Below are 124,600 nucleotides of genomic sequence, written 5' to 3'. Positions count from 1 at the left end.
GAGCGCTTGGGAGCGGGTTCATCCCCGGAAGAAAGAGGGTAAAATGGGCGAGAGAATGTGGAGGTGATGGGGAAGCGGAAGGGGATGGTGCCACCTTGAAAAACGCAGGGGCAGGCAGGAAAGGACTTAAAAAGGAAGGGGTTCATTGACGAAAGAGCGGATGGTGACTGTCGCGGCTTTTGCAGCTAGCTTGCTGCCGGTCAAGCTGCGATGCGATGTTAGTGCCATGGGCCCTGGGATGTGTGTGTTTGTGAGTTGGACTTGGCTAGTCCAGATTACCAGTGTACGAAGTAAATGGGGCGAAATCAACATTACGAAGTATTATGTACTCCGTACTCGTCCTCTGAAATGGAAACGAAAAAGAGCGCTTCCGTCATTTTTCTGTGGTTCGAGGTTCTAATGGGTCGTGGTTGAAGGTCAATTATAACCAACCACTTTGTCTCAAAAGTCCTCGGAGCTCGGTCAGTATTCACCCAATGCCCCAATGCTTCAATTGACGACATTCTTTAGGCAAACCCCATGCCAGGCTCCTTTGTAAACTACATACACTGCGAAGCGTTCGTAGATCTTAAGCGCATGTCGTTCACATGCGCTAGTTTGAATTTCTCTGGCTCTTCTGCACAAGTAAGTTTTGGAGGTGGTACTAGTCCCAAGAGGGTAAAGTAGGATCCACAAGTGTTTGCCGCGGTCGTCGGTCTACGAAGCAGTGGACACTATACAAAGAACATCGTACTTCGTACCTGTGTACTTCGTAATGCTATTCAGCAAATGGGAATGAATATTGAAGGTTTCTTATTTCCTTCTTCGTAGATGTACCGGTACAAAACGGTTATCATAATTGTCTGAAATCAGTGGTGGTTGTGCGTCTCGGATTGGGTCTCTAGACATCAAATGATGGTAACAGTCAGTCCTTCCCTCGACTTGAGCTTGGGATGGAATTTCAAATTGCATCCAGGGCTCTGCTCTTGCTAGGCAGTAATACACCTCGGCAATACCATCCATACCTTGAGGGCTTTTCCCCCTTTTCGTTTTGCTTTTTTTTTTCCCCATTGTTTTCTTTCCCTTTTTTCACGTTTCGTTTTCTTTTTTTCGTTTTTCTCGTTACTTCGTAGACAGCTCATCGGGGCTTAAAATTGTCCCGGCCTTCTCATATACTGGATGCCGCCTTCGCTAGCCTCGTCTTTCTCCTTTCCTCCCAAAGCTCGACCCCAGCCAAGCTTCTCGGAAATGTCATTTGGTGAGGAATTAGTCCACCCGCTGCCAAGGATGGATCTGCACCAATTGGCTGGGGTGGTATCCTCAAAACCCCAACCCCATCGCCCCCACCGGAACCTACCTCGTCCGAAGTGACCATCGTCAGTGGACACCAGGGAAGCTTGATACCTGCACCCTCCTTGCTGTCACGGGCACCCAATACCATCCCCCATTCCGCTAGACGATGTGCTGCTGGAGTGCTGTGCTTCGTAACTCCGCCCTCAAGATCGAGAAATCGAGACCGAGATACCATGGAGCGTGAGGCGTTAAATGTGGTGTAGTCTGGTCACCATCAATGTTACGGCACTATGTGTTCCCCGATCGTAGTACGGAGTATGCTTTTAGTTGGTTACAACCAGGTCAATATTATTAGTCCTAGCATATGCAGTGTCCTGCAACCATCACTGCTATTTGGTTGACTCCTCCAATCATGGTCTGAACTGGTCGCCTTTTTCTACTTTTTAGTCTTGCTCGAAGAAACCTCGACTTTTGCTGGCACTAACTTACTTCATATGCGCTTCGGTGTACTTCGTATGAGATCGAATATCCTTGAAAGGTTCCGGACGTGTTAGTTTATTTCCTAATGGGGGCTTTTAACCCAGCTTTGCGAAATGGAGTCTAGACCGTCCCAGATCCCTGGATTGGCCCTGTAATCCCGGATGGCTACAAGGGAATGCTTCAAGGGAATGCTTCAAGGGAATGCTTCAAGGTATTAAGGGACTGTCCGCAAAGGGACTAGGATCCGAGAAATGAAGATTTTCCTCCTTACAAGACCTCGGACAGCTCGTTAACTTTTCACGGTCGTACCTGGCCTCGGGTATCGGTATCTTGACTCCGACCGACAAGTTTGTTGACCGAACTCGAGGAGGATTTGAAATCAATCGTATCAATTGTCCATGCCGTTCCATTCCGTCCCTTTTCGACTTCAGCCCGACTTGTTGGACAGTCTACTTATGCCAAGCAATACAAGTTCACAGGGGCGATCTTTTCCCGGCTCCAGAGCCGCTTCGGGGACACCGCTGGTCTCGTCCCCTTTCCGTTCCTTGGTCTTTTCACCTCTGTTAGCTCAGATATCTATGAAGTAAGAGCTGTTTCTTCATTAGTAGGGGCGCAGTCGTCTCTCCGTGTACGAAATAATAGCGCATTTTGTTTTTAGGTCACTCCTTGACTTCTTATCCATCGCCAAAACCTGCGCAAGTCGAGAAATGTCCACTATTATATGTGCCCGTTATGTATCAGAGGCGCCGCCAGCCTGAGATTGCCTTCTATGACCCACTGGAGTACGGAGCATGATCAACTTCGCAAACTCTGAGATATCTTTGTGTGAGAGACGCTTGAGCAAGAGTCTTGGAATGAGTACTCAGCGCTCCTCCCCCAAAATACTCGGGTTGACGGTTAAGATTATCTGGATTGGGTCGGGTCTGTAAAATGTAGCTGTACACACCGGTGCACTAAATTCTGGTTGACGGTGATTGATCGCCCCTTGAAGCCGTTCGAGGACGGAGTAATATCAACATTGAATCCACCCCCTTCGTCTTCGGGCTCACCCGTCAACGGGAGTTAGGCGGTAATTGTGGGGATCTCTTTGAATGGATCCGTCCTCAAATCTCCTATTATTGCTCTTGGAACCACTATTAATCCTTCGTGTGGCATCCTGAGCGCCAAGCCAAGCCTCTGGCCTAGAAAGACTCACCAGGCCGGAACCCACGGCAGTGAAGAAGGAAAAAAAAGTTTCCGATGTGATGCGAATAATGTTTATGCAGACAACAAGGAAGGAGAAAAAATGAAAAACTTTTTTTCTTCTTTCCGCTGGGCCGCCGACGACTCGCTCGGTCTCGGCTGCGTCGATTTATCGCATTTGCCCAGCCTCCAAGACCGCATCGCCGATCTCCCACGCCACCGGAGGTGAATCAAACTCACCAACTTGCGCTTTCTTGCTGTGCGGCTGGCCTGATTTTTCTATGAGAGAGCTGTCGTGTTGGCGACGGTCTGGACCACCTCAGAGCCGTCAGTGTATGGATAGATGCTCTGGAGATGCGTGGTCCCTACTAGGAAGAGTGCCGGAATCCTTCGAGTCTCGGAGAGACTTTTCGCCGATATTAAGGACGCATCGAGAAGTGCAGGGTTTTCAGAAAGCTCTCACAATGTGATTGTCCATTGAGTTTCGAGAGTATTATCCTCTCATCTGTCCCTTTCTCTTTGCACAATGTATTGCCTGAAAGCTGCCCTACCCCCTTGTCCTGTGGCGTCAATAGCTGCGGAATCGACGCCCAAGGTGACGGACCTGGCAGGGAGTTTTCTGCACGTCGTTAATTACTTCTCCCAACGGACTCTACTCGTCCCAGCTGGGACATATCGGCTCATGGGGCTGAGAGTCTACTTGGCCAGCTTGTATTGGAAGACCATGAATAGTCCTGCATGCGGGCAGCTTACAGCTTACAGGGGATAGCGACGGGCGCCTTACGTCCCACTCAAAACGGCCAATCATTTGCCCACTAGCCGCCCGGATCCGACGCTTTCACCAGCTCTCTTTCGCTCAATGACTCGTCATTTCACACACGACGTAGCCCGCAGGACCACAATGAACGACTAATAGAAAGATTAGGAAGCCCGCAATCAACTGGTACGTTAAACGAGATCACGAAACCGGATAGAGCTAGGAAGTAGGGATCGCGTAACCCACCAGCAAGAGAGGCTTGTTGTTGGGTGTGGGGGGAGCACGGCCATCCCGTGCCGGCCGTGGCGGCGGAGACCCGCTCGCTTCCTGAGCACTCTGTGAAGAAGGGATCGATACCTCGGGGGACCAGTTGTGTTGGTGGTGGTGTATTGTTCACACCCTGCACCGTGGTTGGGGGCCACCTTCCAATATTGTAAGTTGCCTTGCCTATTACACCAACATGAATGGGTTGGGGGTAAATATCTGCATTGGTGGCGAATGTGAAAAGTCCGCCTCGAGGTGCAGAATCCATGGGTTGATTTGACAGATGCGACTTGGTGTCGTTTCATTGATGGCGACAGAGGGATCTTTTGATCAGCTGTGCAAGTAAATGCCTCGCGGAGCAGGAGAAGACAGAAATGGCAGGGAGAGAGAGATTCCTCTTTTCTCTTTTCTCTGAAGGCGTTGTTCCCCCCACGCATCTCCTCCATTGTCGTACAAGTACAAATGCCCGAGTCAGAGACGCCATTCATTGAGTGTAAGCCTCACTGATGCATGACTAGATGCCACCCTGTTTGTACAACCCCCATGCTTAAGTTCTGGACCTCTAGGTGTGTGCATGAGCTCTTCCTTGATAGAGGCTGATCATCGCATATATTTGCCTTCACGGTCTGTTGCATCTTGGCAGTTCGCCTGACGAAAGGATGACGATTGAGTTTCCGCACTGCTCTTGAAATGCCACAGAACAGGTTTGCTTCTCATCCACGAAGCGAGGACGCTAGCTGCACACGGAGGAGCTGAAGCGGTTGGTGAACCCCCCATCTCTTTCGTGTGTCCAACCCTGAGAGTTAAGCCACGATGTGCTGTCTGTAAGTTCTGCGACTGGCTCGTCTACGAGTAAGAAAAAAAGAACAAGAAAAGAATAAGAAGGAAAAAGAATTGAAAACGAAAGGCGTCAATAGGATATGTGAGGAACGGGGAGGGGAAAAAAGAAAAAGGAAAAAAGCTCGCTCGCGGGTTGCTCCCAGGATCGAATCCTGGTTGCTTCCCACGAGCTACGAAAATTGCAATTTTCTAACCTTCTGAGTGCTCCAATGACCACTTGGCCACTGGTCGCAGTCTTGCTGCTTGAGCTGCTCGGTTGATGGTTCTTGCCCTGATCCAGTATGTAAAGTTATCACGAGAGGCTTTGGGGGATGTCCGGAGGAAGGAGCGCGTACACTCCACGATGTAGCACCTTCCTTGAGTCGATTCTGGATGCTGAGCGCTGGGTACATAAGAATTCACTATCTGTATGATCACTCGCTCTGGAAGATAAACACGAGCTACTACGATGAAAGGAAACGCAGGCAGGATGGAATGGGCATATCGCCGCGCATCTAGGTGTCGGGGGCAGTTCTCACCAGGCGACGGGCGTTGCTGGGCCAAGGTATGTCTCTATTCTGGGGCATTGGACACCACCACTATCAAGATGCGACGAGATATCCATAAGATATACCCCTGAAAACTTCTCTTGTCCTGACTACCCTCTCCTGTTTCCCCCGACTATGAGTTCGGGCTTGCTACCAGAGGCTAGTGCTCACTGGCACGGGGATAACCCCAAGCTCGATAGCTCTTCGTCCAGTGTAGTGACGACTGGCCTGGAGAGCTTTGGATCACCCATAAACTTGTTGTTTTCCCACCGCCAAGGAGGATGATAGCTTGCGTTTTGGTTATTAGATGCAGGTAGTATCATTGTTGGGAAACAGGAAGCATTTGCATCTCCGAGTGTTTGACGGGGAGAGGCTCCTCTGGCTCTAAGCGAAGCCATCGACGATCCACATTAACGCCGCCCGCCACTGTTCACACTCGAGCAGATAGATCTGGACATTCCATCCTCGGAATGAGAATCCGAAAGAGACAAGAACGCAATGGACACACACGGGAGCACGCAGCGGCACACAGGAACGGTACGGTCTTGCCTCAAAAACGGCTCATTTCATTTCATATCTATTGAATAAACAACACATCAGACGATGAAAGGTAACGTTATATGTCCACGTTGCGCTTTGCTGTACATTCATCCCAGTGTTTCCCGTGGAATGTAGGTATCCGCTTAAATCAACTCCGTTTCCAACTTTCCAAGATATCCCGGCCGCCAAAAAGGGGTAAAAAGATTAGACAAAGAAAAAAAAAAAAGTGTACGTCACATAAAAGATCCGATGTAGAAGAAGAAAGATAATGTTCGCAGCAGAGATGAAGGTAGTGAGTGTAGCCGCTGATGGGTAAGGTTCATAAGCATCAGCCCGTGCGGCAATCGTCGGCTTGACGGAGCACGGTACATGTAAACACGAGAAGCGAAGAGACAATAGCCCAATCCCGATCAGGCCGTATAAAGGGGGTAGGATAGATGAAGATGCGTACGCATACTATCCTTAATCCCTCGTTGCATGTTCGTCGCCGAATGGGCTTGTCTCTCGCGTCAAAGACTTGGGTTTCTCGACATGAGCCGCCCTTCTTGTGGCCTCCTCAATAACTGCGCTAAGACTAGGTGTGCTCGAGTGGCTCAACCTGCTGGCCGCAGGCTCGGGTGGATCCAAGAACGGGCCATCCTCGGGTAGAGTGTCCTCAACGATTGTTGGGGAGCTGGAGTCGGGACCAAGAGGGCTGCGGATACTTGGTGTGTTATCGTCACTGGCCTTGCTCTTGATGTTGACTCTCTTTCCGCTCGCGACACGGACGAGTTGGGCCCGGACTGGAGTGGCTGTTGAGGCACTGGCATTCTTCATGAATGCAGAGCCAATACTGAAGGTGCTGTCGCGGCTCTTGGGCCTGGAATATTTGTCGTAGTCGACGCTGGGCACTGGTGGCGTGGTGGAGCCACTGCTGGTGGTGGCAGCGCCGGAGCGAACGCTAATCATAGCAGGCCTAGCCCGCATACCGGTCTGAGGCGTTGATACAACAACATTCTTGCCGTAAATGGTAGACGCGACACTTGACCTGGGTGCGTACGAGGTTCGAGCAAAAGATGTCCTGTCGGTGTATCCGGTCATGGCCGAGTAAGTCGAGTCACGCAAATCACCAGGCATGAAGAAATGCTGATCTTCGTAGTGAGACGGGCTGTTGGAGTCGGTGACCGTGATCGGGATCGGAGGTACGGGAGGAACCAGAACACCGGGTGAGGCGGGAGTGGCTCGGTTGGTAACACCGGGAATGTAAGCGATTTGAATAATGTTCGAGGCTCGCGTGAGGACCGTCGAGGCGATTGAGTGGACGGTGTGCATCGACGACCGTTGGTCTCGGCGGGCCTGGAAGGCACGCTCGGCTTCTAACTTCTGCTCCGTAATGTCGTCGTAGGCGACTGGCTCGAGTGTATGCCGTTTGTTCTTGATGCAGAACCTCCAAATGAGATAGGTGATTGCTGCAATTCCAACAACACCGCCAATTACGGCACCCACGATAACGCCGGCACTCGGCCCGTTTGAGTGTGATTGAACAGGTTCTGCGATGGGAGTGTCGACTTGGGATTCCTGAACACATTTCGTGGTCGGGCACTCCTTGCAGTTGTCCACCTTGACCACCTGCTTGCATACCCATCCTTGGGTCTCGTCACACGAGGCATCGCACACGAGGCGTCCGTTCGTCGCGCACTTCACACAGGTCTCGTTGTCGTCGTCTCGAGGATATAACTCACGGGCTCGTAGGGCTGGATAAAAGGCGTTAGTCAATACGAGACAAGTGCTTTCAAGTAGGGGCCGCGTTACGATAAGACTTGAGTGAGGCTTACCTTCATAAAATACCTGTTCATCGGACGTCACGATGACGAGCGGATTCAACTCGTCGCCCATTTTTTGGTTGTCGGGGAGGGAGGTTGGTAGGTTGACGCTGTAAACGGTGATGATCGACGGGTGAAAAGGTATGAGACTGGGTGTGTCGATCGTTTCGAAGATCGGAGCTCCACTGGACGGCGCTGAGGGTATCGAAGGGAAAGTCGTATTTCGGAGAGACAGGAAAGTGCAGGTCGTGGAATCTAGTATAGCAAGGCTGATCGGATGTAAAGCAAAAGACGGAAACGAAGGAAAGGCAAGAAGGTTTATCTAGGACGAGACCAGTCAAGCCCCCGAGGCGATGCTCGTAGATGAGAGAGAGTTAAAGGTTGGTAAACGAATGACGAGGGACAAGCCCGAGAATTGAAGCGAAGAAAAGGGACAGTGGAAAATCGAGCAGTTAGAAATGCCTCATGAGTGGCATTGATCGAACGTCCGGCAAGAGGTTTTCGCGAGGAGTTTACATGGAAACAGGAGACTCGATAAGAAGTTCGTGAGGGAGATACCGTCGCCTGTGCTGCGATTTGAATTTTGACGGGAGATGACAGGAGGCAAGAGGCGGAAGAGCGGAGGACAAAAAGGATGGGCAATGGAGAGGATCGAGAAGGGCGGAGTCGACCAGATCAAAAAGAGTTTGGTCCGAAGGGGGGGGTTCACTTTGCTGCCACTCTACAACCGCTGTACCACAGACTACCTCTACAAAACCACATTCTATGGGCTGCTGAGTGCGGAGAAGGGGAAAACGAGGTATTGTACCGTATCTCCCGTACCATCCTTCGTACTTAATTCCACTTACTTTGGTCGTGCAATGTCCTGAGTAATAGCGCAGGTACAACTGTACAGGAACAGGAACTGCCGCAGTTGACAGGAGTATGGGTACCAAGACCGACTGGTATTTTGAAGTGCAGTTAGATGTATTTGTACAGCCTTAGGGTACATTCGAGATGACAGAAGATCCATGGCTTGCGAAATCCAAGGGCGACACACTGTGGGTGGATGGGATTTCCGCCATCTCATTCGCCAGGCACATTCCCTTGCGCCCCACTTCGGAGCCAGGTACACCCAGATATAGCATAAACCAGCCCAGACTATTGTTGAATAGTGTAGTGTGTACCTTAATCGCTTCCCAAACCTGGGAGTCTACTTCAAACCCTAACAATAGCAACGGTCGCCAAGTCCGTCTTGCTTGGACGAGTCGATATTTGTATCCTCTCTCAATCAAATCAGCCGATGACGAGAATGGGTAGCGACAGGTAGCATTTTATTAATAGGTTCAATGTTCTCTCCAACCGAGAGTGCCACATGCATATTAAGGTCTGATTAGTACCAATTTACTCTCCGAGATACAAGCAGGATACAACATGAGAGCATCGATCAATGGTCAAATACGAAGTAAATCAACAGGATCAATATTGATCAGAGCCGAATCTCAGAAGCTGGGCGTGTTGGTGTCCGTCATTGGTGCTGCCCATTCACATTCCTTTAACATCTTAGCCCTACCGTATCCTATTTGATCCTAGCTCATATCTGACAGGAAAGAACGTTCGATGGAGCAGACAGTCTCTCCTGTTCTACTTCATACGGGGATATGGATTCCTTGACCACAAAATCCTCCGAATCGGCGATATTGATGGTGACCGAGATCACTTTTATTGCGATCAATGCCATATTCCCCAATTCGACATCTGGATCTTTTCCTTTTTCTCTGTTGTAGTATTGCTATTTTGGGTTACACAGCAGGCCAAAAACATTGATCACTTTTTCCTGTCTTCTCTTTTGCTCTTCTCTCTTCTCTCGAGTATGGTGTCATTTAATGTTCCGGGGCCGGACGCGTGTTCATATGAGTAAAAAGCGTGTATTTGCACTTGGAGTGACCCCTCCCTCTTGGAGACTCACCTCCGGGAACAGTGTGTCCACGACAGATTCGCTTCTGCAAGAGGTGCCGTCTCGACGAGTGGCACACCATTCCTTACCGTCTACCTCGGGAGGAGGACACAACATATTTTCTCCCGCTGCTCAGATGACTGTCTCACACGCGACCTCCCCATGACCGAACTGGAAGGTCGCTAGAGTATGAAACATGAGCTGGCTGTGTGGCTCTTGTTTCCTGCCTCTTTCCACATCTTGTCAAAAGGTAGAGCCTTGGAATCTCCACTGAGAAACTCGAACCATATTCATAGGATACGACGAGATAATATCTACGATGTAACTGGGTTCCGCGATCAATTACGAATGCTCTTATATAGCTGGTCCTAGCCCTGGAGGTCGAGTTCGTTCGGCCCGGCAATTGAGCTTCTTTTCCCCGTCGACAGTGTGAGAGATCCGAACCAGCTCATCATTGCGATGATCCACAAGGAACTTACAAGTACGGGTATTAACACTCTCAGGAAGAGCCAATAAAGACGGGCTGAGGGGTATTATATTGCTCTTCCGTAACCCATTTTGCTTCCAGGTGCAGTAATTTAATCTTGAGCCAGTGTTGAACGTGTACGTGAGCAAGCAGGGTTTATTGCTTAAATGTTCTAATCGTTCTTAATTACCCGCCCGACCAATCGAGGAGAACAGCTTCCGCAAGTGATCTGGAAGAATCTTCCGAAGGGCGCTCTCGCCTTGCAAGGGCTTTTTGGTGATGTGCCAAGGTTCGGTCCCTACCTATATGCAGGAGGATCTCGCCATATTCGTATGTGTATGTGGTCATAACGAAGCTGTGTATTACTGCACTCTGTTTACTGGATCGCTCTTGATTCCTGGGCGCAGACAGGAACAGGCGAACCGGGTCCAAATTACCGCCGATCGTGAATAGCGTCACCGGCTACGGGCGAGGTTCTCGAGCCTCGATGTTCCTATCCCATGGAAGGGCGATGTTGGCCCATTGGTGTGGCACTCTCTTCTCACCTACCCAACCCCACGATAGTGTCAAGACGAACCACCCGCCATCGTTCGCCATTCAACGAATCTACTGGATAGTATGGTAATGTAGCACGCTGGTTTTGAAGGATTGTAGTTTCTATCTCAGAAATACGGGCCCTGCCCCTTCCCCTTAGCCGCTGTAGTGTACTGTAAACCGACGTCGTCGTGCCTTGCAGATCATCATGCTGCACTGCATCGAGGTGTATTTCAATATGGGATCGCTTCAACATGGAACAGAGCAATGGTAACGATTGTACCTTAGTAAAAATGCGTGCGTTATCATCCCTGGAATACCAACCATCGTGGGAACGCAATATAAATATCTGGATTTCTTCAAGCTTTGCCTTGGAAACGATAGAAGAATACCCACGGATATTGATGAACGACCCATCCCATCCCGAGCTGTTGGATGACGAAGACCCTTCTGCGAGTGAAAAAGAAGGCGCGGGATGCTGCAGCCAAGTTTTTGCCCCTGAGGGATCTTCAGGCTAAAGATTCAAAGAAATCAATCGAAAGGTTCTGTGAGAGTTTGCGCTAACACCACTGGCGCTAGTTCGACGGCACTGGGCGCTGCCACAAGTCACGGCAATGGAAGGGGACGCTGGTGGACCCGTCGATGTGGATTTAATGGAGACACGACTGACAGACAGCCGATGAGCTCACAACAGAGGGCTGGACATTTGAGGGTTGAACACTTGAAACAAGGGAGGCGGGTCTATCGTCTTTCCTTTAATCCCACACTTCTCCAATGACCTCAGAACTCCAGTGATACTTGACCAAGACAAAGATCAAAGATAAAGGGAACGAGGATGTACTTCGCACGTAAACTACTCCTAGGGTCTCGGTCTGGTGGGAATCAAGAAACCAACATTAGATCATTTGATGACTTTCTTTTCCCAAGTGACAAAAGATTGGGTTCCCTCCGGTGCGCTGCGGGGATAGCACGCATTGAAGTTGATAGCTTCTGCGACGTGATAATTACGACTTCGGGTCGGGTTCAAATGGCCGGGTGGCTTTGCCCGTGAGACCTTGTTTCCTTCACACGAATGGTCGGCGGGTGAGACACGGTAGGCCAGATCGGAAGGTCGCGAACGCACATGGCAAGCCGAACCAAACAAACAAACGACGACGATGAGCCTCGGGTTCAAGCATCTGCTGCGATCCCTCTGCTCTTAAGGTTAGACCAGACGGTCTCCCTTCATTGCTGCTGTGTCCTGACCCTGGGCGTGTGGAAGGGGGAACGGGGTTTTCCGCCTGTGTTGACAATGCCCGACTCCTGAGCCTTCCTACTTCTAAATTTGGCTCAAATCACGCTACGAGATACGCTAAAAACACGTCGCACTGGAGCGTACGAAATACGCTTACCCACCTGGAGTAAAGGTGGTGGTCTCACGACGATGACCCCCGGTGCACCGCCTCATCAGCCTCAGAACTGGTTGCCAAATGCGGCTCCCTCTCAAAGACATATTATTGTCGTCTTCTCCGAGCTCCTTTCGCAGGGGTTGGTTGGTCCTTGTCATTTCGCGCTTTGGGATCAGATATTCCGCAAAAGTCGATTTCCGAAGTCACCAAGGCCGAAGTGGCTTTCGTTCCTTTTGTTCTCATGTTGTTCGAGTGTGCAAGAAATGGGTCGAGTCTTGAACAAAGCTGTTGTGATCCTGATTGAAATGAGTGTTCTTGACTTTCGCGAGAGTTTGATTGACGGCCCCTTTGATAAGGGGAGATGCGCGCATGACGAGGGACGTCAAAGAGGCAAAGACAGAGCAAGCCTGATGGGCGGCTGAAGTTTCTGATAACAGGCAGAACGGAAACGAAATGCTTTGTCTGTAAGAATTATTGCCAACCTGCAGCAGCATGTGCCCAGCCCAAGCCAAGCCACATCCAATTAGAGAAACGTCTGCGGAGGAATATGCAAAGCCCATTGGGAGTCGGGTCTCTAGTCGCCTTCTAGGCTGCTCTGCATGTGAGATGGATTGAGAGTGCGTTGCGACGAGACCTCGCCGATGAGAGGTGAGGGGCAATATACAGCTTATCCTCCATTTGAGTCGCTTTGTGGTGAGGCTGATCTTGTCTAGTCAACTAAGAGGCTGTATAGCATACCGGATTCGCGTTGGGTGTTGATGCTCGTCTTGGGGAGGTGAGTGAGTGACGGGAAGAGGAACAAAGGTCGGCCGAAAGGGCGCCCGTCCTAAAATCTATCCTTCCCGTATGAAGTAGATGGGCGTGGCTCGAGTTGACTCTAGCCACGTCGTAGCCATTCCTGACTACATTTGATTCCAGTTGGAGATTTGAATGGCTTTGTTTTGGTCTTCGAAACCTCAGTTAGGATTGGGATCGCAGACCTTTGAATACTCTTCCCCTCTCTTTCGCTGCTTCGTCTGCACGAAGCACTTCATACAAATGCCTTGATTATGGCTGACGCCATGGAAAGTCTCGAAACGGCGGCGTCAGGGGTAGCGTCCGCCTCAGCATGGAATCCTGGAAGATGGGGAAGTGACTTGGGATTTAGCGCGAACGAGGCAGAGGAATTAATTTTGCACTGTACGTCGCATGTTTGTTTCTTTATGAAGACAGTATCTGTTCTAGGCAATACGGGGTACATGTCAAGTGTGGTTTGTACCTCGAATCGTGGATTGGAAAATCTTCCTTGGGCATTTGTACCTTTGTACTCTCTGCCGCTTCTTCCAGTGTTCCAGCATTGCCTGTCAAAGGATCGAAGAAAAAGATGGGGGACAAAAGGACAGCCTCCAGATGAATCGCAGTGCTTTACACTCAGGGAAGCTTAGTTTTGTCTCCGCTTTGCGATGTGTTGGAATGCGGAAGAGCCACACCTTTTTGCAACACTCACTGGCGGAGGTCTTGGAGGTAAGTCATCTGGTAGATTTGATGGCGGATTTGATGGTGGTTGATGGTAGTGTGCTTGGTAGGACTTAGGGACCCCTGGTCTGTCCCTTTTTGGTTTGTACGAAGTACCTCGTGCTTAACTGTGCTCGAAATGCACGTTTTTACCAGTTCCCTGCTCAGCCACGAATCCAGCGTCAATCGTAATACGGATCACTGCAATTCCTATGTGGGTTTGGGCTGGAGAGCCAGGAAAAAAAAAATTCCCAGCATCCGTCCAGCCATCAGCCATCAGCCCTCAGTCCGGTCTGGGATTCCCCTTTGGCCCTCAAGCTCTGCCCAGCCCATCCAAGATCCGTCCCCCTACTCTGTGTTTGGAGTAGTTTTCAAAGAATTTCTTCAGCTCCCTCCCCTTGGCCTTGACCCTCCTTTAAAGCCACAGCATCTCTTTCTTGCTTCCAAGAAAGCCAGGAACAAAGATCGGAGAAGCCCATCTAGTTTGTTCCCTCTTTTTTGTTCTTTTGTTTCTTTCCTTTTTTTTCTTCTTCTTAACACAGCGCTTGTCTACAGCTCCCCCTGCTTACGAGTTCCCAGCCAAACAGTGGAGCAGGAACAATTTAATGTACTGTAGCCGTTGCGTCCGTTCGGAAAGCCTTGCCTCAGCTTGACCCAGCGTCTTGACGAAACCCCTTCCCCTATTTTTTTTTTCTTTCCCAATCTTTATCCTATCCATCCCGACAACCCACTACATCAAACCGTTGGTGTTGAATACCATCGACCTCGAAGCTCGACAAATCCCTCGCTTGTCGTGCCATCCCGAAATTCTCTGAAGCGTCGCTCCGATACACTCTCGAACCGAGTCTGTTTCTCGAGGCTCAAGGTTCCCCTTCACCTGAAATATGGCGTACCAGGGTGGTGGTCGCGGCCAGGAGTATGGCCAACCTCTACAGGACCTTCCTCCGGGTCAAAGTGTGAGTTGTCAATCACTAGTAAACTCTACTCTGTAACCGTCAAACCTTGGGGGTGGCAATTCAGGGTCAGAATCAACAAGAGAGTTTCAACTAACGCGCAGGGCCACGCCAATTGACAGTACCACATCCCACCTCAGGGAGACGGCCATGACGAAGAAGTCGAGCGTTCCCTACTCAGAGATCCGCACCCACAACAGGGCTACGATAACGCGTACCTCGGTGCCAACAACCCCCCTCTGCGACCGGTTTCTGCTTACAGCTTAACCGAAACCTATGCACCGGGTGCGCATAGCCAGACCCCTACGCCGGGGTTTGGCGAAACATACGGAGGAGGCCAGGGCTATTCCACCGGCTACGATGCCACTGGTGGATATGGCTATGGCGACAGGCCGGTCTCCCATGTGGATGCCAACGACAGTTGGGTTCGAAGACAGCAGCCGAACATGGCCCCTGGCGGTGGTTTGAAGCGATATGCCACCCGTAAGGTCAAGCTCGTGCAGGGCTCCGTCCTGAGCATCGACTACCCAGTGCCTAGTGCCATCCGAAATGCCGTTCAACCCAAGTATCGAGATAGCGAGGGTGGCTCGGATGAATTCATTAAGATGAGGTATACCGCTGCTACGTGCGATCCAGACGACTTCACCCTCAAGAACGGTTACGATCTCCGGCCGAGGATGTATAACCGTCACACTGAGCTTCTCATCGCCATTACCTACTACAACGAAGACAAGTTGCTCCTGTCCCGAACTCTTCACGGTGTCATGCAAAACATAAGAGATATCGTGAACCTGAAGAAGTCGGTGTTCTGGAACAAGGGTGGTCCTGCTTGGCAGAAAATTGTTGTCTGCTTGGTCTTCGATGGTATCGAAAAGACGGACAAGAACGTCCTGGACGTCTTGGCCACCATTGGTATTTACCAGGACGGTGTCGTCAAGAAGGACGTCGACAGCAAGGAGACGGTGGCGCATATTTTTGAGTACACGACGCAACTGTCCGTGACGCCTAGCCAGCAGCTTATCCGGCCTATGGACGACAGCCCCCAAACTCTTCCTCCTGTCCAGTTCATCTTCTGTCTGAAGCAGAAGAACAGCAAGAAGATTAACTCCCATCGATGGCTCTTCAACGCGTTCGGCCGCATCCTCAACCCCGAGGTGTGCATTCTGCTGGACGCCGGTACTAAACCCAGTCCCAAGTCACTCCTTGCACTTTGGGAGGGTTTCTACAACGACAAGGACTTGGGAGGTGCTTGCGGTGAAATTCACGCCATGTTGGGTAAGGGCGGAAAGAAGCTGATCAACCCCCTCGTCTCTGTCCAAAACTTCGAGTACAAGATCTCCAACATTCTTGATAAGCCCCTCGAGAGCGCTTTCGGTTATGTTAGTGTGTTGCCCGGTGCTTTCTCTGCATACCGATACAGAGCTATCATGGGACGTCCCTTGGACCAATACTTTCATGGTGACCACACATTGTCAAAGCGCCTCGGGAAGAAGGGTATTGATGGTATGAACATCTTCAAGAAGAACATGTTCTTGGCCGAGGACCGTATTCTCTGCTTCGAGTTGGTCGCGAAGGCTGGACAGAAGTGGCATCTAAGCTACATCAAGGCTGCCAAGGGTGAGACTGATGTGCCTGAAGGCGCTGCCGAATTCATCTCGCAGCGTCGTCGTTGGCTCAACGGCTCGTTCGCCGCCTCCCTTTACTCGCTGATGCACTTCGGACGAATGTACAAGTCGAGCCACAACATCATCCGCATGTTCTTCCTCCACGTTCAACTCATCTACAACGTTCTCAACGTCATCTTCACCTGGTTCAGTTTGGCATCGTACTACCTCACGACAACGGTTATCATGGATCTCGTCGGTACCCCCGTCCCTGGTGGCAGCGAGAGCGCCGAGCACCACGCCTGGCCCTTCGGAGATTCAGCTACGCCACTCATCAACGCTATCCTGAAATACCTTTACCTCGCCTTTGTCATTCTACAGTTCATCCTGGCTCTTGGTAACCGACCCAAGGGTTCCAAGTACCAATACATCTTGTCCTTTATCGTCTTCGCCATCATTCAAGGTTACATTCTTGTGTTGTCTGGTTACCTCGTCGCCCGCGCGTTTAGCGGCGGCATCGGAGACCAGATCAGCCTGGCGAGCGGAGAGGATTTTGTCAAGAGTTTCTTCGGCGAGTCCGCTGCCGGTGTCATCATCGTCGCTCTCGTTACCATCTACGGTCTTTACTTCCTGGCTTCGTTCCTCTACCTCGACCCGTGGCACATGTTCCACTCGTTCCCCTCTTATCTTCTGCTCATGTCGACGTACGTGAACGTTCTCATGGTGTACGCCTTCAACAACTGGCATGACGTCTCGTGGGGTACCAAGGGCTCGGACAAGGCCGAGGCGCTCCCGTCTGCCCACGTGAGCAAGGGCGAGAAGAACGAGGCAGTTGTCGAGGAGATTGACAAACCCCAGGAGGATATCGATATTCAGTTCGAGCAGACTGTCAAGAGAGCTCTCGAGCCGTTCTCGGCAGCCGAGGAGATCGAGGCCAAGGATGTCGAGGATTCGTACAAGTCTTTCAGAACCGGTCTGGTTGTGTGCTGGCTCTTCTCCAACGCTCTCCTGATCGTCATCATCACGAGCGACAACTTCAACTCGTTTGGCATCGGCGTAAGTGATTACATCGTTCGTATAAAACAAGATCTGCCTCGCATCCGCGCTAACAAATTTACTCTTGACAGGATACTGCCTCCTCCCGTACCGCTGGTTTCTTCAAGTTCCTTCTTTATGCCACTGCGGTCCTCTCGCTCGTCCGCTTCTTCGGTTTCCTCTGGTTCCTTGGCAAGACTGGTCTCATGTGCTGCTTCGCGAGACGATAAAGTCGGCCAACCATTCCGCGCCAAGCCAAGTTTTGTTTCGAACCCCGGGGAAGGACGGCACTTTACCGTTCGGCTCTGGGCATGTCCTTTATTCTATGTTCTATTTAGAAAGTGTATGCGGAGGTCGAGTTGGACTATGAGAACGGTTTTATACCTAAAAGATTTTGGAAAGTGATGATTTATCTGGAGGAACAAGGATACCTAAACACCTATTTCATTTCATCTTTTGTCGTCTCATCTGGTGTCTTTTTTTATTTTATTTTATTTTCTGGGAATAATTCGATGACTGTTTCTCCGAGCTGGATGTTGCAGGCTGATGATACACCACCTGCATGGATGTATTCGGGGCAAGGGTGCCAGCTGCAACCAGACCTGAGAGGTATGTAGAGAGATGTAAAGAGGGCTTGATACTGCATGATCACAGCGGCGTAGCCGAATGAATTTCTTGTACTTTAGTTGCGTGCATTTCACATGTTGAATCTGTTTGCGTTGGACCTCAAGTCTGTCAAACTCGCGGTGTTGTAGTGAGTCGAGTCTTTGGGCTCTGGAGAGGCAAAGCAGCCCCGCATTGGCAGATGTCAATGTCAAAGGCACCAAGACCGCCAAATTTATTACCCCACCATAAACTTTGTCAACACAATCTTGAACCAGAAAGAGAAAAAAAAAAGTTCTCAACGCAAGCGAGTCAACGAAACGAGATCAACAAAATCACACGCGTCAAGCAGCAAGAGGGAATATCCGTATTGTCCATCCACCTCAGAAACCCTCTATCTCCGAGAGGTCACTACGAACTCGAGCTATTTTTTGAACCCGCGACTCTTCCCCCCCTCCCTCTTCCCCCGCCGCCCTCTGCCAACCATGGAGACCCTCGAAGAGATGCAAGCGCGGCACCGCAAGGAGAAGAAAGATCTCCAAGGCCGAATAACGAACAAGAAGAAGAACGCGACGAAGAAGACAAGAAAGGGCGTCAATGACGAATGCGCCGAGCTCGAGCGACAACTTGCCTCGAAGCACACTGCCGAGCTAGCTTCCCTCGTGGGCGATGGTGACAATGAGTCCGAGCCGAACGAGGATGATAATGTTAATAGGACAGAGGAGGGACACGGAGAAGAAGTTCTGGTAGAAAAGATTAAACAAGTAAGGTTTGAGAATGTGCCGCCGGCCAGGGAGCCGCAACCCGCGCAGGAAACGCAGGGTCCCAAGAAGCGGAACCGGCAGAGGGAGAGGTTAGCCAGGCGGGCGGCCGAACAACTTGCGGCAGCCGAGGCAGCGGAGTCTGAGGCGGCGAACATGGTTGATCACAGGGGTATCGAGCGGGCAGCCATGGAGGGAACGTTCAAGGCGAATTCACTTTCGGAGAAGGAGATTCGCCCGGACGGCCACTGCCTGTTCAGTGCCATAGCGGATCAGCTAGAGCAGCGCGGCGTGCCTCTACTTGCTGAGAAACAGGCGGAAGAGGGAAAGGCGCCCGGGTACAAGGTCGTTAGGGCGGTGGCGGCCGGGTGGATCGAGGACCACGCCGATGACTTTGCGCCGTTCTTGGAGGAGGATCTGGAGGGATATGTGCGGAAGATGAGGGATACGGCGGAGTGGGGTGGGCAGGTGGAGTTGTTGGCGTTGGCGAATGCGTATAATGTGCAGATCAACGTGGTGCAGAATGGGCCGACGGAGAAGATTAGGCCGTCCGAGGGTCGGGATGGCGAGAAGGAGCCGGTGGAGATTTGGCTTGCGTATTACAGGCACGGGTATGGGCTTGGAGAGCACTACAACTCGTTGAGGAAGGCTCCCTGAGCTGGCAGGGTTTTTCTTTCTTTTCTTTGTTCAATGCACCTACATACAACTCAGCGCTAATTGGGGCGCATACGAGCATTGGTCTTCCCCTATATACAGACATAAAGGCGACCCACGGTCAATGAGCCCAAACCGACACCCGATCAGTAATAGTCCCATCCTCCGCAACCCCGATAACGTGCGTCCTCTTCGGAGTATACAGATCCAACCTCTTCAGCCCGTCCTCGCGCCTCTCGATCTTCTCGGGCTCTTTTACGTTTCCGTCCTCGTCGATGGAGATTTCCTCGCCGGGGCGCGACAGCAGGGCGAGGTACATGTCGGAGTTGACGCCCCAGGGGGGACCCTGGAGGGAAAGGGGTTTGCCGTTGGGGAACTGGAGGATGACGAGGCGGCCTTCGGGGCCGAGGAGCTGGGCTTGGCGGGCAGCCCATTTGGGTCTGAGAGACATGGGGAGGGCACAGGAGAACTAGAATGGGGGGTTGTAGGTTAGCCTGGGTGAACATACATGGGATGTAGCAATTTATCACGGAGGGGGCGCGGGATATGGCATTTTCAGGTATATAGGCAACATTGTTTATAGCAAGGAAAACAAACCCAAACACATTTCTAGAGAACAGAGCATAAAAAGGGAACTGGAAAAACAAGAAGGAGAAGCTTACGGTAAAATCAAAGATGAGATCAAAGTTCTCAACGCCCGCCTCCTTCAGGAAGTCATCCGCAAAAAAGTCACCCAGCGCCCAAGTGATCTTACCCCTCTCCTGCACACCCTCCTGCAGCTTATACGCGCCCGAGTCCTTAACAGCCTCAGCATTCTCCCTCGCCTCCTTCAAGGCCGTCTCCGCCAGATCCAAACCGACGACGTCGTACCCCCAAGAGGCGAGTAGAAGTACATCGTGGCCTTTACCGCAGCCCGGGACCAGAGCCGTCTTCCGCTTGTTACCGGAGGCGGCAGTAGGGGCGGCGGGGCCGAGAAGGGAGGTGCGCTCGGCAAGGAGGTCGTGCAGCGGCATGCTGGGGCCGGCGCGGTCCCAGGGGGTGACGCTTTGGGTCCAGAGACGCTCCCACATTGGGCCGTGGGATTCGGCGGGGACGTCCCGGAATGTGGAGGCGATGACTTCGGCTGGGTTCATGGTGGGTGTGACTGTGGGCGATGTTGGTGGCTTTTGGGGCGATTGTGGTGGTTCAGCAGTTGCAGGGGCGATGGTGCAATAGCTTGACTTTCTCGCTGCGGTGGTGAGGAATTTGGTGGTGGTGGTGGTGGTGGTGGTGGTGGTGGCAGCAGTGGTTGAGCCGGGTCGTAGTGGGGGGAGGCTCATGGCGGTTCTTGATGAGGGGTACAAGTGCGGGAGGTGCGGACGGGGTGTGGAGGCGGGGGACGGGCGGGACTGGCGGAGGGACTGGGCGGCTGTTCTGGTGCGAGACCGGGAGGAGTTTACGAGGGTTTGGTAAGTGATGATGGTCTTCATGGTGAGTATTGAGTTTACGAGAAAGTATGAATTTGGTTTTGATTTAATCTGGCTTTGTCCCCTTCTCTCCCGGCATGGGCGGAAGCGAGAGAAGTTTGGTCTTGCTACGATGATCGCCGACCATCTTGATGATGGAGCTGAAGCTCCGCTCCTTTGGAAGCTTGGAGCTTGGGGCAGGTTAACCTCGGTAGGCGATGGGCGCGATGGGCGCGATGGGCGCGACGGGGCGAAAGCTTGTTGCTCACGTAATGCAACTGGAGGCTTCAATTGTGTTCAACCGAGTGAGGAGAAGGCGGCTGAAAGAAAGTATGTCTGGATGATAGCCGGATCGCCCCGAGGCGAGGACGAGTCAGAGAGATAGAGTTTGCTCGTCACTTTTTTTTTGCGGAGTTTGGCTTCCCAATTTGCTTTGAGGGGTCCAACTCATCAGGGTCTTTTTTGATCGGTGCTCATCATCAAATGTTGTCCAAGACACAGAAGAGCGACTGCCGATATCACCGCTACCCTCTCCAGCCGAGTCGGCGATTAGAAGACGTCACTTTACTAGAAGCGGATCGCCCAAGCATCCAAACGAGGGAAAGGGAGAAAAGCTATCCGTGATCCTGCTAGCCCGAACCCGGTCCTGGTCGGCTTCTGGCGCTTTCACATGTTCGGGCTTCACTGGCCTTGGTTTGTGTTTGAACGAGAGAGAGACGGCATCTTGAACTTGAGGTGGTTCCCGACTTGTTCACTAAGTCGAATCCATGGCCCACCATGGCCCACCATGGCCCATTGCGCATTGCCCACTGCTTGCCTGCTTTGGCTTGAGGAACTAACGATCACGTCAGGGAATCAGGGAACCAAGATGACCGACTGCCGGCCTGAAGTCTTGACTCGAAAAAGTCCATTGCCGAGTAGAGGAAAGAAAGCGAGGCAACTCTCACCAAAAGTGATAGTTACGTGGCATAGACCTTCAAGGCTGCTTCCAACTCATGGTAGCAGTCGTGGTGGGGAGAGCAAGATGGTAGTGTTGTGTAGAGATGGTGCGGGCAGATTTCTCCATTAAAGATGTCAAGGGTTCTTAAGCGAGCGGAGACATCCTCTTTCGATGCTACTCTAATCTAATCCAAGGGACCTATATACGAAGTACATAGGTCTAAATTCCGGACAAGAATTGGGTTTTCTATCATAGTCATAAAGTGCAGATGTAAAAAATCTTCAAAGGAAAGCCGCATCGTGGATGTCTTTTCAGTTCCCTTGGCCCGCACGACTCTTTTTTTGATCATCTGACAGGCCGCAAGAGGCTCTGGATATTTATATGGATTTCTCTACGACTAGTGTCATGTTGGCCGTCATGGTGGATAATGGAGGCCGGAAGAATTAGATCGGTCCATCCTGGAAGAGGAATGGAAATGTGGCAGAGGAGGTATTGAGACATCTCTGATCCAGTCCATCTATACCAGATGACCTTGCTGGCAGTTACGGACCGAGGTCCGGCACTGGTGTTGGACTGGTCTAAGCGGGCTAGCGCTTTACGAGCAAGGCTGATTGCTGGCCTAGCGGAGGAGAGTCTCCAATTTCCTTCTAATATTTGCCCCGTGGTTTTAGAGTTGCCCCTGCGTGAGATGATCGTACGGACGGGCAAGTTGATGGCGAGCAATACTTGTGCCGCTTCGTTGACAGCTTTTTCGAGTATCAACCTCATATCCTTCCCCCCCACCATCATCCCCCCATCAAACAAACCCGCATTTACATGTACACATACGGTGACCACTCGGAAGGGAGTACGATGCATTATCGCATCACCACGTCCGATGATGGAGGCTCGGAGTCCCAGCCTTGAAAGATGACTGCTCGTCTCCATCTCCACTCCGACCCTCACGCCATAGAGGCCCCCTTACTTCTTCCTTCGTAGTGGTTGACCTTCAATTTTTTTTTTTTTTTTTTCTTTTCGGTTCCGGTCCTCTCCGGCCGGCGACCCTTGCCACATACGAGGTACGACTCGGACGAGCGACGTGGTAGCACGGAGGATTTCGGTCGTACAGGGCGCCCTGGTGAGTTTTTCTTGGCCCTATGGAACCCAATCTGGCGACCCCCATCTAGCACTGCATAATCTTGCGCTTCCCTATCTCGGCCTTACTGTCACTTCACCACTTCACCCCTTATCTCGATCCTCATTGGGGGCAAAATCGATCGATCTTGTTTGGCGAGTGTTTCGCGGAATATACGCTATAGGCTATGGGATCGATGAACCGGTTGCCCGGGATGGAATCTTGCCAGATGAAAATGGGAGGAGTGCATACGAAAGTACGTGGAAAGCCATAGTTCGTTGTACATGTGGTTGGCATGCCATACTTTGTTGCACATGTAGTTGGCGTAAAGATGGCGACGATCTTTGGATACCGCCCAGCTGGCTTGGAGAATGATCTCCTCCCCGTATTATTGTCCTCGGCAATGATGTCTTCGGAGGCTCTTCCGGCTCTCTGACCTCTCAAGTCTCGGCACGCGCTGGCTCACTTCGGTCAAGCACTGGGCCAGCCTGTAATCGCAATCTCAATCGCGCAATATCGCGATCCTGTTAGTGCGGCCGGGTATGTCTGCCGCCTTCCATATCCGTGGTTGGGTTTTCTGTCGCCGCCCTTGTAAATATAAATATATGTACGTGTATGCAGTGGTGGAAATTCCCCGAGGCAAAGGCAATTCTACAGACGGGTATAGTATTTTTCCCCCCTTTTGTCCGTCCTTGATCACTTCGGGCTGGCGAATCCGGACCGGTGATCCCATGAGCACACATTTCTGGAAGCATGATCGAACCCTCGTCTGGCCATGTTTTTCTGGAACCTCGACGGCAGGGCTCTTGCGGGGAGAAAAAAGCCGTAGAAGGGAGAAGACCGGGCACTTTTTAGACGAACTTATCGCCAGATTTACCTTTGCTGGTCAAGGGAGTGAAGAAAATCCGAGGGCGGGCGAATGGCGACATCCTCCTGGAACCAGGCAGGCGAGACAATCTCTGCAATTTCTAGCCCAAAGTCTGCCCCCGGGTTATCCGTTTAGCCTCTTTGCCAGGCTGAGATGCAACAGATGCAACATGAAGTGGACATGACCCTAAAATACATCCAAGGATTCGTAAAGATTCGCAAAGACTCGGGAGTTCTTCCGCGTCCTCACTCTCACTCTTACTCATGCTCGTGTTCCAAAATGTGTCCTCTTTTTATCTCGCCAGGCCAACGCTTCAATTCCGTGTCCTTCCGTCCCCTTCCGGCCCAGGCAGCCTCGTTTGGCATGGGATGGATGAGATGGATGGGTGCCAAATGTATTAATTATCCAAGTACACGGATATGGACCAATTGATGCTCCAGTCTTCAAGTCGCCTCAAGATTTTGATCCTGGATCTTCCGTTTTCCATTTTGCATTTTCCATGGACCATTTCCAACCACGTTGATGCGGGTTCCGATGCGACATTGATATATTGGCGAATGCAGATCGATGCAATGTAGTGTAGCGTAGATGTCTCCTTGCGCGAAGAAATTGAATCCGTGTCTACGAAGTACAGAGTAATGATGTTCTATTCGTGGATATCGAGGTCTCCTACTTCTCAGACTCGGGTATATATCATTGCATCTGGGATGTGTTGTGTCTGCCCTCTCGTCTGCCTTACTTGATGCTTTTTTCTTCCTGCCCTCTCTGTCCACAGATCCTGTCCACAGGATCCTCGTCAGGTCCTCGTCTTTCTTGCTCTTCGTCGCCTCACATCTCCGCATCTATTGGTTCTCTCACTTTTCGCCATCCGGTTATCTTCTCGAAGTAGTGTACTTCGTACAGCCGCAAATAAATCTCCAACACGTGGGTCCAAGGACAGACAAGACAGACAGGGAAGTGAAGCCGAGCCTCAAAGATCCCCAACCCCGAGTCTCCGATAGCCGACGCCAGCTCCGCAAAAAGAGAGAAAACTAGCGTGGCTGCTCCAATTTCTTAGACTCTCCCTTTTTCAGAAGAGAAGCGGAGAGTGAGTGGGGACAGCGTCATCGCTACGAGCTACCGAAACTCACCCACACTCGGGAGTCGACACCAGCACCAGACCAAGACGGAGATAACTTTGGAACTTTGAGTGAGCCAAGGTCCAAAGTCCCAGGGTCTAAAAGTCCAAAAGCGGAGGAAAGGCCCAGAACCAGAACCGCGCTATCTCGTGCTACACCAGAGTTCCTCGTATCCTGTGCCTGTTATAAACTTATAAATACTTTTGGTTCCCCGAAAACCCTCTGCCGCCCCGGATTCCGATCGGTACTTTCCTTTCACATCTATACCTTCTTTCCCTTCCCCCTCTCCACCTACAAAGTAAGATCTAAGATCCGGCATTCCTTCTCGCCGGCGACCATACAACCCATCCTGGCGACACACACACACTCTTGAGACAAAGAAAGCCCTTGAAGCTCACGATCAGATCGGCAGTGTGACCGTCACACCTGACCAGGCCCCCGATACTCCTCGGCTCTCTGCATCCGCACTGGCGCCCTCTTTCATTACTTGGACACCCTCAATTGAACCTCGAACGCCTCGAACGCCTCGAACGCCTCGAACGCGACCCCCACCTTCCGCTTCGAGCGTCATTTGTCTTCGCCCTGCCTTGCACTCGTTTTTGGCTTCTTTCCTGGCAGTAGCATTCCTCCGAGTCGCCCTGCTTTAAGTGACATGGTGTCTTGCCCTTGATCTACTACAGTAGTCGCAAGTAGTGTAGAAACCGTCATTCTTCCCTCTCCCCGAAATTACGAAGAAGAGAGGGAATTTGAAATTAATACGGACTTGGATCTTTTCCGCTAATATCGACCGCTTCCTCTCCAACCAACATCCCTCGCAACACTCAGCATCGACAAATAAAACAACATGCCCACGATGAACGCCCCGATATCTTCTCCCGTCCAGCGCTCCGCCGCCTGCTCCTCCGCCGCTGCCATCTCCCCTCTCAGCCTCGCCTCCTCTTCGAGCCAGTCCTTCGCCTCCGCTCCCGCATCAGCTCTCCCGGCCCGCCCCCAAGGCCAAAACTCGGCCGATCCCTTCCTGAGGGACTTCACGCTCCTTGCTGAGGCGGCGAAGAGGGCCCAGGTTGCCGTTATGGTGAGGGACTTTGAGAACTGCGGCCTTTCGTAGGCGACGCGTTCAGGCGGAGTTCGGCTCGAGGTCGTTGCTGGGATATTTGACGACTTTTGAGTCTCTTTCTTCTTCTTTTTTTTTTTTTTTTTTTTTTTTTTTTTTTTTTTTTTTTTTTTTTTTTTTATTATTCTCCCTCCCGCTCGAGACAAAAATCCGCCCGAGCGAAATGTCTGGCTTCTGGGCTTTATAAAGGAATCTCGGCCGATAAATGCAAACGATGCATGCCTACGCACCTCCGACCGGTCCGTACCCTCGCCAACTCACCGGTTCGACTGAGATGGACAGACCTTACCAGTTGGTCCTTTTATTTATTTGCCTCTCAACGATGCCGGCTTTGGTACCGCCGCCTAAACTCGGGCACTTCAGTCTTCACGGCGAGCAAAGCCATAGACCGGCACCGCTAGACAATATTGTACGATGCCACGATGGGCCTCACCTTCACATCATTCCTCCCCCCTCCTTCCTTTTATTATCGTTTCGGCTCCTATTTCGGCGAGTGGCCATCATTGCGGAGGAAACCCCGCTGGTGTTTGTTTTTGGTGATGATGCTTTTCTGGTATTTTTTTTCTCCTTTTTTTTTTTTTTTTAACCATATATGACATGGGTTAAACGGCACGACGGTACATGGCGTATATGGGACACGCAAACACACCAATACTTGTTCTTTATTCACATTCATGGATTTGAATGCTTGTATTATACATATATCCCCTCGATAGGGTTCACGGCTTTGGTGGGACGCGGCTTGGGAAGATTAGGATATGAACGCTGACAAGTCTATTAATATATATATGCCCCGATACCAAACGAGTGTCACAAAAGAATGCGAGCCACGAGTGATTTGGGCGCTCCCTGGAGGTGCACGGGTGTTTGTGATTCACGAGACCGAGCTGTGATTGGGACTTGGGATATATTGATCTTCATTCTGGCCGTAATCTCACTGGCTAACGTCGCTGGCACAAGGCCCATTCTCTTGCCGCAGCAGATAACCTTTGCAAAGAAGTTGCATTATTCCCTCGACACACCCCTCTCGGCGCAATACTTCTCCACCTCCTTCCGCAGCGTCTCCCTCTGCCGGCCCACAAGGTCCATGATGTCGCGGCATTCTTCGCCGAGGTCTCCCTTATCGCTAACCTCATCGTAGACCTTTGCCATCTCATCGAGCACAGCCTGGAGCTGGTTCGGCAACCACGTCACAATGGGGCTGCCGCCGGTAGCAGTGGGATGCGAAGTCCGCTTAATGATGTACTCCCTCGCGAAGCACCAATGCCTCCACCTAAAGTCCCTCACCTCGGAAAGAATCTGCAACCAAAGCCGCCTCGACTCGAGGACGTCCTCGTCGGCATCATTGGAGTCCTTGGCGAGGGCGAAAGCCTTAGTATCGACCTCCAAAGCGCGGTCCTTGACGAACTGCAAGAAAGCGCGGTGGTTGCTGGGCCTGTACTCCCTAAAATCCTTGAGGATCTCGGTGAGGGGGGTGTCGGGCATGGTGACGCAGAGCAGGTTGTCCATGAGGGGGATCATGGAGTCGTTGGCGCCGCTCTCGCCGCGGAACGACATGGGCTTGTTGTCGTTGACGCCCTCGTAGACCACGCCGTTGGGGAACATGGACTGCGACGTGATGCCGAAGATGAAGGTGCGGAAGCTGGTGTACGACGTAGGCTTGGACTTGCCCCACATGGTCTCCATGGTCTTGTTGACCTTGCGCATGGTCTCCAAGACGGTGCGGAGGCCCGCGTTGAAGTCCTGTCGGCGGGTGGCCGGGGAAGAAGTGGATGCTGTGTCCAGGGCGTCGAGGGCGGCTAGGGTGCCGGAGACGAGGGGCCCTGAGTTCTTGACCATGTCGATGTGCACGAGGACGAAGCCCGCTTCGGAGGAGTTGTGGTCCAGACCTTCCTCGAAGGCGCGGATGAGGCGGAGATTGGAGTACTCGAGGCCAGCGGAGGGGTCTACGAGGCGGTAGTTGAAGAGGGCATAGGAGCCGGCGTACTCCATCCAGGGCTTGAAGCCGGCGCTGGATTTAGGGGGGAATATAATTAGCATTTGGGAATCTAAAGCGATGTATCTCTAGTGGGTTGTTTGGTTCACTTACATCTCGGCGCACTTGGCAATCGGCCGCGCGACTTGGGCAGGGAGTGTCTGCCGCGCGAGCCCGTACGGCTCACCCTTGACGAACCTCTCGTGGCAAGGCTCGAGGAGATAGGCCGAAGCGAGGAAGGAGTAATCACGGTACAAAGCATTGACGACGGGCAAGTTATTCTTGTACTTGTCAACGTGGTCCGTTAGGTCCTGCAACTCCTTCTCCACGACGTCCCCGAGCTTGGACTCGGCCAGCAGACCGGGAGTGCCGTCGAGCTTCTTGACTGGCATGCGGTCGAGGATCGACTCGACCTGGGCAAACTCGTCCGGAAGATGGACGATGGGATCCATGCGGGGGAGGAAGCCCCGGGTCTTGGAGACCATGAAGGCTGGGAGCGTCATGTCATCCGGACGGGTGTCGTCCAGGACGAGGATGGGTTGGTGCTGGGTAGCCACAGAAGCCATGTTGAAGCGTTGTGTTGGTGTACCTTGAAAGGGGTTGTGATGAAGGGGGGAAAATGGGCAGTTTGGTCAGGGTATGTGCAGAATTGCTCGATCGCCAGGGTATTCAGAAAGAAGATTCAGAAGGTGCTCTGGAGTCTGGGTTTTTTGGGGAATGAGGACTTGAAGCTCCCATGGTGCTGCGCGCGCCGCCTAATGTACCCAGTGGCCGGAATGATTTCCGGCCACGATGAGGGGCAAAGAGCCATTCATCTCGGTGGCTTTTGCTTCACAGCGCCCACATTGTTCGATGGCCCGAGGGCATCCGGCCCAATTTCTCTTTGTCATGAAACGGATTTCCTTTTCGCTCTGCGAGGGATGTCACGCGCATGGATAAGCTCGAAAACCCTAAAATGCGAGGCGGGTGAGAGGAGCGACCCCCTCCGCAACCGCGGCTGGAGATGATGTTCGGTACGATAAAGTCGAAGATGATGGTGACGAGAGCGAAAAATGAGAAGTTTCGGTCAAAAGAGGCCTTGTAAATGTAACTGGGGATATGGCAAAATATAAAGGCTTCTCTCTCTTCCTGTCCCACGGAGCAGTGGTGCCATAACTCTCCCGGCTCGTAAGGTCCGGCACCTCAGGTCAGGGTTCCGTCATGGGAACGGATAACATGACGGCAGGGGCGGGGAATCTCGGATCTAGGGAAAGGGAGGGGGTTGCAAGCCAAGGCGTAATGCGTTGGTTTAACTCCTCACTTGACCCATTCCAAGCGCATTTCTATGGTTATCTGGAGTTGGTCAGGGAGTTAGTGTTCATTCTAAACCGATGCTTGCCGGCCCCTCCTCGGCAGCAAAGGTGGGGCGTGGCCGGAATCGTTCCGGCCACGGTGCCGGACCGGCGCCGAGATAAGGACTGACTTGGTTCTCCCCATGAGGAATGCAAGCGGCCCAATACGAGAAAGGAAGGCCGTTCGGCGTAGGATTTGAGCTTTGGCCTTTGGCTAAACACATGTGGCAGTTGGAGATTGGGTCAGCATGCTCAATCTCTGCAAGTTGATTTGCCGCTCTGTGATTGAAACGGATGCGCCGAGTTTGCTACACGTAGCCGTACTACCCACCCCGGGGTTTTCTCGATTTATTGCATCTGAGAAGGACTGAATGGCAGAGAATCCTGTGTCTCCGGGTGCTTGTTAGTGCCCATTACGCCCTCGGATGTGCTTGCCATTTTCTGCCAAGCTCTGCTGGTATCATGTCAATTCCCTCGTGCTGCCGTGTCTCAATTGCTCAACTCTCCATCTCCCTCAGATTTATCTCATAATAACTCAAACCCGCCAAGTCTTGGAGTTCTCACTCAAGTCCAGGTAGTATTTTTGGCAAGCACATTAATAGTGCCAGATTTATGTTCACAAATGTACCCTCATCGCCAACCGTTTCTTCCAATGAGTTGATGGCCCAGAATAGATATTGAAAGAAGTAAAACGTGCGGTATCCTATCCTACCAGATTTATACATGACTTGATCCCTCAGAGCTATCATCGATGGATCAACTACACTACCCCTTTATTGACCCCACTGAACGGCAACATTCCCCTGAAGGCACCGGGATTCGTCCAACGAATAGTATCTTGCCTATAGTAAGCCTACCCCTTTGGGCTCTCGCTCTCTGTAAGAAGGCATCACAGCATCATGGCAACACAAGTGAGGGTAGAGAGATTCTTTCAAGCCCTAATGAAACAATGACGACTTGCTCGACAGGACTAGATCCGCGATGAGATCTTGGGTCATTTCAACGATTCAAACAGACGAAAAGGCGATGCCACCTACAACAGGATGGTACCCATAAGGGGAAGAATCGAGACGCTAAAATTGCAGCTCAAGGAGATATCGCGCTTCCCCAGCCAATACTATGGCAAAGGCAAAAACATTGATCCAAACTCCGGTTGGAAAGTAGCTCTGGAGACGTTCTGCCCACACGCCCATTCCAGACTCAGGACATACCGCGAGATTTGCTTTTAATTCCCCTCTAACTCTAATCTGTTGATTATCATACAAAATGGCCAAATCATGAACGTGAAGAGCTATTCAGGAAGGTTTTGGGAGTGTGTTCTCAATTCTCGGAACTAATCCATTTCCTCCACTCTATCGGATATATCTTTCCGGCGTCCCCCTCCTCGTCTGGTGGTAGCCAATGTCGTGTTGGTTCTCAAGCTCCCCAACTGAGAACGTCCAACCGTCCGAAGCGGTGTTCGGCATGGCTTCTGTTATAAATAAAGGGCAGGATGTATGCGTGCGCAGGCTCGCGATATATTAGATATTAATACCGTCATTGATATAGCTTCTTCTGCTCTCACACCCCCCTCTCGCACAGTCATTTTGAAATCAACAGCATTCATTTACTCTTAGCTCTCAAAATCTCTCAGATTATTCCAAAATTCTCGTTGCCAATGCTGGGTAAGATTGCTCTCGAAGAGTGCTGGACCATTCCAGAGGAGCTTTCCAACAATGACCCAGGAAAGTTCGTCGCGCCTGGTACGGGCTCCCGTCTCACCAATGAACTGCTCGACATCCACGACATGCGCCTCAAGCAGATGGACGAGAACGGTGTCGACTTCATGATCCTCTCCTTCGTGGCCCCCGGCTGCCAAGGGATTCCCGACAAGGCCAAGGCCGAAGCGCAGGCGAGGCTGGTAAATGACCGCCTAGAGGCTGAAGTGATGAAGGCGCCGACGAGGTTCGCCGCCTTTGCTGCCCTCAGTATGCATGATCCAGCCCAAGCGGCTGAGGAGCTTCGACGGTGCATGACTGAGAAGAAGGGCTTCGTGGGTGCGATTCTCAATGACTATCAGAGCTGCGGCGATGATGGAAACGGCATGCTCTACTTTGACCAGCCTGAGTACGACGTGTTTTGGAAGACGGCGGCCAAGCTTGGGGCTGCCGTTTACATGCACCCGCGACCTTCTAACAAGTTAATCCATAAGCTCATGTGGGAGGGCCGGCCGTGGCTTGACTTTTCTGCTCTGGGGTATGCGGATCGTCTGAATATGCATATCCTCGGTATTGTGACGAACGGAGTGCTTGACCGTTTCCCTGAGCTGAAAATCCTATTTGGCCATATGGGCGAGCATATGTAAGTTTACCTCTCCATGCCTAGGTCCCAACGCATTCGCCTTTCTCTTCCTCTACCATTATCCCAGAGCAGTATTAACTTGTGGTGTATCCGCCAAGTCCTTATGACCTTTACCGGATTGACCACAAACTTGACCGCGGGCGTTTCCCCAACATGCCCATGCGAAAAGACAAGCTGGTTCGCGACTACTTTGGCGAGCAGCTCTTCATCACCACATCGGGTCACTTTTCGACGTCGGCACTGTTGTTTGCCATTGGCGAGGTTGGCGCCAGCTCCATCATGTTCTCCATTGACTACCCCTTTGAGAGCATCCGGAATGCTTGCGGTACGTTAGACTTACTCGCAATTTCCCACCATTGTTTATGGCCATAAGTCTTTGGTCACTAACAGCGGTTGTTTTCGTAGCTTGGTGGGATGAGCATGTGTGGCCAAACGTCAACCAGCACGACTACGCTAATATCGGTCGCAACAATGTCCTCAAAGTCCTCCCGAGACTGACACAGGAACCGCATAACCTAAAGCCCATGACACCGCGCGAGTGCCAGGTGGGAGGGTTGCCGCAGGGAGAAGTATGTTTCGGCCTTTACAATAAGTCGTGGAACAAGAGGGAGATCAAGACCATACCTTCATAGAGTTACTCTCTGGTTCTATTACCTGGCTTGAATTTGATACACGACTCTCTACCAACAAGCTCCCTTTCTTTTACTCCCCCAGGATGGAGTTTGGAGAAAACATAGGTGTATGGGCCTGGGAAGGATGGATCTATGAAGCCGGCGAGCACGGGATGTGCAAGCGGCTTGCTGGATATTCCTAGACACGGCCTTCCCTGTGGCAGTCAATGAAGACGAAACTATCTAGTTGTCACTTGTAGTTACAAAGAATCTAAATATGAAATCATTCCGCAGGTATGTTTTCAAGGAGAGTTACGATTCATGTATCATACTTCTTTTCCGCGACTTGTAACTCGATAGGGTTCATAGATTATCAAGATAAATGCAAGAGAGCATCCCAAACCGGGACCATGGCCTCCGCAGGAGGTCGTCCAGGTGTTGTTGTCCATCACCAAACTGGTTCCACCACTGCAGCAACAATGCAAAAGAAAACGAAAACGAAACCAAAAAAAAAAAAGGGGGGATACCAGATACGCACGAACCGTATGGTAAAATCGCCGATACCAAATTCAAAGTCAAGAGAGCACTAGCAATCACCTAGAATAGGCGCCACGTTCGTTATGGTAGTCATATGCATATGGTCGAGCTGGATTCGGAGGAACTTGACCCTGAGACACGAGAGGTTGTACTGATGGTGTACTGGAGTGCCGTTCGTCGATCGGCACGCTTGATCCGGGTCCAAGATATGCCGTAGTCTCCTCTCCGAGTGCTTTCTGCGGAATAGGCGTGAGCCCATGTTCTTCGCCAGAGCAGCTTTCGTATTTGGGCTTCCACTTGTCCGAATCACCGAATCTATCTGCGGTGAGGCCAGCTGCACCAGGATTCTTCATGCCGGCCTCCAATTGCCGCTGGTAGGAGATATTTCGTAGTCGCTCAGACTCGGCCGGGGTGAGGCGAAGCTATTGAGATATTCGCATGAGTCAGTAAGTCCACACAAGTCGCAACACATGAAAAGAAACTAATGGCTCGGAAGTTTGGCTTTGCTACTCACGTAAATCTCTACTCCTATGGCGTGTAAGGCGATGGACAGCCAGAGAGAAGCGCCAAACATGGTTCCAAATGCGACGGCCAGCTCAATGGGACTCCCGTTGACGTCGGCTTTGACCCTCGTGAGGGCATGGGTGTCGTTTCCTGCCATGTAGCCTGTGCACTCTGGGTACACGACGGCGGTCCAGTTGCCGAGATTTCCAAAGGCTTCTTCGACCTGGCCACACTCTCTAAGTTGATAGAAAGGCCCCATGCTCGAAATTATGGCAGATGCGGCGAAGGCAATGATCCTGACTGTGATGATGCTGCCCGCCTATGCATAGATAGATTGATTAGTTTAGATCAGCATCGTCAGAAACTTACACCCGAATAGAAGGGAGGGTGGCACTAACATAGACCCATGCCCGCAACATCCAAGCGCGATGCTGCTCTAACTGAAGCCGCTTGATATTAATGTACCCCATCACAAGGGACACAAGAAATATGATGGAGAGGAACCCAACTCCCGTTTGGATGTCCATACCGCCACCAAAGGCGTGCCTCGTAGCCATGATGGCACCAGCGGTCCCTGCTAGAGCCAGAAGGATGACGATGTAGCCGTTGATGCGATGGATAATGAGGGCCTTGTGCCGAATTACCGGGACGAATTGGAAGCAGACCAGCAAACTCGCGGGCAGGATGCAAACCAGATGCATAATGATACCGATCTTCTCATAGCCCACGTTGTAGTAGTAACACTCGCCGGCTAAGGCGTGATCCATGCCATTTGGCGGACCGCAGAACCTGCCGTGGAAATCGACGTATTGGAAACGAGCTAGGGTGAAGCCCAGAAGGGCTCCGCCGAAAATGAAGAAGAGGATGAAGTTGTAACCTTTGGAGAAGCCGATAGGGTTATAGATGAAGCGCATGACACGGACGAAGCCGTTTGCGGGGGGCCGGTTTGAGACGGCCATTTGAACGTACGTATCAGTATCAACTAGGCAGCTGGTTTGGAATATAACTTTGAAGTTATTATCAGGTAAAAGCGGGATCAATATCAACTATGCAGCGAGGAGAGAGGAGAGCATGCTACGAAGCACTTAGGGAGGCCTCGCATGAGAGCATCTTGGAGCAAGAATCAAAGGAGGTTTTATATTATTTTCATTGCCTAATCATTCGTCTGTCTTCCTTGTTCGGCTGCCAATCCTCGAGGGATAGCTGGCTCCGGCCATCCATACATGGTGATGATGTGTGTGCAGCGTTAAACAGAGATGGATGTTCAGTAATTTAGACGCGCTTCAAATGCCGTATAATTCGCTTTTGTAGACGAATCTCCTTGGCAAGACAAGGTAAGCGACACGTACAATGAGAGTTCGGAGTGGATACGACGGACGCGAGGAAACTTCTCTCAAAGTCGTAGGGCTGCGGCCCATAAGACGGATCGAGATCAGTCCGGTGATATCTAAATACAGATTCGGGTTTGAGTGTGATTGGATGTCTGCGGTCAGCAAAGCATGCAGTGCTCCAGTACAGAGTGCAGAGTGATGTGAAACGTCCCGGACGACCAATTAGGCGGCCCGCCGATGACATTTGCAAACCTTAATGAGGTCGAGACGCCATTTATACGATGCGGGCGATGTCGATCAGCGGTCTTGTCCTGCCACAGCACTAGAAGGCAATAGGTTTCCCCCCTCACGGGGAGACAGCGAAGCAGCCAAGCGATCCGGGACCAACACTCCCCTCGCCAAATCGAGCTTATTTCCGAAGCGCGCTTTACCGGCAGACAACCTCCGTATTCGTCGTATAAAAGCAGTTCTAATCGAGGAGGATATGGGTATCCTACGGTTGACAGCTCGTCATACATCAAATGGTAGCAGATGAGAGAAACGAGATTGGAGCCCATTTCCCTGCGGCAAAGGGATCGATGCTTCCTCCAGCTATCTCGCTATCTCGACGTGGGTTCAAATATTGTCCATATAAAAAGGCGGACGGCTTACATGGAAGAAGCACTTGAAAAGGCGACGGACTGAGACGAGGAGCATCAACCACCTCCTTCTTCCCAAGCGATCAAATCGAACAATCGCCCATCTACCTCCTATTGAAAGAAACCGTTTTATTTTATTTTATTTCTTTAACCCTTAAAAAAAAATGCCCCGAACACTCGCCAAATCGACGCCAGCATTGGAGATCATTCTCGACAGGCAGGATAACATCTACCAGGCCGGCGAGACCATCACCGGCCGAGTCATGAGAACCGCACCAATCGTCTCGTCCCAAGCGCATCTTACAATCCAACTAAACGGCCGCACTAAGTCCAAACTAACCGTCAGCAGGGGCCAAGCCGGAGCCAGCATCTACCGCGGCCGCTTCGGCCTATTCAACCCCGTCGCAAACGAGCAGCAACTCCATGACGGGCCGGTGCACATCGCCGCCGATGGAAGGCAGGAGTGGCCTTTCTCTCTGACGATTCCGTCGGGCCCCGATCCCGCGACCGTGGCGAAGGATAACGACCAGAAGTTTAGCTATCTCCCGCTGGCTCAGCAGGAGGTTGTGAACCATTCGTTGCCGCCTGTGTTTTACATGTCTGGGTGGTTCCTGACGACAACCTACGAGTGTTTTGTCGAGTACTTCCTCGAAGCGAAGCTCCATGCCAGCTCCAGAGGAAGCGGACATCAAGTGGACCAGGCCGTGTTGCCCTTTTCCGTCCTCCCGGCAGAGACGCCCGGTTTGATTTCCGAATTCAGCCTCGCCCGCCGCAATTTCCTCTGTCGCATCAACACCTATCGTCTCACCCGCGGATCTGAATTAGGATCGGGATCAGGGTCCGCGACGCTGTCTCTTCAGGAGAGAACCCGCGAGTTCTTCGGCTCGTCTAAAGTCCCGCAATTCGCCTTCTCGCTCCAGGTTGAGCATCCTACTACTCTCCAAGTAGGGAATCCCAACCCCATCCCCTTCCGCCTCCTGGTCCTGCCCGACCACGACCAGACAACCGAGTTGGTCCAGCATGCTCTGCCCACCGTCACCTTAACGTCGATGACCTTTGAGATCGAGGCGTCGACAAACATGGTATGCCGCGGCCAATTGATCGCACACACGGCCAATCAAAACCGGACGTTCGGATTCGACCTGTCGTCCCTCATCAACCAGCGCCAAGAGCCCATCGTCGTGCCCTCCGGCGAAAAGTCCCAACCTCTCGACGTCGGGAAGCTTCTGCAGCTGTGTCTCACTTCAATTAAACCGCTTGGGATCTCGCGCGGCAAGAAGAAGCTGTATCCCAGTTTCACCACGTACAACATCAAGCATGCCCACAAGCTGAAGTGGAAGTTGAGGTTGACGGCGGCGGGGGAGTCGACGGAGGTTTCGGAGGAGGTGGATTTGGTGTTGCTTCCGTGGCCGGGGAATGGGCTGCCGTGTTATGAGGATTATGAAACGAAGGAGTCCGCACCTGCATACGAGTTGGAATAATTATATTTCGTGGGCAATGGCCTGAATGATTCCTAGCTTGGGAAGGAGCATCAGTTGAAAAATATGATTCCGCCATAATCTCGTGCCTTCTAACTAGTAGGCTTCCTCTTCCTCTGTTTTTCTCTCCCTGCGGCAGATAAACAGCTTTTGGCGGCTTATCGAGTTGACCGCGTGTAATCCTCAGGTCTCCCGAGACATCAACAGCACTTAGACGAGGCAACCACCTTACTATTCACCCTAGAGGATGTCATCGATTTGATAGTTCTATGTTTGTTCATTAGGTAATTATACAACCAAGCAGTTAATCCCCATATCTCGTAAAGTATGCACCCAATTCCGAGAACGCCTCACCCGCTCATCAAGCCTCCATAGAGCCTGCAACGTGTCGATAGCAGTATAGACAAAACCCCAACAGATAGCCACGGTCAACCGCCTCAGTCGATCTATAACCCAGTTTTGCTTTTCCACCGTCCAGGCCGTGGTGCCGATGATGAAAGTCGGCCAGATGGTCGCCTTAAAGTTGGGATCTGGATCAGGAATCTGCGATAGCGTGTTGTAGAGTCTATCGATAAGCGCGTCGTACGCTCCGTCGCCAACCCATCTCAACAGGGACGGGAAAGACTGCATGACATATAGGCACGTAGCCATCTGGTGCGCCGAGGCGGCCATATACCGGCTCGCTATGGTATCGGGTTTGTCCAGTCTGCATGCCCAGGCGGCCAGGTCAACGTTTTGCGCCCTCTCTAGTAATGCCATGCCCGTCGAACTGAGGATGTCGTCATCGTCCGAGTAGTAATCTTCGGTGTCGTTGGTGCTTGAAATTTGTGATGTGAGGAAAAGAATATGGAGTAGTTCGGGTGGACAACAGGAGTATGTGTTTGCCGCCTTCTCTAAAATGGAAAGGATGTTGCTAGATTGAAGGTATCTTCGTAGGTCATGTCGAGATGGGTTTATCGTTAAGCTGAAAATGGAGTAACTAAGTTTGTTGTCAGCTAAGAACTTACTGTTTTTCTGAGAGAAAAAAAAATAGCAAGACGACTCCCTCTCACTTACACAATGCAGTCAGACATGATATAGTCTCTCAAGGGTTCATCAACCGGCGTAAGGGTTTGTACCAAGCTCATGATCCTCGCCGCACCCTCAAGGTGAGGTTTCCAACAACGCGTTCCCGACTCGAGCAGTTCGACGTTGACGAGAAATACGGCGGCTGCGAGGAGGATATCCCCGCCGATGGTGTTGATGTTGTGGAGCGCCGAAGGCATCAGCTGCAATGTCTTCTGCTTCGCCATGAGAGCGTCCATGATGATGTCCTTCGGCGCTTCGCGTCTTTCGAAGGAGGTAGGGGAAAGCCAAGATCTTGCACGGTTACACATATGCGCTGCCGAGGCTGCGACGATTACATGCTGCAACAAGGGGTGTGCAGCTGTTAGCGGGAGGAGAGTTCGGAAAGGGTTATGGCCGGAGATATCGTGACCAATGAGGTCTAGGCAGACGCGCGATGAAACTACAATTGTGGTGCTGTTCGTTAGATAAGGTCTCCCCTTGGTGGTTTGGAGTGAATGTCGATTTTCTTACAATGGTCAAAGTAATTCTTAAGACTATACCCCGAGTCTTGAAATAAGGGATCTGTAAGTGTGTGGGAGACAGAAGACGTGTCTGAGAAGGAAGGGCTTCTCGAGCGATCGACTTCGTGAACTTCGACATCGCGCGTCGGTGAACACGTAGGTTCGGGAGATGAATCCGGAGTTCTGGCTCCCCCGCTACTTGCTTGCATGTATGGCTTCGCTTTTCTCGAGTTTGGCGAGCGCCGTGTTTTTCTTTGCTCCTCCGGGCGACATAGAGCTGCGGTCGAGGGTTGCCCCGCGAGCTTGCCGCGGATGGCCACAGCTCCCGTCCATAATAACAAGGTGCCGTAGCCGAGACACTCAACCCCTCTCGAGGCGCACTTCGAGCAATGCGGATATGTGCGATCGCAGAGCAAGCGCCTGCGACGACAGCTGTGGCACGGCCGGTTGGCTACTTGCCCGGCGATGGAGGCATCCATTGCGCAAGAGTGCAGAGTGCGGAGTGCGTAGCAGTATGTATTGTCCAAGATCAATTGATCAATCGATGTGCGATTTTCCCCCAGATTAAGGCTCAAGCTCCCCTTTCCCTTTGTGGACCTGCCCAGATCACCGGGAGAAATGCGGGGAAGCGAAATTACCCCAGGTTTTAAGGTTTTCCAGGCATGGGAGAACTGCGGGAGAAGCGGGGGGTTTTTAAGTGGTGGGCTTTACCGAGGTTAATTACAGGGAACGATGTCACTGAACTGTGGAATGAATCTGGAATCTGGAATCTGGAATTATTCCCGATTTTCCATCGGGGAATAAAAATACGGAAAATTGAGTTTATATAACATTTCGAAATCATTGTAAGGCTCCGTTGATCGGAGATGTTGTGCGAAATGTAGTGGAACCGTCTGCCTCTGTAATCTTGATAAGGAACACGTTCCTGTTCCTGTGGCGTTCCTGCGGTTGTTCGTAAGTTTATGATTGGATCATTGTTGATAAGTCTCAAGCCTCATCGTTATCTTCACATTCGCAATTGTTAGTGGGGCGCAATGCTTGACTCGTTATCAATGTACCGAGGGACTAACATGTACCTATTGCATATTCCAATTGATCAATGTATTCATTTGACGTTTCGCTCAGAGTGTTAATTGAACTGACGGCTGAAGAGTCTCGGAAATTATTGAGAGATTCATGCAGCGAGATCGAGTTGGAGTCTTATGTAAATACGAGCAATTGTAGGGGTCTGGGAGGGGAATGAGTCCCACAAGATACCAACACTCTCAAGGGCGATAAGCAAATTTGTAGGGGTCAAGCCAGTATAAATAAGGAAACCTAAGATCAATTGATATGCAAGGAACTGATAACAGCTTATTCTACTCTCAAAATGCTACCTGTGCTCCACCTCAGTCTGTATAATTGATACAATTTTGCCCCTCGCCCCTCAAAGCCGACACGTCGACCCACACGTATCGTTCGCCAACTTGCTAATGCGGTCCGTCGCATCCAACGCTCCCTTACCCTTAGCCGCGACCTGGCTGGGCGTAATCGAGTACGAAGGAGGAACGTCCATGGCGGGGTTGCAGGTGAAGAAGTGGCGGGGTCGTAGGAGGAGCGTGATGGGCTCGGCCGGCATGATGGGGAAGTCCTCGGGCGAAGGGAAATGCGTGATGCCAAAGGTATGCCAGAGCACGATATCGGTGTTGGTGATGGATTCGGTGCCGTCGCCGATCCACTCGGTGATTCCCTTAGTGGGCTCACCCGAGGTCTGCGGGACGTGGTCACCCGCGACCCAGAGCTGGTCGTCCCGGTCTAAGGTTCTTGGTCAGTTTTGTCCAGAAAAGGGAATTAAATATCCCTGGGGGTAAATAACTCGAGATCACTTACACTTGGTGACGTGAACGGTATGCCTGGCAAATCCGGCACGCTTCCATACAAGGGAGCCAGGCTTCGCAAGTAATCCGGGAACTTCTCGGCTGACCAGCTTGTACGAGACGGGTTTACCACTCTGCGAGTTAATCTTCTTCTCGTTGACAATGTCCCACGTCCTACCCGTGGTGCCGTCATAGTCCGTCATGGCCTGGGCGGTGGTTTCAAGCCTCGTGCGACGCGCAGTGAAGGCATTGCCGTAGTAGTTGTCAGGACTGCCCACGGGAGCCGGTGAGCGCTCCGCATCGACCATGACGACTGAGTTGTTCTGTCCGTCAAGGTTGGGGTTGATGCGAAGACAGAAGAGGTGCTGATGGTTATGCGCGACGGTACCCTTCTTTACCTCCGTTCCGTATCCCATAGTGTCCTCACCCTCGTGCATGACGTAGGTGTTTAGGATACCCGTGAGCTTGATGTCGGGCTGGATAGTTCCGTCTTGATGGAAAGTCCACTACAATTTGTTATTAGCCTCTGTTTATTTCACCCCCCACCGGCCAAAGGAGAGAAGGTGGGAGGGACAAGGTCTCATCTGATTGACGTACTGCGATTGCATATTCGTAGTTGGCAGCTGTGAAGATTTGCTGAACAATGAGCTTTCGTGCGCGGGTGACAATAGTAGAGCCGTCCCTGAAGTCGGTATGCTTGAACAGAATGCCATTGTCTTCCTCGTGAATGCAGATGGCATTCTTGACCTTGCGGACCTGACCACTGAGGGTTGGGAAGTCGGCATCGAGGTAGTAGATAGCTCCCTTGCAGTCGCAGCCGAGAGAGAGGCTGTTGGTCAGGTAACCCGCACCATATTCTCCCAAATCGAACTATTTCCTTTATTAGTATAAATCCTCTATTTCAAGGCTTCATGCTTTTACCAACCGCATGCTTTCGGTGATGAGGGTACTCGGGGTTTCCGCTGTTTCATTCGTTGTTAGATCGTTCGTTCTTGAGCAGTAGTAACGGGACAGGTTCACTTACTATGGTACTACCATCTCGGCAATCGACATTCGGTAGAAGATGGGACGAACAGTTCCCTTGTCGTTAAAGGTAATGTTGTTAAATACAATACCCTCCCTGTAGTTGAAGCCGATGTGGAACTTCCAATTTTGCCACTCAATCTCGCGTCCGGTGCCACTGAACTCGAAGGACACACCCTGGGGCTGGGTGATCTGAATGGGCTTCAGATCCGTCCTGTAACCGCCCTGGCGCTGGATGGCAAGGTGATGGTAGTCCACGGCGGGGGACTTGACGACAGGCCGGCGGACCTTGGGGATATCGATGGCAATGACCTTCTCCTTGAGGGGGTCCCAGATGGGGCAGAAGTCCAAGGGGTATTGGTATTGGCAGTTGTCGATGTCGGGCCTGTAGTACAGAAGCGCTTGCTGCAGGCGTCTATCGGTACCGAAGCGCTCATCGTAGCTGATCGTCCAAGGGTCGGAGTAGACCTTGTGCATATCCTCGGCGGGGATACCACTGATGACGCATTGCTCAATGACCTTGGGATCGGTGCGGATACCGTGTTCAACGGAGGCGAGCTCTTCCGGAGTAATCTGGATTCCCGAATTAGAATTAAAGTTGCTCCGCCTAGCCCGTACACGGAAAGGTAGCCGGAGGTAGTAGGCGCAGGGGCAGCGCAGGGGGCACACTTACGACTGGCTGCACTCCGTCCTTCTGGACCCACTTGTCGAGCTTCGGCGTCTCAAGGTCAACCAAACCTTCGTAGACGGTGCCGGTGGGCGACTGGACGACAACCTCGGCGACGCGCTTAGGCCGGCGGGATCCGCGATTGGCAAGCCATGCCGTCATCTCGGCCTTGCGGGGCTCATGGAGATTGACGACGTGGAACCGCACATCGGAGTGAGCCTTCTTGACAATCGACACGGCAAGCTCGATCTCCTGGGCGGAGAGAGGGTCGAAGGGATGGGGAACGATAGACATGGCTGATATGTTTTGTATAGGGGAGAAGAAAAGAGGACAATTGAAACACACGCAAAAAAGATGCTGGGGAAGTGTTGAGAGTCGCTTGGGTATTTAGATGCTTTTCTGTTCCCTGCTCGGAATGATTGGATTGTTGGAAGGAATGAGAGAGAACATTGAGCTGAAAGAGAGCTTTAAATATTACAAAAATGTTACAAAAATGGGAAAGATAAAGAAACCATTCTGAGAGAGAATCCGGAGCTTGACACCGGCCAAGTGTCTTCCGCCTCGGAGTCCCACGGGTCAAGACAGCTGCAGACCTTGGTCCCGCCCGACTAGACCCTCACCAAGCGCGCCTTCTGACCGACATCCCCGCAGAACATGAGCACCGGAGGAGAGGGGAAGCGCAAAGAAAGACTGTGGAGTATGTATTAGAAATGTGGTCCTGCAGTTTAGATTCCCTTTTCGTCTGGGCCTGGGCCACGCGGTGGTCAATTTTGGGTCTCCAGTAGTACGAATACGTCGTTGAAGCCAACCGGTCCCAAGTTGAGGCTCTTGACAGTTAAAGCTCACTAGCGTCTTGGCTTCCGCTTTGGTCAGAGATAACAGAGGAAATGCCAGGGAATAATCAACCCCCAACCCCCCCCAATCCTACCTGGGGGAAAGCAGAGCTAGCTCGATCATAGGGCCCGCGCTAGCATAGACTTGAGATCTTACACTAGTGTACGAAGCATGGACTGCAAAGAAACTATGGATAGTGTAGTGCGGACAGCGGGTAATTGTGATGTCCATATGCACTGGCACTTCCACTGGCATTTCCCCACACATCCACAGCGGCAATTTGAACGCCGTTGGTTGCCCCCGATCCCCAATGATATGCAATTCCGCAGTTAGACAGATCGCTCGGTCGGGACCCGCGGGGTGCGTACACTATACGAATCATCGACTTCGTAAAGACCGTCGCAGTGGACTTCCTTTCCGGCGGGGGTTAGAGAGTCCCACTGTACCATTGATATCCCCGCTCTGGCGTCCGCTTGACATTATCTGAGCTTTCTAGTTCGGGAACCTCCGCTTCTACCCAGTGAGCTCGAGGAATATTCTGACACGCTTGTCCACCTCTATTCCTCTCCAGCGAAATCTCCCGTCGCGTGTTGCCGGCGAAGCGGGGACGGTGCAGACCGGACGAAAGGGTTCCTGCCTCCAAGCCGGCATCGCATGGTGGTTATTGCGGAAGATGGACACGGCACGGTTATGATGTGCCGGAGCTTCACTGTTGCTACTAGCTTGTGGGCCTGGCCCTGGAGTGCTCCGTTGCCATCCTCGGATGGACCACTGCGTTTGTTCTCCTGAGCTTCCCCTCTTTGTGGGGGCCAAGCCTCTACTTCCTATCTTGTAAATCTACGAAGCACACCTACTTCGTGCACCATCGCGGGGTACAATTGCATGGAGGGGGGAAGGGAGTGGCCATATCAATATATCGATCAAAAGATAGGAGGAGTGGGTGTATCAATTGAGCACCCTGGTAGTGCCAATTTTCTCAAGGCGGGAACTCTTCCTGAAATGGAAGATATCGTGCAAGCGTTATCGGATTCTCGGATCCAGGCACTAAACCAGAAATGGGCGTTACCTTGCTAGCGCGAATCTCAAACGTCCAGGTTAAGCTGGCCGCAATGTGCGAAGTTAGCATGGAGGGCAACGGGAATGAACATCGGAGCGGTAGGTAAGGTGGCCACAATCGAGATCAATCGACAGCACAAAGTTCATCTCCCAACTCTCAAGCCTTTCCTGGTTACAAGCGTAGAACATGCCTGATATGGAACAGCAAAAGTGATCAATGAAATGGCTACTTCGCGTATTGAAAAAGTGCTACACTAACCCCCACCAATACTACTATGACCAAACTATCCAACAGCAACTAACCTATCCTCGCTTACAACCGGGACTTCGTCAAGCGCAGAGCCACCGACTTATTCTGCGTGTAATTCGCCAAGGCAGCCTCACCGAGCTCCCGACCCATTCCAGACTCCTTGTATCCACCAAATGGCACCGCGTGATGCAGCATATTGTAGCAGTTGATCCAAACAGTGCCAGCCTTGAGAGAGTTGCTGACACGGATGGCAGTGTTGACGTCTCTCGTGTGTACGGCGGCAGCGAGGCCATACGGCGTGTCATGAGCCAGCTTCAGAATTTCCTCCTCATCCTTGAACTTGGAGATGGCGCAAACGGGGCCAAAGATTTCCTCCTTCATAATCTTCATATCCGGACGAACGTTGCTGAAAATCGTTGGCTGGATGAAGTAGCCCTTGCTGCCATGTCGTCCGCCACCTGTTTCGAGAGTCGCTCCTTCCTTTTTCCCAGACTCTATGTAGCCCATGATGCGATCGTATTGAACTTTGCTCACCTGGGGCCCCTGGAAGGTTTCCTCATCAAAGGGATCTCCAACCTTGTTCTCTGCAGCCCTCTTCTTAAAAGCAGCAAGAAACTTATCGTAGATGCCTTCCTGTACATAAATGCGGGATCCTGCGCAGCAACATTGGCCGTGGTTGAAATAGATGCCGAAGTTTACCCATGAAATCGTGTCTTCGATATCTGCGTCGTTGAACACGATGTTGGGCGACTTTCCGCCAAGCTCGAGGGTAACCTTCTTCAGGTTGGACAAAGCAGCGGCCTGCATAATCTGCCTTCCAACAAGAGTAGACCCAGTAAAGGCGATTTTGTCAACATCTTTATGGGAAGACAGCGCAGCGCCAGCAATTGGGCCAAAGCCGGAGACGAGGTTGAAAACTCCCGCGGGGAAACCGACTTGCTGGATGAACTGCGTGAAGACGAGAGCAGAAAGGGGTGTCTGCTCGGCAGTCTTCATGACCACGGTGTTCCCTGTTGCAAGCGCGGGGCCGATCTTCCATGCGAGCATAAGGAGAGGGAAGTTCCAAGGGATAATCTGACCGCAAACGCCAAGCTAGGTAGAGCATCAGCGCTGAGCAAAGAGAAAAACGGAAGGACAGAAGGGGAATCATACTGGCTCAGACCGAGTGTAGTGAAACATGTTAGGATCAACATCGATGGTCTTGCCCTCGATCTTATCCGCCCAGCCTGCATAGTACCTGATAGTGCTAACCACAGCATCGACATCACCACGGGCATTACTGATCGACTTCCCGTTGTCCAGAGATTCAACGGCCGCCAGAAGGTCTCTGTTCTTCTCCACTAAATCAGCAAGACGGGAGAGAAGTCGACCTCGCTGCTCGGGAGAGGTCTCCTTCCAGGTGGTATCGAAGGCCCTTCGGGCGGCTGCAACGGCCAAATCGATATCCTTTTCGGTGCCCTCGCAAACGGAGGTGATGACCTCCTCTGTGGAAGGGTTGATGACTTTGAACTTTCTCCGGTCAACGCCTTCGACCCACTTGCCGTCGATGAACCTGGAGTTGTTGGGCATTAGCGAGAATTCGGAGATCAATATGGCCTTTCATGACTCTTACAAGCCAATGGGCTGATCGTAGGGCCCAGTAACTGGTGTGCTGAGCTTGACTGTCAAAGCCATTGTGATATGCCTCGTTCGTTCGATGGAATGAAGGTATTTGATGACAGCGTAAGATAAAACACAAAGGCAGGAAGGAGAAGGAAGTATGGCTATTTTACAATATTGCGGTCGAGTTTTGCAAAACCCAGGATGCCTTGGAAAGCATGCCCTTGTCGTCTTGTGGCTTTTAAACGATACCAGATACCCGGCCTGCGGAGAAAGTTAACTTGGAGAGGGGAACACCACGACATGTCCAAGGACAACCCCTCATCCCCTTTGGGCCGATTCACAGCCGGAAGGGAGCCGAAGAGTACCTAACTTAATGAGTATTATTTCCAACATCGTCGGGGACCGGGCACCTCGGCCAATACTGTATGGAACCCCCGGGTCTCCAGAAAAGGTGTCGGTAGTGATTCTTTGATGTCAAACTAAGCTCTCCCTTTCAGCTTCAGGATGATTGATTTCAAAGCTGTGTCTCTTTCGCGGTAAACTTCAGGCCTATACTGGAAGTTGCCCAGAAACAGCCACTGCGCCAAGGCGTCTAGCACGGGAGGAGGGTGTGGGGTGGTGTGGGGTGTGCTACTTGTAATCAGGATGCACGCCCACTGCATGGCAATCCCGAAGGGTACATGTAACACAATTCACTGTTGCTGTTTCCAGATTACACACACCTTGACCCAAATGACTTCCTAATCCGTCGGCTGCATGGCGGAATCATTGGAGATTGGATTGTGGATCGTTGCGGATCTGAAACTAAGGTACTTCGACGCCAACAGCCCAGCTCTGCACGGACCATTCTGTTCTCGGGCATCATCCAGACCAGAGTCCGTTGCTCCTCCTCTACCTCGGTGCATATTTCGTATATGCATAGGGGTTGACGAACCTGCTGCGTATTTCCTGTCTCGTTATTGGGGTACCTTGTCGGACATGACGGATTTGATGTTTTGAGACGATGTGGCTTGCACGATTTGCCTGGGAAGGGAAGGGGGTTAGGTGGTCAGCCTGAGGTATGAGAGCACTTCACGGCTTATATCTGAGTTCAGCTTGGGAGCACAAACTAGCCAGATTGAGATCGAGAGTCAAATAGCTGGGAACACTCTCAGGCCTCAGCCATAAGTTACTGTTATTGCCTTGCCTTCCCGCTTATGTTTATAAACTTTGCTATGATGAAATGTGGAAGGAACACCCAAGTCTGGATCCGGTTAGAAGTTTCAGTCGTCACATGCCAGATGTCGAGAAGCGGTTTGGAAGGTGCGCAGTAAAGACATCTCCCAGAAGCGGAAGTCGCGTCACAATGGCAAGTACCTGGTAGACACTGCATAAAAACGACCGCGTGGATCGGCACAATGGAATGAACCACAACATAACAACCTCAGGCGACTTCCTACCGAACGCCGAGCCAAATTTGTGAACCTTACTTCCTCCATGCTAACGACCGCGAAAACCGGCTCAACGAGCCCTCGAGACTATGAACACTTCGAGTAGACTGTCGACTGCTCCAGAAGTGGGCAGCACGCGATTCTCGCTGGTGTCTTCTGGGACCCCTGCGAAGTAGGGGGACCTCCGGCCTCGCGGGCCTTCCAGCCGACGCTCACCAACTATACTCGTCCATGGACAGAATTTCAAATGGGTATCGTGAACTACCAACTTCTCAGCAATTACCATCTTCAACCCAGCGCCGTTATTCACGAACTTCAAACGTTGAGCTCAATACGGTCCTTCCAAAATCACGTGGCTGGGGTCGGGGCCAGGATTATGTCGATGAAGACGGTCGTCGTGATGACCAGGACATCCCCGTTGATTGGTATGGCTCTACGACAGCGTAGCATTGCCGCATTGGTAGTTACGAAGTAGTAAGAATAAGAAAAGAGACACTATTGTTCCCCGTAGTGGAGTGTACATAAGCGTCAAGACTTCAACTTGAGGTCTTCCGGTTCACGGCCCAGGTAATAATAGCGAAGTTTACCTTTGTACAAGTTGAGCCGATCGTCTTCCCCACACCCCACCCCCGCCTTGCCCCGCGTTTTAATCGGCATCCATCTCGGGACTAGTAATCTTAAGAACGCCGAACGCCCAGCGAAGGCGAACGAACGCAAGCGAAGCGTGGCAGACGTCAAGATCCCCTCTCGTCAATAGATCTATTCCACCAGAGCTAGACTAGAAACGCTAGTTCACATTGGAATGGACCAAATGTCCGAATGACCAGTCTCTTCGCGGGGCAACACCGAGCATCAATGCCCAGTCCTGGCTTGGTGCTCCCGACCCGTGGCTTGGATTCAAGGTTAAACAGCGATGGCTTCCACATGGAGATGCGGAGCCGCTCCCTGGTTTTTGGCTCTCGGGGTGTCCCATGACCAGTGGCCGATGCTAGTAGCCGGAGCCGTTGGCCAGCCTAGCAAGTCGTTGCCCGAGAAGAGTTTAGTACGAGGCATCAATTGATCATTTTGGCCGTGCCCTTTACGATTGGCGCGCCTATGCCATTAGTAGATCTCATGGATGGAAAAGTGGGAGCTCATCGAAACTCCATGTGCGCCCTCGTCACCCGCTCCACGCTCTCTGTCACCGTACTATGTTTTTTTTGATGAATCTCATAGAAATTTTGCAAATAGTTTGATCTTATGTCCAGTTCCACGAATAACGAGTCCTCAACGAACAGTGAGAGATTTGGCTATCAAAAGCAGGATGAGTCTAAAAGTTGCATTGATATTTTATCTTATCTATGGACGCAATTGTACAGCATATATCCTTAGTAGTTTATAAGCGGCTAATAGGCTTGAACTGGGGAACCTGGCCTTCGAGGTCGAACCTATCCAGGTTCATGACCTTGGTCCAAGCCTTGACAAAATCGTCCACAAATCTCGGCAAACCGTCAGCCTGGGCATAAACCTCCGCAATGGCACGCAGTTCGGCATGCGAACCAAAGATGAGGTCAACGCGAGTGGCGGTCCACTTTCGGGCGCCAGTCTTGCGATCGAGTCCCTCGTAGAGTTCGCCGTCGAGCTTCGAATTCCACTGAGTATCCATGGCGAGCAAGTTGACGAAGAAATCGTTAGTTAGGACACCTCGGCGGTTAGTGAAGACACCATGAGATGACCCGTCCCAATTGGCACCTAGGACTCGTAGGCCTCCGAGGAGGACTGTCATTTCAGGGGCAGAGAGGCTCAGGAGTGAGGCGCGGTCGATGAGGAAGTGCTCGGACTTGACGTGCGTAGTTGACTTGCCGTAGTTGCGGAAGCCATCGGCCAAGGGCTTCAAGTAGCCAACTGACTTGACGTCCGTCTGCTCCTGGAGCGCATCGGTGCGTCCGGGGGCAAATGGTACGGTGATATCAAAGCCAGCATCACGCGCCGCCTTCTCGACACCCGCGGAGCCAGCGAGGACAATCAAGTCGGCAATGGAAATCTTCTTTCCCCCACCCACGGAGTCGAAGCGCTTCTTAAGGTTCTCGAGGAGGCCGAGTACCTCTGAAAGCTGAGCCGGATTATTCACTTCCCAATCCTTCTGCGGAGCAAGACGGATACGTGCGCCGTTGGCTCCTCCCCGCTTATCGCTAGCTCGGAAGGTTGAGGCGGAGGCCCAAGCAACAGATATAAGCTTGGAATGGTGGATACCAGACTGGAGGATCTCCTTTTTAAGAGCAGCGACATCTCGATCGTCAACGAGAGGATGGTTTACATCAGGGATGGGATCCTGCCAGGCAAGCACCTCCGAGGGCACTTCCGGGCCAAGGTAGCGCGAACGGGGACCAAGATCACGATGGAGCAGCTTGAACCACGCACGGGCGAAAACGTCGGCAAAGTGATCAGGATTTTCTAGGAAGCGGCGGGCGATTTTTTCGTATTCGGGATCGTAACGGAGGGACAAGTCGGTTGTAAGCATAGTAGGGAGCTTCTTCTTCTTCGGGTCGAATGCGTCGGGGACGCTCAGTGGCGCATTTTTAGCTTGCCACTGATACGCCCCAGCGGGGCTCTTTACCAGCTCCCAGTCGAACTTGAAGAGATATTCAAGGAAGTCGTGGTTCCACCTGACAGGGTTCTTAGTCCAGGTAACCTCGATACCACTCGTCGTGGCGTCAGGGCCCTTGCCGCTACGATAACCATTCACCCAGCCCAAGCCTTGTTGTTCGAGAGGAGCACCTTCAGGTTCGGGGCCAAGGTAGGAGGATGGACCAGCACCGTGAGTCTTGCCAAAAGTATGTCCACCAGCAATGAGAGCGACCGTCTCCTCGTCATCCATAGCCATACGACTGAAGGTGGTTCGGATATCTTTAGCTGCCAGGACGGGGTCTGGATTCCCATCCGGTCCCTCAGGGTTAACATATATCAGTCCCATGTGTGCAGCGGCGAGAGGCGACTCGAGTTTTCGCGGATTTGGCGTTTCGTCATCGGGAACGGAAACACCTGGCTTGTAACGATCCTCATTACCCAGCCAAGTTGTCTCGTTTCCCCAGTATACGGATTCATCAGCTTGCCATGTATCCGCGCGACCACCGGCAAAGCCAAAGGTCTTGAAGCCCATATCTTCGAGGGCCACATTGCCGGCGAGGAGAAGTAGATCCGCCCAGGAGATTTTGTTGCCATACTTTTGTTTAACAGGCCAAAGCAACCGACGGGCCTTGTCAAGGGAAACATTGTCGGGCCAGCTATTAAGGGGAGCAAAACGTTGTTGGCCCTATCAGGAAGATATCAATATCAGCAAGCGCTCTTGGAGAAGGGGGAAGAAGGGCCGTCACAAAGGTCCTTACCTCGCCACCACCGCCGCGACCGTCGAAGACACGATACGTCCCAGATGCGTGCCAGGACATGCGGACGAAAAGACCGCCATAATGACCAAAATCAGCAGGCCACCAGTCTTTGGAGTCGGTCATAAGATCCCGAAGGTCTTTCTTGAGGGCGAAGTAGTCGAGGGTCTTGAAGGCTTCAGCATAATTGAAGCTGGCACCGAGAGGGTTACTGGGCCCATGGTTCTGGCGAAGAATGTGAAGCTGAAGTGCATTGGGCCACCAGTCCCTATTCTTCGTACCACCATCAGCCGTGTTGACATGGCCATGGTTGACCGGACACTTGCTTTCCGCCATATTGACTGAGCTGGCAGGCAGGAGGGACTTTGAACCAGGGATGGTCGGTATCAAGGGATCAAGGGGCAAGACACAACACGTAAGACGGAAGGGAGATCAACAAACGGACTTCTCGATGTTCCAATCAGCACCCTCATAAAAGCATAGAAAAAAAATAAATGGGATGATCATGATAAGGTTCATTCGTCTCTTCCTCTCCTCCAAATTGGACATGGCAGGATAGATAACATGGACTCCTCAAATGTCCGTCACCCGATTGGCCAGGCTTGACTTCCCGAAGCCGAGCTCGACCGTGTTTCCCCGCATTCTTGGCGTTCGAACCTAGTCTAGAAAAGGTGAATACCCTGCATCGACTTGATGTGGAATAGGAAAGTTATCGGTCCCAGCAGCGCGGCCCGGCATTTCAACAGGGCTGCCTCACTGTAGGTGTGCTGGTTCTGCCGTGCTGCCAAGGCGCTTGCAAAATTCCTTCCTAGTTGGGAATGGGAGGTGTTGGTGGCCCCAAAAGTGATATCAATTGATATCAGCACACCCTCTTCACCCTCTTCACCCCACTGTAAACCCAGCACCCCCTTCCTTGTACACCCCTGAATGACGGTGACGGATGACCTGCGCCTCAACAACCGGAGGAGGAACGACTTACACGCAATGAAATAGGGAAGGAGTCCTAGCCAAATTGATATCCGCATCAATATTCAATATCCGCATCATCATCACCACCGGGTTTATATTTAGACTCTCGTTGATGCTTCCTCCCAGGCTCCCCCTGGATTGACCTGGTATCTAAACATACTTACTGCCATCTTTAGACTAGTTCAGCCAACGACACAAGCGGAGTAGGGTTAACATTTAACATTCATTGTAACAGTAGATCACTTCAACGTTGGCATCAACAAGGGCTGCAGGTATTGTTCGGGTCAATGCAAACGTGAGCTCATCTGTCACATACCTCGTGCTCTAGTAGCTCGAAGAGTGAGGCAGCATTTCCCAAGTCAGGTTTCTCTCATGAGGTCACTGGAAGACGTTACGAAGTGATTGATATCTCCTATTTTCCCCGTTTCGTTGGGGGATTCTTCAATCGCCTTTGAAATACAGACGTCGCAACTGACGCTTTATGGATAGAACGGCCGTCGCGGGCCAAATGAGAGGTTTAACGTACCCTTGATGTTCTCCTTTCTCCCGAACGCACGCGAAGTTTGCTTAATTGAGTCATCTCGGAAGAATCTGAGCATCCTTGAAACGGAGATTTCTGACCGGTGTTACCTTGCATGCCTCGATGCAAGTATGCTGCAAACCTACAATTGTAGACTTCAATAATACACGACATTGCCTCTATTAATCGCCTTGGTAGTATTGCACTTGTATAATCAACGATGTACGCGTACTTATCGACGGATATATAACACGCCCTAGGGTGAGACCCGCATCTACTCCAAACCAAGGCTCGGAAGACAGACGGTCAACCTGAACAGAAGCTCTTCGGAGTACGGAATAAGGTGGGGGGCTTGATACTACTGTGATTGCGTTGTGTTGCATTGTGACCTGCTGGAAAAGACGGCGGATCAAGGTCTGTGCTCCGAGGCGGTCGCAGCTTTCCCGGTTGACCTGAACTTTCCCTCAACTTTGTATGCCTTGGCACCAGTGCCCTTAGCTGCTTGATTAATGAACCATTTCCATTTACAATTCGACCTGCTTGTCGTGGGCGTCTTCGCTGCAGGGGGGTTTGGAGGATGAAGACCCTCGCGTCGTTGAGCTGAGACTCTTGTATTCGAGGCCGCACTGAACTCAAGCTAGTTTACTTGTACATTCCCATCTCCAAATCCGGAATGATGCTATCATGTGGGAAATGACGTGTAGTTCCTTTGCCTGATTATGTCTGGGCATGCACAGGATTATCGTACCATGCGATAGCACACCATATTCCAAGCGTCGAGCGGCATAGCTTTAGTTTCTTCATCGCACTACTCAAAGAGGAATTGGGATATAATAGTGAAATAGCTTAAGCTTAAAACATAGATAGACCTGATAGAAAAAACGCCCAAGGATGACGTTATCATGATATTGACACTAGAGAGCGATCAACTTCGCAGCATGCGGAGAGAGCGTACAGTAGACAGTTGAGGCCAACCTCCCCCACGCTTTCTTGCCCTTCACCCGAAGTGCCTCACTTTCCCAAGTAATATACATAATGTGTATCAAACATGGACGGGGATAGATAAAAAGTGACATCCAGATTCATCTCGTTCCATTTTCAGGCGCCATGGGCATGCTCCAATTCCTCCTTGCTCGCTTTGCTCGAATGGTCCTTTTTCAAATCTCCCTGTACAACCATACCCTGGTCTGCCATGTTTTGACCTATGATTTCGTCGAAATGCTGGTCCCGGAGAAAGATAGTTCGTTAGCAATGTCTTCAGAGCAGGGCGCCACCAAACGGGCGTTTAGAGACGGGTGGAGACGTACAGGTCCTTGGAATGTCTTGCCATATACTACCCAATATATCGTGATAAACACGGCAAATATTCCGATAACGGCAGTTACGTAGTCTGTTCGCACGATTGTGAGTCTCTGCTGTCACATTATCCCAACAGAAATGATGCGTTCCCATATCAATTGACTTACTCATGAGATTGGCAGAAACCGGAAGGCCAGGAGGGAAACACAAGAACTGTACGCACATGTCAATCAGTCATTGCGAACCAATAATGAGGCAGGTGACTCAAGGAAAGTGAAAAATGAAAAGATAGAGTTATACTTACAATAGATATGAAGACGACATATGTGGCAGATATCCAGTTGAGGATAAGTCCACGGATTTTTCCGAGTTTGAACGGTGTCTCGGCAGTCTGAAACCGGTCGAGAACCTTCCTGCCTCTGATGAGTACCATGATGACGGGGAAGGCGTATGATACATTAAGGAAGATGGTACAGGAGGAAATGTAGGCATTGAAGGCAACTGCTGGGCCGAGATAGAGCAGGCCGAAGAGGACATTGAAGACGAAAGAAAGCATGATGGTGCGGATGGGTACGTTCCATTTCGGGTGGAGGTGAGAGAAAAATTCGTGGAAGAAGATGCCCTTGTCTCGGGCCATGGAGTATAGCAATCGGCTCACGCTCGTCGTTGATCCATTGGTGCCGTTTACGAAGCACACGCTGAGCATCAGGGCTATGACGGTTGCAGCTGCTCGGCTACCGGTTGCGCGGTAGATCATGTCGACGATGGGCAAGCCAGTCTCCGATTCTAGAACGATTGCTGGATCGACGAGGCAGAACAGGACGACAAGAGCAACAGCTATTCCACTAGTGAAATCACGGTAAGTACAATGTATACGAATGGCAGCCTCATGTAGGGGGCTGTGGGACTTACGTGGTACCGCCAACTCCGATGGCATAAACCAAGGCCAAAGGCGCGTCTCTACTAGGATTAGGCATCTCTTCCGTCATGTGGAGAACAACGTCGAAGCCGATGAGAGAAAGGGCAGATTGAAGCATGCCCAATATCCAAGCGACGCCATTAGGCCATCCAGTTTCGTTTTGAAACTCAGTGAATACCGTCTTCGCATCTGTCTTTTCAGAGGTTGCCAACAGGACAACGCACATAATGACCACGCTGAGGATCGACCAATACACTGAATTTTCGCAGTAGCTAGAGTCAGTAGAAGTGGAGGGCTTCGGGGTTAGGGGTTCATGCTTACATGCGACATTATTCCACTGGCCCAAGATCTTGTTGCCGAATATATTGAGGATGGTAGCAAATGTAAGCATGGCGAGGAAGATCAAGTAGGTTGCCCAAGGCTCGGCTTGATATTTGCCACCTGAAGCCATGACGGCTGCGGCAGAGATGAATTGTGCTATTGTTTGGAAAAAGTCAGCAAAATAAAACCTCAAGTTGATCTCGATATCGATACGGGGGACGCGGAGAGTAGATGGAGATGGAGATAGGGAGAGGGAGAGCATACCGCCGAAAAACCCTTCCGTCGTCACCAAAGTAAGCCAGCCAGCAATGTTGACCCAGCCAACCAAGAAGCTCTGTTACACATCCGGATGTAAGTGGAAAGCCGAGCCAGGCGAAACAAGAGCACATAGTCATCTTCCTCCTCATCATCAGCATACCATGAGGTTCTTCCAGGAGTCGGTACACAGCGCGTAGACGAAGTGGTATTGGCCTCCGGCGGTGGGCCAAATGGCTGTCAGCTCTCCCAAGCTACTAACGAGGGCAAAGTTGCAGAGGACGCAAAAGATGAAGCCGTAGATAAGGGAAACCGCGCCTCCAGAAGGGAGCACCAGGCCCATGGTTCCAGCAATGGCGATCCATGTGCTATTCATTATGACATTGTCAGAGGGAGATCGGTTCTTGATGTCTGTAGTCTACGTACTTCAAGATAGCGAACGACATGGCAACCATTGTCAGTCTTGAGAGTCGTGGTTGGAGGTGTCCCTCCTTGGGGGAAGATGCAGTCATCTGAGCCATATTGACTCCCGAGACTATCCGTTGAAGAAAAATAGAAAACAAAAGGTCGTTATATGGTGGAACGGTGAATAGTCAGCCGTGGATGTTTCCCTCCAGCAAAATGTTGAAAGAGTGATGGCAATGGCCAGACTTTATGCTTCAGGAACCATAGGTTTCAGTTCCATCAAATGTTACAGTCCTTCCATGTTCAATGTTCCTTCGAGAATCCAGAGATTACGAAGTAGAGGAGGGTGTCCAGGGGTGGCTGATGGCCCGAACGAACTACGAACGACGAGTTGGAGATTGGACCTGTCGTGGACCATGAGTTAGGTTAGCGTGTCGCTATCATCGAGCGTATTTCCTCCTCAGACCTTAAGGTTTTTGCACTAGAGCCACGCCCACTTCTGCTTGCAGCCAATAATCCTGGAAGGTCGCAATCAATTTTGATCCCGATAATGTACATCTCCACTTCCCCCGCATGCTCTGATCAATGGTGTTGCTGGAGGTTGATCGTTTGAGACTGCACTAGTGCAGTTACGAAGTAGTGTCGGTGTAGTGGAGTGTGGCGTATGTACTTCGTAGTGTACTTTGAGATAGAGATAGTCCATGTTACATTGGCTTCCCAGTGCCAGCTTTCCGACTCTCCACCGCCCCCCACACACGTTATCATGGACTCTTGTGTAGTCCCCCGTATTGTCACGTACGAAGTAGGGTAGTCTTACGTAGTGTAGTGTAGTGTAGTGTAGTACGGTGAAGTGTACACGATAACTTCCTACACTGCTTGGACTTCGGCCTAGTGCTCTCTACTTTAATCCCGCCATTACCAGACTCGCCCGATTGCAGCTTCGACCAAGTGCTTCCCCCCCACAACCACGGTTCGCCAATGCCGCAGGGATCGGTGGCTTGGCTTACCTGCTTACCTGCTTGGGGAGTTTGCGAGCTTGGAGATTTTGAAGCTTCAAGACATATCAAAAAGTTGGTGAAAAGAATTCCCTTGGCTCTTGTAGTGCAGGCCTGCCAACATTACGTATCCATGCATCGTTTCCACTAACACCTACATGGCCCTACATGACCTTGGTCTCTTCCTTGCAAATCCAGGCTCCCTCGGAAAATGAGGAGAAATGAGGGCGATGTCGGCTTTGGAGAAACCGAAGCACTCGGCAACCCTGGCCCCTTTTCTCTGCGATCATAGATAAACGTCCCGAGAGAGATTGCGAGATTGCTTTTCTCTATGGGTCCCATTTGGAGACTCAGACTGGGCCGCATGTAACTCCGACGTCGTACATAAGAGTATAACGACCTGCTCAAGCTTTAAGGGGTAGCCGTCAATACATTCCGAACAGTGCTTTTCCATACATGTCAGAAAAAAAAAAAAAGAGAATGGCCATCTCGACTTTGAGCATAGCACGCCCTCAGCTTCTTTGCACCTTCGCTCGAGCTTTTCCCTTTCCATGGCCCGTGAAGTCTACAAGACACGGGGCGTTGCCAACTTTGAAATACCAGGCGTACGGCTGGATCTAAACGATCCATTCACTACAAACACCAATGCGCTCAAAGCTAGAAGCAAAGGGTCCCGCCCAGGCGTAAAACCGGCTACCGGCAATACAAGCCCAGATATTGGACTAAGAGGTAGCATGGAAACCCCGTATAAACCTAATTCGGAGTCGAGGATACGAGGCTAGTACATCTGTTGGGGTCAAGAGCATCCCCAACGTACAAGACGCCCCTCATCGACCTCGGACCCTCGATGTTGTCGTTGCCGTGCGGACGCTACAACGGTCTTCTTTGGAGTACTGCCCCCTCATAGTCCCCCATCTAACCCCCTCCTCTCCCCTCGCCTTGGAAGCCTTCCACCCCATGCTTACTCCAACTCCAACTACAGCAGAGCGGAATATTGCCACCGTCCACCCCTCCTCTTCCATTGCCTTGGTACGATGCTATTCCTTGATTAGTCCAGTTGCAGCCTCAATAGCGTCACCACACACGCACAAGCATTTCCCTTTTGCCCGAAATGTCTCTGGCTGTGTTCCTGTGTTCCTGAGGGTGTGTATGTAGGGAGGTTGGGTGGATGGCACGATGGCCTAGACCTTCGTCCTGTCGGGTACCTTTCTGTCGCAGCAAGTAGCTGGAAATCCCATCTTAAGCTTACTCTCCTTTGTCTCCCAGCATCTCGGGATCTGCAATATTGGAGAATGTCTTATTAGTTTTGCTTATTCTCGAACGGGTAAGGACCGACATGTGTTTGCTTGGAAGATCCCCAACCACACGAAAGGGCCTGCATGATCTGTTCTCTGATCGCTTAAGTCTGATCCTAGAAGGCACTCCACACCTCCGCACCTTCGCACAGTGATTCCATGACACGACGCAGAGGATCTCCCATACGCCGTAGTCAACAAAACCCAGAGCCCGATTGCGGGGAGCAGGCGGGGAAGCATGCGACCGCACTACAAATCGAATGCTGTCCGCGTTTGGGGAACACTAGTGTGCAAAGGGAAAACAAAATTAGACGAGATTCAACAAATCGCGAGGGGCCATTGACTTACCTATTCCCATACGACTTCAATCCTTCAATGAATATTCTTGACTAACACGGCCATCTCAAGCCTGCTTGACCTAATCTAGTCTGCTGGACGGGGATTCATTGATGAGAATGGACCTGCGGCCGAGAGCAGTTTCAGATCCCCAATGTTTTCCCCAACCTCACCTTTGATCTTGCACATACTATGTAAGGATATCTTGGTAAGAGGCCCAACCGATTATCAATTCATCGTTTAGATCATAGAAGTGACACACCGACACACGAAGTGAGAGTGCAATCATACAAGGCTCTCCAAAGGTACCGTGCTTGGCCCTGTCCCGCTCTCATTGAAATCTTGGGCCAGTACTCCATAGCGTGGCTCTGGAGAAAGAAGTGGGAAGTTTTCGAACTAGTTGGTGACAGCACCAGCCGCTCCCGATTCTGCAGTTTCTTACCTTGACCAGATTAGAAGGCGTAGTTCTTTTTTCCGCCCATAATGCAAAGAGTCATCTATGATGTGTCGTCTTTACTGGCCACGGCACTCCATACTGCAGTTGATGCAGTTAGGATGAATTTTAAGTCCATGTACGTAATTAGAGTCTGCTGGGCCATGGCATTCCGTTCTCGGTTGCCGTGATATCATGCTCCATTAGCTCGGGCACTATAGCTTCGATGAGAGAGTGGTATACGACGGCGCCTTGTATCACACATCCAAGCACACACGGTTTTCGATGTATCAATCACGGACGCCTCCGCTAACTCGTGCCTTACGGGTCTTGGAGGGCCAAGACGACGAGTCCCAGCCGTCGCATCCTATGGGGTATGGCGATGCGTGGGATCCTAGGAAACGTGAGTTAAATGGGTGGTAGACAGTGCCATAGAAGAGGTGATGGCTGATATAGCTGGAAGAGTCAGTTGCCCTCAACATATACATCAACGTAGACATTGGGACGATGTCGTTTGGTTCTGAATTATTCTTTACCAAGTAGACGAGAGGCTGCGATTTTCACAGGGTAGAGTAGGGCTCGCCCCTTCCCCTACGAGTACCGAGGAGATCCTATATCGGGGACGGAGGCAGATAAAACTGCGAGTATGACAACATGGGATATCGATTGCAGTAAGATATACGGCTTCAACCTTCACCCCACCCCTTCTGCCATTCTCAATGGTTATATGACACCGAAATAAAGTCTTTCTGAGTATGGCAGAGTCGGAGGTGAATAGATAAAAATGGACGGGTCCGGGGCGTGGTAGGGGTAGATAACGGGACGGACTTTCCCAAATGAAGAGGCACAAAGCCTTCCGGGCCTGTATCGTTTCCCAAAGGATAGCTTAGAAGAGTTCTGAGACGCAGGACTTCAAGTCCTTTAAGAGTAGGTTCACGGTTTGAACTTGGGTTTAAGATCTGGAGTATAGCCCTGGTGGGACCGGCATGCTCAGTAGAAGGATTGCTTGTATATCGCTTTTACGCAAAAGAGAAGTCCAAGAGCGAGATTGGGGACTATCCAGAGAAGTAGAGCAGGGGTAGGAGGAGCTTATGTTGGGTCTAGAATCAATATATGAACTGTCAGCTGAGCTTATCTTGCCATTCTCTGCTGTATTGTTCTTCGTTGGTGCTGATGCTCTGGATATCTCAGAGCCCATTTAGCCCGATATCCCCCCTCAACCGGCAAGAACGGGAAGCTGAACTTCCCTGAAGAGGCACGTGGAAGGTGAATACGCCGTTGAGATCGTGGTTGAACGTTCAAGAGCAAGTGGATTGTGGAACCTGATCTTGAGTGTTGAAGATGCACTGTCTCCCGAAATCACTATGCTTCTGACATAGATGCCTCTTCTTCAGCCATGGGCCTATTGCGGCCACGCTGGCACCAATGGCTGTAATCATGACCTTCCATGCAGATGGCCGATGTTGAATCTGGGCATCAATGTCACCGAGAATCCGTCTGGATGTGATAAAGCCATTTTGTGGGGAAGGTCTGTTGGAAGAGATGGGGGAGTAAGTTAAAATGACTTTTATCAATAATTAGAGATTATATGAAAATGGGAAACGAGGTCCAAGGTATTGGAGCGGCGGCCCACACCAGGACTAAGGCGTGGCATCTAAGGGACAGCTCGTATAGAATGCTGCGGCCTTTTAGGGACGACCACCTTCCATAGCCTGGATCTGGAAATTTGGATCGGAAGGGCTGCGGCGAATTCTGTTGGTGTCATATCAGGATATACGTTCTATTAATTGCAAGAAATCTAGGTCAAGGCCCGCACATTAGGTCTCGAGCTTCTCCCGTGCTTTCACATAGGGCACGTTCCACACTTCAACAAGGGTTTGAGCTCACGTCTTGGAGATGCAGCATTTCCAGGCTGCGATGCTGAGTTGAAAGTCCTCACGTACTCATCCCGACTTGTCTGCTACACATATTTTGGATTCGGGAAGTAAGAGTATCGATACCATGAGAGAATAGGAGAATAGTGAGCTAAGTGGGCCAGGCCGTTGGGCAAAGGGCATGATATGGTCTCCCTCCAACGAGATCCTAGGATCTTACCCCGCGGCCGAGCAATACCTTTCATCCAGTTGCCTATATCGCTAGCGGTGTTCCCCAACTTGCGACGTCTCATCAAATCCTAGCAGCTTCAAGTTGTAAAGGGCTACTCAAACGCCATCCGACCTTGGTTCAGTGGCCGCGGCTGGCCAACGCGATCAAGCAGTCGGGGTTTACGGCGGTTGCCAGGCAGCGTGGATTATAGATACGCATTGTACCACCGGGTTCGAAGTGTCCCGGGCTACGGCTGAAGTTAGATACCCATAAAATTGCAGTTGTATCATTCGACCATCCCGCAGAAGGTCTTCCTCTCGTCAATAATAAGAGCTGGACGGTGAGCTGGACGGTTGTTCCGCGGTTTCAACGATGTTCTTCGTCTTTTCATTTGGCTGTAGCGGACTTCCCCTTCTTTGCTGGAGCTTGGTAAGGCACGCAAATTCTTCGACCTTTGTCAACGTCGAGTATGGTCTTTCATCGTAAAGCCTACGCGACAACTAGGCGGAGGTTGATTCGGGCATGAGCATTCAAGCTCGGGGTGGATATGGACGTGGACTTCAGCCGAGACTCTGGAGACAATTGCGTGCTTTTATCGGCGATAAAGTATCAATCTCAGGGAAGTGAGGATCCCATTACAGTAAAAATCCCCAAACTTCATTTGTGAACAGCGGTATCATACTCGGTCTCGTCAAGACGCAGGTCTGGTACTCATAGATTGGAGGTCGAAGACTGATCCTCACGTGCTTCACCTGAGTTTTCCTGACACAGAGACTTTGTGCCTTGAACATTAGGCCATAACAAATGTCTCCACTGATCATGAGGCTGGACTTGGGATCGCCAGGCTCTTCCTATCTGTAAGCAGATCAGCTTACACACCAGCTGCATCCAGCTGCTGACACGCCCGGAAAGAGCCGGGCACGGCCCGTGCACGTACTGTTTCCCCTAGAAATTTCTGGGGAACAAGGAGATGCACTTCCAAACCACTCCCTTGGTCGGAAATTTTGGCAGAGCAGCGAGACTGAGCCAGGAGCAATGGAGACCACCCTTTTATTGTCGCCGTCCCACGCCCACGCCCTCGCCCTCTGCCACTTTGGGCTTGCGGCCAACAAAAAAAATCGACGAAAATGAGACCATGACCCCAAACTCCCCGAAGGGTAATCCCCATATAACCCCATCAATCCCAACATTGGACAAACCCATTCCCTTTTCTCCCCATCATCGTCATTCCATCACCGACCATCACCAAAAGTACAAGTCAACCCGAGCACAATACCGGTACTCACCTCCACCCCATAATAAAAAAGGCTAGACACCAGCTTCCCTCTCCGGCACCCAAAACGCGCTCTCCACAATAACTTTTCCTAATAATGCCGCCACATCTTCCTTAATCCCCACGAACCGATTCTTTCCACTTAACTTCCCATCTTTAATCATCTCCTACTTTCTCCCAAATCTTTACCAAACATCGTCAACCAACTCCCCATCTACTTTTTGCCTCACGCGACGAGCAAGCGAGATTTACATCAGCGAATTTACCCCCTAGTCTATTAGTATAGCCTTGGGCGGCGTCAATTCTACTCTGACGGGGTTCCAGCTTGGGACTCTCTACCCTTTACGACAACTAATCAGGGTTTAAAGGGGAAACGCTCGTCCTCGTGTCTCTGTAACACGCATTCCCTCTCGCGACTAAATTCGACAACCTCAGCCTCGCGTCGCCAACTTCGACAAGCGTAGTTGACGGCGCCAAACTTCTCGTCCACTCCTTTTTCAACTCGCCCCACCTTCAACAACATAAATCACGATCCTGTCGTCATGGCACCAGCTCGGAAATCAGGCAAGGGTGGCCTCACCGTTACTCTCAAGGTATCTCCCGAAAAGCTACGAGAACTATTTAGCGACGAGCAAGAGAAGGTGGACTCACCCATGAAGGATGCTGCTTCCAATAAGGACATTACCGAAGCCAAAGACGGTCAAGACACACAAACGCCGGAAGCCAATGGATCCCCAGCACCAGCCTCTAGCCAACCTGTTGCCGTCCAAGCTGTGAATGGAGAAACCATTTCCGACTCGAATCCTAGCACTCCTGGACCCTCGGCCATGGGACCACCGGGGAAGAAGGGCACTAAGAGGTCGGCTGCTACTAACGGTGAACCCAAATCTAGGGGTAAGCCTGGCCCGAAGAAGAAGGCTAAGCTGTACGTTATCCTGATCCTGCTCAGCCCCAAAACCAGAGAGCATGCACTAACATTTACCCTTCTCTAGTGATGACGATGCCGGCACTGGCGCTCGCGGAGGCGCATCGCACAAGCTCGGGCCGAAAGCGAGTCAAGGCGCTATTAACGCGGGTTTACGAGCTCTCGATCGATCCGGAAAGCCATGCCGAAAGTGGACCAAGGGAACCTTTCAACTCAAGAGTTTTACTGGCGTTACCTGGGGTATCAATAGGTGGAAGGCCCCTCCCAAGCCGGTTCCCGAGGAAGCCAAGCCCGAAGGCGAATCCGCCGACGCGTCTACAAGCGGCAGCGTTAAGGACAAGGAAGGAACCAACGGGAAGGCCGAGCAGAAGAGCGACGGCAAGACCGACGAAAAGGCACCCAATGGCGTTACCAATGGCACCCCGAATGGCGTCGAGAACGTGAATGGGACAGGTAGCCAAGACGTCGAGATGCAGAGTGCGCCAGCCAGCTCACCACCCGCCCCGGTTCCTATCGCCGCCGCTTCATGATGCGGCTTGGAGTTTCTTGAATATTGGTTGCGATGCGATGGTCTTGCACAGCGTATATTTTCGTTTAACGAAGCTGGGCCCAACCGCGATAATTTGTCGTGCTCGTCGCCTGAGCATCGATTTTTTTTTCTTTTCTTTTCTTTTTTTTTCTTCTCTCATTTGTCTTTGTTTTCATCATTCAAACATACCTCGGCGACTGGGGTTTGCCGCTGGGTTAGGCGTTTCGGCAGTCGGGCCAGGCATGGGAATACGGCGCGTGAAAGGGTCTTTGTCACAACAGAAGCTATGGAATGGAGCGGTCATGTCGGAAGGGTGGATTACGACTGTATTATATCACACACAAAGCTGCTTTGTCCTTTTTCTTTTTCTTTTCCTTGCCCTGTCACTGTCCATTGCACCTGGTATCTTCTCATCGTTTCTGGTCTTTCTGAATGGAGTTTAATCGATAGAAGTGGGTATTTCAAGGTTCGGGTTTTCGGTCTGGGGGTTCCATTGTCTTTTTTTCTGCTGTGTCTTGAAAGTATGCAAGGCGAGATGATGATCCTCACCAGTCAGTACATCATCATCTGTGGATGTCAGCGAGAAAAGATTGCTTGCGCTAGTCAATATAGGAAGGCGTATAACGCCGTACGACCATAGTACGAATTTTGATCTTTCCAATCTCATATGCCAATCTAGCCCTTCCGGACCAGGTTCGAACCCGATGTTCACTTTTGAAGTAATCGACTTGTCGAGACTGGGTGCCGTTAAAGGAACTAGCACGTGACTGTGACATGTGTCGGCGTCCTCAGTTACGGATATTATTTTCCCGCATCCCTTGGCTCATAACCCGAGTTGTCTGAGCTTCGGTATCAGGCATCGGGAGACTGATACATTTCAGGATGGGATCGTAATTGCTCAACCAGGAGTTGCCCGGTATGTCACGCTGGCTGATTTTCATGTCAGGGGGTTGGTTGCACCGTGGACTCTCTCCCTTCTTTCCCTGTGTTGAAATCATTCCTGACCTAAAGGGGCTGGAAAACACTTCACCGCTCTTCGAATAGATCCTGATACAAGTTGTGACATAATATTTGAGTGATTTATTTTGGTCCAAGAAGTGATACTTCGTTCTCGCTTGCAAGGAATCATGACTGTAAGTTTGCGACCTGTTGCATTTCGGAGTGCTGTAAGTGAATACCAGAATGGAAAGGGCCAGTCGGTACCGAACATAATTAATGCAACCGCACAAGAGATGATGAACAGCGAAACAATGAACAACGAAACTCTTAGGCTTGGCTTATGAACATCAAATTACCTCGCAAGCCTGAACTAAATCCGTCACAGGAGCGCTGGTCGCTCTTGATTCGATCTCGTGACCTGGCAGTCATGATGAATGGTCAGGAAGCCCCCACATCGGGGAGTGAGCTGGACTTCTCACCCAACGAGGAACCACTGACATCAACTTATTGGTTCAGGCCGACAGCGTCGCGCCAGGTGTCAGGGAGCCGCTCCCAAGATATCAAATCTAACCTCGAACGGGAAAAGAGCGGGGAACCAGAATGTGGCGACACTTTGGCCATTACTAACGCTATTATTCTGGCGGGAATGGAATGGACGGACGGGATGAACAGAGGGACTGAACAATACAGGTTCAGGTGAGGTGGCAGGACTGCCAGGCACCGTGTTTCCCGTCCGCCAGTGACTGTTTGTGGTCGTCATGGTGCGACTTGTACTCATGGAACGCGCTGTGTTTTTAAGAGGGATAAACCGAGCAAGAAGAACATTGGAGATTCCATGACGCAACAGGCCTGGATTTGCGTCAGTCCCGGATTTAAGATGAAGGGCAACTCTAGGGTGGACTGGAGATAACATTGAACTTGTTACTCGATGTTGGTTTCTTGCTGATAATACTGGCGCTGGTACACAGTCAAAGCCTTGAGATGGGGGGCAACGACACTATAACTTGTACCTGCCCAGCCAGTATTCCGAGCCACTCAGGGTGTACCACTTTGTAGAGAGTAAACTACATGAGCACCTCCACACCAATTGACTAAGCCGCGAACCAACCTCTTATCTTCTGGCTGGCCAATATCGCCATCCGGCCAAAGCTTCGTTCTACTCTATAGCTTTGGCCCTTTGCTTCTACGACGATATTTCTCGACCGATTTTCCCCTATACTCGGCCTAGTAACTCGTACAGCCGGTGTTTTATTGTGAGGAAGCTGCATGAGACCTTCGTCAAGGCAGTTGCTTCAGTTGGGACCTTCCCCAACTACCTCACCTAGCAACTTCCGAGACGACCCCTCATAATGACGAACCCTCACCCAACCGACTCTGACCTAACTGCCGACTACTCTTGGAACTCCCCGCGCTTCACCTACACTTCGATCGCCTCTCCGCCCTTGCCAGGCACCACCTTCCTGAACCATCCCGCCAGAACCCACGCTTTCTCCCAGCTTCTCCAGCACGACTTGGACATGACGTCGGACTCTACCGCTGGCGCACCCGCCTCCGCCGCCCACGCATCCTACAACGCCCTACGAAACCACGCCATGGACAGCCACAGATATACCTCAACCTCGACGTCGAATGGCGTATCAAGTCGCCCCGCGGCCGGGGCGACCGGCCGCCAGTCCCAACTGGGCCTGCTCTCACGGGCCTTTGAGATGTTTACCTCCCCCACTTACCTCCAACAAGACGGGTTCTTCATCCCGTCCTATCTTAAAGATACCGCATACGCAAACAGGCTCCAAGACGCCCACCAGGCGAAACTCAGAGCCCTCCGAGACGCGAGAACGCAGGAACCCCAGGCGGGGGGCGCCGCTTTGGCCACCTCGACGACGACGAACGGCAGCATACATAGCAAGCCGCCGCCGCAGGCCGAGTCGGCGTCGTTTGACGTTATCGAGAGACCAGAAACGCAGGATGACCCCTCGAGTGTGCCCCCTCTCCCGACAAGGTGGAGCAAGACGGATAAATATCAGGGTATTGATATAATGGGCGAAGGGGTCGAGGTGCGATATACTTCCCATAAGCAGGGTCATGAGTATGAGACGGCGGCTGTCCGTGCAAATAATCCTATTCCTCCTGAATGTGGCATATACTACTACGAAGTTACGATTACATATGGGAAGAGAGATGAGTGAGTTCTATCTCTGCCCCTCTTCCTTCCCGCCCCTCGCTTTCTTTCATTTTCAGGGGGGGATTCCCTCGACCCCGCGATGCCGCCTAGGACCTAGCTAATATCCGGATTAATTTAGTACTACGATCGGAGTTGGGTTTTCCACAAAGAATGCGCAGCTGTCAAGACCACCTGGTTGGGAATCGGAATCTTGGGGATACCACGGCGATGACGGCAAGTGCTTTGCTAGTTCCAATTCCGGCAAGCAATACGGACCCAAGTTCACCACAGGAGACGTCGTTGGTTGCGGCGTCAACTTTAACACTGGCTATATCTTCTTCACGAAGAATGGCAAAGACCTTGGTATGCATATCATCAGTTACGGGAAGTACGATTTTCTCTGATCTGGTTATTAATTGAACAATAGGTGTGGCGTTCCGGGACATCAAGGGCGAGCTGTATCCCATGGTGGGTTTAAAGAAGTATGGGGAACATGTGAGAGTCAACTTTGGACAAACGCCGTTCATGTTTGATATAGATGCGATGATGAGGGTATGTCGATTTCCATGCTTCCTTTTATTTTTTCCGATTTTGGCTTCCCCCTTCAGACGGAGAACACCTCTGCCATTTTTGTTTATATGTCCGATGCTAACTGTGGGATCTCAGGGCGAGAAACGGAAGATTCATGATGAGATTTGGAAGACGAGGTTCGTTTGCCCTATTCTCTCGGATTAACCCCATAATTTCTCTAACACATGGCTGCAGCCCATCATCCCTTGAGGTGCGCATAGGAGGCGAGCCCGTCACACTAAATGAAACGGATCTTATCCAGTCACTCGTATGTATCGTTTCTTCCCCCCCGGTGTGATCTTGCGTCGTGTTTCTAATTTCGGATATGCCAGGTTCTTCAATTCCTCCAACATGACGGATACGTTGAAACTGCTCGCGCATTCGCGGAAGAAATCCAAGCCGAGAGGCAGGCGCTCGCCATTGGTAACCAGACTGTGAACGTCGTTAACATTAAGGATGATGAGGATGCGACCAACAGGCAACGTAAGCCACAATCACTGCCCCTAGCCTACTTCGGAATGTGAGAGCTAACCCTGCAATAGGGATACGGCGAGCGATATTGGAGGGCGATATTGATCGGGCACTAAGGCTCATAGATTCTTGCTACCCCGATGTCCTTGTGGAGAACGAGATAGTCTATCTCCGTTTGAAGTGTCGCAGGTTTATAGAGATGGTTAGGCGGTCCGCTGAACTACGATTGCACTACGAGGGAAAGAAGTCAAATGGAGTAGACACCCTGCAAGCCATGGAGCTCGACACTAATGGTGTGGAAGGCGGTGCCTGGGAGACCATGGATACTGAGGACACCGTCAACCTCAAGGACCAAGTCGATCACCTCGAGCAAGAGATGCTTGAGTACGGACAGCAACTTCAAGCCGAGTATCAGAATGACCCCAGGAAGGAGATTGGGAAAACTCTGGAAGATATATGGTCTTTGATGGCGTATCCCAACCCTCTTGGGGAACCCAAGGTGGCACACCTCATAGACAACAAGAACCGAGCGACGACAGCAGAAATGGTGAACTCGGTGATCTTGAGTAAGTGCCATTCTTCCATTGGATGAATAAAAAAGGGTTGTTAGTGAGAACTGCTGCTAACTACTAGACTAGTGTCTCTCGGAAAGTCCTCGAGGGCCGACCTGACCAAGCTGTACGAGGACACAAGCAACCTTGTCCGAGACCTTCGTGAAGGCGGTGGCCCAGGGGCCTTCTTCTCGATGCGGGACATCACCAGTTCCATCCCAAAGACGCCACGATTCTAAGGTGGGGGCTTTCTAAAGGCGTCTATCCTTATTACCATGGCGAATGAGGATCAACCTCGGCTCTTCATCCACCTCTCGCCGACAGCGTATTGAAGATCAGCCAAGCATACTAGCTTAATCTCGGAAGCGTCCCGGTTGGGATATGTGCATTATCATGGGGGAACCAGAGTTGATTTTGAATACTATGAATTCGCCCTCCAGCTCCTGATTTTCTCCTCCTGACTCCCTCATATCACCTACAAAGAAGGAGGCTACTTGTCAACAAGGTGTATCAGCTCAGGTACATTCCGGGGTTATGAGGGAAGGGTAGAAATAGGCCTTTTATCTGTATTGTTGTTCAGAACGGGAGGGAGTTTAGAATGGAATCTTTCTTTTTATTCGAAAGACGGGTAATTAGAGAGGAGCGCGAGGGGTTCCGGGGATGCATTGAGTATGGTGTTCATGGTGCCATCCTGAGCTTTTAGTTTTTTTCATCTCCCCTTTTTCAAAGCCCCATTGTTTGTAAGTTTTCTGGTTTTTCATCGCTTGAGATTCGGGTAGGGTTGGTCACTGGTGAGGTAAATAGCTTGATTTGATGATATTCTCTATGACCCTGAAATTACTTGTCGCTTAAGCGAATGGCATTCAAATGTCTAAAGCATTGATGCAGTCCATGTATATGGTTTGCAAGTCTATCGTGTGCCCGCCAGTTCTCCTTCGGTGAGATGATTAGAGTATTTATACAAGATATCAAAACACGGCTGCCTCAATGAATTGTCTTTCAAAGAGACATGCTCCCCTTCCCGCCGTTTGCTTTTACATAGATCCGCGAAACCGAACACCCATTCATATCAATTCAGGCCAATACCTCCCTAGAATCCTCTCCCTATGCGCAACAAGTGCCTCGAACGCTCTCACCACCTCGGTTAACCTGGCATCGCCCCACGCCAGCCTCTCATCCAGCAAAACATTCGTATAGGCAAATACCGCGGCATCAAACACCGTCGTCTCCTTCTCTCCAAAGAACCACTCCGTCTCCGAAGCCTCCAGGACGTCTCGCAACGCAACCAGCGCCGCCTCCGCTTCAGCGTAGATGTAAGGCGGGTCGAGGGCCTGGCGGCGCGTAGATGTGAGGATTTCCTCTTCGGCGGCGGTTCGAAGGGTGTGCGTTATCGAAGCGCGGACGGGGCGGGGTAGGGAAGAGTCGAGGTAGAGGGAGGCGAGGAGAGGCGCGTTCGATTTAGAGAGGTAGAGGGCGTAGAGGTAGGCGGGGCGGAGGGCCGAGTCGAGGAGGGAGAGGTAGGTTTCTGCGCGTGGCGGGGGAGTCGTCGACGCGGGGGTCGTTGCGTGCGTGGCGACGTAGAGGGAGAGTTTCGAGGCTGGGATGGTAGTTTGGGAGGGGGTGAGGAGGAAGGGGAGGGCGCCGGTGGGGGAGGCGTGGTTGTTGGAGGGGTGGATGTGGAATTGGATGCCGGAGATTTTAAGTAATGTCTTTTGTATTTCAGAGGTCCAATGTCAGCATGTTGTTTATGGTAATTGGGAATTTGGGAGGGGGAGGGAGGGAGAGAAAGGGCAACTTTACCTGCCACTTTAGACATGTCGGGTTGAAGCTCGGCGCGCCGGCCCTAGCAGCCTCGTCATCGGCAAAGACGAAGAGAACGGGCACCTCCTTCGGGGCTATCGCACAGCGTACCGGAAGGCCGTTTTCGGGATATGTCCGGAGGGGAAAGCGCTTGAAGAGGCGGCGGATGGGCTCCGGGACGGCAAAGATGTTGGTGTAGGGGCGGCGGGAGGTTGTGGACTGTTGCGCGGCGGGCGCCGAGGTTGTAGGGGGGTTTGCGGGTTCTGGGGGTGGCTCGGCCATTTTGTTTTCTGGTGAAGACTGAATCGGGGATATAAGCCGGTGGGATTTGGGATGGGAGGTGTAATTGACATCAACGGAATTAAGGGTGGTGATGTGAGCTGTTATCGTAGCTTGAACTTTTGTTTTTGACGAGAAGTTTGATATCAATTGATGAGAGCTTGGAGCAAGGGTGCATTTCCCTTCGCTCTCAGACTCGGATGAGTCAGCACTGTGTTCCCTTCACAGGGTCTTGTCCTTTCGAGTCCGGGCTGACAATTATATACGAAGTAGTACAATATTTATGTGAAATAAATTGTTCAGCTATCCCTGCCTCCCCTTTGGCCTCATGGTTCCAGGCAAAGGAAAATGTTAGAAAAATAAATAAATAAATAAATTTGAAAGAAGAAAAAAAAAAAAATCTGTAATTCCCAAAGGAGGGTTAAAAGACAAAAGTGTTGCCCTCTGAGGGGATCGAACCCTCGACCTCTGGATCTCCCGGTAGTGTCCCTTCCGGGTCATGTTTATGAGACCAGCGCTCCACCGACTGAGCTAAGAAGACTAACCAATTGAATTGAATTACGATGGTCTCTGTTTCGATTGATGGAGGTTCCAATTCCTCGGATTTACAGAAACCCGCGATTCAACTCTATCCCCACCTCTTGTCCCATTGCCAACACTGGCAAAGAAGCGTAGTGTACATACCATTAACTGATCTCATTCCATCAGAACAGAACAATTGAAGGCGTGCATCCAACGACTGGTTCGACACCCACATTTCCGCCCACAATGTTGGACCAACATTGAATCTTACCGCAGTATTGACCCAAAACGGGTCGTTTCCCGCCCTGGTAGCCAGTACTGCCAGGCAATGCCGACTGTAAAAGGGAGGTTTCCCCCACCCTGCAATGTCATCCCAGCCACATACCACCACTGAGTCTCCCTCACCATGATAGGACAGCCAGGCTGCGTTGACTTTGCAGCTCTTCTTGTATGTTCCTGTTGTATTACAGGTTGCACTGAATCAAAATGTATCTGTATTACGAAGTAGGTCGTAGAATTGCAATGCACTCCCTTCGAAAAGTTCTTTTCGGTCCGAGAAACTCCAGAGCCTTGTCCCTCTTGTCCCTCTTGTCCCTCTCAACTCCCAAAAGAACCTCACTCATTTCCTCAAATGCGAGCCTGCCCCCTGGTGGTTATCCCGACGTCGTCAAGCGCGAAGACAATTGAACGTTGCCAAGTGGTGCGAATAAACAGCTGCGATTCGGATTAAAACTAGGGCCTCCTTCACACTCGTTTACTAGGCCATCTGATGGGATCCAAGTCGTTATTCCACGATGAGCCATCATTTTGAATAACCTCTTCAGTCGCAACCGCTCCCGGCGTACATTCTCCTGGCCAAGATACTAGGGATTCCTTGGATAGGACTGGCATGAGAGCTCTTCATATCGTTCTCTTTACACATTACGAAGTAGGGTAATTGTCAAAATCACTGATCGGATCTCCGCCTTTTCGTATCCGTCTGTCTGAGTTGGGCTTTGAACATTCATTCTCGTGAGTTGAGCGTCATTCAAGAACCTCGTCGGGAGATCGGGCGTCATGTCACCGCCCCGAACTCGCTTCGCCTTCCTCGGGCTGGCCATTGGCATCATGGCACAACAAGAGTATGGCCACATCGAATTCCCCGAACCTACCATCATGCCAAGGTACTACCTCGGTGCCCCTCAACCCGCTCTATACAAAAGGGCGAACAAATGCCAAGAAGGTCAACATCAATGTAAGTCTCCGTGAACCAGCAACCCAAGCGAGGGTCGAAAACCAAGCCAACTCTTTTTTTCTTTTCACTGCAGGCGTCGACATCGGCTTCGCGGATACCTGCTGCGGCAATGACAAATACTGCTACGTCGACCACGCCTCCGCAACAGTGAGCTGCTGTCCGCTCGAACGCAACTGCGACTCCACCTGCGGTTCAACCGCCTACTACTGCCCACAGACGACTTCCACAGTGAGCGCCGGGTCGACAATCACGTCCATCGTCCCATATTGTTGCCCGCGAGCCTGCACCTCCAAGTCATTCTACAGGTGCGAAGCATCCCTGGGAGGCCAGTGCTGTCCCTATGACCACGACTGCGCCAACTCCATCTGTCTCTCCACAAAGACCACGGCCGCTTCTCCGAGAGTAACGGCCCTCGACGAAGGCTGCACCACGAGCCAGACGAAATGCGACGACGGGAAGGGCTGCTGTAACGTCTGGATGGAATGCACGAGCGTAAGCGGTGAGGCGGTCTGCGCCCCAGGCCCGTCCATATCGACCGTTCCCGACGGAAATGGCGGAGCGTCGCTCTCCGATGGAGCCAAGGCGGGGATTGGCGCTGGTGTCGTCATTGGCGTGTCGGCTGTCACGGCGGGATTAACCTGGCTGTGGCTATCAAAAAGACGACGTGCCCGCGCGGCCGCCATGTCGCAGGCTAGTGGGGATGACGACCTTATGGAGGAGGTAGGCTCTCCCGACCCACGCGCTACGGGTCTTGCCCGAGACTACTCTGGACCGGATCCGGTAGCCGGTCCGTTTACGGAACATGGTCCCCATGAGACCCCGACGCCGGGCCGGGGAGTGCCGGCGCAGCCCCACGCGCCCGGGGACATTGCGGCGCCGGTGGAGATTGACTCGCGGAACGTCGTGTCTCCTATACCGGCTGAGCTGGAATCTCCAGTGCCCATGTCGCCGTACAGCCTGCCCTCGTCAACGGCCCTGACGACGGAAAACCGGGCGGAACTGTATGGTTCCGAGGTTCCGATCGCCGAGTTCCCTGTAAATGAGGAGGTTGTTTCACCGCCTGTGTCGCCGGAACCGGGAGCGGCACCAAAAGTGCCCAAGACACCATGATATGTAACATTTGAAGAAAGATGGAGTTTGCAATACGGATCGGATTGTTTTTTTTTTTGAAAGGACCTGTCTATGTTCTAACGCCTATGCACATAATGAATTGATTCCCACCCTAGAAGTCCGTGACCCTAAAGAAAAATGACAAGAGAGAAAAGGAAAGTAAACGTCGGAAACGCCTTCAAAGAACGGTGCGCATCGGTATTAGTTGTACATGAGAGACATGGACGCGTATTCGAGATCGATGCAATGTCCCGAAACGCCAACGGCGAAATGCGAAAGAGGATCGGCAAAGGAGAACCTTTTTGTTGTGGAGATGGAAAGCGGAAAGAAGAAAAGGAGGCGGATCATGGAGTGAGAGATGAAGGTGAGAGAGGAAACAGAGATGGTAGGGAGGTCAGATCGGAAGTCGAGTCTTCTCGGATCGCTGTGCACCAACCTAGCTGAGAGCGCCACCAAAGAGTGAGCAGGTCCTCAGGTCCTTAACCAGATCCTCAACGCTATTGAGGTGTCGACTGAGCAGCTCCTGCTTCTCTTCGGTGGTCAGGGTATTCTCGTACTCGTCGGAGTGCTTCTTGTTGCCGAGGGCGCCTCCGAAGGCTCCGGCAAGCTTGCTGGGGCTGCGCTGCAACATAGCCGGGACGGAGGATCGGGCGCCGGCCTTGGGGATGGAGGGAACTTCGGGCATGAGGTAGAAGTAGAGCAACTCCACGACCTTGACCTTTACCTCTCGGGTCGTCGATCGGGACTTGAACAGGGATGTGACGGCGAGAAGGCCGTCGAGAGCCTCGAAGGTGCGGGTGTTTTGCGGCATGTCGATGAAGGTGGTGACAAGCACGATGACGGTAGCCAGCTGGATGGCGGGGCAGTTAACCGGCTCCAGGAGGTCAAGCAAAAGCTGGAAGGTTACGAGCTTGTCAGCAAGCAGCGCGAGAGCGGGGAGGCCCAAGATTGGGTTAATGGGGCGAGAGAAAGGTAGAGATGGCCTTACGTTCATGTTCTGCTCCCGGGAGAAGAGCGCCTTGCTGGGAGGGTGGAGTAACAAAACACCTTGGAGGAGCTCCAAGGCTCCAAGAATCAGCAAGTCGTTATGGCCATCGCTGTAGCCTCTACCCATGAGCTTGTCGAGAGTGCTGACGAGACGCATAGTCACATTCCACTCGAATCCCTCCTGGAGTTTGAAGAACTCGCGGAAAGCAGGATCATCGGAGACTTCGGCGAGGGTCTTTCTGCGTTGGGGGGGAGAAGGCGACGCGGGAGGGGAGTCGCTCTTGTCACGCTCGCCGTCCAGGGGCGAGAGGCAGATCTGCGCGAGGAGGCCCTCTACTTGGCGCAGACCCTTTCGGATCTTGGGGCCATCGTAGGAGGAAAGGTTGTCGAATGCGAGAGAGAGAAGAGCCTCCATCGAGTCCGAAGCTTGGGGATGCTGGGTGATATAGAGGTGAGGGAATCGAGGCGGGAGGAGATAAAGATCTAGTTCCTAGGGACGGTATGGATGTGGAAGAGGTTCCCGGGAACTTGGTAATGTTTATCTATGATCTTCAAAGATGTGACTATCCAACTGAGTATCGTGTACTTCTAAACGTTCGTTCAATATTGCGACAATGGCATCCTTAAATATGGTGTATCGCAGAGGTGATAGCATTGACGTGGAAGAGATCAAAGGAGAGTAAATGGAGCAACTTAAGATTAATACAAAAAGCAAAGATGGGCGAAAATAAGAAACAAAACCCCAGGGTATCAATTATGAAAGGAAAAGGCGCTGCTCCGAGGAAGGAGAGAGAGAGAGAGAGAGAGAACAAAAGGTGGTTTGTGAAGCTATCGCGAAATGGGCGCATATCTTCAAATATCTCAGTTTGCGACCCATGTCAGCTGGTGTGAGATTTGTTTTGTGGAGGTGCTACGGCACTGGCAGGGCAACCGGCCTGAGACTCTGTGCCACTGTTGGTGGGTCTTGGGCTGAGATGGGTTCACTTCTGTCCCAAGCCGCAGCGACTCGTAAGTGGATGCATTAGGCCCTGAGTAAACAAACTCGGACAGCATCAATCGATAAGCAGGGGTTTGAGGGCGCTAGGCAACGGTGAGTTTTAGTGGGGTAGCACGTGATTTTGGTTGTCTCCCTTCCAAGTTCCTGCAGCACTCAATGCTGATTATTACCTGAGAGAGGTCATTCTACGAAGCACGAGAGATCAAGTCGCACAGAGACCAAGTGGCAGGCCTCCGTCTGTGCTCGATTTTGACTCTCTTGGGGGCGGATTGGGGATTCCCAGCATTTGACCGTGAGCACTCAGAGCCCGTATGCCAGAATTAGTATGCCAGAATGGTCCTCTTCCAACCTTGTCCACTGCCAACGTTGGAAACTTCAGAGAGAAATGGACCCCGCATTCCCCAGCTCGTTCCAAGTTTGAGTCCTGCGTCCTGTGGGTAGTGGGGGCGGCATTCCAGATGCAAAGTCCAAGTCCTATCAATGATTACTCCCTCTTACCAAGTGCACTACTTTACGCTAGTCCTTCGCACATTGTTCCTATGACATCAGCGATTGGGAGCATTAGTTCCTTAGCGAGGCGAGCCACCTTTGTCCAGCACGAGCATCATCTAAGTCCCATGCTGCTTCATCACCTTCCTCGGAAACAAGTTTCTCGGTAAGCGCTTTGATTCTCGATTCATCCGTCTTCTGCTCGGAACGGGACTACCCAGGTCTAACCAGATCAGCACCAGGTTGTTTGGTTGATAGCCGTCTCAATGAGTGGAATGTCCATGCTGCCCCCTTGCTGACCAGGTTTCACAATTGATGGCTCTAAGTCGTCCAGGAGCAGAGAGGGCGTTCTTACAGTTGTACCCCTTGCCTCTCGGAAGTCCACCAAAATCAAGGTAGCCACCGCTCATTGCACCGCTTTCAGAGAAGTCCGTGTGATGAGTGAAGAGGAGGTTGAATTAGAAACCTAAGTGGCCGCACAAAGTCCAAAAGTGAAAAAAGGTTGATGGCGGGGCGAACTTGAAGTGGTCACTGTTCATCCCCCCCTTGCTCCTTTGTAGAGATCTAGGGATTAGGTCTAAACTGTATGAGCCAGCCACATAAAACTTGCTGAATATAAAGGAAAGAAGTTTGGTTCGAGTTCCCGGCCTTGTCGGAAACAATCCTCCCCAACCTAGTCCTTGGTCCATTGCCCTTGAACTGTCCTTAAACTGTCGTTGAACCTCTCCACGATTATTACTGCATCACCACTCCCACCGTCGCCATCAAGTTCTCTTACGTTAAATTTCCCACCTGAGACCACTACTCATACTACTGCAACTTCATCCTTGTCCACTTATTGTCGTATATGGCAGCCTAGAGCTCCACTCAGCAGGCAGAATCTTGAAATCCGACGAGTCACAACGTAAACTTTAATAAGACACCGCCAGCCTTACTGCGCTACGCTTCCAGTGCAGTGTACCTTCCCCCGCAGTCAGCCGCGTGTGCCCACCAAGCTAGGATCAAAAATACGCCGAACAGCGAAAAAAAAAGGAGAAGGAACTCGGGAAGCACAGATAACTAAAAACTAAAAAAAGGGCAAAAAGACCATGTCCGTCACAAACTCGAACATCTTTTCCTCCTTTTTACATTCTCCCAACCCGATCCCTCCGAGAACCTCCTCCCACGGCCGGCACCGCGCAAGCTCCTCCCTCGACCACCACGTCGCCTCTGGCAGCCACCTACGACCCACCACCGCCGAACCTTTCCAGATCCCGACTCGCGTCGCCTCCGCTCAAGCCGTCACCGAGTGGCCCCTTTCCCACTCACAGCCCCAGCGAGCACGCCGCAAGCCCTCCATCGCCTCGAACTCCTTCCACGTCAGCATGCAGCCCGTCCCGCCACCCGACCCCTCGCGCTATGCCCACGAAGATCTAGATTTCACCAAGAAGAAGACCTGGTCGCAGGAGAAGGAGAAGGCCATCTGCGGGCCCTTCGACTACCTCTACGCCCACCCGGGTAAAGATTTCCGCTCTCAGCTCATAAACTCCCTCGACGCTTGGCTCGAAGTGCCCCCCGAGAGCCTCGAGATCATCACCAAGGTCGTGGGCATGCTGCACACTGCCTCCCTCCTCATCGATGACGTAGAGGATTCCTCCTCGCTTCGGCGCGGCCTCCCCGTGGCACACAACATATTCGGCGTGGCGCAAACGATCAACTCGGCAAACTACATATACTTTTGCGCTCTACAAGAGCTTCAGAAGCTCAAGAACCCTAAAGCTATCTCTATGTACACCGAGGAGCTGCTGCACCTACACCGGGGCCAGGGCATGGACCTCTTTTGGAGGGACACCCTTACCTGCCCCACCGAGGAGGACTACCTCGAGATGGTCGGAAACAAGACGGGCGGGCTATTCCGCCTGGGTATCAAGCTCATGCAGGCCGAGTCACGCTCCCTTGTCGACTGCGTACCCCTCGTCAACCTCATAGGTCTCATATTCCAGATCCGCGACGACTACATGAACCTGTCGTCCCCAGAGTATGTCCAGAACAAGGGCCTCTGCGAGGACCTCACTGAGGGAAAGTTCTCCTTCCCCATCATCCACAGTATACGTTCCGATCCTTCCAACCTGCAGCTCATCAACATCTTGGGCCAAAAGACCGCGGACCCTGATGTTAAGCGCTACGCTGTGTCTTATATGGATCGAACCGGCAGCTTTGAGTACACCCGTCGGGTTGTTAACGTGCTTATCGAACGCGCGAGAAAGCTCGTCGATGAAATCGATGATGGGCGCGGTAAGACGGAGGGCATATTGAAAATTTTGGACAAGATGGTTATTTGAGATCGGGAGTCTGTGAATACAGGAATCATCATACATCACTGCTCATACTGGGGAAAGGGATGGTTTGGGAAGTTGATATTCCCGCTTGGTCTGCACATTTTTATGATTAGAGTGCATCGTTTTAGGGTCACCATTTTGGGGCGTCTTTTGTTTTTCTTTTCCCCTCTTTCCAATAGGAGCCATATTCAGACGATTTTGGCAACTCGGGGTCTGTTTCCCCCTCTTTCTCCTATATGCATGGAGCATGAACGACTGGGAACGCTCCGCCATACGATGAGATCTTGCGATGAACGCATGTACATTACGGTTTGCTTTCGGCTATGAAGTTGGGCGCTTTTCTTGGAAGATACCTCAATATACGGCTTCTTTTGTTCTTTTCTGGCGGTCTCCTTTAAGCTTGATCACTGTACTTCGTAAGAAGCGGAAGCAATGCGGCTCCGCTTTGCGGGCCGTTACCTCGCTTCCAGCCGCCTTTGGTGGAGGCCGGCGCGGGGAAAATGTTGTATTTCCAACGATATTGAGCCTCTCTGTCAATGTATTGAGGTATTACTAAAGGCCATGTATGAGTTCCAGCTGAAATCATAGCACTTCGTTCAACGTCTTGTGCCAGGCAGAGTCTGGCTCGCATGGGAAAACCGATTCCGGAATACTCAATCCTCGCCTTCTTGGAGTGGAAATTCTACTACATCCTTCTTCATGTGGCGGAAAGTAGTCGCGATATCTCGATGGCCTTGTATAAAGGGATATCATGATTGAAACTCGTTCAGGTTTTGCTAACAATGCACAATGCTCAAGTTCCTCCAGTCGGCTTGGCTTAGGTGGCAAAGCAGCGGAAGGGTGATCATCCCCATATCTTTCGGATTTAATGGAACCCTTCTTCTGGCATATTTACTCCCCGGTGTCGTTTTCGTTGAACTTATTCATTCTAGTAATAGCAATATCAAGAGTTTTCGAGTCTTACAAACATTGATCAATCCATACCAACAGCTCAAAGTGGTTCTATCGACAAGCTGCCTGTTCAAGCTTTAGCAAGCACGGCTTCTCATCAATACCTAAGGCTCTTTACACGGCGAGGTGAATTAGGGAGACGTTGCCGATATATTTGCCCTCCATTAGCCGTTCCCTACACCAGTCGAGGCCATCGATAACCTCAAGGCCGTGTCTACATCCGCAGTTTGAGGCTGTACCAGTACGATATTCAGCAGCAAGGCTTTCTTCTGGCAGCTCACTGCTGTCGAATGGACGAATATCCACGGGGATGTCCAAAAGACAATCGATAAGATTTTCATGTCTCGGGGCCCTGGCCTAAATAGCGGTGGGGAGGGATCTCCGGATAATCAATCCACGCAGGATACGATCGCATGAACGTGCCAACCCGTATTCTTGGCAACGCTCTTATTCACTGGGATGTTGGGAGAGGAAGTCTAATAATTCATGTATTCGACCATCATAAAGAATATTATCATCACTCGTAACAGCTAATTCTTCCCCAGGTTCCCACCGCTGTGACAGCACAATCCATTTAAGTCGTTCCAGTGGTAGTCTTCCTCTTCACTAGCCTCACCCACCTCCTCCTTCGCCACCCACCCCTCCGCCCCATACCGTCAAGACTTTCCTCCCAACTAGTTTGGGGTACGGCGAGGTGCCTCCCAGGAGACTCGGTGTGATCAATAACCCCCGTGCGCGCCTCATTTTCATCATAAATATCGTACACCCAACGCTCCCCCTCAGTCTCGACCTCCACACCCGTAATGATGCGCTCCTCAACCCACTCTCGGCTCCAGAGATCCAGCGCCCACTTTTTTTCGCTCCACTCCCAGCCTTCGGGAGCGGAGACGTCCTCGAAGAAACGCGTTCCGCGGGGCCGTTCCCCTGCAAGGCGGTGGTAGGAGAGCGGGTCGTAGGGCGACGGGGAGAAGAGCCAGGGTTCCCATTCACCAGCGGACGACATGCGCTGGAGCTCAAAGATCTCGACCTCGCGGGTCTCGGGGGCGGTGTCGAGGATGATGTCGTTGGCAATCCACGTGTCAAGGAAGCTGCGGGTCTTCTCAACCTGCGGCTCGACATGTGTCTTTTGCATGGATGCCAGAATGCGCGAGACGGCGGGGTGACCCATGCCGACCACGGCCCAGCCAACCAAGAGGAAGATTGCTCTCCAGGGCAGCAGGTGAGCTGCTATACTCATAGTAATAGAGCCCAAAAAGAGACCTAGGAACAGGGCGGATGAAAGAGCTTCGTTGGAAAAGTTTGTCAGTGGCACGATGGTAGCGATAATCTGATCATGGGCTTGACTGAAGTCGTCCATCGAGTTTTGGAGGTCTCGCATGTTGCTGAAGAAGTCACGGCTCAGTTCCTTCACGGGCTTGACAGTCATCGCCGGAGCGAGGGGCGGTCCACGCGGGGAGTAGGCAATAGTCTGTTCCGTAGAGGGCCGCGCCGGCTTAGGCGCGGCAGGATGCCTGGTTAGGAACGAGGGGATTAGGACGCCGACGATAAGGATGGCTAGAGGTAAGACGGAGAGAAGATATGGATCAAGGCAGACAAATGTATACACTCCTAGCAATGATAAAGTATGGGAATATCGTCGCCATGTGAGGATACGGCCGACTCGACCCTGGAATTTGAACACAACTCCAATACGAGCATTGAAGCGACGGAAGTTGTTGGACATGGTTGTGATGTTGAAGTTTGGGCGCTCCGCTTGGGCCGGGCCCGAAGGGTAGTTAAGGATCGAAGCGTTGCCATCATCATCCGGTGGTATTACTTGCTGTAGCAACCTGAATAATGCGTAGGTTAGTAACGCGGTGTCGAACCTGGGCCTGAATGAAGAGCGACTTACTTCTCGAGAAGGCGGTCTTGTATGGCAGCCTTGTCGCGAAGAGCGGCTACGCGACCGCGTATTCCTCGGGATGATGAGGGTGGATGCTGTTCCGTGTCCGAATTTTGAGGGTCTTCATGGTCGGAGGTAGCACCATCGGCGGCGGGAATTGTATCGTCATTAACGAAGATGTTCGTGGTGTATTCATCCATGGTGGGCAGTCTAGTCACCCCAGGGATAGGGAGGGGGTGGAAGCAGCGGAAAGCTAGAGCGATCGTTCTCGTTGTTTCATGGAGTAATTCTGGCGACACGAGACGAGGTCTACAGGAAGGCTGGCCTGTCTAGTCGGCGTCTGAGGTGACATACATATCTTGGCTTCGGCGCATCGAAAGGCAAGGCGGCTTCCTGTGGATGGGGCTTCGGAGATTGGGTGAATGATGATGGAAGACCCCGCCGTACTCGTCCGGTGGGCCTAGCAATATTCGTGGCGTTCAAGGTCTGTAAGCAATCTTCTCGTAGTTGATAAAGTTGAGGCAGGTGTATTAGTAGGTGAACTAGGATAGGATGCCCATGAAGGTGATGAAAACCGAGGCTGGTGGAGCTGGAGTTGAGGCTGGCGACTTGACTTCCAGCTTGGTTTGCATCATACAGTGCCTAATGTCGATCACATGCTAATAATTTCCTGGTGGCACGAGGATGGGGAAGGACCAACCCATCCTACTCATGTACGAGTGAGAAGTGAGAAGGGAACACTGATAATACTGTGTAGATAAAATTACCGTGCTAGAACTGTCCTCGACCTTCCAATGATGCAATGATGATATCTTGGACATAATTACTTACACCCCCCGCCTAAAAACGTCCCAGGTCTTGATCTGGCCCTTTCAAATATGTGGGATATGGGGAGAGATGGATGGCGGCATGACTCGATCGAGGCGCTCGTTCGTAACACCAGCGTACTTGTAATTACCGCCTGTCCGGGCGGGAAGCGTGGAGGGTGCAGATGGCTTCGGACCGCCTTAATCTCCCTCCCACCCTTCCTTCCATACTGATGCACGATGATGGAATGTGCTTGATATGCCGAGATGGTTGCTGCAAGAAGGGTTCTAATGTTCTCGTGAGAATTTCAAAAAGCTCGACAAGGCGCCCATTGCCAAGACAAGCTTGAAATGTTCAGATGTTCATTGTGTCCTTACCGCCATCGTGGCCTGTGCTCCAAATTTCTTATCCCGATCATGTCGGCTGGACTTGCAGTTCGACGAGACTCCCAGGCAGTTTACACTGCATTGGGTGACACGCAAGACCTATATGGGGCGTAGGTTTCGTCGGTAATGCATCCCACCAGTGGACCGGAAAATAATGTCAGGCTGACAGGACGACCACGATTTTTGTAAACATTGACATACAAGGAATGCATGGCTTTGGGATACGATGGGAAGAGAGATCAACATTTCAGGTGGCTCTTCCGGGATTCTGGCGCATGAATATTAAGATGTGCCAGAGTGCAACCTGCTACAGTTGGCAAATCTGCCGGGCGTCCTGGTGAACGAGCTGCATTCCAGTCCAATGACAGAAAGTGAACTGCATGAACTTGAGAGACGCGGAACGACGGTTGCTCGGAAGACGTCGTGGGCAACATGCCAACATCCAATAGCACCATTTTGCCATTGTTGTTACTCCTACCGTCCTCGGTAATATAAGGTGCCTGTCAGAGGCGTGGCCAATTTTTTTTGGATTGTTTTGATCTTGCCCTTTTCAGAGCTTTAAGGTACGGGGACTGGTTGGTTGCCAGGAACTCCACCAAAGCGATTGGTTGTGGACAGTGGAGTGTGGGATGAAAAAAAATGGTAGATTGGAGTTGCAGGTTCTCCAGTTGACTTGTTTCATAACAAGTTCCCTCCGCCAAATATCGCAATCTTGACGCCACCATATGCCTAGGCACCCCGGGTTTATCGCGTCAGGGCTGGAGACTGAAAGGATGAAGGATGCGGTTGGAAGTCGAGTCGACGATGGTCTTTGTCTTTGAACGGTGGTGTGGAACCCTTTTTTTTTCTTGTCCAAATTGGCCATTTCCAAGGGGGATTTAATACATAAAATGACTGGTTTTCTCCTCCAAAGAGAATGGACCGGCAATGTGCCTTGCATATGCCATGCACCTCGACTTCCTCGTTGAGTTAGAAACGGTCAGGTCGAGCTCGACCAGCTCGAGGGAGTCTCACAAGTATGAGAGCACTGCGTACATCCTCTTGGCAATTGCCCAAGGGGACGCACGATTAAAATTTGCGTGTGAACGTGGAAAATATGCCTGATGTCTCAGTAGTCTGTCTGATGCTGGTATCCAGAGATGGGCATGACAGTAAGACGCGTTGAGACATTTGGACTTGACAGTCCGACGTGGATCCGGGGAGTCTGAGTTCTAACAGAAACGAGTCTTGGAAAACTTGTCAGACTCGGGCATTTCTGAAGTATCAAGTGACTGCTTCGGTGGTTCACACGATGTATGAAGGCGGCTGGAATTACGAGTTAAATAGCCTTTCTCGCCGTGACCCAGAGAACCGATGAATATGCGATGGGGGCAGATATCAGGACTGGCAATAAAGCGCCCATGATCAAATACATCATGCAATCAATCGGGGGCTTGAGGGAGAGGAGATCGAGTCTCGGTCAAAAGGCTCCATCGCCTCACCTTACCTCCGTCAGATTAACCCCCCCCCCCTTTCTTTCCCCCGAAGCAATTGCTTCTGTGCATGAAGTATTCGAAGTACGTTGGTATCGTACAGTGTACGTTCTCAGCAGATAATTTGGGTTTTACGGACGGAACTTTGAGGCAATATATCTAAACTAGAAATGTGCCTTTGTGATGCTGGGAGCCTAATAAGTCGGGAATTAAGTGAGTATTCAGGAGGAGGAAGGGCTTCCCTGGCGTTTTACGTAGACGACATGGAAAGGGGCAAAAACTAACGACAAACTATAGAGCGGGTTTGGGTTCACCCGCGGGTCATCGGTAACGGGGAAGATAAAACCGTAATATCCAACGGTGCAGGGAGACAGTGACTGGCAGTGTACAGTATTCTATTCCGAAGTCTAGTGTATAGCACCCGTCGCGATGTCCATCTTGTGAGCTGTGCGAGTAACCCGCTTCTATGAACTGAAATGGACACAGTGGACGGGACAACACAAGCAACACAACACAGCATCGCCTGGCGCCGCTCGCTCTATGCAGACAGGCTCAACATTGTTTAGCACGAGGAAATAGTCTCTGGCCTCTCCCTGAAAACCGCTTCGAGTTCACGTTGGGATTGTTTTCAAGCCCCTAACCAAATGTGGTCTGTGGGTAACGTTGAACCTTGCAATTGTAGGTTTATGGGGGATTGGTGACTGTGTGACCTTGAGTAACATTTCGCCCAAATTTTAGTCAACTTTATTGATGTAACTTGGCAGGTGTATACCTTGTCTATCTTACATATTTATATGAGTAATTATGTACTTTCGTACCACGCCTTACCTAACCGTCCGATCAACCTCTAGAGGAAAGTACATGGGGAGTAGCACACCACCGATGGATCCAGTGGAAGGTCCCTTTCGATGCCAGTAACCGACTCACCTATACCTGCCTCGCTTCGCATCTTCTCTCAATCCGCTCCCTCCCTTTTGAGAGTTGGAACAAAACAAGCACGGCTCTCTTTCATCCATTCCTCACGACCATCCCCCGGCAACCCCCTACGCGGAGCCAGGTCGTGACGAGAAAATAAACGAACGACGCTTCCTGCGACGAGCCCCTTCTGCGCACACGCATCCGCTTTGGGAAGGGTCTTCGAACCATCGATTCTCCCTGTTTTCTCGTCTCCTGCGCGTTTCTCATCCCCCCGGAATGAGGTAGCCTCTGGATATTCTCAGATCCCTGACAAGGACTGAGCCTTGCCACGGCGAACGAAACATCTCGGAGACAAGTGATTATTCGCCTGGTACACATTGGCTGGCTCTCCCATCCTTTCCTTTTACCACCCTCGCGAAGTATTTCCTATGATCAGGGAGCACAAAGGGCCAGCTGGACCACGACCAGCAAATCAATCACCAACTCGACGGTATGGTTATTTCTCGTCCGATACTTTTTTTTCCTTCTCGTTTTCCCCCTTATGATCTTTGTCTCTGCTGGTGCCTCAATGGCCAGGCCGAGTCATTGGTGCAGCGACTCCTGTCTTGAGCTGAGCGTGGACCTGGGAGGAGCCGCGCTTTTCTGCCCACCAACCCCAAGCCGAGCTCCATCTTGCTAACGAACCTGCGTCCTCCCATTTAGCTCTCGAGGTCCGACAGGCCTATCACAGCATCACCCGTCTCGACACATCTTGCCCGACGTGCCAATGCTCAGCACTGCGCCTGCCAGCTCTCACACGCTGTTCTCCCTGCGGCGGAACGAACCTTCGTCCTCGAACGATTTAGGGGACACGACCACTTCCTTCGATTTCTTGCCCTCCGTGAGCTTCGATGACCTCCAAAGCAGTCTTGAGTCCGCCTCCACAGACTTCAAATTGGCCCAGTTTCCGTCACCAACTGGGCAGGGAAGCATCCTCGAACCAAGCCAGATTGAAGACTCCGTCAACATGCCCGAAAAATCCAATGTGACGCGGAGTGGAAATACCACTCGGGTCGTCATTCCGCAATCCTCCGCCGCCTCCATGGCGACAACCACGGCAACGACAACTGCGACGCGTCCGGGGAGGTCAGGGTCTATATTACGGAGGCCTAGCACTTCCAGCAAGCAGGGCACCACATTTTCTTCGGCATCGAGGCCGCCCTCTGGTGCTCATGAGGCACCGACCGCTCCAGCAGCGATGCGTCCTCGTCGCCAGAGCCACTATCCTCCCGTCTCAAATAGCAACATTGTTAAGCCTCCCAGGAAATCTATTGGACCCGGTATTATCGACTCTGATTATGGAGCGCGTGCGACGGCCCATCGGAGGCGCCCAAGTCTCGCTTCCAATACTGACCGCACCGCCACCGTCACGACCACTACTACTACCACTGACTCGGCAAGATCGTCTATCGATACCAGTACTTCCGCTTCCTTTGCTGGAGTATCAAGTCATCTGACCGCTGCCACCCGAGCGTCAAAAGCCCGATCCTTCCAATCTACGACACGACCGAATTACAACCCTCCCAACAGTTCTACGCTTGTGGACAATACTCGGGCGGCATCCATCGCAGCGCGATCGCCTCGCGTTCCGCCTAAAGGAGCGATTAACCTGCAAACTAACAAGAGGGTGTCGGTTATGCCCGGTATGCCGTCGCCCTCTCATCTAACCGGACTTGGTGCTCGAACGATTAGCCCAACGGATACGCGTCGTATGAAGCGGCTGTCGATGCACCATACCGCCACGCAAGGCGGTAATGGGGCTCAACATCGCACAGCCGCAGATCTTCGACCTTCCTCCCGATCTCCTTCGATGTTGCCTCGGAAAGCAACTGCGACACCTTCATCTTCCCGAACGACCCCGGATGTTAATAGGAAGTCCTACAGCTCCGGCCTCTCGGTTGGGTCCAACAACAGTTATAACACGGTTAGAACATCCACCGGGTCCTTGCAACCGAGAGTCCCTCAGCCCGGTGCGTCATCTCGTCTTCCGGCTCCTAAACCACTCAGTGTCAACCAGAGTCTGGTCCCGGATGATGACGAGGATGTCCCTCCCGTCCCAGCCATTCCGAAAGTTTACGAATCACCAAAGGAACCTCCTCTAGATATAAATTTCATTGAGAAGAAAAAGTCGAGCTTGGCGCAAGACTCTAGCAGCATCAACAGCAACTCGACTGGAACAGTTTCGATTGTGCTTCAGTCCGATACCTCAAGCCGGGTTCAGCGAAAGGGTAGTGTCCGCAAGTCGTCGTTCTATCCCCAAAATGGCGACTCCAACAACGTAAGGTCGAACACGCTGGCGCATTCAAAGAAGAATTTGGCCCCTCTTCGCCTACCTCCAATGGTGCTTGGACCAATCAGCACACCGACAGCCGCGAAGATTGCCGCCCTTCAGAGGAAGCAGGAGCAAGCAGATCGGGACCTAAGCAGCCCGCCTCCGTCTAAGATGATTCCCAAGACACCCACAACTCCCATGACGGCATCAAAGACGTCGTTTTTCTCAAGACATCGCTCTGAGAAAGTGGACCTCCCTTCCTTGAGGAGCAGTAGTTCCATCCAGCCTATGCGTACCGACAGCTCTAACGGTATGAATCCCGGAAGCTCTTCTGAGTCTTTGTCCGCCGTCGTGTCTCCAAGATCGAGTAGAAAGCCGAGCATGTCACCTTTCTTGTCCTCGTCGGTCCCGCAGGGCGGCGGAGAACATATGCCGCTTAAGCGCTCAAAGACGGGCACCGACTTTGCGACCATTAATGAGTCCCTCTTTGAAGCGAAAGCGTCCTCTAAATCAAGCCGCCCGCCCTCGGTCAAGTCTACTGCGAAGTCTCCAGCACAATCGAGCCCTGAAGAGCCACCCACTCCATCCTCGATCAGTGCGTTGAGGAGGAAGCTAAGCTTGTCGTCGTGGAAGAGGGGCACTTCCAAGGGTCATATCGCCCTTCCCCCCGGCCTTGTTGAGAAGCCTCCCGAGTACAACACTAGACAAGAAAGCATGCCGCCACCCCGTATCCCCGCCTCTGCCATCATGGCGAATTTCGGAAGTACCAGCAAGCCGCCTAGCCCGACCCCATCCGCCAAGGCCTCTGGAAACTATCTCGATTCTCGACGTCGAAAGAGCTCTACTTCCAGCCTCAATACTTACGTATCTGTGGACCGGACAAGGGTGGATACCTGGGGCGCCAATACCCAATCTGTGTCTGTTAAGATTCCTATCAACGATATGTCTACCGAGCGCCTAACTCTCTCCCGGAACTCCTCCGTCATGCAAAAGATCCTCAAGCCTAAGCCATCTACCGCCGCGATGAGACAGCCTAATGTGTGGACTGCGGAGCTCGACAAAGACGACCTCATTGCGGAGGAGGAGATGCGAAAACTCGGAAGCCGGCGCAAGGAAACCGAGATCGCTGCGCGAACTTTGGATGCTCTAAGGAAGCGTGCAACACCAAAGGAGCGTGTGGACCCTCACGAAGCTATCCGCATTGCTATGTTGAACGTCTACGAGCGGGGAGAGATTGTCGACTACCCGGACGTGTATTTCTGTGGTACCCAAAATGCCCGTAAGGTGGTTGGGGACTTGCATTCGCAGAAGCCCAATTTTGGTTACGACGATGATCGTGGAGATTACACGATTGTGCCCGGAGATCATCTCGCCTACCGCTACGAGATCATTGATGTCCTCGGAAAAGGAAGCTTCGGCCAAGTTGTCCGGTGTATTGACCATTGCAAAGGAGCCCTTGTCGCGGTCAAGATTATTCGTAACAAGAAGCGATTCCATCAACAGGCTCTTGTCGAGGTCAATATCCTGAAGAAGCTTCGCGAATGGGTGAGTACTTTCTTTGATAGTCAAAGGCCGGCCCTATCAACATATACTTTGTATTTCATGTGTAACCAATTTCTGACGAGACCGACGGTTAGGACCCCGACAACAAGTACAGCTTGGTACACTTTACCGACCACTTCTACTTCCGTGGCCATCTTTGTCTCTCTACCGAGCTGCTGGATATGAATCTCTATGAGTTTATCAAGGCGAATGCGTTTAGGGGCTTTTCGCTTAAACTCATCAGACGATTTACGAAACAGCTCCTCAGCTCTCTTAACCTTCTCAAGCAGCATAGAGTCATCCATTGTGATTTGAAACCCGAAAACATCCTCCTCCGTCATCCTATGTACACCGAAATCAAGGTCATCGATTTCGGTTCTAGCTGCTTCGAAAGCGAAAAGGTATACACCTATATCCAATCCCGTTTCTATCGCTCCCCGGAAGTTATCCTCGGCATGACGTACGGCCTGCCTATCGACATGTGGAGTCTAGGCTGCATTCTCGCGGAGCTTTACACTGGCGTACCTATTTTCCCTGGCGAAAATGAGGGCGAGCAGCTTGCTTGCATCATGGAAGTTTTTGGTCCCCCGGAGAAACATCTTATCGAGAAGAGTACCCGGAAGAAGTTTTTCTTCGACTCGATGGGCAAGCCGCGGTTGACGGTTTCGTCAAAGGGCAAGAGACGACGCCCCTCTTCGAAGACGCTGCAACAGGTCCTTAAGTGTGACGATGAGCCGTTCCTAGACTTTATCGCGCGTTGTCTCCGATGGGATCCCGATCGGCGGATGAAACCCGAGGAGGCAATCCGACACGAGTTTATCACGGGCCACAAGGCATCAATTCCCCGCATTCCAACCAGGGATTATTCCCCTGCGAAACGGGGCAGTAACACCCTCTCCGGCGGCGCCCGTCCGCTTCCTGACCCACCTACCAGCTATCGGCACAGCGGCTCGACGAGGACGCGGGACACCGCCGGAATGAGCCCACACAAGGCGTTGTCAACTGTGTCTCGCCGAACGTCGGGTGCCACCGCCAACGGGTCGGTTGTGGGAGGCCCAGCCAAGCGGACCAGCACCGGGGCTGGTGGCGGCACTACTCTCGGCACGAGCAACCTCCCCCGAGCGGCTGGTCGAAGTGTTAGTTCCAAGCAAGACTTGGCCTCGGCGGGAGCCACGGCTGCCATGAACCGCCGGCAATGAGTTTATGAGCAAAAGTCGCATCTGACCTAACATGGGCATCTGTATGTTTCACGCATGATGAAGGCTATATCATTCAAATGGAGTACTCGGCAAGGCACAGCATGTTGGTGAATGGGGTGTTGCGGTGAGCTATCACGAGCTTCTTGCACTTGAAATGAATTCTATTACAGTTCATTCCTCAATGGCGAGCAAGAAAGGAGGGCTTGGCGATAGGTGACTGTTGGACCCGGCTTTGCTTTTTCTTCACACTCTCACGGATACTTTTCGATTCTGTTTTATATTATTATATTCTCAGTCTATTACTTCTTGCCCTCCCATATACTGTCTCTCCCTCTTTTTAATTTTCATTTCGGACTTCATCAAGACCCTTTTCTGTTTCCTTCAATCGAGGCAAGGCTCTCTGGTGTTACATATACCAACCGGAACATGGAATTGTTTTCTTTTTTTGTTTCCTTGTGCTTCCTGTTGTAGTCATTGAAGGATCTCCAAGCAAGACACCGGGGGAGGATAGTCCCTATCAAGACAATTGAAGGGAAATTGAGGACTAATTGGCGTTAGCCTGGGGGAGAAGCCTGTGGTTCCGATTGGGGCAGTTCTCGGTGTTTTGTCTTCTTTTTTTTTTTTTCTTCCTTTTCTGGAGCATGGAACACGCTGAAGACGACTTACACACGTTATATCCATATAGACCTATTTACAAACATGCAAAACACGTCAATGAAGAAGTAGTAACGGTGGTTTTTTCTGCCAGTCGAGATCCAAAAAATAATTACAGCTTGAGACAGACCGTATCTTTGACGATCTAGTTTATCGATTCTATTCTTGGACAATGGTAGAAGTAGTAGTGGGCGAGGCTTGCGATTTAGCTTGCGATTTAGAAAAGAGAAGCCGAGATATCCGGAAGTGATCGGAACGACCGGCGATTCCTAAATTCGGCCCCTCTTGCGACCACCGCCGGTGTTGCGACAAAGCCCGAGCAGTAGGATTTGATCCACGCCATTCCCCTCCAAGCCCTGTCAACCTCCTTGCTGTGTGAAAGCTCAATGGTGTAATCCGATGTGGCGAAGAGCGAGTTAATTCCAATATTGAAATATTATTTCCAAGTCTTAGTCCATTCCGGGAAGAGCTGTCTCTACCCCATCTATGAAACGGAATTCGGGTTTCGATTCGACGCCCTTTGGTTTTCTGACTGCAGCCTCTCTTTTTCTCTCCCCTCCATCACTCGTAAATGTTCAACGGGAGGGATAACCGGTCTGGAGCGATTGCCGGAAATAAAAGAGGACTCAATGAACAGCAAGAAAAAAAAAGTGTGGCTGATGATGAACCACGTGCGCTTAGCAAGCTTACGAGCGTGAAGGGGGCTTTGCCTTCGCCTTCCGCTCTCGTTCCTGGTTCCTTTTCCGGGCTTCACCGAGAGAGATATACCTTTGTAGAGTCTTTCCCTGATTCCCTGGTCTACGAGATTTATGGAAAGGAAACGAAGGAGAGGAAGAGGGCGGGGAAGACAGGGAACTATGAACGTCGCGCTGGCGAGGGCGATGGCGATGGCGAGGGCGATGGCGATGGCGAGGTCGATGGTGGACTGAGGTCAGCAGGTGTGAGAGTTAGGGCCGGGCAGGCAGCAGAAGAGATGCAAAGGGACGAAAAAGAAGATTTATTGTAAAGGGGGGCGTGTTGCTTCTAAATTTCTTATCGGTATACCATGTTCAGCAATGAACCGAAAGTCTGCTTCTTTTCTGTTCTTTCTTAAGAAGGGAGGGGGGTGGTAAACGCGGACGTCGTGTTGACCGAGGCTTGGGGATGGCATTTCCAAGAATCCCGCAAGGCATTATCGGGGAATATTAATTTGTCAAAACTTTAGTCAAGATTTACGAGGCGATAGCCTTCCCTTGTCCACCCGGCGTCTCTGATGTTTGGAAGAGGGCTTGGTGAGAGGGTGAGAAGAGAGTGCTATTGCATCTCGGACGTGTCAGATGTTTCCTCGAGGGGACTCCGGAGGCGTTGGGGGCCGGAAATTTGTAATATTCCAGTGGCGTAAAAGGCGACATAGAACTGTCAAGAAGAAGAAGACAATGTATCAATCCTAATACAATTCGCAGTATTACCAAGCGGAGCTGGCATATAGAAGGTCCCTTGGTTTCGTGATGGAGGGGGAACAAGGGCGTGGGCGGCAAAAGATGTTGGTTAAGGCAATATTGATACTGGTGGATGGAGGTTTGCGAAGTGGCGGTATAAGTGCAATATTAACAGGTTCGGCCCGTTTCTCTTGGTAGCCTTGCCAATATGATACGTTGCAGGAGGAGGAGCAACGGACGGCAAAGGCGTATGAATAAATGCTATGAGGGGTTTCCAAAAGTAAGGTTCCGCCCAGACGGAGTTGATGAGGGATCACAAGTTCCAGGGTTCGCTTGAAGATAGTGGGGGTGGACGATCCAGTGGAGAGGGCAAGTCTCTGGTAACGGTGGGATGAAGGATTTGCCCAGACAAGGTAAGATGACGCCCCAATCGCGGAAGGAATGGGCGTCGGATTGTGTGTGCGACCTGATTTGCCGGGAGGATCGAAAGGTCCCGACTGTCGGGAGAGAGTTGGAGGATCAGCGGGAACCGGCTCAAACGGCGTACTTTGTCAATGGGTCTGTTTCTAATGAAATGGCCTGGATTAATACTATACAACGCACACTACTACTTTCGGTGGTCTTGCAGGCTTCGGAATGGGCCCCGGAATGGCTAAGGCGGGAGTTGGAACTTGGATGGAGTCTGCTTGTTTTTCTGGCCCCAAACGTTAAGGTGACTTGGAGTGGATTTGTTGGCTGGCTCCTTGAACGGACGGGAGAGTTCGAAAGGGCACACAAGAGAGGAGTTGGTAGGGCTGCAGCAAGGCAGGACTCGTTAGGCGAGTGGCAGATGAATACGACATGGGACATTGCCTGGAATCCTAAGGTTGCAGTGCTTAATTGATGCCATTAAGCCTCGGCACTATTAATAATATGCATTCTTAGTCAGGGCTGCTTTCTCGCTTCAATTGCTCATACCAACTTACAGAATGTCTGGAAAGTACAGAGACCTGCGTTTATGCATCTCCAACATGACGCTGGGATGTCACAGTACTTGCTTCTAGTCCCGGTTGGAACAAGTGGCGCAGCAGTGCGTCTCCAAGGCCCATGTTCTCAACTCATGTCATCGTCGTCATCCCTCAAATTCAAGGCAACGCAGCAGGGCGATGGAATTGCTGATTTGAATATCCCATATTTTGGTCGAAAGAATAAGATTCGGTGTGTGGAGACGGTCTGTCATGACGGTCGAAGATACGAGCCTCGAGCCGAGGGCATATATTGCGAATGGAAACCAGCATCCATCGCATATTTTGGGAAACGCCGAGGCGGGTAGAGTCCTAGACGGATATTTCAAGATGCCTTCTGGATGTTTCGCCTTTCGAGGTTCCTAATTGCTGCATAGCTGCGGCGTTGCTGAGGTGTTGATGATCCCACTCTCCAACATTGCACATGAGAGTCCTTCAGTGTCCTAGCCAGGGCTCGAATCCGACCTTTACTTTCGTCCGTTGTCCACCGGCGACTCCGGCGCTTGTACGCGTCTTGCAGCAGATCTGAGGCCCTGTTGTCTGAAAACATTCTAGCGAACACCGTCATCGAACCGGATCCGGCAATTTTGTTGAGGGCGGAGCCACATCGCGTCCGGACAGGACAGAGGTCCACACACTAACAAGGGTCCGGGTGGTAGAGTGATGCACCAGGTCTAATTGTGGCACCCCTGTCAGCAAACCTACCGTGGCACTCATTTTTCAATCACTCACCGTCAGTGGCACAATAGATCCACGTCATTGGTACAGACTGGATGTGGCTGATGCGCCCCATTTGATGTTTAACGTTGCCAATTGAAGAGTCCAACTTCGCTTTCTCATTGGCTAGTGGCCGAGATGAGGTTCTCGCAACCCCCGCGACGTTGCTAATCGGAGGGCAAGGCTGACGGGCGCTAGCACTGGCATCGTGCCAGAAATAGTCGTGAGGAACTGCGCTTTGCGTCTAGTGTATCTGATTTGTCAAGGCGGACTGCAACACGGAATTTGGGCTAGGTTATTACCAACGTTGAACTACCCCATGCAGCGTTCCTTGGGGAGCCCCCCTCCCCCCCTTTTTTTCCCCCTACATGTGGAAAAACCGCCTGCCCACTTCCGCTTGCGCTTCTGCCATCTTTTTGAAAAGGACTAGGGGCAGGCAGTTGTGAAACTTCCCCTCTCATTTTTATGGCTAGACGGAGTACCAATGCTGTAGATGGTATAAGAGAGCAGGCATACACAAACAAGTATGAGAAAGAAGATGGCAGTATGAAATAAAGGACTGTTAAATTGAGGAAGGATTCGGGTGCGCCTCTGCTCCCCGCTCTCTCCCTGCTCGGCTCGAGGACGGCAGGATCTGGAAGGAATTACGCATACGATGACGGGCAGGTACGCAGATAATTTGTTTCGAACGGGGACCATGTGCCGGCGTCAATTTCGTCCGGGCAAGCCCGCTCGAGAGATTAACTCGCCGTTCCTTCTAAAGGGTGGGTGAAAAGGGTCTCGTGAACGGAGGGGTATGGTTCAAAACTAGCATCCCTCGGGAAGGAGACATCGAAGCTCGTATAACTTCAATCCTTGTAGAAAGCTCGACCCCAAACATATCAAATACTTTGTCGTTAATGGGAGCAACATAGTTTGCTCCTTCTTTGAATATCCTCCGGCTCTGTCCCTCACTTTCCTTGTGGCGAATTTCAGCCTTGTTACTGCTTGAAATTGGGGATGCGGGGAGGTAGGATCATGACGGGGAGGGAGGGGGAGTGCGCCTAAAACGGTTCACTGGGAGTCTGGGACAGACCCTAGCGGGACCTTCCAAAACAAAAGTCGCACAGTGGATGCAGTGGACTTGTAACACCTACCGGGAATGAGCAACCCCCCGCCGCTCTCCACCTTGATCCTTCCAAGTGTATTGTCTTGATGTCCCCTATCGTGTCAACTCCGCAACGTTAATATCTTGAGGTAATAGCATTCTACGATTTGTCGAAATGGAGATGTGGCCCCTCACAATAATCTCAGGCAAACATGTCATATGCCGGCCGTGACTCACATTTGGGATTTTAAAGTAAATCAATCCCACTTTATCTTCTCGTGGGGTAAGAAATGGAATTTGACGTTGTGGGCAGCGGGTCTCGTCCGCCCAGTAAAACTGCGCAGAACCGCGCAGCCAGGGACGGTGGCGGATCCTCAACGCTGGCGACACGAAAAGAAACAGGCAACGATAGTCATTGCCTGATCGAGGCATCAACATTTTGCGACGACATTTCAAAAGCCCAAGGTTGCCGGATAAGAGAATCACGATGGGGCTCGTCGTGCAGGCGGCCTCGCGTTTGCCTCCTTTGGCCCCCAATCGTTCTTTTTCGTGTGCATGCATGCTGGTGGCATCGTCATCATAATCGTCACCTGCAGTGACCTACACTCCATCAGGTTCCTTGAGGAGTGCGAAGACAGAATAGGTTGTGCAACCAATTTGCAGGTGCAGGAGGTGGGAAATCCTACCCACTTTTCCCCGTAGGGCAGAGGAAGAGGTGTCAAGTCAACACGACCATATTTTCCCTTCAAAATGGACAAAGTGGATGAAGGGATGCATGCCACTTGCTGCAGGCAATGGGACGAAAAGAATCCCGTAGCAATGGACGAAGAAACGCCCATTACCCAAATGGGGAGACTACCTCACTCGCTTGGCGATCTGGGTGTGTGATGTTCTCGGTGTGCGCAGCACTCCCGTTTCCCCATCTGAAACCCTGCATGCGCATCGTCTCAATTGGGCACTTTACGGCATCTCGATTGGACCGTGATGGGATGAGACATGCAGTCGAGAGTCCTCGCTCTTCATCTACCAGATCCTTACGTTAGCTCGCATCTCCACCGCTGCAAGAAGAATACAGCTCCTATTCAGCAAGAAGAGCCTGCATTTAAACTAGACCTCTTCGAGGAGAGAGCTGAGCGGGCGGAGCTTGAGGAGTTTCACCTGGAACGCTCCACTGGGTGGCGATATTCCGGCTTCAACTTCGCTTCAATGTCGTGCCATGACTTACGATCCATGATACCCTTGCCGTTGACGCCCTCTTGACTGGCCCCGTCGATAATCCATTTCTGACCTCGAAATGTACTGAGTAGTGGTTTTCTTGTAATAGTGGACTTACTGAATTTAGGGCGTGACCGAAGCCTCAAAGCCTCTGGCCCCCACGACCCAGCCAGTATTAATTGTCTTGCAGAACAGTGGTCCTCTGGGGAGGGCGTGACGGGCCCTGGCCAAGACCGGCCCCTTGGCAGTACTTTGTAGCTGCGAGAGTATCATGGTATTTCTGTGTCTACAGAGTACGGACGAACCAGAATCCCGACTTCGTCCGTTGCATCATTCCGGCCGAGCATCAATTGGACCACCCGTCATCGTGGATCGGCTTGGCCGGTCACGGATTATGGGCGTGTGCTGCAATTGGAAATAGAGTCACCTTCGAACACACGACAATGAATGAACGGAGAGAGTCTAGAACTTGGGTGTTGCCTATGACCACAAGACCACACTCCCGCCTTGGAAGTCGAGCGGGTGTGATGATGACCATCAGCCACCACTCCTCGTGACTTGGCAGAGCACCACTATATCTGAGAGTATAATGATAACAGTTATGATATTGAGGGTTCGAGCGGAACTGGCCTTTCCTGCGAAGGCGGATCTGCGTCGTCCTCATTCATGGAGTCATAGCTCTGTCCCACAAGGGTTGGTTCGCAAGCTTTGTGCAAAGGGAAGAATGAAAGAAAAAAAAAAAAAAAAGCTGCAAGATTGAGCCTTGCGAGCCCTCCAGGGAGTGTGTCACAAGGTTGGAGGCATACAGCGCAGGGCTCCCAATTGTCTGGGAAAATGGGACTGGCGAAATGCTGGCCTGAAACTGGGTCTTCAGTGGTTCTCTCCGACACTGCGGCCTGTTCCTGGGCCGGATGAGAGGCCGGCCTTGGTGTTACTCGACCACCGCTCTTTTGCGACCAACAATGAATCGGTTCGGTTCTGCGTACCCAGACGATCGGGTCCGACGCTGATTGTGTGAGGGGAACAAATCAATAACATTGAGGATTGGTCCTCTATTTCCTGAGCACACCCAACGACGTACCCTACCTTGAGCTCCTGGTAATTATTCGTTGATGCAGCACAACTAATCAAGGTCTTTGAGGGTGGTCCTGATGTCTAGATCAACTTGTACACCATGTACAGAGTACTGCTTTCGTATCTACCCTGGAGCCTGCCACATCTTCGCACACCGGCGACCTGTTCGATGTTGCCATTTCAAAGTTCAGGGTCCGACAACCCCATGCTGATTAATTTGATCCCTCGAACTTTCACTTCAGGGAATTTCGATATTTGATTGATCCTTCATCCACACATCAATCAGTCGGTATGTACATTTGATCAATGATTGCACCAAGCGACCAAGATATTCCGGCCTCCAAGAGAAATCCCGAATTCTCCAGACTCAGGCCTCGTCTTGGCTCCGGCCCAGGCAGACACCAACACAATCCCCACATGCCAGGCAGTGACTGACTTCTTCGTAAACACTCCACGTGAGCTCCAGTGATTCCTATCCTACCCATTAATCCGCGCCGTTCTTGCCTCCACTCGGCAATGGGACTTAGATAGACTTGGGCCCCACCAAATCATGGTCTCGATTGCCTCGAAACTTAATGCCCAGAACGGCAACACACATTGACTCTGTTTCTTCTCGTCACCAGCCACCTCGATTAGAATCCACCTCCGGGCTAGGATATTTGAAGGCTTAGACAACATAAACCTCACTTCTCTGTTAAAACTTGCTATTCATTGCTGTTTCCCGGGTTCAGTCCCGGCGTGCTGCATTGTCTCGGTCGTGGATTTCCTCTTCGAGATGTCTGCCTGCAACCAGAATTAGATGACTCCTGCCCGCCATCCAATCCCCGTGTTGATACGGGCTTCAGTTTGCTTCGGCATCGCGCACCCTGGACATCGCTCCGTAATACATGCAGTAGTGAGTACCGGACACCCATCGATTGATCCCCTTGCTCTTGCTTTCTGATCTATTCTGATCTCTCTTGCTTCGTAACTTTCGATGGACCTTGTCAGTTGATGTTATTTTGGGTCCACGCCACAGACGCCAATGCTGCGCCTTCGCGCGCCACTCGGTAGGGTGCCGCTGAGTGGACGCCTCAGTGTCCAGGCGCTACGACTGTGGGGATCAATCTCACTATTATGGACTTCACTGACACTTGGTCCTAGCCTAGTGTGAATGTGAAGTTCAGAGGCTGGCAACAGCACTAAATTCGGTGTTGATCAATGTCGATTGACGGATCATTGACAAGGACAGACAGACGGAAGGTAGGGCCTGTGCCAATTACCTCCTCCCGCTATCCTGGTCGCTAACCTGCTCAACGCCCTCTGTGTCCAGTACTGATAGATTGACTGATCAAATACGATGAACTACACGCACACGCCTTCTCCCTGTACTTGTCCCGGAGATCGATGAATCAAATACAAACAGACCAGACTGGGAACTAGGCCTGGAAAGAATAGCTTCCGGCCAGCATTTGATTCCCCACTACAGTGCACCGCAGCGCACCACCCACACTCCCACCAGACACCACCCCCCCTTGCTTCCACCTTCCACCCCCGAAAAACCAAAACAGGCGCCGAGTCCTCCTTCTCAGCGTTTCTCTCGCCTGGCTGCCTTGCTGCAGCTCACCCGCATTGTTCCTTCCCTCTATGCTCTGTGCTCTATTTTCCCTCCCAAGCTTTTTTTTTCTCCTAGATTCTCTTAGTCTCTTTCTCAACTCCGATTCTCACTCCCCCTCCTTCAAACCCCCGGTGCCTGTTTAACTTGCCATTCCCCAATTCCTTCCCCGTAGAACAGTGAGGCCAGAGTCCTACCTCAATACACCAATACATTTGATTTGATCCTGTATCCTGTCTTCAGTACTAATCGTGTTCGGTTAACCACCCCCCTCCTCCACTACGTGCTGTCGTCCTTTCTTTGCCCTGCCCACTAGCCCGACTCCCTCACCCGCACTCCGTTCACGCACTCCCATCCTAAACGATTTCTTCAATGCTGCTTCTCTGTCACTGGTCCGTTGCTGCCTTGTGCACCCCATTTTTACCCACCATGACTTTCCCAGGGCCAAGGCACCAAGTCTATACCGGGTACAACCGTGGACCCCATGTCCACCTTCCCACTTATAAGGCTGTGATGTCTTCGCTCTTTCGTTTCTCCTCGACTACCTCTCAACTCTACTTCAATACTTTTCTACCCCTTCATAGCCCTGACTAATTGATTCGGTCTCACACGCACATACACACGCACACTCTCTCTCGTTTTGGAAACCCGCTGCATCTAATCTTATATCTCTACACACCCCTTCCCTCCCAAGCAACCAGGCGTGTGTCCCCGCCTCATCCGAATATATAAGTCGTGGACAGATCCCTCAAACCTGTGATCCATCCTCACTTTTATCCTACCATTCCAATCGTGCTCTTCAGACCTTGTCAATTGGCAGCTTCCTTCTTCATTAGCCTAGCAAGTCTAGCTCTTGCTATTCGGAACTTCCTCTCGTGTCTGTCATCTCTGCGCGGGTCCTGTTCTCTAAACCGGGTTAATCTCCCGATCTGGTCGATCCCCAGGGGGGTATAGCATCCAACTCCATAATCTTCATCTTCATACGATCCACCTCTCCTCGACATCAACATGTGCTATCAACTTGTTGAATTATATTCCGCCTGCCGGTGCCTTCACTACCAGCATGCTGTTGACCGATGTGTTGCATATGGACGTCCGGGCCACAGCGTCCAACAAAGAGTGATCCTCGTCGGCTATGCTTGCAGTCAACATTCGCACTCCGCCAGCCAGTACGCATCTCCGTATTCGTACTCAGATTCCGGCTACTACAGCGGCCAATCCAGCAGCAAAGGCTCTCGCCAGTTTAGGTGAAGCGTGACGTCTTCGATAACGGGCGCCGGGTGGCCGATACGGCGGCCAGGGCTAGCTGTGTTTCAATTCCCCGACTGGGTCAGATTTCTTTATTCTTCTTTGCTGTCAACACCAACCTCGATGGCTGCTTCCTCTTCGCCTTCCGCCTCCGAACTTACGACGCTGGTGGCCGGCTTGAGCAACATGCTGCTCCTGGCCCCTACCAATGACTCTCCCTCACGGCACCTGGATATACACGAAAACAGACCGACTATTACAATTCAACTGATTCCCTCTTTGGATTGATGTTAGCCGAGCTGCGCCGACCACATACGATGTCATGTTTATCGAAGACGTGTCACTGGAGTACGATGAAACCACAGCTATCGATGTCCTCGGTTTTCTTGCTGGATAGGTTTAGCCTGGACCTTTTTTCATCTCAACGCGAATTCTTCACTTCCATTTCACACCCAAACCCGATTCTTCGATTACGCTCCGAACTCACTACGATCTGGCTACCCTATATCAGTCCGGACATCGTTTGCATCAAGTGTATTAGTAAGGGAAGGTGTGACGGTTTCGTTATCGACACGACGGGTACGAAGCATGCTGTTACGACTACCACGATGGAAAACTTTGGTTCACGCCTTGATGAGGCACCTTGTTTTATTAAATTTGGACAAGCAGACTCTTTTACTGGCAAGGGAATCCTGTTCCTTGTGCTGGCAAAAGTTGCTTGTAAGCCGCGCATTTTTCTGGGTTATTCATTTTTGGGGCCATGTTTTTCTTTTTCTTTTTTTTCTGCATCGGGATTAGGGAAAGGATTATACCAGGCGTTACTGGCAATCGAGGAAACCTGCCAAGCAAGCGATACGGTGAAGAGCCGCCTTCTAGACCGGCAGAGCACACTTATCTCCGCCTGCTGGTCAGGTTAGAGGCGATGGGCCTGCCGGTCTTGAGGTGGCGGTTCTACTCTCCGCTTGGGCAGACTCCTTGAGTGTCTTTTTTCATAACTGGCAAGCGGCATTATCTGGGTTTTGTTTTAGAAGGTCATTTCTTTGCTTTGCATTTCTTTATTTCCTTATTTCCTAACAACCAACTCCCCAGTATGGAGTGGGCTTGATATTGTGGAGTTTTGTTTCTCATTTATTACATCCTCACTCTCGGTTATGCGCAGGACGGATCTCCTAGGATTTGCTTTATCATCTCTACTTTTGCTTATTATCAATCGAGCGCGAGTCGCCGAAAATCGCAAGGATTTTTTTGTCAAATTGTTTCCCAAGTCTCTTCTCTCTTGTCCTCTCTACTTGTCTCCTTACTTTGTCGCCTGCACCGCTTTCGCGGTTCGGCGAGTACTCCTCCCCAAAGCTGTATGTCTTGTGCTTTTTTTCCCCAATATCTATAGATGGTTTTGATATTCCACGATGACAGCCGCAGGATTCGCTGTGCAGGGCCGGAAATTTTGTTTAGAGGGCGCTGTCTCTGTGTTTGTCTAGCATAGAGGTTTTTGATGGGTTCAGAGCGGGATCCTGGGGATCCCATGACCTGCAAAGGTGCCTTGTTTAATCCAAGCCAAGTTACGAAAGTCATGAGATGAGCAGCTTCTAAGGTGAACCGGTGATCCTACGAAGTGTTTTCTTGGTTGACCATCCATCTCTGCGCTGCAGGAGGATCCCTCTGTCTTCCACATGTGACCAAGTTCTACTTCTGTTTCTGTCCTTTCTCGAAAGGGGAAGGAGTCCGTGTGCAACACGAGCAGGCTAACAACACAGAAACACAGATCGCTAAACGCTTGGCGGCGAAACTACGGCGCTTACACGAGAGGGAGAAGAGTGGTTAAGCGAGCCTGCGCCGCGATTTAGCTGTTGGGGGCGGCTGGGATTGGAGTCGTAGAGGTTGTTTACGGCTGACCAAAAGCCACAGGTGGCTCGCCTGATAGGTTTAACTTGGGATTTGTTGGCCTAATTTGCTTTCATTTTGTTCCTTTTTACCCCCTTTGAGTCATCGGGGGTGTGGGCAATGGGGAGGAGAGGGAGGCTATGGGTGGTGAGAACCTTGGTGATGAGGGGAGTGTCGAAGCAACTGAGAAGGTGCACACCTCTCTCGACTTACCAAAAAAACAAACAAAAAGAAAATAAGATGGTACTGCGCCGCCCTGGAGGAATGATATCTCCGAGGTGAAGATGTCTAGATCCCTCGCGTCCCCCGTATAGTTCCCCGTATATCGCGGGGGTAATATAAAAGAAAGTTTCGTTCGCCTTGGGATTGGATATGGGAAGAGAGGAACGGATTAAACCCCACCGATTTGGGTTCCGGTCCGATGTGGGGCAGGGCGCGGCCGAGAAGGAAGCGGGAGGGGAGGAGGGGAAGGGAGGGGGGAAGGGAGGGGGAGTGTGCTTTTCAGTGTTCATCACCGAGGTTTGATAGGGATTCTGATTACGAAGATGGGTTAAATTACTTTTGTTTCGTTTCGGGGGTATGAATGGACATGGTGATGTTGAAGTGAGATCTGGTCGTACGAGATGAAGATGCAGGGCCGAATACAGGCCTGGGGAGGAAGGCAAGCCGTTGTCCTTTTTTTATGAAAAGTGAAGTGGAAAAAAGGGTGACCTCATGCAATGCAAGGTGAAGGCTCTGGTCGTTGATTGGAGAAGAAATGTGGCTGCCGGGAAAGGAGTGTGCATACCGAACCAGATTCTTTTGGGGAGTGTCGTGGGAGTGTCGGACTAGTCTAGCCCACTTGCATGCATATGAACTTCTAATATATCAACCCATATCGACTTCAAAAAACAAAACCACCAAAATACCTCGGTATGCTAAACAGTAGTATATTAAACATAAGTGCCCTGTCTCACCCGCCAATCCCGTTGGGGTCCACGGTAGTTTGTGGACCCTTGTCTTAAACGACGCCTGTGTGTGTGTGTGTGTGTGTGTGTGTGTCTGGAAAACCTGGAGAATGGAGCCAAAAGAATTGAGGTGAACCATTTGGAGCTTGGACTCTGACGGTTGTCTTGACTTTCGTGGGGGGGGGAAAGGGCGCCCGCCCTCACGATCGCACTAAAGTGCAGTTCGTGTTTCTGCTTGCTCTCGTTGGAGGAGGATACGAGATGCTAGAAAGCAGGTACGGAAAGCCCCGATCTGGAGGTGATGAGGGTGTGGGGATGAAGATGATTGTCAGTCGTCACTGGTGGACTGGACACCGAGGCTTTGGGTGTGAGGAGGAGGGGTTCCTTCGAGGGTGGTGGGGTAGTGAAACAGTGAAGGAACCCAAGAACAAAAGAAAAAAAAACCGTCCGGAACCTAAAAATAGTAATGAGAGCGAAGGGCGGACCGGCACCAGAGAAAGAGTACTGAGGTACGAAGTATGATTATCGGCGGCTGCACAAGGGACACAAGGTCACCGAGAACAAGGGACACCAGACACTGAAGCAAGTAATCGTGGCGAGTAAAGTGAAGAATAGTGGCTAGAGCAGACTAAACTAGCAACGAGGGGGGTGTGTCTTTAGAGGTGGGGCAGGGCTACAAGTGCTCGGAGCAAGAGACGCAGGGCTGGATACAGGGCTGAAGCTGAGCGGACCAGTTGATCGCCTGATACGTAACAACCCAGAGACTGAAGTGCCTGGTTCTCGTGCAGTGCAGTTTAGCGATACTAAACTAGTGCAACGGAGCGATTAGTTGCCGAATTTTAGTCGCCCTGGTAATTGGCGATGTTTCGATGAGGCCCGGCCATTTGATTTCTTGGCTGCTGTTCCTAGTTCGAGGGAGGGCCTATCGGCTTCAGGCGACTCTCCGCTCTGGTTTTTTTTTTTCTTTTCTCCCACCCTTTTTCCTTTTTCGTTAGAGAAGAGCCAAGAATAGCATCAACTTTACTGTTAGCCCTAAGCACTGTCATACACTAGTTCTATCAGCCGGCTTCAGCCATGGACTAAGAGTGTCTGCTCCGGGGAAGACTTGCGACCTGGTTTATCACCCACAGCGCGCTTATTCCCAACTTCGGGGGCGTTCCCGACGTTGTGGAAAGTGGAAAGTGCATGTCTCGGGTAGCATGCTGCAGTCTCTCATGCCAGTGGGCTGGACAAATTGATGATGGGGGGTCGATGGACGGGTGAGATGGAGGCCCCCCTTGAGTCGTGGGCCACTTGACGGATTGATCAATGTAACCCATCGAACCTCGGATGCACGAGGTAATATGCAGGGCAAAAGGGAGAGCCAAAAAAAAAAAAAAAAAAAAAGGAAAAGAAAGCGCAAAAGCCCCCTGACGCCAGGCCAGGGTACGGCGGACGGACGGACTCGTTCTTACCAACCTCTCGGCTCCTGGGAATTACAAGGGGCAGGGAAGTAAGAAGCATGGGCTAACCACAGGGGCGGGTAAAGCAAATGGAAAACATAAGACGGCGGTCAGTCGATGGAGGGAGGGCCTTGCTTGGTCGAATGGTGAGATTTTAGCAGCGCCTACGAAGTATTTCCTGCCTCAATATTACCTTCGCATCGTGAGATTTTGGGGGATGTAACTCTATTTTTCGGGCTTGGTTGGGTGGGTTGCCTCTTCTATTCCACGAAGATGGGACCTGCATCGTGAGGTCTCGGATTTTCCCAGTTCAGATGAGACAAGCAGAAAAAGTACAGAATGATAGATGATACGATTAATTGATGCACCAAGGTGGGCCTCAGGGAGAAGAGAGGGTGTTGGTGTTACCATGATGCGATCCAGGTTCCAATCTGGACTGGCTCCCTCGAGATGTGGCTTGCAGATGTTTATTATGTAAGCATTTTCGGTGAAGTGCTTGACCAAGTCACACACCGAGAATTATTCTCATGGCAGAAAAACAAAAAAGTGCCCACCGCTTTCGTGCTTGCGAGACAGCAATATTGTGTATACCCATCGTCAAGTTCTACAAGAGGCATCTACCTGGGACGCATCTGCGATTAACGCCCTGACTCATTCTGGAACCTTTTATTTAATGTTTGTATAGCAGTGATCACTGTTATTCTACTCATTCTGTGCCTCCATTGAAACCATCAACCGCCAACTACCCTGCTCAACGGGCAAAGCGTACAGCAATGGCCGACTTCACCTCGTCCACCCCCGAGGAATCCTTCCTCATCCTCAAAATAGCAATATCCCCGACCCCCTCCTACAAAGTCCAAATCCACCACGAGCTCCGCCTGCGCCGCAACCGACCCACGAACCCCTCCCCCACCGACTCCCGCACCCTCTTCCTCAAAAACATCCCCGCCGACACCACCCCCGCCCACCTCCGCGCTCTCTTCGCACACCTCGTCGGCCCCGGCCGCTTCGAATCCGTAACTTTCTCTGACGAAGGCTCCCGCACGGCCGTCACGAACACCACGAGCAGTAATGCCCAGCTCCGCGGCGTCGTGACGCTCGACCCGGCCGCCGCCGTGAAAATGGCCAACATGGGCCGAAAGAGGAAGCGCGCGGAGCAGGAAGCCGACGCCGAAAAGGAAAAAGAGGCGCGGCTACCCGACATCTGGACGCGGAACCTGCACAAGAGCGGATCTTCGGCCCTCGTGCTGCTGGCCGACGAAAAGTCCGCCCAGATGGTCCTCAAGGCCGTGGCCAAGTCGAACAAGAACGGGAAATACCCCGTCTGGGGCCAGGGCATCCCCGAGAGCGCCGAGGTTCCTCCCTTGGGCGCTCCCTGGTTGCAGGCGCACCTGAGGCTCTCCAGGGCCGATAAGGCGGAGACACAGAACGCCGTGCACGCCTTCTTCGAGGTGTTCAACCGCAAGGAGAAGGAGGCCGCCGAGATGGCCAAGAGGTTAAGGAACGAGCCCGACGAGGATGGTTTCGTAACGGTGACGAGGGGTGGTCGGGCGGCGCCGGCGACGAAGAGCTCGGCGGAGGAGGCGAGGCAGAAGATGTTGGAGAAGGAGGCGAAGAAGAGGGAGGAGATGAAGGGATTCTATAGGTTCCAGCTGAGGGAGATGAGGAAGGAGGAGCAAGGGAAGTTGCTGAAGAGATTCCAGGAGGATAAGAAGAGGGTGGAAGCTATGAAGGAGAAGAGGGGCAAGTTCAAGCCGGAGACATGAATGAGAGACCCATTTGCTACAGACATGTTAAATTGCCCGAAATAGATGCATTTGAAAACATTATAGCTGCGCAAGCGATTGTGCATTTTTTGCATCGTCACGACTACGATGGTGATATCTAGTAGTCATATAGGTATCGCTGGACGTAAGGATCTCTGCGCGATACCGTCATTTTATTCATAAACCATATCTGCGCCGAAACCGCTAGACGAAAGGGTATCACCCGATAAAACGCCCATGAATGAATGTTCAAACATAGAAAAATGGACCAGAGTGAGAATCGCTTCCTAAACCCCACTCACAACCTCGGCGTAGGGCAAGTGGTCCATCTTGCCATCCATACCAAGCCTGCTACATAGACTCGTTCACAGCCCTTCAAGCTTCAGGGGAAATTCTGGAAGAGAAAGACGCCCGTAGCGCAGCTCCACCGATCTCTTCTTCAGGTAATCCTTCAAATTGTCATACGGCGCGCCAATGATTTTGTCCTGGTAGATAACCTTTACCGAGCCCGACTCCTGCGCAACGGCCTCAATAATGGCTCCAATCGTCGAAATCTCGTCTTCTTCGTGGCTCACCTCGAGCGTCTCGAGGTTCGGGAAGGATGCAACAAGGCCCGCCACTTCCTTGGCGCTCGTGGAGAACCAAGGCATATGAGCCCTGCCGGAGTAACTAGCCACTAGCCGGGCTCTAAAAGGCTCCGCGGTGACGAAGAGAGACAACGTGCGCAGAGAGACGCAGCCTCTAAGCCAGTTAAACTGGTTGATATATTCACGTTCCTGGGTCTTCATGGCGATCTTCATGGCGAGGGTACGTAAAGTCCCCGATGCCACCGCCGCCTCGACCCCCTCGCGGATAAGCACGACCCCCGGAATATTAGCGCTGGTCATGTCACCGCAGAATCGCGGGACGTACATGTGTTGTAATTTTGATAGTGCTCCGTCGGGCCCTTGGGAAATGGTGTCCTCAACATCTGGTGCCAATGTGAGCATTTCCGGAGGCCCGTCTTGTGTATTCTCGAGACACCAAAGAAATCGAAGCTGCTCATAAGGCGCGCCCAAGTGTCCCCAGTTCACTCCAGCACCGACCACGAGAGATTGGAGATTAGGCCAAGCAGTGGATGGAGCCGGACCGTACATATCATGGTCGTGGCCAACGCAATAAGATACATCGAGCCAAAGCTGCTGTATTTTTGGTGCTTTGGTCCACAATGTGGGAAGCTCCACCAGCTGCGCGTGTCGTTGTCCTACGGTGTTGCGAGAGATGGTGACTTTGAGTGTTTCCACAATTTTCAAGGCTTTCAGATTCTCCATGCGCGGCCAGGTTGGACCAAAGTTGACATGGTCAGAGGTGATGCACACGGACTCGAGGTGGTCGACGTTGCGGACTAGGATATCTCTCAGGAGCCGGTTTGTATCGCTAGGTCCAGGCACGCTGTGCTTTTGGAACATGTGTGACTTGAGGATTAGATGTTTAAGATTAGCAAGGGTCCAACTGGCGCGTGAGAGACAGTCGCCGGCATTCACGGGTGACCCCTCCAGGCTCAAGAACGTCGTCTTCCGTGATCCATTCAAAAGAGCGGGAAACTTGGCCTCGAAATTGAACCTGTTGGTGTCGGTAATCGTCAAGGATCTGACATCATTGCCACTGTACTTGACGATACGACGCACGGAATTGAGACCGGCAATGGATCGGGCTCTGGGTTCGAAGACGAGGCTTCTCCACAAGATCGGCTGAGATGACAATGTTCTAAACCACCGCTTCGATACGGGTAGACAGGCGCTATTGGTATGTTAGCATCGCCTAAAGAAAGATGGGGTAATGGCTGTTTGTCAGGAGTACCTTAGCTGGCGTGTGTTAAAATGAAGGAAGATACTTTCGAGTATCTCCATAGGGAGTTCAATAGGGTCTTGCTTGGAAAATTTAGCGTGGAGCGGCTGTCTAACTAGGAGTAGTTTCTATAGTCTGATTAACAGAGATGATCGAACAATTAAGGGCTTCGGGGAAAGGCACCTTGAATCTGTCGTCGTTTGCTAAGCTATTCCGCCGACCGATTTGCAAGCCGGCGCAGTATATTTGCCAGGCTAGAACGTGGTTACCCTGCCGCCGAGCGATCTTCCCGAAGCGTAAGTAAGCCTAGAACAGCAGTGTCAGCTGTAGGTCTCAGTGGAAGTCTGCTATAACTTCGTCAAAAAGGGAGGGTTTCTCGGCGGCGGGAAAATAACAGACCTCAAGTCGCAGTGGGTAAAGCTCAAGCGCCCACTCAGCATCGCGCCTCGCCTGCTCAAGCTTACTGAGCGCGTCGTAACAAGCGGACCGATAGTCGAGGGCCTGGTTGTGAAGGGCATCATCGCATCTCGAGAAGATACGCCCGGGAGCTTCACACGTACACGGCCTCATGATCTCATCAACAAGACCATAGGCCTGGCCTCGTTTTGGGCCATCATCGTAATTCTTGCAGGTACATTTTGCTCGGGTCCGACCGCCAGAGGGCTCGGAACATGGGCAAGAGTTGATAACCTTGACCCAACGTCAGCAAACTGAATTCAATATGCCTCGAGCTAGCGATCCGTGTCGAAGAATAATGCCCCAAGCGCAAAATCAAGACGAACCTGGCTGAAAAATACGACTCCGTTTTTATAGCGTTGAGACTGGTAGGCCTCTCGACCACGCTCGAGAGCTCCCTTACGCGCCGCGGGGGACGGCGGACCGTCCCGAGCCATTGCTGTTGTGCCCTATTATCGTTTATCTATTTTTCAATAAACGGGAAGATAATAAAACTAACGGAATCTAGGAATGGATAGGACAAGGAAAATCCTCGATTCCTATCTCTTGAAGGAGCTAGCAATCTTCGCGAAGGAGCGGTTCGCAGACTCGATGACGATGTCGATGGGCGTTGATGCATGTGCAACGCCAATCCACGTGATGATAAGCCAGTGGGCGCCAATTGTACACAAGTGTTTCAGGCGATGTTTGTCACCCAAGGAGCTCTTTGAAAGGAACATACAACAGATATAAAAACATGTTGTCAAAAGGCAAAAAAAAAAAAGTAAGAATTTTTTTAATAAATTAATTAACTAATTAATTAACAAAAATATATTCCTGAAGGAAGATCAATCGGCTCTGGGCTTCGAAATCAGCAAGGACGCTAGTGTGGATCAATTGGAAGCCTCAAATCCTTGACATCAAGCCAAAGCACCTCGGCCTGAAGACGCTCTTCGCAACCGCATCAAAGCTGTATTCAATCATTTCAAGCCCACGAACACTTCAGTTAAAGTCAATGCCAAGGGATTACTGCTCTATTACGCTAAGGTTCCAGTTAGAAGAGGATGTGAAGGAGGATGTGGAGGAGGACGAGATGGGGATGGAAAATACTCGGTGGAGGACAAGGCTCATGTCTTCTCATTTAGCCTCCTCTCTAATTGTGTTTGGCGAACGAATTCGAGAAAAAATATTAGAATATGCTTTGCTAAAAGGCCGTGATGCCAATGTACGTTGGAGGCATCAAGTCATCATCATGAAAAGGTACTCAAAAAAGCAAACAAGCCAACCCAACCAAAGCCCTCGTCTTCCCACTCTATATCGCCAATCACACAAACCCGACTACTCCTCAAAAGAGTCATAATTCGTTCACTTAGCCGGCGTTGCAACTACGTTCCCAGATATGAGACTCTCCAGCTCCCAAGGACTTAATGTGCTTCTCCTCCTTGACGTTCTCCTTGACGCCGCTTTGCCGGTTCTCTTCTCCCTCTTCCTCTTAGTTTGCACCTCAGGCTCACCATTACCGAACGCTTCGGCTTCGGCATCTTCCCTCACATCTTCGCGCTGGATGGGATCCGTTTTCACAGGATCAACAGTATCCTGGAGAGATTCGACGGTGTGCGCTTCCATTTCATTCGAGTCTGTTGGGGGCGCAAGTTCCGGCTTCCGTTTAGCCATCCTCGCGGCCTTCAGCTTAGCCCTGACCCTAGCCGCGTCGGCCTCACGTTCGGAAGCAGCTAGCTTAGCTGCAATGGCAGCCATTGTAAGGGGGCTCTGTTGTGGCGCTGGCTCCGCTGGCCTGGGCAGAGGAAGGCGCGAGTTTACACGCTTAATAGAAGGCTGAGAGGGAGTCGGGGCAGCAGCCGGCTTAGGTTGAACTCGCTCCCTCGGGCTTACTGATTTCTTGGCCACGGTCTTGACTTCCCTTGAAGGTGTCGCCGCTGACCTGGGCGGTCTTGGAGCGGGTGCCGCTCTTGGCCTGATGGTAGGCTGAGCCTGGCGAGGCCTTGCCGTTACGGTTCTGATACGCGCTTGGGTCGGCTTCTTCGACGGACTCTCGAGTAGGAGGCTGTCTAGGGATGACGTGGATGACTCTAATTCGACCTGCTTTGACTCGAACTCTTGTTCAGTCTGGGAAGTAGATGGGTGCGCCGTGGCAGGACGGATTTGCCGTCTCGTTACTAGCTCCTTTCGTGAGCGCCCGCTCTGGGACTCAGGCACATCCTCAACTAGTTCGAAGGTGTCTTCCGCCGCAATCTTTGAGTAATCGATAGATTTGCCCCGTGGCCCTGTGGCATTTGCGGCACTGCGATTTCCTGCCGATTCCGAGTCCTTGAGCGGGCTCAACTGTGGCGGCACGGGAAGTGGTGAAGAGTCCATCATGCCTTGAGTTGGCCGGATCATGGCGGTCGATTGTTCCAAGATTTGGACGTTTGGTTCTTCGACATCGTAATCTTCAACGTCAAAGTCATCATCGTAAACGCTCGACCCGCTGTCACTTTCGTCTTCTGGCAGATCTACATGATCTGGATAGGTGGCGATGGGCTCTGGCGGTATCACCGGACAAGGGGAGTTTGCTAGCACATGCTGCTCAGTCGCCTGGACCGCATCATATCCTTCATAATCTTCCTCTTCCTCCTCCTGGACTGCAGGGAGGCGTAACTCCACTCCGTGAGAGGTTTCTTCCACGTCTTTGACGCGGACGGGACTGAGTCGAAGGCCCATCTTAAGTTCCTCTTCGTTCACGGGCCTTCCGTTGGAAGCCATTCGCTTCCTCCAACCGTCAATCAGATGTACGGCTTCTTTCCATCTTGTTTCCATCTTTGTCCATCCATCACGTAGACGGCCAATCTCTTCTTCTCGTGTTACGACCTCTTCAAGCGGCACGAACGATGGGTTCGTAAGAATAGTGCGTAGATGTTCTAGTACGTTCTTCAGATCAGACTCCAGCTCATCAACACCAGCGATGACGGTGACGACATGGCCGTCGCCCTCCGGGGCTTCGCGTTCCCAGCCGCTCATGGACCTGATGTCATCCCTTATTTGACGGAGGAGCACCAGGAGGTGTTCATTTTCTTCGCTCAAACTCTTGGCAAGCTCGGTCAGGAACTCGTTCGTTTCGCTCCGAAGGTCGTAGCCAGAATTGGCCGTGCACCCCGCCTGGCTTGGAGAGCCCTTCTCTAGCCCAAGATCGCCGGTGACGCTGATGACGGTTATGGCGGGGTTTTTCGTGGATCCACGGGACCTCGTCGCTTCACTCAGCTGCTTCTTCAGGGTGTCGATTTGGCGATCTCGACGTCTTACTTCTGTGGCGCACGAGGCGCGGGTTTGGGCGACGAGGGTTTTCGCGCGCGACATCTCTTCTTTGAGTCCGCGTAGTGCAGACTCGGCGCTCTTGAGCTGTGTGCGCAGGGTTGATTCCGAGGCGTCGGCGAGGTTCAGCTTCCGCTCCGTCTCGGCGTGCTTCTCGGTCAGACGGGTGAGGTCGCTTGTCTGTCTGAGGTTGTCTGCGCGGAGGGTCCGCATCGCTACTGAGAGTGATTCGCGGTGCTCAGCATCTCGCTAAGATGAGAGCTGGGTGTTAGACATAGTACTAGACATATCGACAGCGAGATGGAGATGGGGCCTGGCTTCCTCCGGTACATCTCAACCGATTCAACTTACATCTCTGCGCAGGATCAAATCATTGACGATGCCCATGATCCGACCCATCGTCGCAGCCGTCCCGCCTTCATTGTTCCCGGGGTTGGAAAAGTCGATGGTCTCGCCATCGCGCAAGAGGCCCCTCGAAAGGAGCTGGTTGTTTATATACAGCGATGCTGTGCGAAGATTCTCTAAATCAGCCATGCCGCATGCATGGGTACTGCTATGGCGATTAAGTTAGGAGGAGGATGGTCGAAGAATAGTTGTGCCTGGCTTTATCATAGTCGACGTGAGCGGACTACGTCGAAATGGTGATGGAGCGATAGTCTGGAATCACGTCGAGTTGTAAGTTTACGGAAGCCTCACTTTGCGGCAAAAGTGTTGCACGCCGTGTAGGGGCCGTAATATGGGGAGCAAAGCCGGTAGTACGAACGAAGTATGGTGTTGCAGTGTCAAATGTATCCAGAGATGGCGCACACTCCCAAGTAAAGCATCGTTGAACCGTTTGTATATATTTCCAGTGTTTCTCTGTACTTGGCTCGTGTTGCCGCAGCAACTCAACGCCTGAAGTGAGTGGTCGATGATGAGTCATCATTATGAGTTAACACAATTTATTTTCAATGTCAAGTTTGATACCTGGCTGCTGCCAACTGGCCTGAGCTGTCGACCCTCAGACGGACCTTGTACCCTTGTACCCCCACATCCCAGACCAGCCGGCACAATTGAGGCTCAACCTCAGGTTGACTTGACTGAGCCGCAGAAGACAGGCAAAACTGGGCAAACCAGCCATTATAATGGCCTCACAAAAAGCAGCCCAAAGTGGGTGATATTATGAAGGTCGCAGCCAAGCCCTTCGTTTCCAAAGGGCTAAGCCCGCATGAGGCTAATATCGCGTGAAAACTAACGACCATTCAGGCGCCGTTAAAACAAATACCGACCGGTAACCTCGTGTCGGACGGTCTGTAGCCCCATGATAACCAGCGAATCGGAAGCGAGGGTCATTCGCTGCCCCCGGTGACATCGGCAAGGCTCTGCACTTTTACTAGACATGTGCACGTATCTGCCCAACTTTAGAAGGTGAAGCTTCTAGCCCAAATCGGTCTCATGTTCTGACCTTGAAACAATGAAATGGAAAGAAAAGGCCGGTGGGTCTAAAGACTGCACCTCGCTCTGCCTGCCGTCACATCGAACTTTTAAGTCATGCGGCTCAAATGCCTCTGATTGATCCCTGCGCCACGATGATCTGAAGGCCACACACATGGGGACCGTGGACGCACCGGTTTCCATTCATTTCTCGATGCGCGGAGACCAGAGACGAAATTACTAGTATGCTCACACGCCACTTTAGCACTTTCTCTTCTCCCTTCAATGAATCGGCTTTAATTATTCCATCGCCCATTGGCGGCCTCGCTTAGAGTCCCAGCCGGAACCTTCTACCGGCATCCGAATCCACTGGGATGTGGAGATACTGTCGTCCCACAAAGAGTGCTCTGCGACTGCTTCCACAGGGTTCATCAAAATGAAGATGGAGTGGTTCATAGACTTCTCTTCTCTATCCAAGTGAAGAATTGACCAGGGCCGTCAAGGATTCGGCCGGTCTCTTCTTCGCGGAGGACGGCAGAAGAGCCTCAGGTCTTCCACATGGCTCGTCAGTTCCAATTTTGCTTTCTCGAAAGGGATGGACCTCCGAATTCGAGTTTCACCTCCGCGGGTGGGATTCTAGATGACGGCACAAGTCTCAGACCAGAAAGTGTATATAAGGGCAACCTCCGCCCATTGACACACGGCCACACTTACTGTGACATCAGATGTGTCGTCTGTGCCTCAGAAATAATTCCAATTTCGAACGGAAGTGCTATTAACACCCTAGACGTCGACATTCTTTTCTCTGGGCCGGCAATCATCGGAGTATTTGTTCAAGTCTATCTCGAGCCTTTCTCACTCCCTCTCTATTCTCTCTGTGGCGCCTCTCAGCACCATGAATCTCTATCACATGCCCGTCGAGATCATGTTATTCATGGCCGACTATCTTGACCCAGACGACATCTTTCATCTCAGTTTGACTTGCAAGGGACTCAAGTATCTCATTCACGATCGCCATATTTGCCGCCATATACTTCTTGTAAGTGCCCATTCTGGTCCACCTTACATGCTGACGCTAACCACGGGATTTGGTGTATAAAAGAAGTATGCGCCGTATTCACCAGAGGCTCTTCGGGCCAGCGGAGGTGGAGATTTTTCAAGAGCCTTCAGGACTTGGTGGAAAAGGCGAAGGGCTATCACAACAGCAAACCCTTATACCGCTACCATCATAGCTAAGGAGGTCGACCGCTATATTTACACGAATGGCGTCCTATGCTACACGACAGAATGTTCCAAACTGAGGGTATGTGATATACGGAATTCATCCGACTATGAGTCCGTCATAGATGTACCGGCTATGCTCCGGTCAGTCCCCCGGGAAGTTATCAATCTGGACAGCTTCACATTTTACCCAGCTTACTATGCTCATGGGATGCTATCCTGCATCTACTGGAGCAAGCTGACCGGCACTACCGTTTTGATTGTTCTGGATCCGCGGCATTCAAAATTCATTGTTACCCGCACAGTCGAAGGCCACCCCAAAGTAGCGGTGAGGAACACCGACAAGTTCCTATTCTTCTGCCTCAGTTTGCCCAGCGGCAATAGGCATGATCGCCGGTGGCGTATCTATCAGTTCGACATTGAAAAGAAGAAGTGGTTTCCAGAAGTGGTTCTCGAGGACTTTGATGGGAGAGAAATCGGCGGAGACATCTGCTTCGAGGTGATCGACGGCTATTTTTACGCTATTTCGGATCATGTGGCCCATTGTGTGCGCAACGATGACCCAACCGTTCTCGACCCTCATCACGTCTTACGCATGCCCATCAGTTCCTTGGGTCTTGGCCCAATAGAAGCCGCACTCCCTAGAAGAGACTGGAAGCGAGATTACTCGTCCGATTTAGCCGATTTCCGATGGAATTCCATGCAGCTGGAGAAGGATGAACGTGAGGGCGAATTGACAGTATTTCAGGTGCGCCGCGAGTTCCTCGCTGAAGGCTACCACAACCGCCGAACCTGCTACAAGAAGCGACTAGGGTTTCCCCGGCCCTCCCGGCTCACAGCGTCTGACCCCGAAAATGCCGGTGGGCAGCAGGACGGCGGTCCGCCGCCCGTCGACCCTTTGGACGACGAAATGGACGAACTAGCTATCACTAGAGAGCGAAGCGCGGAAGAAGTGACCGATCTCATCCTAGACAGTCACTCCTATCAACCAGAGGCTCAAACAGCCGGCATCAAGTCGCATCTCTTCGTCATGCCGCAGTCTAGTGAGCGTTTGAATTCACGAAACCCGTGGTGCGCCGTCCCCTCTACCGTGCACCACGGTGACAATGCCACCACCAGCCCCCAATTTCCGTACCACCAGTGTTTTGTACGCTCGTATTTTCCTTCCTGCGATAGCTTCGTTGACATGGTCAACCCCGTTATCGACACGCCGCGCACGACACAGAAGCTAAGACTGAGGATCATGACACGAAACGGCTGGCCTTGTCCTGCGACAGGCCGTAATCCCAATGGTCCACCCGCAGAAGTTAACCAGACACTGTTTTGGCCTCCAGAACTAGACAATGGATGGGAAATTGCGGATGGGGATGCATGTTTATTTGTCGGGGAAAGTGCGCTAGAGACATTACACCGCATCCTCAACCCCCGTTTATATTCGGGAGAGGTCGAGGCGGTGGTCGACTACGGCTCCCTCATCTACGCCGTCCCTAAACCGCTTGCTGGCTATGATAAATACCCCCGAAAGACCCTCATCTATATTGGCTTCGACCCTTCCGTCAACTTGCACAGCCTCCACTCCTTCCACGAGTCGTCTGCAGAGAGGGAAGAGGAGAGCGAAGAGGAGAGCGAAGAGGAGAGGGAAGAAGACAAGCTAGAGAAGCCAGAGAAGCGGTTTTCAGAAGTTGACCGCGCTCGGTCTCCACTACCCGAGAAGCCGATGTATTCTACGCGGATCAGCAACTGGTTATATTTGCAGGTGACGTTGTCGCATCAACATCGAATGGGTTTTCATTTTCACCCCTAAGGGGTGGCGGAGACAAACGCGTGCTCGATTCTTGAAGGCATTCCAGTTGTAACTAGTAATTGAGAGCTCGAAACACGAGCAGCATTGGATTTTGCAAAACATGAAACCAAAATCATTCACTCAATGTGTTAGGTAAAACGAGCGTGGGATAACATCTCCAGTTTATCTCCATACGAGTGTATGCATTTTTTGAATCTTCAACTGCACTTCCATACGTAGGATTGTATTTTAGGCTGTCAGGTCATCTAAAGCAAAGGCTACGATGCATAACGCCATCCCTTCTCATTTGGTCTCCTCACCTTCCAAAAGCATTCCTCCTCATCATCTCCAACTGCTCTTTCGAGCAGAGTCTTTGCCTCATTGATCCTTCTTTAATGCAATTCCGAGCTTGAAAGAATTCCTCTATTTCCCTCAACTCCCCCTAGTTTTCCCAGGGAACAAACAAACCAAGCAGAAAAATGTGATGAACTGAAAATGAAAATGAAAGGGCGGAGGAAGAAGCTAATAGGTTTGCTTGTATCATGGTGTGGTTTGTGGTATCTGCAATGGAAATTCACTGATGACGTCTCTTTTGTCTACCTCTCATAGACCTTTTGGTAGGATAAGAAAGTACAGGGGGAAGAGTATCAGCTCTAATTTAGCCTCACATAGTTTCCTTCAAGAAAGGAAGTGTTAGCTTCAATTTCCAAACGGAAGGGCTGCAAACCAGGGGTAATAATCTTACCTGGGAAGTCACCCTGTTTGCCATTCAGCTTTCCTGTCCACCACTCATTTTCATTCGTTGTCCTCTTGACAATCTGGATCACGTCTCCAGCCCTAAAGGAGAGGTCTCCCTCGGCCTGCGCTGCAAAGTCGTAGAGAGCAGTGACGGTTTCAACAGCCGGTGTAGGGGCAGCGCTGAAACGCTTGGGTTTTGGTTTGGGCGGAGGAGGCTTCGATTTCGCGGCCGCCATAGCTGCAAGACTGGGACTGACGGGGGCGGACGACACGGGGTTCGGTGAGTATGGAGGTGGAGGATTATCGATGACATCCGAGTTATGGCTGTATGCGATTCTGGGGGTAGTCGAAGAGGCACCAGCTTCTATGGCCCCAGGCTTGGCACCGTATTTGGGAGGGCGTCTCTGACCCGTAGTCTTGAACTTGCAAATGGAAAGTTTCTCGGCCTGCTCCTGAATATCGCCGCGCTTCTTGTGGAAGGCTTCCTCGACATCGAGGGTAAGGTCGAAGTAGCCAATGTCACACTCCTGCATCCTGATGTGCAATGTGTAGAATATATTGAGCTGCATGTAGTAGAAGGACTGAAACAGCGGCTGGATGAAGTCTCGCTCAAGCGTAAAGAGCATCGGCAGCTCCTCTTTTAACAGGTCGTTGAAGTAATTGAACTCTTGCGTCGACAGCTCCACATCGTTCTCAGCTTTCCACATGGCTTTCTCATCCTTTGCACTCCGATCCTTCTTATCTTGTAGTTTCTTGAGAGTCGCACGGTGGCGGTCGTAATCGAGCTTCTTGTGTTCGCGCTTCGTGACGGTCTTGCGAATGGCCTTGATGACATCGAGGAGCTCGTTGGCGGGCTGAATGATTCTGCCATCGATCATTTCCAACTCTGGTTGGAGGGTCTCCTGCAGATCCTTGACGATGGCTTCGTACTCTTCGCAGGCTCGAATGCCCTCGGGGTTACCCTCAGCCTTGAAGCTGTCGGGGTCGGACATGCGACCTGATATGGGCTTGTAAATTTCGGTCATGGCTTTGCTGAACTCGATCTGGTGGCTGAGCATGCCATTTATGGCCTCGAAGTATTTTTTGCTCTCATCGTGGAGCCTCTTCGTCTCCTTCTCGAGCTCTTGGAATCTGAGTTCGGCATCCGCGTAGACCGCATCTTTGGTGTTCTCGCCAATATTAAACTTGGCTCGGAATTGTTGAGGCGCCTACCGTAAACCACAAACCCATATTGTCAGCAACAAATATTTCGCGTCTGCACGATCGTGGGAGCTCTCGTAGCTCATCCCCGCTTGTTCGTGAACAGGCGGACCCGGACGTCTCGGATCCGGCAGTGGGATGGATGGAGGGATGTAGGGATGGAGGGGGGGTAAATTACCCGAACGACGCTCTTCTGAAAACCCTTGAAGCTCATGCTCTCTTCACAGCGATGCAGCAGGCAGAATTGGACCGAATATTGTAGGAGATCGAATGAAGGTATTAATGCGACGGTAGTGTCGAAGCTTTTAAGGTTGAGGAGATCAGGGGAATCAAGGTTTTGCGTGGAAAGAAGGTGGTCAATAGTCGGATGGGCTCAGCTTTGAGAGACTGGTTCTGGCGCAGGCTTGTATTTTAGCGATGATGGGGTAAGTTCTCTTGGCGTTCTGAACATGACGACGATGTTGTGGCGGTGCGGGAGGCAGCTCAAGGACGTGACTACCCAAACACAGCAAAAAGCCTTGTCAGCTCGGCTCGATTCTCGCCCAAGCTCTCAAATTCAGACGCCCGCGTAGCGCCCGTCTTCCACCGTTACACCTTGTAACAATACTGAGAGGGTGGCTGACGCAGATGACGGATGCCATTGAAAGCTGTCGTCCACTGTGCTCTTGCTCCTCATCATTATGCTTCGATAGTTCGTTCAATATATTCATCGATTGATACCCTTGATGAGCAGCACAGGCACTGAATCGCCACCAGGACCTTCCACGCGGCGCTCCTCCTGCCCCGATGTCCCTCAATTAGCTATTATTCTCCTTTGCCCCAATGCCGCGGTTTAGTTTCTAAACAGCCGGACAATCTGCAAGTTTATCTTCGTAGAATTTGAATCCTGGAATCCCTCAAATGTAGATCTGCTGCCATGGCCGAGATAGCCGGCAGGTGCAACCACCACCACAGTGACGAGGTACGACGTAACCCGAGCAAATACCTAAATGCATATGCCCCTCCATTTGAAATTTGAACTGGCCGACGCTTGCCCACAGTTGCAGTTGCAGCATCTCCGGTTGGATTGTTCCTTCCGCAAGAAAAGGTCCGGCTTGCGAAGCGTTTTTCTTACGTCAGAGCGTGCACGGGCCAGAATTTTATGAGGGAAGGAGATATCGGCCAATCAAACGGAATTACCGAACCTGCCCCGTCCGCCGCTTGGTCGGTGATAGGAGCTTCAGCCCGCGCCCGTAACCGCAGCTAGAAAAAAAAGAGAAAAAAATCCCAAACAATTGTTTTCTCCATTTTCTCCATTTTCTCCTCCCTCCAACCTTCAACCCTCACAACTCTGCCTCATGCCACCCTGTGGATAATCAACATGGCGAGTTTAGCATCATCTGCGTTTAGGCAGGCGGGCCGCCGCCTTGGCCCCCGAAATACGTTGTCATCGAGGATCTGGCAGAGCTATTCCAGGATCGCATCCCCCGTCCTGCCCTCTATCGCTCGTCGGGGCTACGTGTCGGAGTCGAAGAAGGACGAGGCTCAGGCTCTAGGCGAGGCCGCCATCAAGGTGAACAATCCGCCATTCTCTTCATCCTCTGCTGCGGCAGCTCAGGCCCGAGATCCCTCGACGGGCTCGATTTCTGGTATGTCCGGGTGTATTTGTCATGCATCTCCGATCTCCGCTTTCTCAATTTTCCCGCTGTGCTAACGCAATTTTGATAATGGCTAGGCCTCGTCAAGGACGCTTCCATATTAGATCAGGGCGCTCGCCCCATTTACCTCGACATGCAGGCGACTACCCCGGTCGATCCTAGAGTCCTGGATGCCATGCTTCCCTTCTATGTCGGTGAATATGGCAACCCCCATTCACGGACCCACGCCTACGGCTGGGACAGTGAGAAGGCCGTCGAGGTTGCCCGCGCCCATGTGGCGAGTCTCATCGGAGCCGATCCGAAAGAGATCATCTTCACCAGCGGCGCTACCGAGAGCAACAATATGAGTATCAAGGGTGTTGCGAGGTTCTTCAAGCGATCGGGCAAGAAGAACCACATCATTACCAGCCAAACCGAGCACAAGTGCGTCCTCGACAGCTGCAGGAATCTCCAGGACGAGGGCTTCGAGGTCACCTACCTCCCTGTGCAGCCCTCGGGTCTCATCAAACTGGAAGACCTCGAGGCTGCTATCCGACCTGAGACCTGCTTGGTCAGTATCATGGCTGTCAACAACGAGATTGGTGTTATTCAATCGCTCGAGGAAATTGGAAAGCTCTGCAGGAAGCACAAGGTCTTCTTCCACACCGACGGCGCACAAGCCGTTGGGAAGATCCCCCTCGATGTCAATGCTATGAACATTGATTTGATGTCCATTTCCTCGCACAAGATCTACGGCCCCATGGGTATTGGTGCCTGCTACGTCCGCAGGCGACCCCGTGTCAGATTGGAGCCCATTATTTCTGGCGGTGGCCAAGAGCGAGGCTTGAGGAGCGGTACCCTTGCGCCGCCTCTAGTTGTCGGTTTCGGCGAGGCCTGCCGCATCGCCAAAGATGAGATGGAGGTAAGACGATGCCTTTCATTTTATCCTATTATTACTTTGCATTTCCTCTCGTCTTTTCTTGTTTTGTTCGCACCCTGCGTGCGTCCCACTTACGATGATGACTTGCTTTATACATGCATGGCTTTCTGAATGGGCCTTGACCGGCCCGCAGCCTGTTGATCGCAGCAATTTCTGATTTCTACTATTTTTGAGCATTCATTCTGTCACGTATCTACGGATAGCCATTCGATGAATGCTATCAGCAGCGAGCTAACCATACACGTTGTTGTAGTATGATTCGAAGCGCATCAAGTTCCTCTCCGATCGTCTCCTCAACGGTCTCCTCTCCATGGAGCATACGCATCAGAATGGTGATCCCAACCACTTCTACCCCGGCTGTGTGAACGTCTCCTTCGCCTACATCGAGGGCGAGTCCCTTCTCATGGCGCTCAAGGATATTGCCCTGTCGTCCGGAAGCGCCTGTACCTCGGCTTCTCTAGAGCCTAGCTACGTCCTCCGCGCGTTGGGCAGCAGCGATGAGAGTGCCCACAGTAGCATCCGCTTCGGTATCGGACGGTTTACGACCGAAGACGAGATCGATTACGTCCTTGAGGCCGTGAGGAACCGAGTCCAGCATCTTCGCGACATCAGCCCTCTCTGGGAGCTTGTGCAAGAGGGTATCGATCTCGACACGATCCAATGGAGCCAGCACTAAGATCTTGATCTTTTGTGCCAAACCCCACAAACACAACACAATAGTTTTCGATTGAGTGAGGCAATCGAAGAGGTGGGGACAAATATCGACCTCGGAGGAAGAAAGGAACTCTCTTGTGCACCACCTAGCACCTGTGTATTATATGATGCCTCAGCTCCCCGGCCTTCACAGTCCGTCCCTGGACTATGTACTTCACTGCACATGCAGAGGTAGAATGGAAGGCCTCCTTTTTCGTTTTGTCGTCTTTTTTTTTTTTTTTTTTTTTTTCCCTGTTTTCGAAGGGTTTCCTTTTCGATGTATGTTGCGGGAGTTATGGGTTGAAGGGACATGTTATTAGGGAAAGGCAGGAACACATCCGAGGGGGAGGCTGTCATCGCAGAATGGACACATTCTTGCCTACATGCAATTGTTTGATATCCATATATGTATACATATTCGACCTGCAAGGGTTTTCGACCGTTCAACATCAGAACCATTGATACGCATGTCGACTGTGGATATCACAGAGCCTCGTAGGCGTACCCCGATGTCTACACTACCGAAGACCGGCACCCTTGTCGAACCCATTAGCCCATCAATTTCGATCAATTTCAATCCGGCTAGGGGCGCATCAATACCGACACTAATATACGACGCTCTCTCCTCGCGAGTCTCTCCACGAGGGAAGGGAGGATCATATCCCGGCTCTCACCATCTGTACAACAACAAATCTCCATGCAAACTGCCCTCTTCCGGCTCTCGATACCGCCCAGTTGGGAGATGAATCCCTTTCCCTAATTCGGCACAGGCCCGCCATTTCCGCCCGAACCTCTACCCCCCGAGATGCCCTGAGAGTGATCCTCGTTGGCCTTTTGCCATTTTGCACCGTGGAAGGTTGGTTCCCTTCCGGCACATTTATCCCGCTTTAGCCGTCCTCGTTGCGCCATGCATATGAGTATATTAAAAACCGGGATGGGACTGGATTCGTACGCTACCTCGCTTCGGAGGCAAAGATCCAGAGCCAGGAACTGGGCCTCCAGTGGTTTCGTGTATACATACTTACGACAAGAAAACAGCAAGAATTACGTTCATAGTGAAGGCGAAAGCTGAGTGTAAGATAATAAATGAAGGGCGAATGTTAGAGTAAAGAACAAGAATAATGTCTTTGCACATATTAAATGTCCCCCCCGCCAGACCAGATGAATCGATGGCGAGTAGATTCGGATATCGATTCCCTTCGCCTATTTCTTTTTCTTTTCTTTTTTTTTTCGACCCCAAATTTCTTTCGCTTCGTCCCTTGCTTCCTTTTACTTCCTCTTTCTTCATAGAGCATTTCGCCCCCAAATCTGTGAGAAGTGGCGGGCTCCTTCGAGCTTTGAGTTTGGTGTCAAACCGAATCGGGGAAAACGCAAGCGCCCTCGACTCTCGACCTGACGTCCGTCCAACGCTTCGGTTTCCCTCTCGATATTTTGGACGACTTTAGTCCCGACGACATCTCTTTTTACCGTTTAGTACGAGATCCTACATAAACTCTGAGGAAGTGAGAAATATTTAGCGAAAACCGGGAGAAGCCAAGAGGGGATCCGACGATGGCGCCGCCGCGGGCGACCCTCGCGATCGCATGCGGAATAACGGCCACACTAGCCGAGTTCACCTCGAGTTTTGGAGATGTACCCCAAGGTGGTTCTCTTGAAATTAAGTGGGAGAAGCTCGCAGCTGGGAGTACGCCGGCGTACCTGTCTGGGAGGATATTTAACGAAACGTCAGATGGCGTGGTATCTTGGCAGGCCAATATCTCGAGTGAGTCCCTCATCCAAGCTTGTCAAATCATAGCTGGAATCTCCTGATTCCGAGTAGGAATGCCCAGGATATCGGATTAGGAGCGATGTCACATACTACTTGGAGATCATCTTTCAGCTTCAGAAATCTCTCACAATCATACTTATAAGTGCTAATTCTCCCCAACTCGAACAACAGCCGACCTATCCGGCACCTCATTCACCTGGAAAAACATCCCATACCCTCTCCCATACATCCCCGCCGCGGAATACGAAATTGAGCTCCTCTCCCAGAACCCCAATTCTTCTCAAGGACAAGGCGGTTCTGAACCCACGATCGCAAAGTCAGACCTTTTTTATATACGACAATCCAGTGACGAAGGAGGGAGCAGTAGTGTAAGTTTACCCCGGCAGTCATGTTTCTAGTTGACATCAATTAGCTATATGTCGGATTACGTACAGCGTGATAGCTGCCGATTTCTACCTATACTAACTTGCTGATAGCCAACAACGGCATCCGGGCCCGAAACTACACCGACTGTGCCCAAATCTAGGGGCGGACCCAGTACACCAGTCATTATTACTGCGGTCTGTGTCGGCCTTGGGATACCTACCTTGATTGGCGTCGCGGTCTGGATCGGGTGCGCGAGGAAACAGAGGCGCAGACGGGAGTACGAAGAAAGCCGGAGATTGAGATATCGGACCATTATTGATTAACGACTTTCAGAGAACCGGAAGGGGGGTCCATAAAGGCTGTGACTTGTAAGATTGTTGTTGAAGATTATTGAGACTACTGGGAGGTCGAGCTTTACACTTTCTATCTGCGAAGGTCATGATTGTATTCAGGAAAGATCCAACCGTTTAGCCAGTGGTCTGGACAGCATGAATTGATGATGAATAACTTGGGTTCTTTAACAGCGTACGAGCTGTAATGAAGCTGTAGAGATACTGCTGTATTATGCTAACTATAGATGATTCTATTCAGGATACTTTCCCACGAAGAATTCCTAACATCAGAACAAGCATGGAGAATGAAGGAGAAAAGAAATGCCCAACCGTCAAAAACAACCGCAGCCCCTCTATGTACGTTTAGTCCGTTTCTTGGTGCTCTCCTTTTTCGAAGCGGTCGAATCCACGGTTTCGATGGCCGGGCCGGCTTGCTCAGCGCTGGAGGCAGGTTGTTGGTCCCTTGTCCCCGTCTTTATGTGCGGTTTGGCGATCGAGGCAATCCTCTACTCTCGAAGTATTAGCGAAAAGATCATCGATATCAAATGAGCGTTTGTAGCCGCGTGGTTGACACGACGTACCTGAGCCTCCTTTGATATGCTCGACACCTCGTCCTCAAGGTGGACCACACTTGGCCTATCCTCAAACGGATTGAGGGTAATATCTTGTGGCTTGGTCCCCGAGGTTGGAACATCTTTCGGAGTTCCCTTTTCCTCTTTCGTAGGCTCGTTTTGGCCCAGAGGCGGGTATCCTTCGCCCTCGGGATCTGGAACCTTGGCGTCCGTCGGAGCAGAAGCGACCTCCTCGATGGCAGCCTTGACATTGGAAGTAGTTTCGGTCATCTTGATTGATAGGAATGAATGCCTGGTCGGTGCTGGGAATTTTCAAGTGAGACTTGAGATGGGTACACTAATAAGGGTGGTTTTTGTCATGGGTAGTCCTTAGATATCTCTGTGACTAGGAGCTTGATGGTGGAATTGTGTCAAGAGTGACGAGATGAAGAGGAACGGGAGAGATTAATGCCAGACTCAAACTATCTAACCCTGCCAAGGAGGATTTATAATAGCCTTTAGCAAAACGCAGGCGCGTCCTTTGGAGAGGATTGCGTGGGAAAGAGGGAACTGGAGGTGATTGCCGAGGGTTTGTCACTTCTGCCTCGTGTGGCCTGTCTCCTGCCTCCCATCTCCCATCTCCTTCCTCCTTCCTTCCTGCTTTTGCTCAGCACTTGCCTTACAATTGTACCGAGGCCTCCGCGGAAGTACGTCAATTGGAAGTACCACGGCCTTTTCGTTCTTTCCAAGACACTGGACGGTTCGCCCTTAAGTCAGGAGTGCTTTCCAGGTTGATCAACGCCGTCTTGGCCGACGATTATTCTGTCATAATCTTACACGAAGCCATTAGAGTGATCCATCTCGGTCCTTACAATTGCAGTACCCGATTCACAGGACAACAAGGATGCTCGAGTCGAGTCTCAGTTCAGGTCCAAGCCCTGGCTTAGGTCTTTTTGGTCACTAGGCAGGAACACATCAACTCAATTGGCCAGCTCATGTCATTTATCGAATTTCATGTACGCGCTCCTTACCATATTTTGTGATCGAAGCGTAGTTACAAGACGTAGAGATCAGGAACCCGCGAGGATGTGATATCTGACGAGGACAGTTGTGAATCTGGGAAACGACAGAGTACCGCCTTCCCATCGAGGATATCTTCGCATACCGGAACACTCGGTTCTCGTTCTGGCTCGACAACTTGACAAAGAATGGAAGATCCCTACTCCGTATACTTGGGCCTCGTCTCAACAAACAAGCCTTGTGAGGCTATTAGAAACTGTAATACTCTTGATCCATGTGATTGGGCGGAACGAAGAATAAAGGTGTTTCAAGCTGGGCAAACTAGGGAGCTCGAGACGGTGCAAATGAGCAAGCCGGGAAGTAATTCTCCAGTTTCAAAGTACGAAGAGCTATTCTCGGTTAGCTTCATAGTAGGAAATGAAAGTGTTCGTGTTGGGAACTTTCTTTGTCCTCGGTGAATCTGATACACCGAATATAAAACGGAGCTGCGGTGTTGCTCTTTGTGTTTGCCTCTCTGGAATGGCCTGAGTTCGGTCTACCCTTGGGAGTTCTTTGAGCCATATAGATTACTCGGAGAGATGGACTAAAACAAGTGGTCATTGAGTTTGGCGTGTAATTTGGGCTGTAGAGGCTATACATATATATATATATATCATGCCTGTCCTCGGCGGGACGAGATCGATTTGACTTGCTCGGAGGCTTTCATAACTAGGCTTCCATGAAACAGTCTCTTTTTTGGTTTCTCTCCTATCTCTAGCACGCTCTAAGCCAGCAGCAATCTATCTATCGTACACACGTTTTC

The 124,600-nt window shown here is 51.5% G+C and overlaps 23 protein-coding genes and 6 pseudogenes across 23 annotated transcripts; 13 read left to right on the top strand and 16 right to left on the bottom strand.

Annotated features, from left to right (window-relative positions):
• Nucleotides 1-6,324: 6,324 nt before the first annotated feature.
• On the bottom strand, nt 6,325-7,737 carry SAPIO_CDS10595 (uncharacterized protein; the record flags this gene model as incomplete). Its single annotated transcript, XM_016784160.1, has 2 exons — nt 6,325-7,595; nt 7,677-7,737. 2 exons carry the CDS (start codon nt 7,735-7,737, stop codon nt 6,325-6,327), a joined length of 1,332 nt encoding a protein of 443 aa, XP_016638400.1.
• Nucleotides 7,738-14,366: 6,629 nt separating this feature from the next.
• SAPIO_CDS10594 (Chitin synthase 1) lies at nt 14,367-17,304 on the top strand (the record flags this gene model as incomplete). Its single annotated transcript, XM_016784159.1, has 3 exons — nt 14,367-14,438; nt 14,558-17,095; nt 17,167-17,304. The coding sequence occupies 3 exons, from the start codon at nt 14,367-14,369 to the stop codon at nt 17,302-17,304; spliced, it is 2,748 nt and encodes a 915-aa protein (XP_016638399.1).
• An 858-nt stretch (nt 17,305-18,162) lies between these two features.
• Nucleotides 18,163-19,095, top strand: SAPIO_CDS10593 (annotated as a pseudogene; the record flags this gene model as incomplete).
• Nucleotides 19,096-19,213: 118 nt separating this feature from the next.
• Nucleotides 19,214-20,561, bottom strand: SAPIO_CDS10592 (uncharacterized protein; the record flags this gene model as incomplete). Its single annotated transcript, XM_016784158.1, has 2 exons — nt 19,214-19,561; nt 19,755-20,561. 2 exons carry the CDS (start codon nt 20,559-20,561, stop codon nt 19,214-19,216), a joined length of 1,155 nt encoding a protein of 384 aa, XP_016638398.1.
• A 4,869-nt stretch (nt 20,562-25,430) lies between these two features.
• SAPIO_CDS10591 lies at nt 25,431-25,685 on the top strand (annotated as a pseudogene; the record flags this gene model as incomplete).
• Nucleotides 25,686-26,696: 1,011 nt separating this feature from the next.
• Nucleotides 26,697-28,232, bottom strand: SAPIO_CDS10590 (Indoleamine 2,3-dioxygenase family protein; the record flags this gene model as incomplete). The annotated part of the gene is made up of 2 exons (XM_016784157.1): nt 26,697-27,702; nt 27,781-28,232. 2 exons carry the CDS (start codon nt 28,230-28,232, stop codon nt 26,697-26,699), a joined length of 1,458 nt encoding a protein of 485 aa, XP_016638397.1.
• Nucleotides 28,233-30,654: 2,422 nt separating this feature from the next.
• Nucleotides 30,655-31,969, top strand: SAPIO_CDS10589 (Uncharacterized protein; the record flags this gene model as incomplete). The annotated part of the gene is made up of 3 exons (XM_016784156.1): nt 30,655-31,337; nt 31,436-31,662; nt 31,743-31,969. 3 exons carry the CDS (start codon nt 30,655-30,657, stop codon nt 31,967-31,969), a joined length of 1,137 nt encoding a protein of 378 aa, XP_016638396.1.
• A 572-nt stretch (nt 31,970-32,541) lies between these two features.
• SAPIO_CDS10588 (uncharacterized protein) lies at nt 32,542-33,948 on the bottom strand (the record flags this gene model as incomplete). Its single annotated transcript, XM_016784155.1, has 3 exons — nt 32,542-32,907; nt 33,000-33,308; nt 33,388-33,948. The coding sequence occupies 3 exons, from the start codon at nt 33,946-33,948 to the stop codon at nt 32,542-32,544; spliced, it is 1,236 nt and encodes a 411-aa protein (XP_016638395.1).
• Nucleotides 33,949-35,122: 1,174 nt separating this feature from the next.
• SAPIO_CDS10587 lies at nt 35,123-36,439 on the top strand (annotated as a pseudogene; the record flags this gene model as incomplete).
• A 237-nt stretch (nt 36,440-36,676) lies between these two features.
• SAPIO_CDS10586 (uncharacterized protein) lies at nt 36,677-37,740 on the bottom strand (the record flags this gene model as incomplete). The annotated part of the gene is made up of 3 exons (XM_016784154.1): nt 36,677-36,703; nt 36,791-37,253; nt 37,493-37,740. The coding sequence occupies 3 exons, from the start codon at nt 37,738-37,740 to the stop codon at nt 36,677-36,679; spliced, it is 738 nt and encodes a 245-aa protein (XP_016638394.1).
• Nucleotides 37,741-39,430: 1,690 nt separating this feature from the next.
• On the bottom strand, nt 39,431-41,844 carry SAPIO_CDS10585 (Copper amine oxidase 1; the record flags this gene model as incomplete). The annotated part of the gene is made up of 6 exons (XM_016784153.1): nt 39,431-39,798; nt 39,874-40,366; nt 40,458-40,730; nt 40,786-40,822; nt 40,885-41,456; nt 41,557-41,844. 6 exons carry the CDS (start codon nt 41,842-41,844, stop codon nt 39,431-39,433), a joined length of 2,031 nt encoding a protein of 676 aa, XP_016638393.1.
• Nucleotides 41,845-43,753: 1,909 nt separating this feature from the next.
• Nucleotides 43,754-45,364, bottom strand: SAPIO_CDS10584 (Aldehyde dehydrogenase; the record flags this gene model as incomplete). Its single annotated transcript, XM_016784152.1, has 3 exons — nt 43,754-44,782; nt 44,843-45,242; nt 45,303-45,364. The coding sequence occupies 3 exons, from the start codon at nt 45,362-45,364 to the stop codon at nt 43,754-43,756; spliced, it is 1,491 nt and encodes a 496-aa protein (XP_016638392.1).
• A 2,733-nt stretch (nt 45,365-48,097) lies between these two features.
• SAPIO_CDS10583 (Catalase-peroxidase) lies at nt 48,098-50,420 on the bottom strand (the record flags this gene model as incomplete). Its single annotated transcript, XM_016784151.1, has 2 exons — nt 48,098-50,014; nt 50,088-50,420. The coding sequence occupies 2 exons, from the start codon at nt 50,418-50,420 to the stop codon at nt 48,098-48,100; spliced, it is 2,250 nt and encodes a 749-aa protein (XP_016638391.1).
• A 2,251-nt stretch (nt 50,421-52,671) lies between these two features.
• SAPIO_CDS10582 (uncharacterized protein) lies at nt 52,672-54,822 on the bottom strand (the record flags this gene model as incomplete). Its single annotated transcript, XM_016784150.1, has 8 exons — nt 52,672-52,794; nt 52,881-52,963; nt 53,040-53,085; nt 53,177-53,717; nt 53,785-54,046; nt 54,113-54,446; nt 54,531-54,735; nt 54,794-54,822. 8 exons carry the CDS (start codon nt 54,820-54,822, stop codon nt 52,672-52,674), a joined length of 1,623 nt encoding a protein of 540 aa, XP_016638390.1.
• A 6,909-nt stretch (nt 54,823-61,731) lies between these two features.
• Nucleotides 61,732-62,644, top strand: SAPIO_CDS10581 (Uncharacterized protein; the record flags this gene model as incomplete). Its single annotated transcript, XM_016784149.1, has 2 exons — nt 61,732-62,114; nt 62,182-62,644. The coding sequence occupies 2 exons, from the start codon at nt 61,732-61,734 to the stop codon at nt 62,642-62,644; spliced, it is 846 nt and encodes a 281-aa protein (XP_016638389.1).
• Nucleotides 62,645-64,931: 2,287 nt separating this feature from the next.
• SAPIO_CDS10580 (uncharacterized protein) lies at nt 64,932-67,574 on the top strand (the record flags this gene model as incomplete). The annotated part of the gene is made up of 8 exons (XM_016784148.1): nt 64,932-65,764; nt 65,883-66,106; nt 66,171-66,295; nt 66,410-66,450; nt 66,509-66,581; nt 66,646-66,796; nt 66,856-67,350; nt 67,423-67,574. The coding sequence occupies 8 exons, from the start codon at nt 64,932-64,934 to the stop codon at nt 67,572-67,574; spliced, it is 2,094 nt and encodes a 697-aa protein (XP_016638388.1).
• Nucleotides 67,575-68,399: 825 nt separating this feature from the next.
• On the bottom strand, nt 68,400-69,417 carry SAPIO_CDS10579 (Uncharacterized protein; the record flags this gene model as incomplete). The annotated part of the gene is made up of 2 exons (XM_016784147.1): nt 68,400-69,044; nt 69,136-69,417. 2 exons carry the CDS (start codon nt 69,415-69,417, stop codon nt 68,400-68,402), a joined length of 927 nt encoding a protein of 308 aa, XP_016638387.1.
• A 1,575-nt stretch (nt 69,418-70,992) lies between these two features.
• SAPIO_CDS10578 (Uncharacterized protein) lies at nt 70,993-72,280 on the top strand (the record flags this gene model as incomplete). The annotated part of the gene is made up of 2 exons (XM_016784146.1): nt 70,993-71,170; nt 71,244-72,280. The coding sequence occupies 2 exons, from the start codon at nt 70,993-70,995 to the stop codon at nt 72,278-72,280; spliced, it is 1,215 nt and encodes a 404-aa protein (XP_016638386.1).
• A 436-nt stretch (nt 72,281-72,716) lies between these two features.
• On the bottom strand, nt 72,717-73,682 carry SAPIO_CDS10577 (annotated as a pseudogene; the record flags this gene model as incomplete).
• Nucleotides 73,683-75,841: 2,159 nt separating this feature from the next.
• Nucleotides 75,842-77,074, top strand: SAPIO_CDS10576 (annotated as a pseudogene; the record flags this gene model as incomplete).
• A 1,522-nt stretch (nt 77,075-78,596) lies between these two features.
• Nucleotides 78,597-80,104, bottom strand: SAPIO_CDS10575 (Uncharacterized protein; the record flags this gene model as incomplete). The annotated part of the gene is made up of 3 exons (XM_016784145.1): nt 78,597-79,630; nt 79,715-79,851; nt 79,914-80,104. 3 exons carry the CDS (start codon nt 80,102-80,104, stop codon nt 78,597-78,599), a joined length of 1,362 nt encoding a protein of 453 aa, XP_016638385.1.
• A 4,149-nt stretch (nt 80,105-84,253) lies between these two features.
• SAPIO_CDS10574 (uncharacterized protein) lies at nt 84,254-88,539 on the top strand (the record flags this gene model as incomplete). The annotated part of the gene is made up of 2 exons (XM_016784144.1): nt 84,254-87,343; nt 87,436-88,539. 2 exons carry the CDS (start codon nt 84,254-84,256, stop codon nt 88,537-88,539), a joined length of 4,194 nt encoding a protein of 1,397 aa, XP_016638384.1.
• Nucleotides 88,540-103,593: 15,054 nt separating this feature from the next.
• On the top strand, nt 103,594-104,586 carry SAPIO_CDS10573 (annotated as a pseudogene; the record flags this gene model as incomplete).
• Nucleotides 104,587-104,951: 365 nt separating this feature from the next.
• On the bottom strand, nt 104,952-107,306 carry SAPIO_CDS10572 (uncharacterized protein; the record flags this gene model as incomplete). The annotated part of the gene is made up of 3 exons (XM_016784143.1): nt 104,952-106,316; nt 106,813-106,914; nt 107,196-107,306. 3 exons carry the CDS (start codon nt 107,304-107,306, stop codon nt 104,952-104,954), a joined length of 1,578 nt encoding a protein of 525 aa, XP_016638383.1.
• Nucleotides 107,307-108,213: 907 nt separating this feature from the next.
• Nucleotides 108,214-110,691, bottom strand: SAPIO_CDS10571 (Uncharacterized protein; the record flags this gene model as incomplete). Its single annotated transcript, XM_016784142.1, has 2 exons — nt 108,214-110,406; nt 110,509-110,691. 2 exons carry the CDS (start codon nt 110,689-110,691, stop codon nt 108,214-108,216), a joined length of 2,376 nt encoding a protein of 791 aa, XP_016638382.1.
• A 1,774-nt stretch (nt 110,692-112,465) lies between these two features.
• On the top strand, nt 112,466-114,595 carry SAPIO_CDS10570 (uncharacterized protein; the record flags this gene model as incomplete). Its single annotated transcript, XM_016784141.1, has 3 exons — nt 112,466-112,609; nt 112,673-112,715; nt 112,803-114,595. The coding sequence occupies 3 exons, from the start codon at nt 112,466-112,468 to the stop codon at nt 114,593-114,595; spliced, it is 1,980 nt and encodes a 659-aa protein (XP_016638381.1).
• Nucleotides 114,596-115,227: 632 nt separating this feature from the next.
• Nucleotides 115,228-116,963, bottom strand: SAPIO_CDS10569 (uncharacterized protein; the record flags this gene model as incomplete). The annotated part of the gene is made up of 3 exons (XM_016784139.1): nt 115,228-115,250; nt 115,320-116,520; nt 116,901-116,963. 3 exons carry the CDS (start codon nt 116,961-116,963, stop codon nt 115,228-115,230), a joined length of 1,287 nt encoding a protein of 428 aa, XP_016638380.1.
• Nucleotides 116,964-117,872: 909 nt separating this feature from the next.
• SAPIO_CDS10568 (uncharacterized protein) lies at nt 117,873-119,744 on the top strand (the record flags this gene model as incomplete). The annotated part of the gene is made up of 3 exons (XM_016784138.1): nt 117,873-118,140; nt 118,227-119,050; nt 119,322-119,744. 3 exons carry the CDS (start codon nt 117,873-117,875, stop codon nt 119,742-119,744), a joined length of 1,515 nt encoding a protein of 504 aa, XP_016638379.1.
• Nucleotides 119,745-122,580: 2,836 nt separating this feature from the next.
• SAPIO_CDS10567 (uncharacterized protein) lies at nt 122,581-123,069 on the bottom strand (the record flags this gene model as incomplete). The annotated part of the gene is made up of 2 exons (XM_016784137.1): nt 122,581-122,733; nt 122,809-123,069. 2 exons carry the CDS (start codon nt 123,067-123,069, stop codon nt 122,581-122,583), a joined length of 414 nt encoding a protein of 137 aa, XP_016638378.1.
• Between the last annotated feature and the right edge of the window lie 1,531 nt (nt 123,070-124,600).

Source organism: Scedosporium apiospermum, assembly GCF_000732125.1.
Source record: "Scedosporium apiospermum strain IHEM 14462 chromosome Unknown SEQ_SAPIO_0176, whole genome shotgun sequence".
Lineage (NCBI taxonomy): Eukaryota > Fungi > Ascomycota > Sordariomycetes > Microascales > Microascaceae > Scedosporium > Scedosporium apiospermum.
The sequence above is the reverse complement of the archived record's forward strand: the minus strand, read 5'-3'. Positions and strand labels throughout refer to the sequence as shown.